Source organism: Bubalus kerabau, chromosome 4 (assembly GCF_029407905.1).
Source record: "Bubalus kerabau isolate K-KA32 ecotype Philippines breed swamp buffalo chromosome 4, PCC_UOA_SB_1v2, whole genome shotgun sequence".
In the NCBI taxonomy this organism is placed as follows: domain Eukaryota; kingdom Metazoa; phylum Chordata; class Mammalia; order Artiodactyla; family Bovidae; genus Bubalus; species Bubalus kerabau.
Window position 1 is genome coordinate 114,556,613 of NC_073627.1, and position 144,179 is coordinate 114,700,791.

Sequence of the window (144,179 nt, forward strand, 5' to 3'; positions counted from 1 at the left end):
CGAGTTGGTGATGCCATCCAGCCATCTCATCCTCTGTCATCCCCTTCTCCTCCTGCCCCCAATCCCTCCCAGAATCAGGGTCTTTTCCAATGAGTCAACTCTTCGCATGAGGTGGCCAAAGTATTGGAGTTTCAGTTTCAGCATCAGTCCTTCCAATGAACACCCAGGACTGATCTCCTTTAGGATGGACTGGTTTGCATCTATACAACCAATCAAATTTCATCTTATAAGCAGTTCTCTTGGAAGATAAGAAAAGTACTCTCACTATAATTTCTCATGAAATTTCTTTGTAACTAAGTTATAAGTTACACAATAAAAGCATCCTTGAAGTCACATCTCATGCAATTGGAACCAGTATAGAAACTGTAAAGACCTTTAGTATAGTTTCTGTAAAGTGTAAACAAGTATCAGCAAATGTTCAGCATACACACCATAGTTGATCTAGGTAATTAATTGCTGTATTCTTCCCTACTGTGCCTTAGCAGTACCTCATGCCCATTCTCAGTGCAATGCACTGGACAGTCACTTCCAATTTACTACAATTACCATGCAAAATGAATTCTGTTCATCAATACTTCCTAAGGTGTTTATGTGGTGACTTCCTTCTATAAAACATTAATTGGTGAGAAAAAAGATTAATAAGGTCAAATGAATTTTAAAATAGTGAATCAAAACTATAAGGTTTTTTCAGTTATCAGACTTAACAATAAACATTATAAATTTCTATTTTCTGAACTTCCTAAACCAGGAACAGTTCACTGAATTAGTGTTCCCTGGAACATACTTTGAGAAATAGAGCTCCAGGAATATTCATGGATACATTATTTAGGGGAAGGTAGAAAAGTTTAGCAGTAGAGCAGTAATCAGGACATTTTCTCTGTAAAATGCTATCTAGTAAATATATGGGACTTTTCAGGCCAGATGGTCTCTGTCACAACCACTCATCTCTTCTATAATAGCCAAAAAGCAGCCATAGTCAACCCTGAGTGTAGCTGTATTCCAATAAAACTTCATTTGGCAAAAGAGGCCTTGGGCCATAGTTTGCCAACCCCTGCTATAAAGGAACATGATGATGTTTGGGCACAAAACATTCTTTCACTCAACAAATTGAGTGCCTACCATGTGTATTCTGGGTCATTGGGTCTGTGATTCATGAGGTCACAATAAATATTGTTTGATGACTAAATAGATGAATTTATGTGTGGAAGACGATAGGGTTTAGTGCACAGACACTACAGAGTCCTGGAACCTTCATGATTTACATTTACATATGGTTTTTCACTTGACTTTTTTTAATCAGTATTTTTAGTATTACCATTGCACAAAGGAGGACACTAAGAACATTTTTTGGTGGTTGAGCCAGAGATGGCATCTAGGCATGGTAGGAGCATAGGCACACATTCAGAATGGCATTTCCTGTGTCAACTTGACATTGTCCAAACTTACAGTATGTCCTGCAACTACTGAAGCACAATGAAAACATGAGATAGTAACTAACTTTTGTCTTAGGCAACGGAAATAAGTTCTACCTTGCAGGGTTATATGTTCAGGATGGGACAGATTCTTGAACTGCTCAAAGAAACTGATTGCATATTTTCCACATCCAATACACTAGTCCTATCATTGAACTCAAAACCTGGCCAGTAGCAAGGAAAGATAGAGGCATCCTCTGTTTTTTTCAATGTTTTGTTTTGAAATCCTGATGGAAAAGCTTTATTCAGATCTGGCTAGCCTGCAAAACTTTCCAAACAAAGGTTTCACATTTTGGTTGTTTTCCAGGTTCTGTTGATTCCTTTAAATCAAGTTAACCTCAGACATGTTTGGGCTTTGTTCAAGTTACCAGCAGCCTCCATGTCCATGCCTGTTTCCCATGCCAGCTGTTTAGACTACAGCATTTGTATATATACATGCTTTCCCGGGTTATACTCTGCCCTTCCTAGAAAAAGAGAACCCAAGAAAATTCAAGTATTTAGCATCTGATAACTACAAAAGCAAGGAAGAGGACACAATATATAGTGAAAGGAGAGACTGTTGCCCATGATCACTTTCTCAAGCTCTGTTACACAATTTTTTCTAGTTGTAACCTTCTTGAATAAATGCTAGAAGTTAGCCTGAATTTGTCAAAAGAAAACACTGATGTCCCCATAGGACTGTATATCAAGTGGCTGATGCCAAACAATTAGCATTGTGTCCAGACATAGGGCTCCAATTTTAAAAAGAGTTATGCTCCTTGAAATTCCTTAGGTTTGGCTGCCCTGCTGGCCACATACCCAGCCACTGGAATGTTTAATAGAGCAAATGTTGCTCTCTGCCTAAGCTATTTGTTTCTCTTTCTAGAATCCCTATGGAAAATTTCCTATGAAACAGATTTGAGAGTCAAGATGAGCAAAGACAGCCTCCCTTTGAACAACGGACTTCCACTCCCCCACCCCCAGTCACACCAGATGAGAGCAAAAAATGTTCTCAGATTGCACAAGTGAAATTTGAGCCTTATAGGATTTGTAAGAGCTAGAAAAAGTGGGAACTGTTCTTCACTGGGTTCAAATATTTGATCTACATGAAAGCAAATTTCTAGGATTCCCTTTAAGCTGGCATCACTCAGTTTAGCCAGTTCTCAAATAAATGTATCTATGGGGGTTGTCACCATTCAGAATTATCTGTAGATTTAACTCACCCCAGAGCTCTAAAGTGTGGGAAATCAGGCACTAGCCATTTCCATAGAACAAATCAACCTTGACCCAAAAAGGGACAAAAACAAAGCAAAGCAAAATGAAATGACAAGAAAGATGTGTGACTAAAAGAAGACAGAATATAAAGATGGGGAGAGGGGTTGTTCTTGTAAATGGAGAATAGACAATAAAGAATGCCTACAGCATTTAGAACCATGCCTGCTATTAAATTCACTTAAGACCATTAGGCCAAGGTGGCGCTAAATGCTGTGGTGTGCTACATAAGCAAACCAAAATCTAAGCCTATATTTGCCTCAAGTTTACAAGATCAAAATGCTAAGGACAACAAATCACAAATCATCAACAGGCTTTAAGTTACAGTCAATCAATAAATGCCTTACTTTGTTTCCACCTTTTCTCTATGAAAGCCTCTCCCCAGCTCTGGTCAGTGGAGCACTTCTAGCCACTTCTGGTTTGGCCCTGCTTGATTTAAATATTTTCTCAAATAAACTCTTAACATTTTTAATATGCTTCAGTTTATCTTAAAGCAGTGCTGATGTCAGAAGAGGGGACTAAAAGAAGCTCCCCCACCCATAGGGTCTAGGTATTGACAATGAGGTGAAGATATTTGTTGAGCCCTTCAGCTCACTGCTTTATCGCTGACTCTGGACTTGGGAAGTCCCTCTCAATTCCTCTTAGTTCCTAACTCCACACTTTCTGCATTATGAACTTTTGAACTTTGATTATTTCTTTTTCCAGTCTGGGTCTGACTTAGAAATCAGACTGAAACCACGCAGGACTCTGCAGAGCCCTTCCAAGGACAAGCCCCTCCATGCCCCCAGCTTCATATCTGGCCTTCCCTGCGTTCCAAAGAGCAAATTCAAACAGCTAATGATTAGAAAAGTGAGGGAATGCAGAAACAAAGGAAAAGCAGTCAAGCTAGAAAAGTAATGATAAGCTTAAACAACAGTTCAGCAATAAAACAGAGTCATAGGACACTTAGTTCCTCCTCAAGGGATATACTTGACAGCCTGACACATATCTTTGAGTAATTTTGCAGAAACTAAGACCCCATGAAGATGGAGGATGGTGACTACATGCTGACCGCAAGTACACAGACCCTAGACCGGCTGAAACCAAAAGGCTGATGATTAAGATTTCTGAAACATCACCTGAAACCTCACTAACAACCAACTAGAAGAATGTCCGTGAGTTGATCACACACCTTGCAGCTCTTACTCTTAATGATAACTTTAAAAACCCTTGCCTGAAAGCCATCAGTCTTTTGAGTCTGAGTTGCCTGTTCTCCTTGCTTGGCATTCATGCGTACCTGTGCACGTGCTAAGTTGCTTCAGTCATGTCTGACTCTTTGCGACCCTATGGACTATAGCCCACCAGGCTCCTCTGTCCATAGGATTCTCCAGGCAAAAATACTGGAGTGGGTTGCCATGCCCTCCTCATGACCTAGGATAATCTTCAGTAAATAAAAGCTAGTTTAAATTTGCTGGTTTAATTTAAAAAGGCATGTCTTCAGAATTACCAGCATTAAATTTAATGCAGACATGTAACTTTTATTATACCTGCATTTACAAATCAGTTATCTCTGTTAAGGGCTTCCCTTGTGGCTGAGCTGGTAAAGAATCCACCTGCAATGCAGGAGACCTGGGTTCAATCCCTGAGTTGGGTAGATCCCCTGGAGAAGGGAAAGGCTATCCACTCCAGTATACTGCCCTGGAAAATTCCATGAACTGTATAGTCCCTGGGGTCACAAAGAGTTGGACACAACTGAGTGCCTTTCACTATCTCTGTTAAAAATTTGCCAGCAAGATAATAGTTAGCTCTTTATCATCTACTGGAATTTTCATGACTAATCTGAACATGACTATTAGAAACATGTGAATCAACAGATGTAAGTAGGGTAAAAGTTTATAAATGAAACTTGGTAGAGTTTCATTTGGTAGAGTTCTATCAAGTGAACTGATAGAAATTCACTGATTATCTAGGTCATTTTCAAATAAGATACAATACTGAAACACTGATTTAATAAAATATAGGTTTATCTACTTCTAGGTCCCTACTGCAGAAAAAAAAAAAAAAAGTGGATATAATTAAGTTCAAAGTTTATTTGTAGATTTTGATTACCTATTTCTGTAAAAAAATTTAATTTACATATTTCAGCAATTCTAAGGCACACTTTGTTTTTTTTCAAATCTAATACACTGAAATTGAATTTTCTTACAACCCAAAGTGTTTCATTCACAATCCCTACCAGCCAGGCAGCACCATGACTGGTGGTATGGTGGTCATTGCTGGTATATGCCTCATTGGTCATAGCTGTTCATATGAATGTCATCATCTCTGCTGAGCTATGTGCAATCTGGCACTGCAGTGCTGAATTTAACTGCTGTTAAACGTTTTCAAAAATCTTTTGCTACGATTCAGCATTTAAACAAAATATTTGGAAAATGCAGAAAGGCACAGAAACACAGCAGAAGGATATACATCTGATATGAGTGAAACAAAGTCTACTGTGTATATAGAAAGACATGAAAACTGAACAGAAAATATTCCTTGTAGGAAGAATGACCCACTGCCAAATTTTCTTATAAGGGAATAACTAAATATAGGAACTGAGAAAAAAAGATGTTTGCAAGTAAATAGTGTTATATTTCATTACTGAGATATATGCAAAGAACTTACTATCACAAGTCAATGGATGCCCCCGGAGGCAAGAGAAATTGCCAGACTCTCAGAAAAGCTGAGAGACATTTCAAAGCAATAATTGGCTTCTGGGCTGATTCATATGCAGCTTTCTTCTTCTTTCTTGGCAGTACATAAAACAATGGTGAGTCTTAGAATTAATGGAATCCTAAAGTTGATTAAATATTATGTTTTTCTTCATGGCTGAGTAGCAAGTAAACCTCAGTGAGAGTTTAAAGTAACATGTCGCACAGTAGTTATGACTCAAATACAGAACCTTCATCTTTAAGACCTCCAGTTTCTCAAGCCCTCAGGGCCCTTAACACACATCCAATCATGCTAATCATCTGAAGGGACAGTCTCAGAGCATATATGTGCCTAGCCAACTACATGGAGAACTGTGTATTGCCTTTCAGTGGCTCAGACAGTAATCTGCCCTCAATGCAGAAGACTCAGGGTCCAATCCCTGGGTCAAGAATATCCCCTGGGGCAGAGCATGTCAACCCACTCCAGTATTCTTCCCTGGAAAATTCCATGGACAGAGGAGCCTGGCAGGCTACAGTCCATAGACTCACAGAGCCTCGGACACAACTGAGCGACTTTCACTTTTTCCATGCCTAGCGATCTTCCAAAAACAGGTTCAGGTCATCATCAATCAGGTTTGCTTAATTAATGGTAGAGATGAGTAAGAGAACATATACATCCCACAGGCTAGTCTAAAAAAGCCTGGAAGAGCATGAGGTGAAACAAGTGAACTCCCCAACCTCACAAATCAGGTTAATCACTTACTCCTGTGCAAAGGGTGGAGCATGGGATGTAGAAAGAGAATGTAACTGAAAATGTTATTCCAACGCTGTTGAGAAGTGGAGCACAAGTTTGATACTAATTTTCTAGGGCTACTATTAAAAATTATCACCGATTTAGTGTCTTAAAACAACAGTAATCCTGCAGCCAGACGGAGGTGAGCAAGTGGCGCAGCGCGAGCAAGCGAGGCGCTCAGGTCTGGTGCGCAGCAAGGAGCAAGCCCAGGCCCAGCTCTGGCTCCGGCACTCCTCAAGCCCCAGCCCCAGCTCCGCTGGCCCCCAGGGCCCCTGAGCCCTGTGTTCACCTCAAGATCCAGCCGTGGGTTGCCCGGCTCACGGGGCTGCAGGAGGAGACAAGGGAGGGCTTCCAGGTGACCCTGGTGGACAGGGCGACCTGTATAACTGTGAGGTAGCCATTTTCGGGCCCAACACCTACCACAAGGGCCACTACCTTCAAGGCACGCCTCAAGTTCCCCATCTATTTCCACGCTTCAAGTTTCACATCTGTTTCCTTACCCCCTCGTCAGCATCTCAGTTCCTGGCCAGGGCATGGCACCTCGACACCTACAAGACCGGACCTCAAGGCTCCACACCCCAGGCCCGGTGTCCAGCCCCAGCACCAGAAACTCCTCTGGCGCCTCACCTCCCTCCTCAGCAATGCTTCTCCCTGGTGAGAAGGACCTCTTCTCACCAGCCATAGTGATTCACAGGGAATGGAAAGGGAACAGAGGCGAGGAGCTGGCACTCAGGAATGATCTCGAAGCAGGTCCTGGGACCGAGGTGGACGCGGAGGGCAGCGGCACAGAGCTGCGGGCCACACAGGTGTGAGCACGGAGTGAAGACCAGGGCGCCTGCGCAGGAGACGGCTCCACTCTGACCACGAAGCCCACACCAGACCGGAGAATGCTCTCAGAAGGAGGAGGATGACCCACAAGCAGTTCTGACTTGCCCCCACACCACCCCACCCCATGAAATAAACCTACAAATTTTGCAAAAACGACAAACAGAAATGTACACTCAGAGTTCTAGAGGCCAGAAATCCAAAATTAAAATGTCAGTAGCACTGGTACCTTCTAGACACTCTGATAAGAGAATCCATTCCTTACCTATTTTCTATTTGTTGATGATTGTTGGCATCCTTTGCATTCCTCCACTAGTAACTGCATAACCGTAAGTCTCTGCCTCCATCTTCACAAGGCTTCCCCAACCCCAACCCTGTGCCAAACTCTCCTCCCCTTTCTCTTAGATGGGTAACAGCCATTGGATTCATAGTCTATCCTAAATCTAGGATACTCTCAAAGACATAAGAGACAAGGGTTCAATCCCTGGGTGGGGAAGATTCCCTGGAGGAGGGCATGGAAACCCACTCCAGCATTCATGCCTGGAGAATCCCATGGACAGAGGAGCCTGGTGGGCTACAGTCCATAGGGTTGCAAAGAGTCAGACAGGACTGAAGCAAAACCACAGCACAAGATCCTTATTTAATCTACCTCAGTTCAATTCAGTCCAGTCACTCAGTGATGTCCGACTCTTTGTGACCCCATGGACTGCAGCACGCCAGACCTCCCCGTCCATCACCAGCTCCCAGAGTTTACTCAAACTCATGTCCATTGAGTCGATGATGCCATCCAACCATCTCATCCTCTGTCATCCCCTTCTCCTCCTGCCTTCAATCTTTACCAGCATCAGGGTCTTTTCAAATGAATCAGTTCTTCACATCAGGTGGCCATAGTATTGGAGCTTCAGCTTCAGCATCAGTCCTTCCAATGAATATTCAGGACTGATTTCCTTGAGGATGGACTGGTTGGATCTCCTTGCTGTCCAAGGGACTCTCAAGAGTCTTCTCCAACACCACAGTTCAAAAGCATCAATTCTTTGGCACTCAGCTTTCTTTGTAGTCTCTCACATCTATACATGACTACTGGAAAAACCATAGCTTTGACTAGACGGACCTTTGTTGGCAAAGTAATGTCTCTGCCTTTTAATATGCTGTCTAGTTTGGTCATAACTTCTCTTCCAAGGAGCAAGTGTCTTTTAATTTCATGGCTGCAGTCACCATCTGCAGTGATTTTGGAGCCCCCAAAAATAAAAGTCTGTCACTGTTTCCATTCTTTCCTCTTGTATTTGCCATGAAGTTATGGGACCAAGATTCTATTTCAATATAAGATCACATTTACAAGTCAAAATGACTTGGACAGATAGTTTGGGGCAATACTAAACAATGCTTATGAAAACATGAGAACAAGAATTCTCCCCCTACTCCTCTTTTATTCTAGGAACTGTGCCAGGCACCAGAAATTCATAAATGAGTAAAATCTTTGCAGTCCCTGTCCTTGTGCTCATGGTCCATTCTTCACTTTCCCTACTGCCAATGCCATAATAGAATGGTCTCCTAATTTTTCTTCCAGCCTTAAGTCCAACTGATCTGTCATATATGAAACAAAATTAGGCAAAAAAAAAAAAAAAGAACCTATAATAGCAGAAACAGGCAGTAAGCATTGTATCTCAGTGTCTTATAACAATAAAACCTTGTGCCTTATTGATGTCTGTGACAAATAGCCAAGGGTCTTCTTTATGTTATTCTCACTCAAGGACCAAAATTCATGCTTCTAGAAGAGCTAAGGCCAGGACTCAATGGCAGATCAGATAGTGTCTCTTACAGTTTCTGAAGACATGGCATATATTAGTATTGGTAAAAGTAAGTTATGTGCTCATACTTCAAAGGCAGACAAGGAAGTATAATCCTAATAGAGGCTTAGAAGTGGGAAGAACTAAAACTATTTGGTGAGTTGTTTGAATAACTACCACAATCATTTCTTCTGTTTAAATATTTTTAGTGGATCTATCTCACCTAAAGACTCAAGTTTACACTCCTTAGCATGGCATTCCAGGCTCTATAGGGTGATCCCAATCTCAATTTTCAGCCTCATTCTCCCTCCTTCACTGCCATATATGCTCCAGCTACCCTAAATTTCAGGGCTTCCCTGATAGCTCAGTTGGTAAAGAATCCACCTGTAATGCAGGAGATCCCAGTTCGATTCCTGGGTCAGGAAGATCTGCTGGAGAAGGGATAGGCTACCCACTCCAGTATTCTTGGACTTCCCTTGTGGCTCAGCTGGTAAAGAATCCACCCACAATGCAGGAGACCTGGGTTGGGAAGATCCCTTGGAGAAGGGAAAGGCTACTCACTCCAGTATTCTGGCCTGAAGAATTCCATGGACTGTATAGTCCATGGGGGTCACAAAAAGTCAGACATGACTGGGTGACTTGCACTTTCACACTAAATTTCACTACTCAAAATTCCCTGCTGTTCCCTGCTCTCTAGCCTCCAGGCCTTTGTTCTCACTGTTCCCTTTACCTGGAACAACCTTTAATTCACTTTCCAAGTTTTTTCTTAAAGTTCTCTTCTTCTTTGAAGTGGTCTCTAAGCTTAGGGAGAATTAATCTCTCCAGCTGCAATCAGATTTCATTTTTACTTATCTCATTCCTTCACTGATTTATTTACTCAAGAAGCAAATCATATGCCAGGCAGTGTACTGCAATAAAAGAAAAGAGTACAGCTTTAGTCTCAGAACACTTACTACATACCAGAGGAGAAAGAAAAGTAACAGGCAATTACAATTCAGGTGTGCACATGCCACTGTAGGAGAAGTATGAGGTGCTACGGGGGCCCCCGGCACAGTGACAGTTTCTCAGAGGATAAAATGGTTAAAATAAGATCAGAGGTAGTTAGCCAAGAAAAGGAGTGGGGAGGAGAAAGTTGTGGTGGGTAGAGAGAAAAGTTTGTATGAACCTCAAGAGAGAACACGTGTTAAGTTTGGAGAACTGAAAATATGTACTTAAGAAATACAGGGGAAATATGTGGCATACACTGGAAAGCAAATTGGAGACTGAACCACAGTTCCTGAATTCAAGAGCAAATGAGTGCCTATTTCCTACTTCCATGATTCACCATGGGGACTGGTTCCTTAATTTGGCTTTCTTGATCTATCAACTTATCTGAGATATTTATTTTTGTCCCTTAATGCTACCTCCTAACATTATGTTTCCTTTTTTTTTCAATATATGTTTTCTGCTTAATTTTCTGCAGTATTCTATTAATATTATTCAATATTAATATTGTTACATCAACTTTTTATATATAATTTCGTGTTATTTTCTCTTTTCATTTTTAATTATTCCATAATATTTTATGTAAAGCCTGACTATAAACAGCTTATATTTTATTTCTTTAACCAGATTTTTAATCCAATATTAGAAAAGTGAATTTAATCTGAAGCTAATTACTGTAATTATTGATACATTTGAATTTCTACCATTTTACTCGATTTTATTTTTTGCTATTTATTTTTATTGGTTTTCTTTTTTCTCTTTTTTTTTTTTTTGTGGGTGTGGTGCTGGCTTTCATTAAATAGATTTCTCAAACTTTTCTTTTTACTTTCCAGTTTGGGAGTTATGCATTTTGTGCTTGATTTTTAGCAAGCATTTATAATATGATGACAAAGCCAATCAATCTCTCTTTTCTCTCCTGAAAAAGACAAGGACCTTAGCACTTAGTACCTTCCTCTACCTCATAACTTTCAAGTTAGCATGTGGTATTTTATTTCTAGCCTGTTTTCAAACACAAACACAAATATTGTTATGCCTGTTACTCTGTGGAAAGTATTTTTTAGAATTATATGTTCTACTGCTTCCTTTGTTCATCATCACTTCTTGTACCCCATAGCTTCACTTTACAATCATTTTTCTCTTTCCTGGAGTATGGTCCCCCTGACTATTCAGAGTAACACCCTCAGACCTGGGTATATGGCCCTGATGATGTGTGACTTAGCACTTTAAAGGGTCCCTCTGGCCTTCATCCTGTGTGTCTATCTTTAAGAGCTAAGGAATCCAGGAGTTGAAGAAGATATAGCCATCTGGGCATGCACCTCTTGTCTTCTGGGCCGTATTTCAAAGATTCAGGACCCTGGAATTTCCTGCCTGGATGGCAAGTGTTAGGGGCAGACTAAGTTTCTGGTTTAAATTTCTGGTTCCCTTGGAACTTTAGCTCCTGCTCTTTGATACTAGTTCCTTTCCAGTTCCAACCTGTATAAATTTTCCTGTATTCATTTTGAGTTCAGCTGTGTGTAGGTGTGTCTGTGCATGCACGTGCACATGCACAAAACATGTTACTTTATAAAACTATATATTTTGAGTAGAAGGATTGTTGGGGGCAAGGAGACACTATTTTTCATGTGCTAAGCGCACTCTCTTAAACTTCACTTTACATGTAAATTAAATGTAAAATTTAAGTGAAATAAAATTCACTGAATCACATTGATTACTTTTAAAATTAAATTAAATTACATGAAGTAAGCCTCTTACTGTGGCTCTTGGACTAGGTATAAGTAACTCCATGATGTAGGGCAAATTACATTATCATTCTGAGCTACAATCTCTCTTTTAAAAAGGAGATTAATGTGAGCCGCACATAATGACTTCCATCCAAAAAGTACAGTATAGAGAGAGGGGACAAAGAGATAACTTTACGGCTGAGAAACCTGACAAACACGACTTCTACCAGATGATAAAGATTACCACTTAATGTGATAAGTAAATGTTAATAGGCACTTTTGATATAATGTGATTAGAATGGTACTTTATCTCTGTGGTTTTCTTTTCCAAAACCCAATCTAATCATGAGGAAAATATCAGACTCCAATGAGGGATTCTACAAAATACCTGAGCAGTACAACTCAAAACAGTCAAAGTCATTAACAAAAAAAGGTCTGAGAAACTCTACCACCTGTAGGAGCCTGAGGAGACATGACTAATAAATTTAACATAGTATCCTAAATGGGATTCTAGAACAAATAAAGGTATTAGTTAAAAACTAAGACAATCTGAATAAAATATGAACCTTATTTGACTTATTATTTAATTAATTATAGCAGATATAATATACTAATAATGTAAGATATAATGTTAATAATGGGAAAAACTAGATGTGAGGTATATGGGAAATCTCTTCACAATTTTTCAATAAATTTAAAACTATTCTAAAATTAACAGTTCATTTTAAGAGTTTGTAAAACAAAATACAAAAGATTGGATGTGATAATACCATATGAATGATAAAGTAATTTTAGCCTGAGTATTCTGATATCAAAATACAAGATAATTAATTTCCAAAGTTAGTAAGAATAGAAAGAAAACCTCTTGTAAGAGGAAATTGGATCATGCAACTTCAACAATGTTTGTATCCATCAGTTCAGTTCAGTTCAGTTCAGTCGTTCAGTCGTGTCGGACTCTGAACCCCATGAATCGCAGCACTCCAGGCCTCCCTGTCCATCACCAACTCCCTGAGTTTGTATCCATAAATGTTATCATTTCATATGTATCAATTTGTACCTTGTCTACCCAGCATTGCTGTTGCTGCTGCTAAGTCACTTCAGTCGTGTCCAACTCCATGCGACCCCAGAGACGGCAGCCCACCAGGCTCCCCCGTCCCTGGGATTCTCCAGGCAAGAATCCTGGAGTGGATTGCCATTTCCTTCTCCAATGCATGAAAGTGAAAAGTGAAAGTGAAGTTGTTCAGTCGTGTCCAACCCTTAGCGACCCCATGGACTGCAGCCTACCAGGCTCCTCCATCCATGGGATTTTCCAGGCAAGAGTACTGGAGTGGGGTGCCATTGCCTTCTCCGCTACCCAGCATTAGGTTGTATCTCTATTGATGCACTAAGACATAATTCATTCATTTTGACTGGAGTATGGTAGTCCCATGTATGAGTATAGTATTGATATGATGTATTTATGCAGTCCATCAATGATGAGTGTTCACATTCTTCCAATTTTTGACCCATATAAAAACAGCAGTAAGTATCTCTACATACCTCTTTTGCACACATGAACAAAAATTCATAGGCATATATATAATTAGGATAGCATACACACAAAGCTATTAGATATTGCCAATTTGATCTCCAAAGTGTTTGTACCTGTATACTTTCCAGCCAACAGTGTTACCTAAAAAATTTATTTTTTCTACATATTCATGAGCCCTTTGAATAGTATTTCACTTTTTAATTGAATCCCCCCTAAATAATCATACAGTTAGACATCTTTTCATGTATGTATTTGCTTCAGATTTCCTGTTCTGAGTTAGATATGATTAAAAACCTCCCTTGGTTTGCTTTTATTTTTCTTAATGATTTAGAGAAGTTCTTAGGTTTTTATACCAATTCTTATTTGTTATACTTGTTAGAAATACCCTATCCACGTTTGTAGTGTTTCTCTTGACTGCTTATTTTATCTTTTGTGACACAAAATTATTAAATTGTAATTTAGTAGAATTATTTTTTTCATGTTTTGTATCTTTCATGTATTTAAGGTCATTCCAATATCAAAATTATATTCTTCTATATTTTCTCTAAATGCTTTATATATTTATTTATTGGCTGCACTGGATGGCTGTGGATTGAATCCCAGCCCATGGCAGTGAAAGCAGCAAGTCCTAACCACTGGACTTCCAGGGAATTCCCACTCTCTAAAAGTTTTAATGGGTTTCCCTCGTGGCTCAGCTGGTAAAGAATATGCCTGCCATGCAGGAGATCTGGGTTCGATCCCTGGGTTGGGAAGATCCCCTGGAGAAGGGAAAGGCTACCCACTCTAGTATTCTGGCCTGGAGAATTCCATGGACAGTTCTTGGGGGACACTGCTGAGCAACTTTCACTTCACTTCAGAAGTCTTAATAGTACTACTTTCTACATTTAAATATTCCAATTACATGGACTTTATTTTTCTTCATACTATGAGGTAGGGATTTAACTGCATTTTTTTCTATGTGGAAAATCAACCTTTCTCACATGTATTGGATAGTGTATCCTTTACCCATTGGTTGTAATGCCATCTTTGTTACAAATCTGCTTCTGGGTTCTTTGGTTCACTTCACTGGTTAGGTTGCTTGTTTAAATGTAGACTTCTGGTTTAAACCAAAGATTCTAATTCAACCCATTTAGAATGGAACCTACAAATCCACAGTTTTGACAGTTAACCACATGGTTCTGATGGAAACGGCCCACAAACTACATTTTAAGAAGGATAATCCTGTACTTTGGGAAACAATAGATAATGGCAGAATCCATAACCAGGATTCCTCCATCTTTAAAACCTGTTCTTTTTCCGTGTGGTATCTGAAACTTTATCATTCATAACTCAACAGCCCATTTCAAGGCAGTTTGACTCACAGAAATCTAATCAGAGAGAAGATCTAAACCCTCTTTATCTAGCTTTCAATTTAATACCAAGCAGGTGAGTACATCTAAATAGCTAACTTCCCCATAGTAATTAACAGTAGACTTACCTTCACTCTTGAACCACTGACAAAGGCTCTTTCCATGACCAAACTTGAGTCAGGCTCCTCTGGGTCTTTTTTCTGACGAGGTTCCTGACCTTGGGCTCTGTCCTCGGCCTTTTTAATCCAGTTTTAGCAAAACTCCAATTTACCGAAAACTCCCCATCCTTCATACCTAATCAAATTTCTCATTCCCCCTCCCCACTCTTTAGTATTTCATCACCTGGGCCCAGCTTCAGCAAAACTCCTGTCAAGCCAGAATCCCCCAACCCCTGCTGCTTTTTCTTAGTCATTTGACATCCACCAGTTCCCACCCTGCTCCTTGGGTATAGTTCTTCACATGTCCTTGTTATATTTGGAGTTGCACTCCATCTCTCTCCCCTACTGCAAAACTGCATTGTAAGAGCCCCTTTGAATAAAGCCTGCCTCACCATCTTTAACAAGTGTCTTGAATATTTTCCTTTAACATCATAGTCAGCAGTGTAATATTCTCTTTGTAGCTCTCACCAAAATAATGGTATTGGTTCAATGAATAAACTTTCAGACATATGAGAGCAAAACACACACACTAAGGAGGGCAGAATTTGTTTAAAATAGTATTATCTCACTAAGCAAACTCAGAAGTTCAATGACTAGATAGATTCAACTGGCTCTGACTGGTTAACTTAAGTACAGAGAGAGCTTAAGTAAAAAGTTAAAGAAAACCAGTGTAGAGTCATTCTCTCTCCTCACCCTTTACTTACAAGTCTTTCATTGGTTACCTTTATGCTTCATATTTATCATTTACCTTCTGTAAACAGATAAAATAAAGAACTAAATAAAATTTAAAGAAACTCTTGTTATTTTAATCTGCTAGGTAGCTGCAATATAGGTGTTAAGTTGATAAATTAGAAGTTGACTACCAGTTATACTTAATAGATTTTAAATGTAATATTTGTAGATACCATGTTAAAAATTTATAATTGAAATACACTAACTCATTTCAAGGAATTGTAAGCAAGAGACAGAAAGCATAGATTATTGGTTTAATAAAACCATACACCCTCCAGCAAAAAAAAAAAAAAAAACTAACTAATTTGGGGTTTGTATTATAATTGACCTTTTTCTTCTGGATAAAACTGCACAGGAAGCCCCTAATCCTCATGATTCCTAATCTTGTTTATATATCATCTATCTACTTGGATTCTTACCTAACCTTGTTGGCATATGTTTTCAATATAGAGCTGCAACAAAGGAAAGCTATAATTACCAAATCTCTTCCTCTCAGCTATTGAAATAAGGTGATTTACAGAAATGCAGAATACCATAAACAAAGGGGATTTTCCAGGGCTCACAGAGCACAGCTTCCAGGAAGATGTTGGAATAAATACACTTTTTTGTGGCCAAGACCCTGGGCCTGCAATCCAAATAGATTATATGTTTCAGAGCCAGGTAGAGTTACTCATCTAGTCTCCATGTTCTGAGAACATTGCTTAAGCAGGAGGAAAATCACAGTATTATCCATAACCTTCCTGAAGCTCGTCGGAAGGGACTCCGTTCAAATACAACTATTCATATCCTGTAGATGGTAGTGACTCCATTACCTAATGAATGATTATCCGGTTTGTAAATTTTCCAGATTTGTAAACTTTCTCCAGGCTTCAATGGAATCAGCCTCATGTGCGGGTGAAGTATGTAGGAGGGCAAAATTGCCTTAAAAACCAACCAAATCAGTTAAAACTTCAAGCAACACGCACTACTTTTAGCATTATAGGCACTGTGGGCAGATATGAAAATGGCTTTTTTGCCTGAGAAGGAATTTGTTTTAGACACGTGAACCAGTCTGACTTTGAACTAGTTTACAAAGGGCCAAGGATGCTGAGGGTTGGACATGGAACATGTGAGCAATGATGGGGAATCAAAGGTACAAAGAGGGTTGGGAACATGGTCTCGCCCAGTGTGACAAGGCCATAGCAGTGGGCAGTGAAGAGGAGATGGAGGTGGAGTTGTGCTAGAAAGAAATGGGGTACCATAAACATAGTAAGATTTGTTGCCAAAGGCACTCACTTTCCAAGACCTCTAACTCAGCTTCAGCTCATCACATAAACCTTCCCTCTGAACCATTTCACTGCACAACAGCATTTTTCCTACTTGATAAGTAGGAGTCAAATGTGGATAAAGTATTGAAAAAGAATCAGAAATGAGTTTTTTGCATTCCATGTTAGTTTATGCTGAAAGGGATTAGAAGAGGCAAGCCATTAACGACAGTTTTCACTCGTGAGAGTGCAGAGCAGGAAACTGCACACGCCAGCGACAGAGCAGGGTGCAGCCGCGTGTTTCCACTTCACAGTGGTCTTCCCACGTTTCATAGCTGGAGTCTGAACACAGCTGGTTTGCTGAGTTATGGTGCCAGTCCAAGGAAGGGCCTAAATGCAAACCTCATTCTGGATGCTCAAACCAACTCACTAAACAAGCACTGCCTGCCCTGAGGGCCTCTTTTCTAGATACAAACAACTGAGTACAGGAAGTGTGTTAAAACTAGGGCAGGGGCTTTCGTAATGAGTTCTCAGTGGTTCCCAAATCTCACATTATCTCTGAAGTTTGTTTAAAAAATACAGATTCCAGATTCCCAACAGCAGAAACTAACATAACACTGTAAATCAACAATATTCCAATAAAAATTAATTTTAAAAAATACTGATTCCCTAATCCTTAGTCCTCAAAAAAAAAAAAAAAAAATCAATATGAGTGCTGCACTCAATATGTCAGCAAATTTGGAAAACTAAGCAATGGCCACAGGATTGGAAAAGGTCAGTTTTCCTTACAATCCCACAGAAGGGCAATGCCAAAGAACGTTCAAACTATAGTACAGTTGCGCTCATTTCACATGCAAGCAAGGTAATGCTCAAAATCCTTCAAGACAGACTTCAGCAGTACATGAACTAAGAACTTACAGATTTACAAGCTAGATTTAGAAAAGGCAGAGAAACCAGAGATCATTACCAACATTTGTTGAATCGTGGAGAAAGCATGGGAATTCCAGAAAAAAACTACTTCTGCTTCTTTGACTATGCGAAAGCCTTTGACTGTGTGGATCACAGCAAACTGTGGAAAATTCTTTAACAGATGGGAATACCAGACCACCTTACTTGTCTCCTGAGAAACCTGTATGCAGGTCAAGAAGCAACAGTTAGAACTGGACATGAAACTATGGAATGCTTCAAAATTGGGAAAGCAGTATGTCAAGGCTGTATATTGTCACCTTGCTTATTTAACTTGTATGCAGAGTACATCATCAAAAATGCTGGGCTAGATGAATTACAAGCTGGAATCAAGATTTCTGGGAGAAATATCAACAACCTCAGATATGCAGATGATATCACTCTAATGGCAGAAAGTGAAGAGGAACTTAAGAGCCTCTTGATGAGGGTGAAAGAGGATAGTGAAAAGCTGACTTAAAACTCAACATTCAGAAAACTAAGATCATGGCATCTGGTCCCATCACTTCATGGCAGATAGAAGGGGTTAAAGTGGGAGCAATGACAGATTTTATTTTCTTGGGCTCCAAAATCACTACAGATGGTGACTGCAACCATGAAAGTAAAAGAGCCTGCTCCTTGGAAGGAAAGCTATGACAAACATAGACAGTGTATTTAAAAGCAGAGACATCACTTTGCCAACAAAGATTTTTATACTCAAAGCTATGGTTTTCCCAGTAGTCATATACGGATGTGAGAGTTGGACCATAAAGAAGGCTGAGCACCAAAGAATTGATGCTTTTAAACTGTGGTGCTGGAAAAGACTCTTGAGAGTTCCTTGGACTGCAAGAAGATTAAACCAGTCAATCCTAAAGGAGGTCAACCTTGAATATTCACTGGAAGGACTGATGCTGAAGCTAAAGTTTCAATACTTTGGACACCTGATGTGAAGAGCCCTGGAAAAGACTCTGATGCTAGGAAATATTGAAAGCAAAAGAAGGTGGCAGCAGAGGATGAGATAGTTGTATGGCATCACTGACTCAATGGACGTGAGTTTGAGCAAATTCTGGGAGATTGTGAAGTCAGGGAAGCCTGACTTGCAGTTCATAGGGTTGCCAAGAGTCGGACACAACTTAGTGACTGACCAACAACAAACAGGACAACAGTATTGACCTTTTCTGACCTCAGTCAACTAAGGCTTGGATTCTGTCTGCAGCCAAGCCCCTTCATGACTGTGCTTGTACCCTTAGCTTAAAACTCCAGTTTTGCTGTTCCAGGAGACACTGCTTTGGAAAAGACCCCTGGTGTTCTTCTTACTCACCACATGTAATAAATTTTCATTCTCCCAATCTGTAGCTTGGTTGTGTCCTTCAGCTTAATACCCAACAAGAGCCAAACCTAGTTTTCCGATAACAAATCGTCTGGAAATCTGATTTTCTTTGTAAATAAAACACGTAGGTTTGCTGACTATTCTTAGTTGATCCCCTCTGTAATTTTACAAAACTATTAGTAATTCCACTTAATAGATGAAAAGGCTGAGGATCAGGATTAGGAAACAGTTTGAAGAAACACTGTTGGTAAGAGCCTTAGTGGCATCAGATAAAACACCCACCATACCTTCAACAATGAACCCTATCAGACACTTCACTGTCTGGAATCCATTATTCACTGAGCTATTTTCCTGAGAAGACTGCTCACATGCATAATTTTGAAAGAGGCAACAAGTTCTGGCATGGTCTTTCCCCCCTCAGAACTCCCTTCTTCTCTCACACATATTGGAACTAATGATGCCCCTTGTCTCCCAAGTTTGAAGATCTTAAATTCTCCCACATCAGAAACCTATCTGACCAAAGCCTTCCTCCCTCAGGAACTGGGTGTTATGATCAATGAAAGCTGGTGGAAGAAGGTGGAACAAGATAAACCTTCTATGCCCTCCCAGAGAGTATATTACCCTCCTTCCTGGTAAGGACCCCTCAAATCCATCCAACCTTCTCCAAAACCTCTCCATGAAGCTCATGTATTAAGAGGTTTTTGTGTACAAAACAACTTGCTTATATGAAATAATTCATTCTACCTTTAAAAAAAATAGACCTGCAATTGCCAATCAGCACTTTGATAAATGTGGGATAACTAGGATGAATACAGTTCCATCCAAAAGCAAAGAAACTTATGTTTTTGTTAGTCATGCAGCCTGATTGTAGCTTATTGTACATTTCCCTTTAGACTCCTTAAAATAATAAAAAGAACTTTCGAGGGTGGCTGGGATTTCTTTCTAGAAGTAATTTTAGTCAAAGGAATAATTCTAACAGTGAGAATTTCAGGCAGTGAAGAGACTTTATCACAGGCTCCAAACCTTTGCCCCAGAAACAACCACATACTGTGCTGGGCACCAGTTCTGCCCTGTATTAGTCACCAAACATTGTGGGGAAGACAGTGTAGATGGAGCTGTCAGAGTTTAAAAAAAAAAAACACATTTGTTCAGCTGTATCCTCTATTAAAGGAAAAGGGAGAGAGCGATAACAGGGGCTTACTACTTGTTATGGGGTTCTCGAATGTTAGTGCTCATAAGAAACACCTGGGGAGCTTGTTTTTATTGTTACTATTATATTTAATTTTTTGGCTGTGCTGTGCAGCATGTGGGGTTCCAGTTCCTCAACTAGGGATTGAACCAGTGCCCCCTGTACTGGAAGCTCAGAGTCTCAATCACTGGACCGCCAGAGAAGTCCCCTCAGAAGCTTGTTATACAATTATATTTCCAGCTGCAATTCCCAAGAATGCCAATTCTCCAGCCTGAGTTGGAGCCTGGGATTTTGCAGGTTCATCGAGTACCTCAGGTGACTCTGATGAAGATTTTTTCCCTTAATTTTGTTTTAAAAATTCTCAAGCCTTAGGAAGTTTCCAAGAACAGTACAATGAACACCAGTATACTCTACACCAAGATCAAGGGTCGGCAAACTCTTTCAGTAAAGGAATACAGTTCAGACATACCTCAGAGATACTTCCAGTCTGGTTCCAGATCACTGTGATAAAACAATATCACCATAAAGCAAGTCACACAAATTTTTTACTAGTGCATGTAAAAGTTTACACTATACTGCTGTATATTAAGTGGGTAACAGCATTGTCTAAAACTATGTTCATTTATTAATTTAAAAACTTTATTGCTAAAAAATGCTAATCAACATCTGAGGCTTCAGTGAGTACTGTAATCCTTTTCCAGTGGTAACATCAAAGATCACGGATCACAGATCATAACAAATATAATTTGTTAGACAAAGTTAGAAATGTTGCAAGAATTACCAAAATGTGAAACCCAAGTGAATAAATGCTACTAGAAAAATGGTACCAAGAGACTTGCTCCATGCAGTACTGCCACACAACTTCAATTTGTAAAAAAAACAAAACAAAACAAAAAAACCATACATGGGAAATGCAATAAAGTGGAGCACAATAAAACAAGGCATGCCTGTAAATATTTTCAGCTTTGCAGGCCATTGTCTCTGGGCAACTACTCAAACATGCCATTGCCATATGCAAGCTATAGTCAATATGTAACAAAATGAGCATGACTGTCCTCCAATAAGATGTTATTAATGGATACCAAAATATAAATTATACATAATTTCACATCATAAAATATTACTCTTCTTTTGACTTTTTCTAACGTGTTATATTTGAAGATATGAAACCATTCTTAGCTCAAAATTAGTACAAAACCAGTCAAGGGGACAGGTTTGTTCAACAGGTTAGTTTTCCAGTTCTTGACTTACCAATTTTGATGAAAAAGTCTAAGCTTTTCTGAGGACAAATCTTAAATCTGTTATTACTTTCATAACCAGACTAATTACAATGTTCATCTTAGAAAAAAATTTTAAATGAATCTATGAAGTTGTTTTCTGACCCACTATTTGCTGGATTTTCAGATATTGCTATGGCTGATATTTTTGGATGCCCTGTGGGGCACAGTTCCTCATTCAGAAATCTTCACAGTTCAATCAGTCATTCTTTAATTTTATCATATAAAAGCAAAGTGTTGTGTGCTCTTCCCTACAACACCAAGGCCTAACTAGCATCCTTTTTTTCAGCTTCTCTCTCTTATCGAAGATAAATGTGAGTAAAACCTTCAATCTTACAAATGATGCCAAGAATCCAGCAAGAAATAAACAGCATTTTGTTATTTGTGAGCAAGGGGCTGGCGATGCTTTTTCTTAACTTTTTTCCCTCCCTTTTGTTGAAAATGAGCTCCAGTCCAGAGTGTGCACTCATATTTCTAAAAGTCTGGATTATTACTAAGTTAAGACTAACCATAAATATACAAATCTGTTACCCAATTACTCCTATTTATGGTGTTCACTTCTAGGGGAATTTCTCAGGTTATTAAACTTGATTTCACAAGTATCTGAAAGCCAAACAAGAATTCTGGAGGGTAAACTCCAACCACACATCATGAAATCAACAAACACTGTCACAATGGAATTTAAGTACTTACCTACTACAACCAACTTAAAAAAACACACACACACTTAAATTAAGTGCATACCTGCTTACCAAAATGCCTTTCAACTGGACTTATCCAAACATTACTTCATCCCTTAAGGAATGAAAACTTAAGTTATCTGAAGCATTCAAGCCTCTATCCATCACTGCATTGCCCACCCCTCCTCCAAACCAAATATTCCATCTAATGGTACAGGGATATGTCCTCTTCTGATGGAGCTGGAGAACAGAGGAGTCATAAACCTCCTCCCCACGCTCAGGTCTAAACATCAGTTTAGTGGCTGCTTTGGAGTCCTATTCTGTAAGACCATGAGCCTGCCTTTCATCTTCTCACAAGCACTCTCTTCCAGCCTCTGAAGATAATATACAACATGCTGATTCAGATGGAGAGGGAGAAATCTCACAGGAAAGACTTAAAACCCAAGTCTGTCGATATATGAGAAGGCCCTGTGTTTCTCATCAGCTGGCCAATTCGTGGACGGCCACATTTCTGGAACTCAACCAACTGCCTCACCTGATGGAAAATGCTTATGAACTTATAAATCACCTTTGAACACATTTTCCCAGTAGAAATAAAACAGACTGCAAGCTCCCAATGGCCTGAAATGTGTATATCAGCTTTGATAACCAATTTAACAATTTGAGACAACTAAGGACTAAAAATGCTATCTGAAAGTTCAGACAATAGCAAAATGTTTTGTTTAGGGCTGGGAGTTCCATAAGCAATATAGGAATCACAAAAATAGATAATTATAATTTTGTTTTTATCACACAAAAAATTATAGACTGAAGTTAAACAGTGGGCCTATTATATTAGTGCAGTGATACCTAATCCAGGCTACATGTTATTTGCATCACCCAGAGAGCTTTTAAAAAAATTCCAATGGCCAGGCTGCACCCCACACCAATTAAATGTGAAGCAGGAGCTGGAGCGGAGGGAACAGACCAGGCCATCATAGGTTTTAAAGCTCCCAAGCTTTCTCCAATGTGCAGCCAAAGTTAAGAACCTCTGCACCGGCCTTCTGAAGTTACTTAGTCTTACAAAATCTACCTAGTGGATGAAAATTTCTTCATTATTTCTGCCCATAGCTTCTTTACAGATGGGATATGGAATGAAAAAAAAAAATTGACTGCTTGCTAGATAGTCACACAAATACATGAAAAAATACATGCACACATATTTTTATTTTATTTAAATTGGGCCCTGACCATTAGCATATAAATCAGAAAAACTGAGTGCTTTAGAACTTACATATCCTCTTCAAATCTTTAAAGAGCCAAACTCTAAAAATCACACATAAAAGATATTTGTCATTAAAAAAAACACACACACACACACAAACTTTAACCACCTTGAGGAACCATGATCCAATAATATATTTAATAGGTAAGATTTCATTCATCAATGTACAAAAAAAACACCCCAAAACCTAAACTTTGATTAAGACACGTACTCTTTTAACAAGAGTACTTACAGTTAGAAAGGTTTATCGGTAGCACTTTGAGGTAGCATATTTTGTAAAGTAATGGAAATAGTCACAGAGCTGCTCTGCAGTTTCTTTTGGGCACAAAAGGACAGGGTGTTAGCTGTTGCTCTTGATAGAGAAGAGTGAATTTGTCTGTACTCATTGCCAAAGTCAGCCTGACCATATTCCTTGCTGTGGCTATCCCCACGTTACACTTCATACATTGTGGGTTTAGGAAAAGATAAAAGTGTTTCAATACCTCTTTCCTCTTGGTGTAGTGACATCCTGGCTTTGGCACCAATCTCCTTTAGCCACATGCAGTCCTCACTGGCAGGAGATGCACACACCCAGTAGGAAGAAAAATAGGGCATCACAGTGCCTTTTTTTCATTGGGCTCTAAGGATTTACTTAAGAGTGATGGACTCCTCTAAGGCTAAAAAGAGGTTTGTTTCTGAATATTGTCTCCTTGATTCTGGCCCTTAAAAGGTTCTCCTGTTTTTCCTCTCCCTGAGTACAATATTTTGGGGTATCATTAAGTTTTTTGCAATTGTCCTGCCAGGTTGGTGAGCAGAGAAGCTTTTTTAAAAAAATCCACACGGGTGCAGGAGTACTCCAAGAACAGACTTCCTTTGTGCAAGTTGAAATGACACAAGTTAATAGTTCAGGAAAATGGCCTGCTTCTTTTTTTAAAAAATGTAAATATTTAGCTCAGCTCTTGCATTTTAAATACAAATATACAGTCAAACAGGCTAAGGATTAAAGCTGCAAAAATGGTCCCACCAACATCAGACCAAGGTGCGGGTCCAATTTTTGCCCAATGGTCACAGATTAAAGGGATGTCCAACCCATAAAAGCCCTTTTTTTCCCCAATAATACTTGCTGTTTGAAAGTTGAATCCTTAGAAGGAATCAATATACAAATGAATAAAAATAGCACATGTCCAAGCAAAAAAGGGCATGAGCTGGGCCTGAGTTGCCACTTAAAACTCCATCATTCAGTATCATACAAAATCCTCAAAGGCTGCCTGGAATCAGGGACCAAGGCATTCCTGAACATGCCAGCCACCCAGGTCAACTGCTGACCCAAAGTCAACGACACAAGTGAACATTAGACTTCAAGTATCCAAGGTGCTACAAGAGCTGGTCCTCTCAAGGACTCAGGCTGACTCTCAGAAGCTCCCCTTCCCTCACAACATCCCATTTTGTACAAAAGGTGAAGCACTGCTTATGGTCACTACAAAACACAGGAGTGGGATGTGAGGGATAAGAGAACTGATCTCTGAAATATACCAGCCTAACAAATACATATAAATTCTTTAACATTTTGTACAACTAGAAGGTGCATGAGCTGGTATTCAAGCAATCACTTTAAACTCTTACTTTTCTCCCCTTTCTGCCTCAAACAGGAAAATGGTTCCATTGGGTTAACAGTGTCATTTTAAAATGCCATAAATTAAATAAGTTAGTTCACATTTTATCCCCCAGCACTTAAGTTACAGTTAAATCTCTAATGTGCCTTTGAAGTTTGCTTCAACAGCTCCAGGTCTCTTCGGCGGATAGTGTCAGCTCTGTGACAACCATATTCATCCAGCTGCAAAGGTATGAATTGTTCAAGCAGCCCGAGGCCCTGTCTAGCAGGGCTGGTATACAGCTTAGTCCAGGATGGTTTAAAGTTTCCATTGAATCCCAAAAATATGGTACTCCCTTTAAAAGAAAAAAAACAAAGTTCAATTTGTATCTCTACTAGTTTCAGGCAAGATAATGTGAAAGGTGAGGTGGAGGTGAGCAAAACAAAAAACAACAAAAAAACTATATTTCCTTACGTCAGAGAATGAACTCTTACCACCCACCTCCTGCCCCAAATAACAAACTACATCCCAACACACTTCCTCTAACACTGTCTCCTGATTTAGAAATTATCTTCATAATACCCACCCCAGCCTAACAAGCTCATGAAAGCAGGCTGATACCTACACTCCACCATCAAAATGTATATTTTGCAGCTCTCCTAAAAACTTCTTATGGAAGAATACAGATACAAACCTTTGTTATAAAGATTGGCTGGCTTGGCTAATCCCAGAGGTACTAATGAATCCGAAATATTGAACTGCTTTATCTGTCCTCTTGTGCTCAACAGGACAACTGACCTGTAAAAGTTAGAAAATCAGAGCAAGTTTCAATAATTCAGCATGTGTTCACTGGGTACCTTTCTGAAGTATATACTAGATAAAAGCAGAACTCAAAAAACAAAAAGCACTCCACATGCCTTTTCATCCTTGCTGTTACAAGGGTCTACTTCAATTCCACGCCTAGAACTTAACGTTTCTATTACAAGGAGGTCTCTAAATATAGGGAAAACTAGTGAGAGTTGGACTGTGAAGAAAGCTGAGCACCGAAGAATTGATGCTTTTGAACTGTGGTGTTGGAGAAGACTCTTGAGAGTCCCTTGGACTGCAAGGAGATCCAACCAGTCCATTCTAAAGGAGATCAGGTCTGGGTGTTCATTGGAAGGACTGATCCTGAGGCTGAAACTCCAATACTTTGGCCACCTCACGCGAAGAGTTGACTCATTGGAAAAGACTCTGATGCTGGGAGGGATTGGGGGCAGGAGGAGAAGGGGACGACAGAGGATCAGATGGCTGGATGGCATCACTGACTTGATGGACATGAGTTTGAGTGAAATTTGGGAGTTGGTGATGGACAGGAAGGCCTGGCGTGCTGCAATTCATGGGGTCACAAAGAGTCTGACACAACTGAGTGACTGAACTGAACTGAACATCTTTACAGTATTAACTTTTCCATCCAGAAGCAGGGAGAGCCTCTCCTTTTACTCTTATTGTATATCCTTTAATAAAGCATTTCTTTTCTTAATATATTGGGTGCCTTGCATGACTATTGTGTTGCTCTAAACATCTGTGGTGAGCTTTATGTTCCAGATTGTTTTAGGTGAAGTGACTGACTGTGTTAATTTTCCAACATTAGGGAAAAAAATCTTTAGATACATAAAGAAAATTGAGGCCTTGCAAAGTAAATACCTACAAATGTATTAAACCAGAAGATAGAGCTATATGTACACAAAGAATGTTACACTCAAAGAATATAATGACTTTATGGGACTTGTTGAGATCTGGTTCTTTAAAGTTTAAGGAGTGTAAGTGACCAGATCAGTTGATGATGATTCAAAAGCTACATAGGACTCTGCTCCCTGGGAAGCCTATGTTCCTCCCTTTGGGCCTTCATTAAATGAAAGCCTGTGTGTAAACCAATGTCCGCAGCAAAGCAAAGGGGGCAGAAAGAGGACTGAATTTATCTTCTTGCCTCCAGTCAGGGTCTGCCTAACACAAATACAGCAAGGTGCACCTTTGTTCAGACACTAAGAATACTGGAGTGGGTTGTCATTTCCTTCTCCAGTGCATGAAAGTGAAAAGTGAAAGTGAAGTCGTTCAGTCGTGCCCGACTCTAAGGGCTCTTAAAAAAGAGATCACACACTCATCTACTTAAAAAATCAATTTAGTCCTTTCCAGTCAATTCCAAGTGACCCAGGTGGCAACTTCCTATACCAGAGTCATAGCACAATGCTGTCCAAGGGTTCATCAGCAGGATAGACTGTTACAAAGGCAAAACTCAATAAAATTGTTTTAAAATGATACTGAGCCTTCTGAGAGAGTTGGGTACAATGTAGATCAGCTTAATACTAAGAAGTGGGATAGGAACGATCCAAAATGTTGAGCTTTTCCTCCTTCCAAGAACCTTCCCATCATTTGCAAACTCTTCTAACATCCAAGTCCTCACTTATCAATAAGCAACTTAGATCACACAGGCATCAACCTGAAACTGGGAAAGGAATGAGTATTCATCCTTCAAAAATCCTAAATACCCAGAGTAAAAAAGAAGTAGACAAGCCAAAACTCAGAGTTAGCCAGGTGTCATCCTTAAGGTATCTTATCCCTTATACAGGGCAAGCTTCACCTACCTTGGAGGGATGCTTGTTTTTAAGTATTCTTCCATGCGACTGACATCAGTGAAAGAGAAAATCTTTTTTTCTGTCAACCGGAAGGGAACACTGCAGGCATCCACAATCAGGAGGAGGACGCCCGCACTTCGGAAGGGATAGTCGGTGCCGTTGATCTGAGAACACAAGATCGTCCTCTGCTGTCATCACCATTTCAGTATCTTTCCAGCCCCTTTCCCTCTGTCTTCTAAACCCAAGAATCAAAAATAATAATTCCAAAATTCAAACTGCATGTTCCATCGCTCTTCCTCTGCCAACATTTGAAATTGAGTCTGTGTTTTTCATAGGCTTTTACCTTGACTGGTCTTTACTGATTGGATAAGATGCTCTAAGCAAGACATGGCAGCCTACACTCAGCTGAGTAGGGTGACTCTGCAGGTTCAGGGCTTTCATTCTTATATACATACTCTCTCACTGGGGTCAGTTTCCAACTCAGTGATCAGGTGACGGCCTCTATAACTGAAGCTCAGATGTTGTCACATTGGTTCAGGAAAAAAATATATAACTGTATACAATAGGTATCTAGTCATATAGGTAGGTAAGTAGAGAGATAGACTTCCTTAACCCACATAAACTCCTGCCCCGTCAGAGTTTAGGTTTGAAACATCAGAGGAGGCAGATAGTTTCATCTGCATTGTTCCATACATAGGTCTCCTTTAAAATCAAAATGGAAAACAGGAAATTTTACCAGGATTTAAGCCACGGATAGTGATATCTTGTTTAAACAATTACTGTGAACTGAAAGTTCCAGTCGTTCTCTTTAAATTAATGGCTCGAGACATTTTCAAGAAAAAGGAATTCCAGATATACCCAAATCTCATAAATTCCTCAACCAAAAAAGGAAAGAAAAAAATCTTGACTGAAAAATGATTTAACACTAAGCCATAGGCACTGATTCTCTTTAAAATGTGTAAAATTATAAACTATGTTAAAAGTTAACAAAGGAGAGATGCTCTCTTCATTACACCTGTCCTCACTTGGAGAAGTTATACTTAAATTGTATTTCTAATCACTAATGATCTCACAGGAATTCAAAATGGCTATTTGCCTGTATTTAAACTGCTCTAGTCCAGAGAATAATTCTAGAAGTGCTTAATATATAGTGCCATTCTATATTTAGAAAGACTGAAAGTGACCCATTTTTTAAAATCTGAATACTTAAAACTGAGACACATTTGATTAAAAAAAAAAAATCATGATCTTTAACACACTCAAACTGTCCTATTGAAAATTACCTCCAAAAACCTGCTGCTTAAAAGAAACACAAAATTTTCCATAAAAACTAAAGCAAGGCCACGTCCAGCAAAGACTTTTCAGGTAATACATGTGAAAAGTAGTGGAGGTAAACATGACAAAACACAGTCCTCTGTGACCTCTTTTACGGTCCCTCCAGCAATGGAGTCAAACAATGTCTGCACACCCAGAGGAATGCCCTACCTGAGATTGTCTGGGCAATACCTTATCTTGTTTAATTACCTAGTAAGCTAGTAGAGCAGAGACTCAGCACCCAGCTCCATCCCTTTGCAACTGACACCCACCAGATTCCACATAAGGAGGCTGGGATGGGTTCCTCACACTGCTGACTTTATTGAGATGTTGAGCTAACAAACTTCCTACATCATGCTGCTGCCGCTAAGTCACTTCAGTCGTGTCCAACTCTGTGCGACCCCATAGAGGGCAGCCCACCAGGCTCTGCTGTCCCTGGGATTCTCCAGGCAAGAACACTGGAGTGGGTTGCCATTTCCTTCTCCAATGCATGAAAGTGAAAAATGAAAGTGAAGTCGCTCAGTCGTGCCCGACTCTTAGCGACCCCATGGACTGCAGCCCACTAGGCTCCTCCATCATGAACATACTACAAAATGAAGACATGCTAACATAGAGCAATAGGTATATATATGTGAGAAACCTTGGAGTTATATTTAAGTAGGGATCTTTCTTTCTTTTCCTTCCTTCCCTCCTTTCTTTCTAATTGTGGTAAGAACACTAACATGAAATCCATCCTCTTAAATATTTTAAGTAGACAATATATTATTACTGATTACAGGGAAAATGCTGTAAAACAGATTTTGAGAGTTTATGTAGTATTTTACTCAAGTGAAACTTTTATGCCTGATGATTAATAACTCTGCGTTTCACCCTCCTCATCTTAAGTAGGGGTATTTTTAATTCAAAATTATTAAAAAGTTCTTAATTTAGAGTTAAGTTCTGGCAGTGGATAATGGTGATGGCCACACAATATTATGAATGTATTTCATACCACTGAACTATATACTTAAAAATAGTTAGGATGGTGAATTTTATGTTATGTGTACTTTAACATAATAAAAGAGATTGAGAGAGGAAAAAAAAAAGATTTAAGTTTTCACATATATGTGAATTTGTAAATGTGTTGTCCACCACTTAAAAAAAAAAAAAAAAAAAGCTCCCAAAGAGACCACATGAGACTAAGCCCAGGCACTGGCTGGGTATCAGTTGGCTAGATACCTCCTACCCAAAGAGCCCTTTATACAGATGCACTCTGGTCAACTCAGTTTGGGACAGGCTACATGCCTAAAGTGGGCTTCCCTGAGAGCTAAGTTGGTAAAGAATCCGCCTGCAATGAAGGAGACCCCGTTTCAATTCCTGGGTTCCAAAGATCTGCTGGAGAAGGGATAGGCTACCCAGTCCAGTATTCTTGGCCTTCCCTGGTGGCTCAGCTGCTGAAGAATCCACCTGCAATGCGAGAGACCTGGGTTTGATCCCTAGGTTCAGAAGATGCCCTGGAGAAGGGAATGGCTACCCACTCCAGCATTCTGGCCTGGAGAATTCCATGGACTGTATAGTCCATGGGGTCGCGAAGAGTCGGACACGACTAAGTGACTTTCACTTTCACTCCTACAGCTGATTAACCTTGCTGGCAAACTTGGCTTTTAGGCCAAATTCCAATATTGACACTCAGGCTAACACTTATACTTCCATTAACCTACTTAAAGACAGTTAACACTTTGCATTGTCACCTTCCTTATCTGAAAAACTGGGAGCCAAGCAATCTCAAAATAAGAGGCTGAGGAGATTTTAAAATCTTCACCTTCCATATTTTAAACAAATAACTGGGAAGCTTCTTTAAGTTTCAAAAACTGAGGTTAAAAACAATTTTCTACATATTGATTACCAATGACAATTTTTTAAACCAAAAATACCTTTTCTCCTATAGAAAAGGAATCTGGGTCACCTGAATAATTTTAACATTTGCCTAAAAGTAATCAATAAACTTAACTGAGAAAAAAAATTTAATAAATTTCATTTCTTTAAAAATACATATGTTTAGGAGCATTTATACCTCTGTTGTATAGCTCACTACCAACAATAAAAATGTGATTAGAAACACGTGAATGTTGTCAGAGATAATTCATGTTACCAGGATAGAATGAAAAAGTGAGAAGCTGAGGCAGTGCACACAGCAGATGGTACTCACAGAAATAACAGACGCATCTCCACGCTGAATCTCGGCTTGACTGGGTGACCGGAATTGCACAGGGAGGTAGCTTATATGAGGATCACTTGTAAACACCGCCTACATGGGGAAGAGGTTCCATATCTATGTTAACCTTCCAAAAAGATCCTTCAGAATAAACTCAACTATATCAAAGCCAGTGAACGGTTTTTTTGTTTTTTTTCCTCTGAACTTTCTGTATGTATTTCATGACCTGGAATTTTATTTTTTGATATAAGCTTTAATAGGAGAATGGTTCAATTCAGTTCAGTCACTCAGTCGTGTCCAACTTTTTGCGACCCCATGAATCGCAGCACACCAGGCCTCCCTGTCCATCACCAACTCCCGGAGTTCACTCAGACTCACGTCCATCGAGTCAGTAATGCCATCCAGCCCTCTCATCCTCTGTCGTCCCCTTCTCCTCCTGCCCCCAATCCCTCCCAGCATCCGAGTCTTTTCCAAAGAGTCAACTCTTCACATGAGGTAGCCAAAGTACTGGAGTTTCAGCTTTAGCATCATTCCTTCCAAAAAAATCCCAGGGCTGATCTCCTTCAGAATGGACTGGTTGGATCTCCTTGCAGGCCAAGGGACTCTCAAGAGTCTTCTCCAACACCACAGTTCAAAAGCATCAATTCTTCGGTGCTCAGCTTTCTTCACAGTCCAACTCTCACATCCATACATGAATGGTATGTTACTCATTTTCTAGAGCAATCCCAGTTTCAAGTCATTGCAATCTTGTTAATAAGATCAGCTCTCTAAATGACTATATAAATATGCTCTATATCTAAATCTTTGTAAACATTTCATGCAAAAAAGTTACAAATCTTTTTGAAGGCTCTTTTCAGACCAGTTATCCTCAACTGTGATTCAGTCATTCCAGGATTGAGGAAAGAAGTATAGATGACAAGGATTACTCTGTTTAAAAACTTTTAGGGGCCTTGTACATCACCAATTTTATTTAAATTCCTCTACCTGACCTGCAAAATGTTCCACAAATAGAGCCACTATTCTATTCTATTTCCCTCTAGTCTATCCACATTCAACATGCAGGGCAGTTCCCTCAGTTTTCCACTCTTCTGCCACTTGCCTTTTCAGATGCTGTTCCTTCCCCAAGAACGCCCTTCCATTTTCCCTTCTACTTCAAACCACTTCCAGCCTCCAAATCCCACCATCTACCTCCTCCCTAAAGGCTATCTTCTCAATTAAAAGCACTCAACTCTTCACACAATTTAACACTTGAAAGTATATGTACCAAGGAATTTCCTGGTAGTCTAGTGGTTAGGACTTAGCACTTTTACTACCTCAGACTGAGTTCAATTCCTGGTCAGGGAACTAAGATCCCACAAGCCATGTGGTATGGTCAAAAAAAAAAAAAAATACATATATGTATATTCTTATAAATCAATGCCAACAAGAATAAATAATCATGGCAAGAGCAGATAATCATTATGTTAAACATCCAGAAGCTGAACATTTGTTTGAAGTCTCAGGTCTGAAGTCAAAAATTCTTGTGAATTTTCCTACTTATCTCTAATTTACATGTGTTTTTGACATTAAAACAAAAATTCTCCTCAAATTTCCAAGTAAAAGTGGTGTCCATAGACACTTCAAATACTTCTCAACTGCCAGGTCAGTAGTCAATACATTTTTAAGAAATGAATTCTGATCAATGTTTTAAGCCCCAAAATAAAGAATGTTAAACATCAATGCATGGAACCATTTAACAAGATAGGCCCAGAATAGTTTCGAAGATCATTAAATTATCTTTACAAATTCTAGTATTTCTTATAAGAAGTATAAATTATTTGAAGTCTTCTCAGTAATGAAGGACTTTCTTAACAAATTCAATTTGAGAATTAGGCTGGAAAATTTACTTCTCCACAAAGATTATCTGACAATTTCACTTTAACAGTCAAAACATTACACAGGACAGGCAAGGATTCATATAAGCTTATTTATGTACCCGGTTTATTTTTTGGTCTGTTGGTTAGTTTAGTTGAACTGGAGTATAGAGGTGGCTCAAGAGTATTAGAGACCAAGACCGTGATAGTGAGTTATCATCAGAAAAATAATCATCCTATATCACAACAGGAAGCATAAATCCCCCTTCCTTTCCCTGTTCTTACTGCCACCAACAGACAGAAACAAGAAAAATTAGAAATAAGAAATAAAAGAAATATTTAGAGGTTTTCTCCCTCTTATTAAAAGAGATCAGTCCTGGATGTTCTTTGGAAGGACTGATGCTAAAGCTGAAACTCCAATACTTTGGCCACCTCATGCAAAGAGTTGACTCATTGGAAAAGACTCTGATGCTGGGAGGGATTGGGGGCAGGAGGAGAAGGGGATGACAGAGGATGAGATGGCTGGATGGCATCACCGACTCGATGGACATGAGTCTGGGTGAACTCCGGGAGTTGGTGATGGACAGGGAGGCCTGGCGTGCTGCAATTCATGGGGTCGCAAAGAGTCGGACACGACTGAACTGAACTGAACTGATTACAGTATGTATTTCTGTGGCAGTAAGAACTTTTTTTAAAACTCCTCCAGGCCCATGAAACTAAAATGTGAACATTTATCAGAATCACCTGCAGGGCCTGTTAAAGCAAAGACCATAAGCCCCACTCCTGAAGTTTCTGACTGGGTAGAACTGGGTGGGACCCAAGAGTTCGAATTTTTCACAAGTTCCCAGGTGATGCTGATGCTGCTGGTCTGGGGACCACAAGTTGAGAACCATTCCTCTTGACCCATATTTGTTTATATATAGGTTAAATATTAATTAGGGCAATATTGATTCTGTACTTCTTTTTCTCCTGGAATCAATGTGACTTCCTATGGGGTTTCCCATGCCTGATTTTAGCTCATACTTTGGATTTACTTTCACTGCTAAGTTTTCTCAAGATCTAGAAGACTGTCTCATTAAGACTATGTCACAGGAAGCACTTCACTTCTAGCCAAAGTCAGTTTGTACTTTTAATTATAGGTAAACATAATAGCGTATGCTTCAAATTAATAGTTTTTCATCTTAAAGGAAACAATTTCCATGAGGGCCTTTTCTGAAGATAAATTTCACACTGCCAAGAAAACAGATACTTCCACATCACTGACATGTATACATAATAGTGATAATGTACTGGAATCACAGCTGAGAAAGAAAAGATGACAACCAATAAATCCACAATGACCCAGGGCAAACTGATGTGTAAATACATTTTGACTGATTTTATTATAAATTTGGACTGGTTTGCTTCTTATGATCATTAAATTCTAGAGTGAGCCAAAATTCAGGAGAAACCATTCAATATTTATAAACTGGCAGCAAACATCATCAAAAAATTTATGATTTTACAAACAATAAATGCTGGAGAGGGTGTGGAGAAAAGGGAATAGTCTTGAATTGTTGTGCTGTGCTTAGCTACTCAGTTGTGTCCTACCCTTTGCAACCCCATGGACTGTAGTCCGCTAGGCTTCTCTGTCCATGGGGATTCCCCAGGCAAGAATTCTGGAGTGGGTTGCCATGCCCTTCTCCAGGGGATCTTCCCAATCTAGAGATCGAACCAAGGTCTCCTGCATTGCAGGCGGATGCTTTAACATCTGAGCCACAAAGGAAGCCCTGGCACTTTCACTGCTGGTGAGAATGTAAACTGATACAGCCCCTATGGAGAACAGTATGCAGGTTCCTTAAAAAACTAGAAATAAAACTACCACATGACCCAACAATTCCACTACTGGGCATATACCCTGAGGAAACCATAATTGAAAAAGACACACGTTCTTTTTCACAATGTTCATTGCAGCACTATTTACAGTAACTAGGACATGGAAGCAACCTAGATGTCCATCGACATGAATGGATAAAGAAGCTGTGGTACATATATACAATGGAATTTTAGTCATAAAAAGGAATGCATTTGAGTCAGTTCTAATGAGGTGGATGAACCTACAGCCTATTATACAGAATGAAGTCAGAAAGAGAAAAACAAATGTTTTATATTAATGCATATATATGGAACCTGGAAAGATGGTATTGATGAATCCATCTGCAGAGCAACAACGGAGATGCAGACATAGAAAACAGATCTGTGGACACTGTGGGGGAAGGAGGACAAATCGACAGTAGGATGGCAACATAAATTACCATACGTAAAATAGATAGCCAGTGGGAATTTGCTATATGATGTAGGTAGCTCAAATCAGGTGCTCTGTGACAACCTAGGGGGTGAGATGGGGTGAAAGGTGGGAGGGAGGTTCAGGAGGAAGGGGACATGTGTATACCTATGGCTGATTCACACTGATGTATGGCAGAAACCAACACAATATTGTAAAACAATTATCCTCCAATTAAAAATAAATTTAAAAAATAAAATAAATGGGCAGGACAGATGTTTCAGGGGGGAAAAAAAATATGCTGACTGCACAGAACCTTTTGACTTTTTCTCTTGGACCAAAGCCCACTTTTATTCCTTGTTTTACCTGACGGGTTCCACAGCCTTGACAAAGTCCTTTGAGCATGGACGGCATCGACTTGAGGGCTGATGGCTTTCTGTAATAGCGGGGATACGCTTTGGCCATGCAGTTACTGATGTCTTTTGAGTCTGTTGCTGCCTGGATCTTGACTCTTTCGCATCCCTGAGATGAACAGTAACTGTGACCATCCCTGTGGCTTTTGGCTTTAAGATACAGAAACAGCAACCTGCACAAAACAGACCAGTCCAAAGGGTATTAGATTTTGACTTTCAAAAACTTTCAAATTAACTCATGGCCAGTGGGGATATTCCTCCAATAAAGTAATTTTTTTCTCAAAAGGAAAATAACTTATAAAACTAATAAAGTTGCTTCTCTTTCCTTTCTGTCCTCATAGGGTTCTAAGTCAAACACAATTCCACTTCAGAAAATATCATGAAAATCTGAATCCGTCATTATGGACAGTATCAAAGTAAATTTCTGGTTTGAATAACCTCAATACGTAATTTGGGAAGATGGAATTTGGCTTGGCTCAAAAATTCCTTGGAAAACTAATACTTATGTTGAGTTTAGAATTTGGTAAATTAGGGTGGTTTATTCTTTCTTTCTTTTTCTTTTAGTTTATACATTATTCTGTTTTAAGGCACAAAACTGGAATAATAAAAACAGCAACTTTGAGACTTATTTGTTTAAGGCCAAGATATGGTCTCAAATCAATTCCTGTGATGTATACTAAGAGCAGATGGGCCTGGAGTCCTTCTGTCTATACTTTGGCCAAAATCAAGTGAAATGATCAGTCCTACCCAGTCTGAATTCTCCTCCAATATGAATGGAAAAGCAACTTCTAGGCAACAGTCCAATGTCTTGTCAGCAAACCTAGGCCTTCTAAACCAAAGGAAGTCAAGATTCTAAAAATGACTTGATCAACTGTGATTGATTACTGGAGTTCACAAGTTCACATTTTAAAATGAAGTCAACAAACAATACAAAGTTGAGATTATGAGGTGAAAGTCAGCCACTGTTCCAACATCTAGTAATTTTAACATATACATAAGGAATGACAGGGATCTAATTAGGCCTGTGCCTTTTGATATATAATTAAAACCATCAAAATGAACAGAATTAAAAAGAATTTGAACCTCAAAGGCTGGAAGGTTCTAGAAATACCCAGATGAAGCAATATTTCCTATCATTGTACATATTAATCATTAATTTGTGATCACCAGACTGTCCTTACAAATTTGGGCCTTATATTTATTTTTGCAGAAAATCAACTGGGAATGTGGCTGTTCTGTCATCTTTAGAATAAAACTCTAACTAGGTTTTTAAAGATTAATTAGAAGTTAAACGTAAGAGAAAATGATACGAAAGGATTTAAGCTAATCACACTGGCTGCTGCACCAGCCCTGGAGGGCAAATGAGTTGCTTCTTACCCAAAGGCTAACAAGACAATTGAGTGAACTCCAACCTCATTCCCCAGTCAGTCCTGCCACCCTTCTCTTTAGTCCAAAATTTTCTTCCCCCAAACATGCCATGCCATGTTTTTCATGCCTCCATGCATTTATCCATACTGTTCTTGGAACACTTACTCGTCTCCTCCTACTCACTCCTCAAGAGTTAGCCCCAGTGTCACCCTCGTGGGTTGTCATTGACCACCCAAGGCTGAACTTGTGGATTATCTCAAAAGGCATGCTATAGGACTTACAGCATTTAAACCTTTCACCCTCTAACTACTTGCTTTACATGCCCACATCCTTCAGTGGACAGTGAATTTGCAGAAGAAATGCATCTTATTTATATGAGTATCTTTATAGTACCTAGACAATGGCATGGAGTAGAAATGTCAGCTTAAGGAATGGATATTGGAGGAGCATGCTACTTTCTGGAAGAGTACAGGAGATCAAGCCTACCATAACCCAAAGGCTGAGAGACTGTAACTGGATAAAAGCAGACAAAGCCAACAGGACCCCAGGTGAACAGGATTAGAATTAAAAAGTGGAAAGATGCAGCCTAGAGAAAGTTGAAAGCAAATATGCCATGGTTACACAGTGTTTTTTGTTTTTTTTTTTTTAAACCCAAGGTCAACTTGAGAGATAGCCTTAAAGGAAGAGAAAAATGAGCTTTTGCTAAAATATGAACTATATGATATGGAAATAATCATCTTTAGAGTTGTTATGGAAAACATTATTTTAATTTTCAACTGGGCCTACTGGTTCTTTATTGACAAGGATAATTTTTCTCTCTAAATTGCCTTAATAGGTATACGGCAAACATCTCACTCGATTCCTATTGCCAACTGTAATTATGAGTCATTCTAGTTCTTCTTAAACCTCTAATGGTGATGAGCAGAGAATTACCCACATCAGCTGCTTTTCTAACTAGCCGTCACATCACAGCCTATTCTTAGTTACACTGAAGAACTAGTAATTTCACCATTAAAGAAAAACAGCAAAAATTTTCATTCATGGGTTGCCCTGAATTACCCCGTGCTGGAGTCAAAATAGAATTTCCTCTCAGACTGCTTCTTCTGCAATTCCTCCAGTGAATGCACAGGCTCATACTCTTCCATTTTGGATAATGAGCCATTATGCCGCTGTAAAAAGCCAAAGGTAACCTGAAAACTTGTGTTTGATGGATAGCAGAGACCAACTCGAATCCAGTCATTCCTATAAAGGAGAGACAATAAAAACACAAGTCCACATTTGAGCCAATATCTTTTGGGTATTACAGCATATGTAAATTTTAGCCATGATCTTCTCCTTCTTAAATATCTACTGTGTATGGAGCCACTAACAATGAAAGTCCTGAACCCTAACACACATAAGTTATCCACCTTTCCACGTTACCCAGATTTCTCTCATCGTATATTTACAATGATATGGCTTAGAAAAATCTTGTTTGCAATAAGATTTCAGAGAATGTGAATAGACGTTGGATAAAATGTACTCAGATACTGTAAGCAGATAATAAAATTAAATGAGAAGTTGGGAATGGGTACACTAAGATGGAATAAACAGTAATAGCCGGATTGTGGAAATGTATGCTGCTACAAGTTTTCCATAGGATTTTTTTATTCATAAATATATTTGTATCTTTTATAATAACACTAGGATAAATTCCCGGAGAAGGCAATGGCACCCCACTCTAGTACTCTTGCCTGGAAAATCCCATGGACGGAGGAGCCCAGTGGGCTGCTGTCCGTGGGGTCAGTAAGAGTCGGACACGACTGAACAACTTCACTTCCACTTCTCACTTTCATGCACTGGAGAAGGAAATGGCAACCCACTCCAGTGTTCCTGCCTGGAGAATCCCAGGGACGGGGGAGCCTGATGGGCTGCCGTCTATGGGGTCACACAGAGTCGGACACGACTGAAGCAACTTAGCAGCAGCAGCAGCAGCAGGCTAAATTCCCAGTGGCAAAATTGCCAGTTGCTGTTGTTGTTGTTGTTCAGTCACTAAGTTGTATCCGTAACCCACCAGGCTCCTCTGTTCGTGGGATTTTCCAGGCAAGAATACTGGAGTGGGTTGCCATTTCCTTCTCCAGAGGATCTTCCCAACCCAGGGATCAAACCCACATTTCCTGCTTGGTGGGCAGATTCTTTCCCACTGAGCCACCAGGGAAGCCCTAGAATTGTTAGAGACAAAGGTATATGCATTTTTTAAGTCTTTGATAATATTAACAAATTGCAATAGTGTTTTTTCTTACCTAATGTTCTTGGATATAAAATTAATACTCTTCGAAAACCATTAAAAATATTTCTCCTTTTTTATCATTTGCTTTTTTCTGATGTTCTTTTAATTGTGGTAAAATACAAAATTTGCCATGTTAGACATTTTTAACTTTACAGTTTAATGGCATTACGTACATTCACAAGGTTGTACAACCATCACCACTATTCATTTCCAGAACTTTTTAATCATTCTAAAGAATTTTACCACAATATGTAATGAGGGTTTAAAACTGTTCACACAAATTTCATTTAGTAATCCCACTAAAGAATTAGAAACACAGACCAAAAATAATAAGAAAAATGTTCTATCCAGTATTATTTGTAATACTAAAAGGGGAGGAGGGACAGGAGAAAAACAATCTAAATGTTCATGGGGGAATGGAATAGTTAAACACATTTTGGTATGAGATATACTCAGAGAACCTTTGAGGGTGGAAAGAGACGAGAACCCTATACACATTTATAATGCCTTACTTTGATTAGAAGAATTATAGGTTATTGCAATTTTCTTTATGTTCTTCTGCATTTTCTTAGTTTGTGCAATAAGTATAGATTTATAACTTTTAAACTGTTATTTTCAAAAGTGCCACTATGACAAAATCCATGATCTCTCTGTAATTATCTTAAACATGGGGAAAAAAAAAACTTACATCTCCTCTTGCCTCTGCCCATGATATAATTTTTACAAACTTTTAGATGATTAAACAAGGAAAGTCTGACTGAATTTCAAGCCCATATGGAGTTTTGAAACTTCTGGCTCAGCCCTTTTCTCACTTTAAAATGTTTTTTACTTGCTCAGTATTTATTCAAAAAATTATGCTTGGTATGTACAGAACCCTGTTTACCTTTTGACTGTAATATCTCACCCTCAGGTTCACAACCTGCCAGCTATAACTTTCTGGACTGCTGATCACTCTTTGGCATGTCTCCCCCACCCTCTCTGACAATCATTTGTTCTTTCATTGACTTCTAGGTAGCTCACAGACGGGAGTGATATGATCAGACTGGCTTTTAAAAAGAACTACACCCTGGACACAATGTGGGCCAAGGATTGGAAGTGGGGGGAGACGGGGAGACCGAGTAGGAGGCTGCTGCAGGGATCTAGGTGAGATGATAATGACTCAGTCATAAGCAGTGAGGGTGGCAAGAGTGAAGAGATTTGAACAATATTAAGGAGACAGGACCAACCGGGCTTGGCCACTAATAGGATGGAGAAATGAGAGAAAAGAAAGAGCCAAAGATGAGTCCTGAGAGTTTGTTTTCTTTTTTTGACTTGGTTGACTCAGTAAGTGAAGGTGCAGTTCTTTGGCAGCAACAAGCATTACAGGAAAATAGTTGTGGTTCAGTTTAGAGCATATGCCAGAGGCCTAACATCTCAGAATAAGAGCATCTACCGTATGTTCAGCCACTCTTTAAAGTGCCCTACTTAGAGGCGAATTCCTATATGATCTATGTCCATTTCTGTTCATTTCAGTTAGTACTTTGAGAGAGTTCTGACGAGTTAAGGTTTATGACCAATCAGGTGAACAAACCATTTCAATTTTTCAGGGATATATCTGAGCAGTTTCATTTAACCACCATACATATCTAGATAGTCCCAGCTCTGGTTTCTAGTCTCATCTCTGTCACTCCCCTAACCTAGGCTCCCAGGGCAATCAATAAATACATCAGTCTTTGAGCAGAACTAGCCCTTTACAGACTCTGCTGCTTTTGTAACAAAATGATCACTTACTGTCACTTCCTCAGTGTAGCCTGGCCCAACTCCCTTATGCAGAATAATTGCTCTTATCCTTTGTCCATTAAAAAAATAGTACTGCCTTATTTACTTAAATTTTATTCTACCTGTACACTGTGAGTTTCTAAAGGACAAGTATTTCTCTTGGTCATCCTTATATCAACTGGCACACAGTAAACATTTAAATAAATTAAATAATTAATTAAATAAACAGAGGTCTTGATTAAAAGTAATACTATAAAAAAAAAAAGTAATACTATGAGAGCAGACAATTGAGAAGTCAAGAGGGAATAGAAAGATGCTTTCACATACAGGCAGAGGTGCAAAATATCTGGCATTCAGGCCACAATTTTCTACTCTGTGCCCACTGATGACATGAATAATCAATCATACCACTCTCTTCTGTCAAGTCTAAACTTGGCCTCAAAAACCTTTTTACTTTCTAGGTAACCAAGTGCTCAGTTGGAACACCAGATAAAAATGTCTTCCTATCCCAGCTATGGAGAATTACAGTATTCAGCATACAGTATTAAAATCTACTGTTGGGGAATTCTCCGCCAGGCCAGTGGTTAAGACTGGTGCTCTCACCAGTGCTGAGGGCCCAGGTTCGGTCCCTGGGGGGGAACTAAGATCCCACATTTCCACAGACAAGCCACGTGGCACAGCAAAAAAAAAAAAAAAAAAATCCTACTGTTAAATTCTGCACAAAATACCTTGGCCATAGAGAAAAATACATGCTTTTAAAAGGAGAGGATTTAACTTATATAATCCCTTAAGTCCATCAATATAACATATATAGCCTTTCCACAGGAGGAACAAAGCACGTAAAGCCAGGATTCTTTACTTGCTACAAAGGAGATAGGCTATTATTTTTCTCCACTAAATTACTACTTGCTCAACTATTTGAAATCACAGTAACAGAAGCATACTTGTTGAAGTTTATGAGGTATAGAAAAGCAATCTTGGGTGCTGGCCCATTCCAGTGGATGGTGTAGCCCTTCTCCAGCATGATCACAGGCTGGTACTGTGAGAAAGCTGCCTTCTGGTTAATTCCTCGGAGCACCATAGGGTAGTCTGGATACTCATCTCGTGTGATGGTCATAGTCAGATTCGGAGTGCTCCATGTCTGCACATAGACCTTCAAAAAATAATTAAGAATTAAAGAAAAGGTAATGAAAATTTAAATAGCTAAAAAAAAAAATTTCCAGCAAAAGTCAAGTGTCTCTACTTTCAAAGGAGAGATTCTATGATCTGTGCCAGACAAAAATGAGTAGTAGCCAACTTCATCCTAAGCTCCACTTACAATGAAGCCTACTTAAACTGAAATGGTAAAAACAGACCATGTGTTCTGCTAGCCAAGATCTTCATCATCTCTTCCACAACAGGCCAGCTTATTCATCAGAATATAAAACCTTTGTGGTTTACATAGCTTGTCAAAGAAATCCTTCAATCTGAAGTACACACATATAAAAAATTAGTAAATTAATGTGAAAACTGATACCCTCTAGTTAAATCTGAAAGGCTTTCCTCTGAAATAAGAGGTGGAAATTTAAAATATCTTAGAGCTTTGGCTTTCAATTTTCCATGACCTGCATCAGCCCAAGAAGTCATTTTTCACCCATTAAAAAAAAAAAAGTTATAAAGTGTTCTGCAAAAACTGGAAAAACCTATTAAACTGAGGCAAATTTGAAAGCCCTGAGTTTATTCCAGTGGCATTTGGGCCCCATTCTACACCAAAACAAAATCTTCCCCAAATGCATCCTCCAAGGAACAAACCTCAGAACAATTTCCTAAAACAAATCTGCATCTGTAATAGAATTCCCCAGAAGTATCGAAACATCTGCAGAATGCTGCATTTAACCCACACAACTTCTCTGTTTTCTGTTTCTCTTTTCCACAGTTTTGTCCATAGTGATTCCTTAATTATAAATTCTTTGAGCCAGGAAGTCTTAACTTTCATTTGTGTTTGACTATTTTGATATAACTCTTCTCTACTGACACCATGTAAAGATTAAAATACAGATAGGAAATATATAGTTTGAGACTGATTGTCTTCATTTAAATATATATGTTTAATATATTATATTCACTCATTGTTTATTTAAATGTTTATATGTGACCTGTACTTCATTACATTGGGTTGACCAAAAAGTTCTTTCAGGGTTTTTTCATTACGTTGCAACAGAAAAACCCAAATGAACTTTTTGGCCAACCCAATAATAGGTTATATAAAGGTTATATATAAAATATAATAAAATACACACCCCACCCCAAACACATATCTATAACCTTCCTTCTTCCACATCCAAGGATCTGAGGTAGCACATGCTCCTTATAAGGGCTTCCCTAGTAGCTCAGCTGGTAAAGAATTCGCCTGCAATGCAGGAGACCCTGGTTCAATTTCTTGATCAGGAAGATCCCCTGGAGAAAGGGTAGACTACCCACTCCAGTATTCTTGGGCTTCCCTGGTGGCTCAGCTGGTAAAGAATCTGCCTGCAATGTGGGAGACCTGGGTTCGATCCCCGCGTTGGGAAGATCCCCTGGAGAAGGGCATGGCAACCCACTCCAGTCTTCTTGTCTGGAGAATCCCCATGGACAGAGGTGCCTGGTGGGCTACAGTCCATGGGGTTGCAAAGAGTCAGCTGAGAGGCTAAGCACAGCACAGCACAGCATGCTCCTTATGATACCACCTTTCTTCTTGAGTACCTTTATCCTTGGGTCAGCAAAAAGCAGACATTCCATTAAAAATATTTACAAATAGCTAAATAATGATTATTCTATCTTGAGATCCAGTTGTTTCTAATTTTTGCTGAAAACGTACAGTATTATATATCATCCAAGCAACAACAAATGGCTGTAGATCTGGGCTCCCAGCCCAAATTTCAAATCCCCAGGAGAAAATTTCTATCTTACCATTCCCAGAGCCTCGTGGGCAGGATTAAACAAACAAAAACAATAAAAAAAAATAGAATTACTACTTTGCTTTGTAAGACAGAAGTATCAGGTTCACATTCTCAAGTATATCAAATCCAAATTACGGAGACATTTAAAATAAAATATAAAGTCTTCATTAGTGAGTACATACCATGTTAAGAAAGACAAACAGATACATGTACCTTTGAATACACATGGCTAGCAATTTAACTACAACTGTAGCTATTGAAGAATTTAAAAGCTTCTTATTTTTGTTTTAATTCTCAAATTTCTACATCTTCTTAGACATTAATGACTACTTAATTTTAGAGGGCAATTCTGGTTAAGAATAAAATGAATGAAAAAATAAATCACATTTTTAACCACATTCTTTTCTTCTTTATTTTTTACTATAATTAATTCTCCATCCTTTCCTGGTCCTTCCTGGAACTCAGGCAAATATGATTCTTCTTGCTCCCATGGGAATGAGAAATCCCACAGCAAAGAAGCCAGTATTCCATTAAAATAAGCCAGAAAAATCTCTCTAATCTTTATCCCTCTTAAGCCCTTTGTCTTGTCTATTGATAAGAATCTTTTTGAAGCTGTTTTTTTTTTTTTTTTAATTTAAGAATCATAGCATTCTTTAACAATGATGATTCAAAGTCTGAAGAGTAATAAAGAAATCTGCTACAAGAAACTCCCACTACAGAAGGCTTATTAAATGGCAGAAACCAGAAGACTCCAAGGGCTCAAGAAATTGAAAAGCAGGAGCCACAAACACACACTTGATGGGTAAAGTAGTCAGAGTTCTGCAAAGGTACTCCATCACCAAACTGGTCCTTCCCCTGGAAAAACCCATCCTACAACTAAGAGAATTCAGCAGCATATCAGCAAGTGAGGTTTCTTTCTTGCCTTTGAGACTATCAGAGCCAAGTCTGCCTTGGAGAATACCTTGCTTTTCCTCTAATTCTCCTCTTCATGCTCCAATTATCCTTTTCCTTTATTCTTTTATCTCCCTCAACATTTATTATTAAATATGACCATGTAATTGTCTAAAATATGGAAACAAAATTCTGCTCTCTTCAAAATTCTGGGCAACTGGTACCTTCATTCTGCAATCTTCTATCCATCCAAAATATCACTATTAAAATCATCTTTGCAACTTAAGAGCCCTGCTCTTCAAATAATACTAATTGCAGCAAGCACTTCACTATGTGCCAGGCCATGGGTGAAATGTATTATCAGTACTCATGCATTCTATCTTCACAACAGCCACATATGAAAGAAACTAATATTATCCTCACTGTGCAGAGGCACAGAGCAGCTAATTAACTTACACATCTCGTATTTAAGAAAATAACAGAGCCAGGATTCAAAGCCATGTGGTCTAGTTCCAGCATCTATTTTCTGAACATTATACCTCCCGAAGTATTCCATCCTCTTATACTTGGCATCCAGTTAATAAATGCACACTAGCTTAATGTTTTCAAAGAAGTGTTTCCCAATCTATAGCATCTCCTTCATATTTTCACAGATATATTATGATTTGCAGAATTTCCTTGAATTCCTTCCTTGTCCACTCATTTCCAATTCCCAACTCTGTTTCTGAGAATATATTGCTTTCCATGTGACCTACTGATATTCTGCCTCACAAGTTAGATTCCCTAATTTAGAGATAAATAGAGATAATAACCCTGAAGGGCTTCCCAGGTAGCACTCATGGTAAAGAACCCACCTGCCAATACAGGAGCTGTAAGAGACACGGGTTCAATCCCTGGGTTGGGAAGATCCCCTGAAGGAGAGAATGGCAACCCACTCCAATATTCTTGCCTGGAGAATCCCATGGACAGAGGAGCCTGATGGGCTACAGTCCATAGGGTCACAAAGAGTTGGACACAACTGAAGCAACTTAGCACCTAAAAGCAAAGAATAAAATGCCTTCTCAGGGGGCACAGCTGTAGCACAGCCAGAAAACCTGGCCTAAGACTCAGGAAATATGGTTTCTCACCCCAAATATCTCCTAACCATATTTAACCAAGTGCAAATTAATCCTACTTCTCTTGGGCTCACTTTTCCACTTTTAAATTGGTTTGTAGTGGGGGACCTTTAAATAAAATTCTATGAGTCTATGATTTCTCATGAAATTTTTCTTTTTTTTAACCGCTTTAAAAAAAAAAAAGAAAATCATGCTTTGAGAAGTATCCATCAGCCAGAAGACCTGAAGTGTACTCCTCACAGAAACAGTGCTGTCAGGAGCTGGGAGGCGGGGATCAGGTATCACAATGCATTCCGGCCTACCTGGGCATAGCTCCCACTGCACACCACTGCATTCCATTTGGTCACGTTTATACAGCTTGGATGGCGGATCAGGTAGTTGTCCATTCTTCCCACATAAGCATCCTTGTATCCCGTCACAGAGCCATCAATGTCGTGGAATATGGAGTTCTTATCACCATCTAGCTCACAGTCTTCAAACCAGGGACCAGGCTTTCCAAAGAATACATTAAGAGAGACCTAACAGCAATGAAAAGCAAGGACGTCCTACAATGAGGGCTGCTGCCATGGTACCCAGCATCCCCTGCAAGAACCCAACTTCATATTCATTACAATTCATTACAAAACCTTAAAGACTATGCAGTTCTGAGACACAGCATAGTTGTCAACCAACATTTTTGATTAATTATGACATGAACAGAAAAAAAAAGCTTCCTGAAGCCTTAGTTTCTGCAGCAAGCTTTCAACTTCATCTTTGATGTTTTCCCTTTTTTCAACTTGATTACCTGTTCCCCAGATAAAACGAATTCATGGTAACAGAAACCAGAATAGTTGTGGAAAGAGGAACTATGTAGTCAAGGTATTTGTTAAAACTTAAAAACTTTTCACTTAAGATCTCTGCATGTCCCTGTATGCAAATTATACCTCAATTAAATTAAAATACATTACAAGTTCGATCTCCTGAGCTAATCATTTCATTTTACTTCAAATGTTTTAGTTAACTTGTAAATGACTCCTGTCACCAAAAAATAAGTACAGTTCCAAACTGAAACAGTCTAAATGTTGTCTTGGTATGGTTGCCTGACCACTGGACTCATTAGAACCTGTGGAAAGGTGTCTGTTCTTTTTTTCTCTCCTCAACAAGTCCAGCTCAGTAATTTTCATGTCAGGTAACATTAATTCAATACCTTTATCAAACACATAGTACATAACTAGCTACAAAGCAGGCTACAGGTTACATAATTTATAATCTTTCAGTGCGCTAAGTTGCTTCAGTTGTATCTGACTCTTTGCGACCCCATGGACTGTAGCCCACCAGGCTAATGTTATTCAACCCATGCAAATACACCTTATGATGCTTTTATGCACTCATTGTCCTGGCAAGTTTTAAAATCAACTGAACATCTAAATGATAAGCAACTCAATGGAAAGTCAGTGATGTGTGGGACAAATGGTTCTAAGTTCTTAGTTCTAGACTCTTTTCTCTCTTTACTTATACCTCCCATGGTTAAATCTTAAAGTCTAGGACATATTCTCCATCTTTTTTAGGAAGAACAAATTTGCGGAACATACCCTTCACAAATGGTTCCAGAGCATCAGCACCTAGAAAATTCCAGGCTGATGAAACACTGGCCTTAAACAGCATGGATTCTCTTAGGCTGCGAGAACTCTAACTGCAACAAATGCAACATCTAAAAACTGATTTTTAAGTATGACCATGTCAATGATCACTAAACTCAATGTATGGAGAGAACGTCCAGGCTGTAAGTGAGCTGCCAACCTCCACAATGGAAAGGCAATCCAAGACCCACCCTATTTACATCCAGCCCTGTCCACAGTGTAGCTCTTCCTCTTCCCCTGGAGTTATGCAGTCTAGATGAGAACCAGTCAATCATTTTGCCCCTGTGCCTCTGCTCCATGCCTCGTCTATTCACAAAAACCAGTATAGACTTTGATAAACTAACCTAAGTTCTCTTTTAAACTGGGGAACCACAGAGTTTGCCTATGGACATGAACGACAAAACTATGAGTCACTTTACAATTGTGGCTGCCTGTGGGAGCAGAAAGCAAGATGGTCTGAGACTCAATCTCTACACCATTGTCATCTTAGAAGTGGCAAGATGGGAAGAGGCTGGGGGTATATAATCAGATTGGCCTATGTATTGATGGTAAGGAAGGTACTGGTGAAGCTACTGAGAAAATGATTTCTATGGCCTGCTGCTGCTAAGTCGCTTCAGTCGTGTCCGACTCTGTGCCACCCCTTAGACGGAAGCCCACCAGGCTTCCCCGTCCCTGGCATTCTCCAGGCAAGAATACTGGAGTGGGTTGCCATTTCCTTCTCCAATGCATGAAAGTGAAAAGTGAAAGTGAAGTCACTCAGTCGTGTCCGACTCTTGGCGACCCCATGAACTGCAGCCTACCAGGCTCCTCCATCCATGGATTTTTCAGGCAAGAGTATTGGAGTGGGGTGCCATTGCCTTCTCTGGTTCTGTGGCCTACTATATTGTAAACAATTATTTCTAAGTCTTTTTTGCAATCTTCATAAAAATATTCCAATAGTTTATATCAGAAATAACCCAATTTGTTTCCTATCACCCCAGTATTTCTCTTCTTTCCCAATCTTTTGTTCCCCAGCTCCCCAGAAGAATAGATCTCAGAAAAGTAAAATACCAGGTAAAACCCAAATCTCTTTATGGATTATTATACTGAATTCCCCAAAATCATACGTCCTCTTATTCCTATGAAATTCTACAATTCCCACCAGTGATCATCACATTAAGTCATTCTCCCTTTGTTGATATCAAAAATACCCTAGGTCACAAAAATACTCTAGGTCACATGGGACTTCTGTTCTCACCCTAAACTCAGCAGGACAGAGTACCTGAAATCAGGAGTTACTCTTGCATAGCATTCACCTCCTAAGCCTAAAAACTCAGTGCAAATCCCATCTTTGTGTTTCTTTCTCTGGAAATGTGCCGTCCCTCCACTTGGTACCATAGTCACTGTATAGGAACCATAAGAACGTACTTACATGTGGACCAAACTTCACGAAGGAGATGCTATTTCTAGGGGTTATCTGCCAGGAATTCTTCATGAGGAAGCCAACAGCACTGGTATATCTATCTAAAGTTGGCACATATTTTTTGAAAGTGCACCTGGTGAGATGAATGGGCCCATCATAGATCTGAAAGCCTCTAATTGGAAATGTCCTGTTGAAATACAAAATTTTGTTTAATGCATATGGGCCCATCTGTTTAACAGCATTTCACTTACATATTTGTTTCATAAATACTGTTAAATATCCTATATACACTAAGTACAATTCTAGGATACAGTACTAATGAAGCAAGATCTCTAATCTAATGAAACCTATACTGCAGTGAGAAAGGCAAACAAAAACATAATAGGTAATTTCAGATAAGAGCATAAGAAAACAAAAGACATAGGAATAGAATAGACTTGAGTAGGACAGAGATGCTATTTAGGATACAGTGAAGGCCTCTCCAAGAGGTGACTTTGCTTTCTTGAATCAACTCAGTTAAGATCTTTTCTTTGATAAATCATACCATTTAGCTTTAATTCCGAAATCTCTAGCACAAGAAGACAAATCTGTGCTTAATCAGAGACCTCCTTTCAAGCCACTAAATGACAGTAATAAGGAGAAATGATATACTTAAAAGTACAAGTCTGCAAGGCTTACTATAGCTAGATTGAGAAATTCATTTTATTCATTTTACTCCTTTCTGTCCAAACATAAGCTCCTTAACTTACTAATCATATGTTATTAACCATAATTAATGTAAAAAACCCATAATATTCTGGATCCCTTAGGTTTTTTCCCCTATTAAGTTTTTTAATGGCATTGCAGAGGACTTCTATAGCAACTAATTAGTTTACGACTTGGCAGTGTTTTGCAATAAAAAATCATATACACTACCAAGAAAGTCAAATAATCTGGTTAAAAATCTATGCCCATCTTTGTGTATCCAAGAATATATAGCAAAATGGTCCTCTGCCATAGAAAAGGCTGCAAAGATACAGTAAAATAAAAATTAGGCCCATTGACCAACCAGCAATCTGTTTAAAAAATTCCTCGCTAGCACAGAAGCAACAGCATTTTGAAGTAAAACTGGAGGCCAATGTAAAATAAAAATAATGAAATTGAATTGCCCACCATTTTACTGCAGCCCATACCCAACTAATACAGCTTTTTTTTTCCCTTTAATTTACATATTAGAAGAGGCAGCTTTGGCTTAATTGTGAAGAGCAGAGCACTGAAGCCAAACTAACAGGTTTTGAGTCCCATATTAGCTACTTTTAGTAAGTTACTCATTTATAAAGCAGGACGATGACAACACCTACCTCACCAGGCTTACAAGGATTAACTGAATAATAAAATATTCAGAACAGGGCCTGATGCATAATAAACATTTAATAAATGTTAACTATTAAAAATCCATGAAGTTCCTTTCCTAGTGGCTTCCACAGTCTGACTAAAAGAAGTTCTACACGTAGTGTACATGTAGTAAAGATGTTTAGTATTTCCCACAGATAAGCACAGGATAGGGCCAAGGATAGGCTGCCCTTTGCTAGAAGCTAGTTAAGCCCTTCAGCCAATATTCACCACCTGTCCCTTAAAGTCACCTGCCTGTTTGCCTTACCCCGCTGACCTGTCCTAGCCCAATATCCAGACACAGTGGATAGCTTTAAGGGGACTGATGCTTAATGAAATCTGACATTAGCTCTGATGTAAGGACTTTAGAACACTAATTTTTCTCTACCTGGTTTTCTTATGAGTAAAATGACGACAACTCTAAACCGTGTCTCAAAGCTGAGGTACAGATTAATTAGGTAATAGTTTCCCAAAAGTTCTGAAGAATCTTTACAGTGCTAAGTACTAGTTTAATGACTGTGATTATTTTGACAGAAAACATGCCAAAAGTCTACCCCATACCCTTTCAACATCTGAAACTTTGTTAATTATATAGCTAGTTAGGTTTTGAGTCAGCTTTGGCATCTATCAACTGATTTTCTAGGACTCTTTTCAATAAGTAATTTCTTTTTTCCAGTGGCTATTTCTTAAAACTAACATCACCATATTAAGGAAAAACTGATTTGATGTCCATAGTTTATGGTTTGGTGACTTTCTGTGGCTCAAGGAAGGAAAAAAAAAAAAAAAAAAAACTACCAGCTTACATAAGACTTTATCCAAAAAGGATAAACAGGATAGTTTCCTTCATTATAAAACTGATGTGGTGGTTTAGTTGCTACGTCATGTCCGACTCTTGCGACCCCGTGGACTATAGCCGGTCAGGCTTCTCTGTCCAAGGAATTTCCAGGGAAGAAATACTGGAGTGGGTAGCTACTCCCTTCTTCAGGGGATCTTCCTGATCCAGGGATCAAACCCAGGGCTTTCACATTGCAGGTGGATTCTTTACCACTGAGGGAAGCCCCATAAAATTGATAATGACATCTATATATAATGTTTAACAGTTAATGCTCCAGAATCCCAGAGGATAATACATACAATAGAAATAGCAATAATAACATGAATCATTTTAATAATAATAAATATGGTGGGAAAAGTGTTACAGTGGGAATCCATTCAGGATTATTATGGAAACTTTTTTAAGGGTTAGAGCTTCATTTATTGTTTAAAGGTAACATTCCTCTGATAAAGCAATGCTCACCTGTTCCTAGGTAATGTCCGAGGCTTCAGGTCTATCCCTCCAGTGCCTACATACTTGTTCTGACCACCCTGAAAGCCGTAATTCCTGCTCTCCCCAACAAAGAGAGATTCAGATACCTCTTGGCTAGAACCTTCATCGCTTGGGAAGCTTCCATCACTGTTAAAATAAGAACAATCATTAATCACACAGGAAGGCAAGCTATAACTTTAAAAACCTAAACATTTTCAAAGTAGCCAGCAGCTTCTTAAATACATATTAGCGAGTCATCAAAAGGTGCCTCTAAATTGTGAGTATACCTCTTATAAATTAATATGTGGTTTGGAAATTAGACTTAAACAAATGAGATTTAATTTAGCAGGAACAACTAATTATTTTAGTCTCAAGCAACAATATTGCAAATGAGGAGAATAAACTTGCCCTGAATACAAGGAGATGACAAACATGTTTAAGATGGGCATGAGAGTAACTGTTATCTGGGGGAAAATATGTAACATAAAAAGTTCAGTTCTTAAGGACCATTGTGAAAAGAGACCAACTTTTAAGAAAGAAAATATTTAATCTGCTGCCAATTTTTACTCCCTTCCTCTTTATTCCCCTACTTTTTAAGATCTTTAATCAAAAGCTCAAGGGTTTTCTTCTAAGCAAAAAATATGATGGGCCTATCCTTCTGTGCAATTCCAGCTAGAGCAACCTACTTTGGTGTGAATTCAATTAATCAATAAAAATGTATTTTTGGCCCTCTAGTGGCATCAAGAAGTAAGTGCTATTTTTTTAATGTTAATAAATGATACAGCATTCCTGTGCTATCCATAAAAAAAAAAAATCAAGGTTTATTTTACCTTACAACTTTAAAATAAACAGATAAATATTTTTTAAGTAATTACAAACCTGGCAAAGGTCAGTCCTATTCCATTGTCTGCAAATCTAAAGAGAATGAAGGAACATTTTAATTTATCACATCATGTAAGAAGTAATTCTCTCAATATTTAATTATCATAAAATCCAAGAAGTTCCAATAATATTTATTCTCCAAGACCACACAAAAATTTCACTTTCCAATAACTAAAAGCATAGTCTCCACGGTAAAGGCACCTGGTTTGAATCTCAGCTTTGCCAATTACTAGCTGTGTGACCTTGGGCAAGTTACTTGTGTGTTCCTCAGTTTTCTCACCTAAAGGCTGAAATAACACTATAAGCTTCCTCATAGGATACCTGAGCATTAAAATGCTAATTCATTTCAACTATTTAGAACAGTGTCTGGCACAGAGTAAAGAGCACATGAAAAGTGAAAGTGTTAGCCACTCAGTCGTGTCCGACTCTTTGCAACCTCATGGACTATAGCCCACCAGGCTCCTCTGTCCATGGAATTTTCCAGGCAAGAATACTGAAGTGGGTAGACATCCTTTCTCCAGGGGATCTTCCCAATCCAGGGGTCAAACCCAGGTCTCCTGCATTACAGGCAGATTCTTTACCATCTGAGCCACCAGAGAAGCCCAAAGAGAATATGTGTTAAAAACCTATATTTACAATTTTTATCATTAGGTTGGCTCCCATATCTGTGTGTTCTGTATCCACAGATTCAACCAACTGTGGATAAGAAATATTTTTTTAAATTCCAGAAAACTCCAAAAAGCAAAATTTTTTCCAGTGCTGGGAACTATTTACATAGCATTTACATTGTATTTACAACTATTTAGGTAGCATTTACAGTCTTGAGTATAATAAGTACTCTAGAGATGATTTAAAGTGTACAGAAGGATGTGTATAGGTTCTATGAAAATACTGAATACTATGACATTTTATATAAGGATCTTGAGCGTCAAGATTTTAGTACCCATTGGGTCCTGAAACTGATCCCCCATGAATACCAAGGAATGACTAATTTTTATCAATTAGATCATAGTATTCTCTTCAAAACTTTTCAATATTAACTCCAAATTATTTCTACAGATTTTATACAGTGTCAGTTTTTTCATGATAAATGTCAAGCAACTAATATCAGTATCAGCCAGAAAAAAACATTTTTCTAAACTCCTGAACACCAAATCTTAGCTCGACATACCTCAGGCTTCTCCTAAAAGTATAGAAATGGAAAAGAAGTGAGAGGCTTACTGCCTCAAGTCATGTTAAAACATAAGTCAACAGACTTATTAAGGTGGAATTCAACTTCTGTTTTGAATGGCAGTGGAAGAACATCATGAAACTGAGTTTCCAAGAGGAAGGAAAAAAGTGAAGGTAGTTTCGAAATCTTTATTTAGTTCTCTGACATAGACCATGTTTGTTATATAAAGTCCCAGTTTCTGTTTAATCTCATCAAAAAGCTCTCATGTCACCAGACAAGTTCAGTTCCAATAACAGCAGCAGAATGAGACGATTCCAAACATTTGCAGTCAGTTACCATACTTCCTCAGAGCTTGTCCTGTCTATTAGTAATGATACTATGACTCCAGAAACCACCACTGTACTTTCGGTCTACTGAGTTTTTAAAAATAGCCTTAAAATAAATACATCAGTGTCATCAGATAATAACTTCATAGAGAATACCCACGCTGAATTCTGAACAACAATGTCTCCTCCTCTAACCCAAGCTCCGTTGTCATTATTTTTAAAAGCAATGAGCCTGTCAATTAAAGCAGCAACACGTGGCTTTTCAGGGTCTCCATCCTGATGAGGCCGAAACCTTAGGGTTGGGAGAGAAAAAAAAGACACTTTTAAAGAGTAATGAAAAGGCAATGGGAATCAGCTATTTAAAATTATAAGCTTAAGTGTCAAAAAATAAGATTCAAGATTCTGTCTTGACCAAAACAAGACAAAAAAACCAAGACACAACTTAATATCTGCATTTAAAATACTGAAAAAAAAATCACAAATTTGCAGAAAACTGATTTCATATTTCAGTTTGTTTTTCATCAATTTATCTTATAGAGTGGACATTACAGAACATTCCAAGCGCTAAAAGCATTTCAAAAATAAACAAAAACCTCAAACTAAGAAATACAGCATGTTTTCACAAATTTTTAAGTTACATGACATTAAAATAAACTTACTGAGTAAATTAATCATATATTCCAACATACATATCTGTGAACCAGAGTATTATTTGAGTTGTGTACTGGTGAAATGTTTTAGATATAGAGGGAAATCTGAGTTCAATGTCTCTAAAATGCCTAAATTTAAAAGAGATTATATTTAAAGAATATTACTCAGCCATAAAAAAAGAAATTTTGCTATCTGTGATGCGGATGGACCTAGAAGGTATTCTGCTTAGTGAAATATGTCAGACAAAGAAAGACAAATAAATGCTCCACATTATCACTTATATGCGTAATCTCAAAAATAAAATTAATGTAACAAAAAAGAAAGAGATTCACAGATACAGAGAACAAAGGAATAGTTATCAGAGTAGTTACCAGTGTGGAGAGAAGGGAGGAGGGAGCAGATAGTGGTATGGGATTAAGAGATATAAACTACTATGTATAAAATAAACAGGGCTTCCCAAGTGGTGCTAGTGGTAAAGAACCCACATTGCCAATGCAGGTGACACAAGCAACACAGGTTCGATCCCTGGGTGGGGAAATCCTCTGGAGGAGGAAATGGTAACCCAAGCAACAAGCATATACCATACAGCACAGGGAAATTAAGCCATTATTTATAATAACTTTAAATGAAGTATAATCCATAAAAACACTGAATCATTGTTGTACATTTGACACTGCTGCTGCTGCTAAGTCACTTCAGTCGTGTCCAACTCTGTGTGACCCCATAGACGGCAGCCCACCAGGCTCCCCCGTCCCTGGGATTCTCCAGGCAAGAACACTGGAGTGGGTTGCCATTTCCTTCTCCAATGCATGCAAGTGAAAAAGTGAAAGTGAAGTCGTTCAGTCGTCTCTGACTCTTAGCGACCCCATGGACTATAGCCTACCAGGCTCCTCCGCCCATGGGATTTTCCAGGCCAGAGTACTGGAGTGGGGTGCCATCGCCTTCTCCAACATTTGACACTACTATACTGTAAATCTATTATTATAAAAATATAAAAAGTAAAATAGCAGCAGTTTAAAAAGTAGACTGTATTTCATCGACTTATTAGTTATAAAGACTTAATTTTACTTTTTCTTTCTCTTCCTAAAACATTTACAAGGATGTTAATGAAAAGACCAAGGAAAAAAAACTGGTATCAAAAACTGTTAAGTGTAACAGCTCAAATAATGCCAGAAGGCCTCCTAACTTAAAATAAGATCACTTCCATCATAATCTTACAAAGCTGGGGAGGTGGAGAGAGAAAAACTAGAAAGTTTTACAAAAACCCATTCAGCAAGTTGAGATGCTTCAACCATATAACCATGAAGTATTATTCGCACAAATGCTATTTTGAAAGTTGCTGGGACATGGTATGGGACATACCCACCAAAGACGTATGTTACAATGGGAGAAGCAGCTATGCAGAAAAAGCGGCAAGTGCAAAGGCATGAGCGAGCTTGGCATGTTCAAGAACAACAAGCAGGTTGGCTGGTAAGTACAAAGCAAGAGGAAGAGGACAGAGAGGAAGGCATGTTTCAGGCAAGGATGTGGTTCTTTAGTCTAAATGCAATGGGAAAAGTAGAATGGCGGTGCCAGGGGCTGGAGGGAGGAGGAAATGGGGAGGTGATGGTCAAAGGTATAAAAGCTTTAGTTTTATAAGATAAATCCTAGACAGCTAGTCTATAGGTCTTTTGACAAAAAAACTAATTTTTTACTTCATAAAAAATGTCCATAAAGGAGACAGAAGGAAACTTTGCCCTTGATGGTTCATAGGGGTATACTTATTTCCAGACTTACTGAGTTCTTGACACTATATATGCACAGCTTTTTACATGTCAATCATACCTGAATAAAGTAGGTAGATCAATAAGTGTGATGGAAAGTTGTCAGAAACATGGAGTCAGAGCAATGATATAACCGAATTTCACTTTTTAACTGGTCACTAGCTGCTATTTGGTGACAGGATCATGGAAAACAGATAATAAGGACAGCACTCTAGAAAGCACTCCTCAAGATTGTGTATGTGACCCCTTACACTAAATAGCTCTGACCTAAGGGGTAAAAAGACTGAGCCGTCGCCCACTCTTCTGGCATTGTAGCTGCTGCAAAACAGATCTGCGGTCATTACATAATATCAAGCAGATGGAAGAGTTCTGGAAAGGAAACTACACAATGTTCTAAAAGAAAGCCAAAAAAAAATACAATAAAGCAACATCTAATTTTCTGCTGTAGCCATCTCATTTTTTATGAAATTCCTATCCATATAAATCGTTGACCACTTGCTTAAATAGCCTTTATTTTTCATCCTCCTTTCCACTTAGTCTGTAGAAAATGCAGCTAATTTTCCATCCCCTTCAACTTATGAGCCTTCAGCACACTTCCCGACTCTCACTTATCTTCTGCTTTAAATGTACTAGTCAGTTTTCATGTTCTTTTACTCTCTTAGATGAAATTTCCCTGTCTTAACCTGAGAGCTTTCTGGAGTTAAAATATTCTTATCTTTGGATTCCTGTAGTTTCACATCTTGAAGATATAAGGAAAGACTCATCTGATTAGCTATTAAGTCAGCTTCCCCTTTGATGAACACATTAAATACCTTCTGAATCCCATGAACTGGATGTTTAATTCATGGGCTGACTTATTACTCATTTGTGTTTGAGTTTCATCATTTTTAGTCATGTCTGGACTGCATGAATGCATGTGTGCATATATTATTCATCAGTTTATACAAAATTAAATGTATATACTAGCTGCCAAATGTCTTGTTACTCTTCTACAATCAGTTCTTTTCAATAACAACTTCCAAATGGAGTCTAACTCCTTACCAACCTGTATGCTTTATAAACTAGTGAGAAAAGTATAGAGAGCACAGAAAAGATCATCATTATCATGATATCAGACATGCATACACAGGGTAAGGAGCTTCTTAGGGCATTATGAGTAGGTTTGTTTTATTGTCAAGTATAATGAAAACATCAACAGATTCTGAAATATATTTTCTTCATTCAACCCTTCATATACACACATATAATTTTTAAGGCAGATAAGAGAGTCGATTGTGTTTTATGTAAAGATTTTTTGGTTAATACTATTAATACCTTAGCAAAGCACACATTACTAGTTCTACCAGTTATAACAAACTCTCAAAAAACAGTAGTAATCTTCTAGCAAGATTCCTTTGTTTTGTCAGTTAATATTCTCTTTTTGGTTCATAATTTATTGCCATCTATATGCTCCTTTTTCATCTCAAGTTTATCTCCTCTTTTCCTATGTCATATCTTGCTCAGCTATTAAGTGTCTACCACTCTGTTTTATTTAAACAATGCTCACAATTTCTCCACTTCTCAAACATCATCTGAGCATTGCTTTAATATTTTTCAGGCTTAACTTGATCTTTCATAATGAGTAGTTTTACTAACTTATTTCCCCAGTTTTACTATGTCACAAGGATTCTGCTTCACTGACCTAAAGCGTGGCTCCTACTTTATTCCCTTGTGAACCACACCTGGCATCCTTTTCTTTAAGTGCCACCCCTGGTGGCTCAAATGGTAAAGAATTTGCCTGCATTGCAAGAAACCTGGGTTCAGTCCCTGGGTTGGGAAGATCCTCTGGAGAAGGGAATGGCAATCCACTTCAGTATTCTTGCTTGGAGAATTCCATGGACACGGGAGCCTGGCGGGCTACAGTCCATGGGGTTACAAAAAGTCGGACATGACTGAGTGACTAACACATTCAGGTTTTCTCTTTTATTACTGTGTCACAGTGATTCTGCTTCACCTACCTACAGAGTGGCTCCTACTTTATTCCTTTGTGAACAACAGCACCTGGCATCCTTCTATAAATGACTGCAAACAGAGTCTATTAAACCTAGTTCCTTTTCAAATCCTTTAGTTGGTCAATCCATCTGAAGTATAGAAAAATAACTACACACAGCTTTTACTGAATATGACCTAAATTGCCATCTTTTCCAGAAAATTTTGTTTCCATGGGAGACATTTTATTTATTTTGGCTCATATCATGCTCATGCTCAATCATTCAGTTATGTCTGACTCTTGCAACCCCATGGACTGTAGCCCACCAGGCTCATCTGTCCATGGGATTTCCCAGGAAAGAATACTGGAGTAGGCTGCCATTTCCTCTTCCAAGGGATCTTTCTGACTCAGGGATAGAACCCATGTCTCCTACGTCTCCTGCGTTGACAGGCAGATTCTTTACCACTGAGCCACCTGGAAAATGACTGGGATATAGATTAGCATTTCAACAAAGTTTTTTTTTTTTTTTTAAACATGCAGTATATGAGCCAAAATAAATTAAATGTCTCCAACAGAAACAAAATTTCCCAGAAAAAATGGCAACTTAAGGTCATACACAGTTTCTACTGAATATGACCTTAAGTTGCCATCTTCCGGAAAATTTTGTTTCCATTGGAGACATCTTATTTATTTTGGCTCATTTACAGGATGCTCAAAAAAAAAGAAAAACTTTGTTGAAATGCTGATCCATATTCCAATTACATTTTGTGGTTATAAAGGAGAGTAACAAAGAGCCCAGCTATGATGTGAATCTGAGACAACAAACAACTAAACCAGAACTAGCTTGATCGAGTTTGAGACTTTTCCCTTTGAAATAGATTTAATGCAACATTCCATTTTGACCACTAACAATAAATTACATATTCCTTGGTTTTCAGGGATTATAGTAAAACATCTTCGCTTGTTTTCCGATGAATCATATTCTACTGTAGGCCAAATTTGGACCCTTTTTCAACATATCTCTCTTCTTTTTATTTCTCTTTCTACAACTCTTTCTAACATCAATTTGCAACTGTCAAAAAGAGAAGAAGCATCAATTTCTTTGGCATCTCACTAAGATAAAAAGCCCAGCCACAGTACCTAGAACAGCAAAATAAATGTTTTTTTTCAAAACCCTCCTACAAACCTTGAAAACTTCAGTTTAACTATGTTACTGGAGAAGAGGGCAATGGCTCAACTCAGAAAGTTTTACTTTGGCAAGATACGGCTTGAGTGTGACTTAAAAGGACCAGTTCTACCTTGCACTGTTATCCAAACAGAGGTACTCCCTTGGGTCAGCAGCACTAGCATTGGTTGTTTTGACACCTTTGTCAATAAATAAGCCAGCCTGGAAAACATAATCATGGACTGAAATGAATATAAATCCCAAGTTATAATGACATACAGGATACATGAAAATAAGTTTTAGCTTATCACATCTACCAAAAAAGGAGGGAGAAGAGGTAAACAGCCAAACAAAAGTATTACAACTCAAACAGGGGTGGGATGGGGTGGGAGATGGGAGGGCAGTTCAAAAGGGAGTGGATATATGTATACCTATGGTTGATTCATGTTGAGGTTTGACAGAAAACAACAAAATTCTGGAAAGAAATTATCCTTCAATAAAAAAAAATAAATTAAAAAGGCAATAAATAAAAAAGAAAATATATTTTAAAAACTTCCAAACCAAGAATTTGAATATTTAGGACCTTGATCTCTCAGTTTGTAAAAAATGAGTAAATCAGAGTTTCACAAAAAAAAAAAAAAAAAAAAAAAAATGGCTACTTTATTGTTGTGTTTTTTTAATAATTTTACGCATTTGGTCAAACCTTTCTTTAGTGCCCACCTTGGGGGTCACCAAGAATTATACGTCACCCAGAAAATCATGGTCTTTGCTGTTACTCCATAAATGAGGAGGAAGATATGCAATTAAATAAACAATTACAAAACAATATAGTAAGCATATAACGAAGGAAATAGATGATGCTTTGGCAGCACATAAGAAAGGCACCAAGATGAGACCTTCTATGAAGGCAGGAGAGAGAATTCAGGGAATGTCCTGAATTCGAAAGCTGATACTTGAAGGAACCAGCCACACAGAAGACCAGGTCAGAGACTGAAGGGCAGGGAGTAGGTGGGAAACATCTAAAGAACCCAGAGGAAAGCACTCCAGGGAATCACTTGTACAAAACCTCTGGGGATGAAAGAAAGCATGGCACATCTGAGGGGAAAAAAAATCTTAGATGGATTATCAGGAAATATATGGAGGGAGGAAAGGTAAGGAAGAAGACTAAAGAGAAGCAAATGCCAGATGATGCAGAGTCAGTATGCTTAAGAATCAAGACAACAGGATTTTAATAAAGGTTATGTAATCAACTGCATTTTAAGAAAGAATACTGTAGTCTCCAATTTAACAAATTTAAATTTAAAATCTAATAATCCACCCTTTATTCAGATCTAATATCTTATATTTTAAATTGATATAGTAGAATATTACATTTCCTCATGGTACATGATATTACAAAATTAATTAGAATGAGGTGTTTTTTTGTAATACCACCAATAATTTTAAAATTTTGAGGACTTCTATTTTGAAGTGCTGTTTTCAATTATTACCACTCTTAATCAACTATTCAGTTCATAAATATCACAATTCTGTGTAAAGTTTTTTCCTCTCTTAAGTCTTCATCAAGTGATTCTAAGTTCTTCAAATTATATCACAGTTAGGTTTTTAAAGGCGGATCCTCTGAGTTTCATAAAGGGAAACTATTAATTGAACTTTGATATGGATCACATCAGAGGAAAGAATATGGGTACTGTATCACATGATAAAAATATCAAGATGCCTCAAGAGTACAAAATGAACCAGATGTGTTTATCACCAAGGAGGTTAAGTGTCAAATACCATGAAAATTAGAGTTCCTAAATGGCCTTTCATCTATTTGACCTACATATCATTTTAAATTAGGTCAAATACTCTCAAACAATATTTCACTGTTTAACTATATTAAATGTCCAATAGGACATTCCATCAGCACTGAGAGAAGAGAGAAAATATGCTTTTTAAGCCCCAAAAGCATATAATACACTAATGTGTACGTCCTTAGAAACATGCAATGATATTAAAGATTGGAAGGAAAGTGAGCGGAAGGAAAGAGGATGAAGACTCATGGTTCAAGTCCATTATTATAATTATTCAGATTGCATGTACATGTGTGCCACAGCATTTATTTCTGTGTGTATATAAACAGAAAGCTGTCTATACATCCTGAATGGGGCAGGATTAAGAGTCAGCTTTTTTAATCACAAATTACTTTCTCTGATGACAAGTTCTAATTAGTATTAACATCTCTCAGTAGTCCATCCTTTATCCTGTAAATTATACATACTGATTGTTAAAACTTAGGAACCTACCTTAAAACTTGAATGGACCCTGTTGTTATAAAATATTCCCAGTGGAGTGAGTTCTGGTTTTGCTAAGAGCTGCAATCCACTCGATTCCCCCGTAGGTTCCTTGTGGAATAAATACCATATTCCAGCATCCTATAATTAAAAGGGCAAGGTCATTAAAGGCATCCTTTTATAAAACCACTCTATGAAACACCCTCACGTAAACTAAGCATTTCACAAACAAGTTTAATCTTTTTAACATGAATTATTCATTGTTTCAGCTTCAGAGTTGACTCTAAAAAGTTGTGCACTCATGTAACCAACTCTCAAAGCAGTGTATCAGGTTTGATTTTTTTAAAAGCAAATTTACTTTTGCTTTTAAGATGGGACAAAAGATAGAACTGGCTGATACCAAAATTTTATTCAAAATAACTTTCCTATCATTAGCTTTAAAAAGTCATGCAGAATTAGAACCAAACAAGCCTCCCTTCCTTTCACATGACCAGGACAGGATAGCCTTTTAGCAATATGGGGTTTTTTTCCTATTTACCTCCAAACCTGATCAATAGATGAGTCATACCTATTAAACAACTATCCATCAACACACAGAGATCACTGACTTCTTTCAAACAACTCCAATGCCCTTCCTATCCTGAGGCAAATTTTTGCCAAAGAGAAAAAACCACCACATGCATGAATCAGGATGCTGTCTCAGTCTGGGTCCTGCCTGTTCAATCTCAGTGTTAAGAGTTTGAAATTTTCTGACACTCAAAATGGGATATAAAGTGAAATGAAATGCTCTTAATCTCTGTGACATTTTTTTACTTTACAATTTAATTAAAAATCAGCCCAATGTGAAGGACAACTACACATCAAGGAACACTGATTAAGCAGATTGCTAAAACTCAAATATATAGTCCAAAAGTACAGTATCGATTCAAATTTAGCAGACATTCATTTAGTGCCAGGTATACAATAGCCTATTCTCAAAGAATTCATAGTCTAATGGGAAACACAGAGACAACTAAAGTATAGCTAATAAGTACTATACTAGTTTTGACAAAGTCCTTTAGGAACATAGATGAATTGTGAAAAACATATCAGCAAAATGAAAGCAGTATTTGGCATTTTTCCATGATAAAACTTTACAGATAGGTCTCAGTAAAAACAAACTCCTCTGAAGAATGTGTCTGCCACCTCTATGCTTTTGGGCACAAAACAGACTCAGAGGGCTATGAAGAAGGCTCCACACCATAGCCTTATAAACTAAGGGCAGTGAACCCTCCCAAGACGCAGTAGAGTTTGGGGCTGAGGGATGGAAAAAGGGGGATAAGGAGGTAGCAGCTGTTTCCTGTTAAAACACTGTGGTGTCAAGACAGGTAAAGGGAGCTTTGTAAAAGGCAGTGGAAAGGTACAAGAAAAAAGGGTTTGATTTACTTTGGGAGGAAAACCCTTGCCAAAACATGAGCTTTACAGGAGCAGTTTTTCTAAAGAGAAAAAAAAGAACTCACAGAATGAAAAGGGAGAAGAACATATAAGAGATGGAAAAAGATAGACACCTGCTTTCTTCTTTTCTCAAATGAGCCCTCATAAGGATGTCTGGCAACCTCAACTTACATTTTTCATGGACTCTTTGCAATTTACTTTGATCTACAACCCATGATTTCTGAAAATAGCTGAAAGGAGTCTCTGCTCTGTGTTCATTTGTAATGTAATGTAGATCAGATGATCCTGGGGTAAGACTGCACATCAAATCCTTGGCCACCTCTACTCAAAATCTCATCTTCCAACTAGAAACTCTCAGTATAAATCCTATATGTGCTCAACAAATATTTGATGAAACATGAATGAAGACTGAAATGATTGAATGCCCATGTCTCTGCCCTGTCAAGTAAGAATCTTATGCTTTATGTTTTTAAGAAAAACCACAGAGTCTGCGCCGCACCCCGAACCGCAGCCATGGCCACCTACAAGCTGGTGCTGATCCGGCACGGTGAGAGCACATGGAACCTGGAGAACCGTTTCAGCGGCTGGTACGACGCGGACCTGAGCCCAGCCGGGTACAAGGAGGCGAAGCGAGGCGGGCAGGCACTGAGAGATGCTGGCTATGAGTTTGACATCTGCTTCACCTCAGTGCAGAAGAGAGCAATCCGGACCCTCTGGACAGTGCTGGATGCCATTGACCAAATGTGGCTGCCAGTCGTGAGGACTTGGCGCCTTAATGAGCAACAGTATGGGGCTCTGACTGGCCTCAATAAGGCAGAAACTGCTGCCAAGCATGGTGAGGCCCAGGTAAAGATCTGGAGGTGCTCCTATGATGTCCCACCACCTCCCATGGAGCCCGACCATCCCTTCTACAGCAACATCAGTAAGGATCGCAGGTACGGAGACCTCACTGAAGACCAGCTGCCCTCCTGTGAGAGTCTGAAGGACACAATTGCCAGAGCTCTGCTCTTTTGGAATGAAGAAGTTGTCCCCCAGATCAAGGAGGGGAAACGGGTACTAATTGTAGCCCATGGCAACGGCCTTCGGGGCATCGTCAAGCATCTGGAGGGTCTCTCTGAAGAGGCTATCATGGAGCTGAACCTGCCGACTGGCATTCCCATGGTCTATGAGTTGGACAAGAACTTGAAGCCCATCAAGCCCATGCAGTTCCTGGGGGATGAGGAGACCGTGCATAAAGCCATGGAGGCTGTGGCTGTCCAGGGCAAGGCCAAGAAGTGAGGGCAAGCAGCAGATTACTTTCCCAAGGATTACCCTCCTCCCCTGCCCTGGCCCACCCTCTTCCTCTGCACCTCTCCCTGGCACATGTCCCACTGATGACATCTGTAGGCATCGTAAGTTGTAGCTGCAGGTGGGGACCAGCGGCTCCCAATTCCACATGAGCCATTTTATCTCTTGCACCCACTCCCTTCATACAGTCTAGTCAGAATGGCACGTCTGGGGCATGGTCCTCAGTCCAAGCCGAAGGAAGACTTATCCAGAAGTGTTGAGAGGTCATCACTGGGGGGTTTGATGGTGGTTTATTACTAAGGAGCTGCTTGAGTAGGGGACAGGGAGAAAACCATGCTGAGGTGTGACCAATGAGAAGTAAGAGCCTGTTCGTGTCCCCAGAGGCCAGCCGGGCACTGTTGTTAGGTGACTCGGGGCTCCAGTCATTCCAGTGGAAGATGAATGTAACCTGCATGGTGACTCAATCAAATATTCCTCCCTGACTCTAAAAGGCTGGATCAATCCTGAATGTTTTTGTGTTGCATTTACTTTAAAATATATATATATACATACAAAAAAAAAAACCCTTCTGGGGTTTTTAGTGGCGGTTGAAATATTCCCACATGTGGTCATCAGCAAATAAGTCATTCCTTATACCATCATGGATAAGCTCCTTGACTTCTAAGGTGTAGGAGTTCATCCTGCTGTGTGTTTTAAAATCCCTCCCCTGCCTTACTGTTTTGTGGCAGCAGAATGCCTCTTGATCATGTCCAAGTGTGTCTCTCACTGTGCCTGACTTCTGAATCATGTTCAAATTGCTTGGCCCAGCACTTGGGCCCAGTACTCATTTGAGCATAACTGTAGTAAAAATATCTTTTTTCCAGATCAGTATAAAATAAAGGAGTAATGTGCAATAAAAAAAAAAAAAAGAAAAACCACAGATGTAAATTCTACCATCACCCAGTGATACCTGTTTTCTGACTATCTTGAAGAAATACTCCCTTCAGGTAATTTTTTCCTTTATTCTGGAAAACAATGATAGGTATTCCTTTCCTTTTTAAAATGTTCACAGCCATGATGTATGTATATGAATATTCAGGTTTTGCTGGAAAGCTCATGTTTCTGTGCTATACAGTTTTCAGCACAGATATAATCATAATAGTATTATGTCTTAAAGATTCATTTGTACATTATAAATTAGCAGCTGCATTATAAAAACACTCAATTACAGATGTAAATTTCTCCGAGTTTATCCAGGAGACATTTCTGTCATCCAAAAATAGTTCATTTATTCTCTTAAATTATCCCTGTGTATATGTGAAACAATATAAGCCTCATAACTAGTACATGGCACACAGCTGAACTTCCCCGGTGGTGCAGTGGCTAAGAATCCTCCTGCCAGTGCAGAGGTCACAGGTTCGAGCCCTCATTCAGGAAGATGCCACACATCGCAGAGCAATTAGGCCTGTGTGCCACAACTACTGGGTCTGTGCTCTACAGCCCCACGCGCAGTGACCACCGTGCCCACATGGGGCAACTGCCGAAACCCGTGTGTCTGGAGCCTGTGCGCCACAGCAAGAGAAGCCACCACAATGAGAAGCCCACTCCCCACGAGGAAGAGTAGCCCCCGCTGGCTGCAACTAGAGAAAGCCGTAGAAAAGCAACGAGGACCCAGTGCAGCCAAAACTAAATAAATAAATTAAATAAAGGCACACAGTTGAGTCCTTGCTTTACTAAGGAGGTGGAATTTCCAAGTGTATAAAATCCCTGTATTTAACAAAAAGGATATGCCCTTTGACCAGAATGACCATTGTCATAATATTCTACAGAATAACCCAGTCTCATAGGGCTTTTTTTACTCATGAACATATGACTGAAATAGGAGAAGCCAAAAGGATTGTACATAATACACTAAAAATACACTCTGGAGATGACATGATAACCCGATATACTAGCCCTCTCTTTTCTTCCATTTAGCATCTGTCTTTGTACACTCATAAATACTAACTGGCACAAATGATGTGAAGAAACAGAAGAACCATCTCAACCACAGCCTGCTCTGAGAGCTGGCTGAAATTAGCAGTACCAGAAAGCAAGGTGCTTGAGTTCGACTACCACATACTCTGTTGCATATACATATAAACCAGGACACTTACAAACAAGAATGCAAAAAAACACAGATGCACTTTAGTGTTATTTACCTGTGAGCCTGCAGCTGCATTATTAATCAGATTATTGTTGGGATGAGCAATCCAGAAAGTTGAAACAGCCCTGAAAGACATTTTTTTTAAGGTGATTTAAATATTCGTCAGGAAAAATCGCATCTTCTAAAAACCTCCCACTAAACATATCCCCCAAAAGCCAACAGGCCTTGGCCATCACATGTGAGCTTTTCACTCCACCAATTACTCACATACAGTCAGTGGCAGGCACAGGGATATAATTTCCAAATACTTTTTCCCGCATGGTGATACACATGGAGTTATTCCGATCTGTGGGAAGGAGTGTGCCTGGTTTGGTGAGGAGTCCCAGATTGTGGAACAAAGTATTTCTCTGTTCAATACCATCTTCCAGAAAGAAACAATGACCCAGTGTGTCAAATCCGACGGTGTCTTTTATCTGCCAAAATACAAGTGTATAATGTCATTGGTAACAAGACTGGCTGTGGTTGACAAGTGCTATTCATGAGGCATGCTGAGTACAAAAGCAAAAAATTTTCATCTTAGCTGATGGGGCAAAGTCAAATGTCAGGGTTCACTGATCTCTTAAGAGAACAGAGAAAAACAGCAGAATTCTCAGGAAAGCAGGATAGGGTAAGACTTGTGGCCCAACAGCTTACTTGTATAAAATTGACAAGTCATGGGAATGAAGGAGAGGTGACTGTTTTCATAAAATATATCAACACATATGAGGTCACTTACCAGCAAGCCATTTGTCCCATGCACGGTGATGCACCTGGAGAAGCTGTGATGAATAGACAGGCCATCCACAAATGTTGCATGTCTGTACCCCCCTTTGTAATCCACATCTCCACACAGATGAAAATGAACAGGGTACCGCCCCAGGTGCTGCTGACCCATGTGTTTCAATTCCACGTGAGAAAGATGGACTGAAGTAAAATTTTTCTTTATCTATAAGATAACCAAAAATCAAACTAACACATAAGCAAAGTAGCTTAGGGCAAAATAGCTCAGAAGCAAAGTAACAAAATACATTGTTTTTTTAAAAAAATATTTATTTGGCTGTATCAGGTCTTAGTTGCAGCGTGCAGGATATTTGTTGGGTGCATGGGCTCTCTAGTTGCCCTGTGGTATGTGGGATCTTAGTTCCCTGACCAGGGATCGAACCTGAGTCCCCTGCATTCGAAGGCGGACTCTCAACCACTGGATCACCAAGGAAATTCCCCCAAAATATTGTTTTAATAGAAAATATCTGAAGGAGACCAGAAATGAAAGCATCTTTCTTTCACATCCTGTTTTCCTGGATCTCCAGCTCAGAATTTAGCAAATGCTTCTTTATATAAATGAATACTTTAAAGAGTAATAAAAAATAGCCTCTTATTAGGAATCAAGGAAAGGTAACCAGGAAGGCTACAAAAATGATTTTTGTATATATGTGTGGGTTTGTTCAAATACTTTGGTCATTTCCTATCTAGTCTTGTTCTTTCATTTCTATAATCTCCACTGAAGTTTGATAAATAATTATTTATAAATCCTCCCTCAATGATTTAGTTAGCATATAATGTTGTTTACTTCCGTTTTTTTTTTTTTAATGCCTCTATGATCCACACCTTAAGCAGTCTCAATATTTATAAACTCTGGATTTTCAATCATACTACTACAAAGAAAGCCATGACACTGACCAACATTTCAGAAATCAGCATAACAGAAACATAGCCAAAAATAATATCCTATTCAACACACAAAATTGATTTTAAGACACATGTAGCCAAAATGCAGCCCAGGAGTCAAATAGATTAGTAGTACACAGAGCAACATTTAGTATATAAGAAGTGCTCAGTACTTTTACAGAATAAAAAATCTGCATATAAAAAATATCTTTACAGAAACATATCTTGAATATGCACATCACTACTGCTTACCCTTTCATAATATCATATTTAAAAAAAAAACAAAAAAAAAAACCTGATCCTTTCAGAGATTGCATGCATGATACTGAGATTATTTGGGGTTTTTGTCTTTATAACTGATTCTTCCCAATATAAATTGATTTCCTTCTTCACAAGACAATTCTTAAATGATTTAACTAAGAGTCCAGATCAACTGCATGAAGATATAATGTTATCTTTTAATCATCTAAAATCTCCTTGTCATTGGAAAGAGAAATAAAATGTGATTTCAATAGCCATACAGATGCCATTCCAAAACTTGAAAGCTTTGTCAAACATGTACTTAGCAGTCACAGTTTCAAAGATTTCATTAAATCCTTTTGCCTACCATGACATGTCCTCCAAAGGTATCATAATCAAAGAACTGACACTGATTTTCAGCATAGCATGAGTCTTCCATTTCTCCTCGGATAACAATATTCTGGGTAAGAATTCCAACCTCAGCTCTCATGTCTACACCATCTATAATCTCACCCATGTGCAGGAACTGAGGCGTTTCTGATTGATGAGGGCAAGGCAAAAATAACATCAGAACAAAGAAAACATAAAACTTACATCAAAAAGACAGTAATCTTTATCTTGTAACTTCAAGACATTATTAAATTTATTGTTTGTTTCCATTCTTCAATACCTCAGAACAAAAGAATCCCAGGAAGCAGAGATTTTATGGATCTTCTACTCTAATCACCCACACTCAATGCCCTTAACCCTCACTCCCAACTATCAAACCCACACACAGAGAGCTTACTCCTCCCTAAAGTACTGGGTCAGCCAAAAAGTTCCATTTGGGTTTTTCCAGAAGATGTTACATAAAAAATCAAATGAACTTTTTGGCGAAGCCAATAGTTCAGTCTTCTCTTGAACAGCACCAATAATCTGGAAGCTAGCTAAGAATCCATGCTGTCTCTGCTTCCTGCCCATGTGCTCTTGTTCTACTCCCCTGAGGATACATGAATACCCCAGTGCATGCCCTACCTAGGAAAACTAATGATTTTGTAGATGTTGATAATAGGGTGGAAAGGTTTTTTTGCTTCTCCTTTAAAGCTAAAGTAACCTGCATTTGGACATTAACAGTCCAGAAATAACCACCTTTTCTTTCCACTTCTTATTTTAATATGATTATGCACTTTTAAATCCCCACCTTTACTAAAAACTTAGAAACACTTTACCAATGAGCTTTTATCTGATCTTAACTATACAAACTCAGGAAGGAAAAACACAAATAAACCAAATAATGGAGATTCATTATCATGTATACTTGTTAAAAACAATGGGAATTTCCAAACAAAATTAATGCCAGATGGTATGATGATTTTTTAGTTTTTAGTTTTCTGCTTATGGCCTGTATGGTCAAGAAGGAAAAGTACAACACTGACTGAAGCAGGAAAAAACTGCCAAATGAGTCAATTTCATTTTTTTTAAAGCAAAAAATTTCCTTTAACCTTGAAAGTTCTAAATTACCCACTGAGTGAGTACTTATTAAATAGTTACTCTAAAATCTTTTATTTTGTATCATAAATGTGTAATGCATAATTTTTATTACAGAAGCATGGAAAGCAATATAATGAATGAATGCATAATGAATCCCATAACTGAGGCAATGAAGGAAGAAGCTTTGCCTATCACCAGCCTCAAAATAAGTAACTGGTAAATGTCAGTCATCCTTTCTAAACAGAGTTTATAGTAAGGATCTCATTGTATATTGCTCTCTCTCAAAAAATACATTCGTCAAGATTATGATAGGAAATGTAGTTTTATGAAAGTATCTTTTCGGTTTCATTTTAAATATTTGTGAGATCTACTTCTGGCCAAGAAAGCAGACACTCAAAGACTATGAGTTTCATTTTTTTACATAAAAAAGAGACACTTCTATTTAAAAAATAAACCTAGTTTACTATTATCTAATAGAAATTTAATAAAACAGAAGTTTGAAAGCATCTTGAAAGAAAAAATTCAATCCATCTAGTTTGCATCTCTTCTTTTTTAAACATAGAAACTGGCATAAAAACACTGATTTGTCTATGATACATCATTAACAGCAACATTATTGCTCAATGACTACTTTTATCCAACATCCTCCGGGACTCTAGTGTTCAAAGCTCCCCACTGCTAAGACCTTCAATATTGATGACGATGATGATGACAATGACGACTCAAGGAAAAACAAAGAATCCCAAGAATCATATCTCAAGAAGAGTGTTTCCCAAGAAGCCTTCTGAGCAGTCTGATACCTTTGACTTTGACCTGGAAGCGGCTGCACTCAGGACAGGGGAGAAGAGTAAACTCCTCTGCTTGGTACATGGAATAGTCCGTGCTTGCGACCACAATCTGATCTCCGGGTTCCCAACTACTAACGTCATCCAGCAGGTGCAGTTTTACTCCATCTATGGCCTCTACCCAGAAACCTGAAAAAGAAATACCTAGACCAAAAAGCAAGAAACAAAGTGATTTTTTTTTCTAAAATCAACCCCTTCAACTGATTCACAAATCGAAAGATAAATGTAAGCCAGCAATGCTTCAGTCTGACCCATGCACAGGAAAAGATAGGACATGAACACACAGAATCTTAACATTAAAAATAAAAGCTGGCTTTAGGTGATTTCTCACTTCTAGACCTCTGCTCATCATTTAGTCTCTTTCTACAGTGTCCATCCACTCTTAATTTGTCAACCAAGATACTATTCATGTTATAAAGTTCAGGCAAACCTTTCTGGACTTCCCAAACATCCTCTTGGAAGTAACCATTCTCTCCAGTATTCTTATCCTGTTATTTCTCTCTGGTATGATTAGTATCATTCCAATGGGAAGACAGCTCACCTCCCTGGAAGCGACATCAGTGAAGCGAGCAAAGCACCATGTATTCACTGCTCTGTCTCACAGTGCAGATTCATCAAATGTCTCCTGAAGGGATGAGTGTCCCCACGACCATCTGCAAAGGGACCTAAAGCCCACGTGATAGTGTCCCAGGCCAACTCAGCATCTTTCCTGGGGTAACATCAGACTTGCAGTCCACGAACTACTAATCACTGATCTTTCCTGAGACCCCCTCCTGAAATTCAGAGTTGGTTCCCAACTAGGCAGATGGAAACTGAAAAGCTGACCCAACATCTCTCTAACTTGCACTCTTTAACATGCAACCAAGTGCAGAAGCTTCTGCACTGCATCTACATTGTTCCTAGCTTCTCAAAGTGTCCATGATACAACCTGTCATGGTCCCAAACCTGATTTAATGCAAATGAATATGGAATAGATGGAAGCTATGGAAAATATGGAAATGTGGGGAAACACCATATTTCAAAGATATCTGTTTACTATCTGTATTTCAGTATAGCCTTTCCAATTAATTGACAAACTACTGTGGGGCTACTTGAAGATACTGACCCTAAAAGTCGATGAGGGACTTCCCTGCTGGTCCAGTGGCTAAGACTCCAAGTTTGCAGTGCTTGGGGACCCAGATTCCATCCCTGGTCGGGACAATATATCCTGCATGCCATAATTAAAGTCCCGCACGCCACAACTAAGAGTTGGTGCAGCCAAATAAATAAATTTTTTTTTAATTAAAAAAAAAATAATAGTCAATAATAGGAATAAAAAAAAACTCATTTACTTAAGTTAGAGGAATCAAAATGCAGGATATTTAGGCAAGACACAAAGAATAATACAAATATCCTTACAGTCTTAGGGATACCTGATAATACCTAACCTGAGCAAGTTCTGAAATCTGCTCCATTAGACTGATCTACCATGCTTTCCTGTTTCTACAAAGCACCAAAACAAAACAGAAAAAAAAAGGAAGGAACCTAATAAATGTAAAGTGTCTTTTCTTTATGTTTCTTTCACATAAATACTAAAGCCCATAATGGAATTTTGTCTAAATAAAGATAATAACTATCAATGATAGCTAACAATTATTGGGATTTCACATACATAATAACCTTTCATCAAAACAGCTTTGAGATAGAGGAACTATTATATGCATTAGAGATAAAAGAAGCAAAGGCCAGGGAGTCTTACTAATAGCTGAAAAAAGAGCCCACAGTGAATGCTAATTTAATTCCAGAGTCCAATTTTCCTAACCTCTATATCATTCTTCCTTCCTAAGAACTAAAACAGGCAGGTTAAGAGTAAAGATAAGCCAAAATATCATGGTAGCAATGATAATCACTACCCAAAATTTCAGATTTAACCAAAAAGATTTATCTAAAAAAGGGAAACTAAGAAACATTAACTTTTTTTCATAAAAAAATTCAATGATGTTTTTTAAAAAAATTTCTAGATAATTAAGTTTTAACTTAAAAGATCATTAGAATTTGTTTCTGTTAAAAAAAAAAAGCAAGGTTACATAGAGAAAAATCTGTATTATTCAACAATTCTTCACTTTTTTCTGGATGTAGAAGAAAATCCTTCCTGAGATATCTCCTACTGGCACTAATGAACTGAATGAAAGAAAATACGTTCATCATCCTAGCTTCCTGGAGGGACTTTCTACCTCTTCCAGAAAATAGGAAACACTGAGAACACAGAACACAAACAATATCCTACAATAGCTAGCTAGAATGTATACTTTCCCAGAAATGAGCAGTCATTGGTAATGTGAAAATGTAAGCAAAATTTCTCACAAAGGAAATGTTGACTCCAAGTTTGTCATCCTCCGCCTGGAATCTTACTGAAAGAAGTTCCACTAAACTCTTCATGCAAGTCCAAATTCCTGCTCAGAAATATTTCTCATCTACCTATGCTTTTTGCCAGAGGCAACCATGATGTGGTTGAAAGAACAATAGTCTTGGAGGCAGAAAACTTAGCCTTGATTCCAGTCTCCTCATCCATAAATAGATACCATCTCCTCACCTCAAACTCAGAAGGCTCCTTAAATGGAGCATGTGGAAGTCCCATTACATACCAGGAATTGTTTATCTGTTTGTTTTAAAGCAAAAGACTCTTTTTTTAATTACAAGGACACAAAATACAGTTATATCCCAAGTCATGTTTGCATTACTGTTAAAACAGCTAACCTTTATTGAGTGCTTACTGTATACTCTGTGCTAAAAACCTCATATTCTTCATGTTTGATATTCACAGCAGCCCTATGTGGTAGTTTTGATTATTATCCCCACTTTCAGATGAGGAAACTAAGGGTTAGGAAGTTAAAGTCATACGCCATCATCATACAGTAAGCAAAAGAGCTGGGACATGAACCTAGGCATTCTGTCTCCAGAAATCCATTTCAGTGAATACTTTGCTACAGTACTGCTAAAAACAGAGGTATGTGGCCAGCCTAAAATAAACCTTTCTGGGTAATTACAGATGTAATAAAGCACCTTTTAATTCCTCATTTCACATTAATTTTGGTATAATACTGGCTTGGAAAAGAAAGGTGGTGGGCAAGCACAGACAGGAGGCTGCCAATTCACCTGGAGCCAAAAAAATCTAGCAGCAAAATACAGAAATTCTTCAGTGAATTTCCTTTAAAAAAAAAGTCAGAGTATCATTGTTAGTCATGATAGTTCTTCTGAAAGGTGGATTCTAATTTTCAAAATATGCTCAAGAAAAGTAAAGACCTAAGATAACTTTATAATATATTATTTAAGGAAAGGAAAGCAGGTTAAAACAAAATGAACACTAGGGGAGGGAACATAGATTTTAAATTCTAATTAACTCTGAATGATAGGGTGAAACATTAATTTTAATTTTGTACTTTTCTCCGTTTTCCAGTTTGTCTATAAGATAAACGTAGTAGCTGAATTATCATGGAAACATTGCTAAGAAAATGAGTAATTTGTTTACACAGCGTGTGTTCAAAGGTAATATTTGTCCATACAGCTATATAACAATAAGATCCAAAGTACAAAACCAGTTCACTATCACAGAACATAATAAAAGACAGCTCACACCCAGATTGGTTCGACTGATACTAAATCTAGGAAACAAATCCATTAACCACACCTAATGACTCAAGAATGAAGAACAATGTCCAACTGAGGATGCCTAAACTAGATCATTTTCTAATCCAGAAAAAAAAGTTTTGTTTCAGCCTAAAAGATCAACTATAGTTGGAAAACTATAGGTTTCTTCTTCAACCAGTTGAGAAATTGAAATAGACTGTCATTTGAATACAATGTCACTTTAAAAAACATCTGTCACAATACTTACCAACGTATTAACAAGAGAATAAACTGCTCGCCTACCTTCCTTCCATTCACTATAAGCTGTCACAGAGAACTTCTGACCATCCACAGTATAAAATTCTCTTTGGGCGAGAGCCTTCCCTCCACTACTATGATTCTCATAGTTTCTTACAGACTCATTGCAAGAAGTACTGCCACCATCAAGGACACCAACCAAAGCCCAAGCTTGCCTAGAAGGAAAAAGAGCAGGTGCAACTGATTATTTGTTATGGTTCTGACCCAAATCCCCAACACAGATGTTATGACAGGTGCTATTAATTCTATTTCATTTTTGTCAATCCCTCCAACTCTTTTTCCACATGTGGTTTCAAGTACAAACTGGACTGAAAAAACTGACATCACAGAAGGAAATGCACCTGGATTTTAAATCCCTGTTTGTCCAGTTCTGTAACAGGTGAAACACTGATTACTATGATTCCAATTAATCATTGACTTCCTCAATGCACACTCTTTTCATTCACATTATTTTTTTTTTTTTACTATTTTTTCTAATCTTCTGGCCACTCAACATGTGGGGTGTCAGTTTCCAACCAGATATGAAACCCGCATCCCTTGCATTCGAGGACAGATTCTTAACCACTGGATCACCAGTGTGTGTTAGTCACTCAGTTGTGTCCAACTCTCTGTGACCCCCAAGGACTGTAGCCCACCAGGCTCCTCTGTCCATGGAATGCTCCAGGCAAGAATACTGGAATGGATTGCAACTCCCTTCTCCAGGGGATCTTCCCAACTCAGGGACTCAACTCAGGTCTCCTGCATTGCAAGCAAATTCTTTACCATCTGAGCCACCAGGGAAGCCCCCATTTCTTTTTAAATGATTATTGTCTGGTCTCTTTTCCACTCTTATCTCTGCAATGTTCTCAAATCTAACTACATAATAGAATCATATGGGAGCTTTAGAAACATATCCAAGCTTAGACCCAGCCCACACCAATGCAACTAACATCTCTACAGGTGGGGCCTAGCATTAGTCTGTTTTAAACTTCCCCAGATGCTCTGACTGTGCAGCCACACTGGAAAACCACCAAGTTAGAGCAGGAGTTCTCAAACTTCATTGGTATCAGAATTAAATGTAAGGCTTGTTAAACCAGACTGCTGGACTCCACCTTCTGATTGTTTGATGTGGGGCCATAGAATTACTGACAAGTTCCCAGGTGATGCTGATGCTGCTGGTCTGGGAACCACACTGAGAACCTGAGTCACAGGTCAGAGGTTAGACCAGTAAGTGTCATCTTTGACTGCACACACTGCCAGTGGGGAGCCGGGAGGATGTCCTATGCTTCAGAGATCCTGATGTAAATGATGTACAGTGGGCCCTGGGCATGGGACTTTTTAAGATCCCAGGTGTGCAAACAAAGCTGAGACCACTGGGTTATTAGTTTAATATTATTAAAGCTATAGAATCACTATTCAACAGGTTTTTAATTTTATATGCTTTATAACTATTTGTTGAAAGCAATACACTTGAAAAACACCATTTTATTACTGTGATACTGTGATAAACATTCCAGGGACTTTGCTCAAGCTTATGATCAAAGTCAATTCAAAAAAAAGAAAGAAAGAACAAAGACAAAATGTCAGAAAATTAGCCTTAAGACTCCTGGTTTAAAACATGAAAAGAAAAATCTCAGCTTCCTATTGTAGGGGGAAAATATGCCAAATATAATCTATGCTAGACAGATGGCTGGATATTCACAGATGAAAGTTAACCAATGCATGCCTACATCCTTACAAATCCCACACCCGCCCCTGCATGGATTAGCTACTCTTTGGCTGACTGTGCTTTATAGCTCTATTTATATTCTTTGATACAGCAGAAAGAATCAAATGAAGAATGATTCAATTTATTATCTCCTATATGAGGGAAGGAGAGGAAGACTATCAGAGGCTTCCTTTATTTACCAGAACTGCCTCAGCAACTATTAAACAATGTTCTATTCTACTGACACTATCTCCAAAACACTCCTACTTCCCTCCTCCACTTGAGGAAAATTTCAACGTGCCAGAACATTATCTTCAAAGGGGCATGTTTATGTACCCTGGAGATAATGGCAATGCAAAGGAACATTGGCAAAGGATCACAATTCTAATTTCTCCGTCAAATCAGCCGCAATATTTTAAAAGGAATTTGAAAACAATAGGGAGAAGATTACCCCAAAAGTTAAACAAAACATTCAGAGCTAATGATCACACAAATCTAGAACAATAATGACATAAAGAAAGCAGACCATGCTTTCACTCCTAGGTCTGTCAATTACAGAAATACCTGCACGTGAGCATGAAGAGAAGCTCCAGTACTTTGGCCACCTGATGCAAAGAGTTAACTCATTAGAAAAGACTGTTGCTGGGCAAGACTGGGAGCAAGAAAAGAAGGGGCTGACAGAGAATGAGATGATTGGATGACATCACTGACTCAATGGACATGAGTTTGAGCAAACTCCGGGAGAGAGTGAAGGACAGGGACGCCTGCATACTGCAGTTCATGGGATGGCAGAGTGGGACATGACTTAGCGACTGAACAACAACAAATACTCCCTGTGTGAGTAAAAAGAATTTTAAAACCATTACAGACCCTTTTTATTCACTAATTTTTGTCTTAACTTTCTCTACAACTTCTACAGATAATATTCCATTCCAACACTGACCAAAGGAAAAAATAATAACTAGATAAATCAACCATCAAAGGAAAAAAAAAGAGAAACTAGATCATTTCAACATGCCAGTTTTGAAGTTCTCTAACTTTTCACTGCAGATATCCCCTGACTTTATTGTGAACAGTAAGCAGAAAACTTCTGTTTTCTTTGTAAATGTTGAGCCAGCTACTTCCCCAGAACTGCATTAAGAAATCATGATTAACCAGAATATGGCACAAGAACACAAGAATAAATTGTAGGAATGAATACTACTATTTGGATGAACTTCTTAGCCCTCCAACTTGTGCCAGGGTCTCACAGGACAGTGCCAATCAAACAAGATTCAAATTAAAGGATTCAAAAAACAAAAGAAAAAAAAGAGAAAGAAAGAAAAGAAAAAGAAACCTGTGCATGTTCTACCCCTCTTCAGGCTTTTAAGACAACTTTTACACCTTAGCTCAGAATGGGGCCCTAAGCCCTGCCATCCCTGGGATTCTCCAGGCAAGAACACTGGAGTGGGTTGCCATTTCCTCCTCCAATGCATGAAAGTGCAAAGTGAAAGTGAAGTTGCTCAGCCGTGTCCAACTCTTAGCGACCCCATGGACTGCAGCCCACCAGGCTCCTCCATCCATGGGATTTTCCAGGCAAGAGTACTGGAGTGGGGTGCCATTGCCTTCTCCCTTCCAACTCATAAGGTGCCTCAATTAGCCTGAATTTCATATGATCTTCAGAAGATACTATAAGAAGGAAGTCAATTTCCTTAAACTGATTGTTTTTCAGAACCACACTCCTGTTCTTAATTTTTCACAAGTTCAATGCTAAGATTCACAAAGTGTTTCGTAAACCAAAGCTTAGAAAGGAGCTTTGTAACCAGTATTCTGTCCTCCAATTCAAAGCAAGAGGCAACCAGACTTCCAAATTGTAGTGGCCATTCTGACACCTGACTTTCTCCATCACACTCTCCTCTCACACAGACACAGATTCTAATATGCAGGGGGAAGGAAAGTAAAAAAAAGATATGTATGGGGCTTCTCTGGTAGTCCAGTGGTTGGGAGTCCACCTGCCAACAAGGGGAACATGGGTTTGATCCCTGGTCCAGGAGGATCCCACCAGCCAAGGGGCAACTGGGCCCTCAAGCCGCAACTACTGAGCCTGAGGGCCCTAGAGTCCATGCTCCGCAACAAGAGAAGCCACCACAATGAGAAACCCAAGCACCACAGCTAGAGAGCAGCTTAGGCTCGCCACAACTAGAGAAAGCCCTTGCAGCAAGGAAGACCCAGCACAGTCAAAAATAAATAAATAAAAAATTGTAAAATATATCTTCATGCTAAAAAAAAAAAAGATATGCATGCCCACCTGTAGCCCAGCCCTTGGATCAGCTTACTTCCCAGCCGGTCCTGGATCATTTGTATGGTTCCTTGTAAGAGGCTTTTAACAGCTGAATCTCCAACAGCTATGGCAACAATCCGTCCTGGATCCTGGTCTCTCAGGAATTTCTGAAGTCGCCTACTTTCATTTTGGGATTCATGGGTATCAAATCTCTCAATTTCCAAAATTTTGGCTGTGTCTTGATCAATGACCCTCACATTGAGGCCCCTGGAAAAGTCCTTTTTAAAGGCATAGGAGCCAAAGGTCAAGCCTGAAGAATTCAGAGTTCTCACCAACAATGTCCATGATGCCTTCTGTGTCCCATGTAATTCCAGTGTCCCGCCGGCTTCCACACCAATAAATTTTTTGCCAAATGTTGGCATACTTTCACCTTCATCTGACTTGCCATACAAGGCAATTGTCGCTTTGGATTTATAGCGGCATTTTTCTGCTCCAATATGAAGCGCCCCACCATCCTTGATCAGGATGTAACGAGTCCTCAAAGTAATATTTCTGGATCCGTCTTTATCATCCCCAAATACAAGCAGTCCTGCAGGGAATAACACTAAGTAAGCCAGTTTCTGAAATATCTTTCTAAGATACAGAAAAATAGCTTTCATCTTAAGAGGGGAAAAAAGCACTTCCGCAGTTGGGAAAAAGAATTTACTAAAAGTCCGCTTAGAAAATTGAATCTGTTTTAAAAACAAAGAAGTGGAGAATTCATATCTCAACACCTAAACATGCCCATATGTAAGAATTTCAATCCATTCACTTTAAAGGTAAATCATTTCTAGAAAAATATCTAAGACTCTACAAATCTGAATCTCATTTTTACCTATATTAACCTACATTAATTCTCTCATCACTCTCCATAGTTGTAACAAAGATTTAGCTATGAGAGATGACCTTCTGGAGCTCTTTCTTTCTGTATAAATCAACGGTCTTGATTTGAGTGATTTCTAAGGCCCTTCTCGCTGTTGAATTCTACGGTTCTAACTTAGGAATCTTTCCTGTCTCCAGTTAGAGTGACACCACATTCTAAATGCCAACAATAGTTTTCTACATAAAGAACATCAAATGTTGCTGTTCCCATAGACAGGGACCGTTACTTACCTCCATCCTGAATAACTATCGAATTCACTGTGGCATCTGAGGTCAGACGAAACATATCTCCTTCCTTGATAACAACTTGTTTTGCAGAATCTTGTCCTGGATCCCAGTTCCTGAGACGGGGGTTTTGATCTGGGCAATTCTCTATAATACAAAGCAACATCAATACCCCATTAAACCAGCAAGACACAAAAATACCTTTATATTTGTGTACAAATTCAAGTACTGCTGTTGTTTATTGCAACTTACAAGTAATGGGCTGACATATTTTAATTTCTTTCCATAACGATGGAATTCCTACCCCATCCCACCAAGCAGAGCTATGTCAAATCCTTTACTTCCTCAAAACATAAAAAAGGTTTCACCACAAAAGCAAGTTGCTGCCATCTAGTTTGGGTCAGAGTCCAGTACAAACAGAGTTTCCCTGAACTATCTACTCTGGAAACAAATCAACAGTAAGAGGCAAAACTCTGAATTGTGTTTAGAAAATAAAATAAGTTCACAACATACTGATAGATTAAAAATTAAAAAAAAAAAAAAACAAACAGGAAAATTGCTAAGCAATATGTATATTAGGTCTTCCCAGATTCCTTCCTATGCATGGTGAATCATAAAGCAGGTGATAATGGGACTTCCTTCATCACAAAGGCAGCTGCTGATAAATAGCGGTATCTTCAGACATGTACATTTCCCCAACAAAACTGCAAGAGGCAAATGGTCAAAAACATGACTTCTCATTTTCAGAGATGAGGAAAATACAGATTAGAGAAGCCAAACCCAAGACTACTCAGCAAGTTGAGTGATATGAAAGTTCCCCTTTAAGAAATGAGGTTTACTTTCCTTGCAGTGTTCCTTTGCTACAATTTGCCTCTTGAATAGATGATGATGAAAATACAAAAAGTATTTTGCATTGCCAAAGCTATTTAATGCATGAGACCTTTCATTTCTGCTATAATTTGGAAGAGGGAGGAAAAAAATATCACACCAATTTTTTAAAATTTATTTTTAATGTTAGGATAATTACAATATTGAGTTGATTTCTCCCATACATCAACATGGATCAGCCACAGATATACATATGTCCAACAAATTCCCACTGACTATTTTACATATGTTAGTGTATATATTCGGAGAAGGCACTGGCACCCCACTCCAGTACTCTTGCCTGGAAAATCCCATGGACGGAGGAGCCTGGTGGGCTGCAGTCCATGGGGTCGCTAAGAGTCGGACACGACTGAGCGACTTCACTTTCACTTTTCACTTTCATGCATCGGAGAAGGAAATGGCAACCCACTCCAGTGTTCTTGCCTGGAGAATCTCAGGGACGGGAGCCTCGTGGGCTGCTGTCTATGGGGTCACACAGAGTCAGACACAACTGAAGCAACTTAGCAGCAGCAGCAGCAGCAGTGTATATGTTTTCATGCTACTCTCTCCATTATCACATCAATTTTGACCAATTAATGACCAAGTATAATTATAGAGGACCAATTTGTCCACTCTGGACTAGATAGTGTAAAATTCATAAAGTTTATAATACATAAAGTTTAGAATGAGCTCACAGCCCTTAGAGTATATAATCTTGTTTTGTATGAAATAATACTGAAAAATATGGTAGTTTCTTTAGATGCAAAAAAGCTCAGAGAAAGGAGAGGTGGTGCTAGAGTAACTGAGAGAGCTTCAATGGAGCAGACCTAGACCCCCAAAGAGTGGACAGAATTTAAATAAGAGGGGCATGAAGGGGAGATATGAATACTAGAGATGCAAATATCCCTTGTGGTCCAAGTCCATTTGGTTGCTCATTTAGAATAGCCAGATGTCACCTACATTTAAACTAAGCAAAGATTAGAAAGGACAGGATACACTTGTATGAAGGTGGAAGGTATATACTACAGGATAATGCGAGAAAAAGTAGAGATACTGCATACATCACAAAGATATAGTTTTTTATAGGAAGTAAATTGTGATTCCTCATTTTGAACTTGCACACCACTAATGCAAACATCTATTTCTAAGCATTCCTGTTGGTTTATGCTTTCTCTTTGAGGTGATAGTAACCACTACCATTAAAATTAGTCCTACTAGGTAAGACCTTGGCAATTACTTCATGGAATTAATTTCTGTCCTAACAGCTTCATAATCATTGATATTTAATTCTGATAAATCAATGATCATCACTAATATACTAAGAATAGTCAAACTTTTCAAAGAAACAAGAAATGTCTTGAATTCATTCTGACTTAATATTGAGGATTTCTTGAGCTTTTCTTGTACCTCCCTCTCTACCCATAAAACATTTAACTGGAATTCTCCATCATATCACAAGCAAATGTAGGTCCCAAGAAACAAGCAATGGACCCAGTTAGAGAAGAAAATTCAGAAGGAATCTAATCTCAAAAGATCTAAAGCCTACTATAATAATTATATAATTTCCCTTAATTGTTTATAAATATTTATAATATTTATATTATATTCACTAAAAATTTTTTATCACCCAAAATTCCAATCTGTTTTTTTCCAGTAAAGTACATTTAATGAGAAAACATGTAGTCTGCAGAAAGCATCAAAAAATAGCTTAGCCAGCCCCATCTTCTTGGCTGCCCATTTATTGAATAGTGGGATCCATTATTAAAGTTATGTAACAGCAGTAACCACAGTAGGGCTGATTCTGAAATATTTCAGCACCAGATCTTTCCACTGATATTCTGCCCTTATACTGCCAAAATGTGAAACTAAAAAATGTTGAGTCAAGGAACCACATCACCAATTCACTGTCTTAGCTGGAATATGAAAATGTCAATTAAAGCCACAGATTTTAGCTCTGATTTTCCATAATCTAGCATCCATTTACTGCAGATTGCTTGGAAAGAATGAATCAACAGCAGTGAACATAGTTATTTCTCTGGAGAAAAGAGGAAAGAAAGTCAATGGTATGTGCAATGAAAAGCAATGTTGCAAGTTCTTTATGTGGTCCACTGGCTTGGCCAACAAAGATGTTGAGAGACACCTCAACATCACTCGGTCATACTGAATGAAGTAGAAGTCAGAAAGAGAAAAACAAATATTTTATATTAACACAAAACATAGAATCTAGAAAAAAAGGCATAGAGGGACTTATTTGCAAAGCAGAAATAGAGACATACCAAGGTAGCAAGGTAGGGTGGGATGGACTGGGAGACTGGGATTGACATACATACATTACAATGTATAAAACAGATAACTAATGAGAACCAACTGTATAGCAAAAGGAACTCTACTTAATGCTCTATGGTGACCTAAATGGGAAGGAAATCCAAGGAAGAGGGAATACATGTATACATATGGCTGATTCACTTTGCTGTACAGCAGAAACTAATAACTAACACATTATAAAGCAATTACACTCAAAAAAAAAAACAAAAACACATATACATTAAAAAAATAAAAAGTCAAATGAACATCTCTCTTACTTCAGGTCTACTTTTTTACAAGTATTGACATTATCTCCCCCTAAACCTTAAAGTCTTTAAGACCCTTAAATCACCCATGAAAACTAAATAGACTAATGTTTCTAAAGTCTTATAACCAGTAAGTGAAAGTGTACTAGTGACTCAGTAATGTTCAACTCTTTGCAACCCCATGGACTGTATCCCGCCAAGATCCTCTGTCCATGGAATTCTCCAGGCAAGAATACTGGAGTGGGTAGCCATTCACTTCTCCAGAGGATCTTCTCAACCCAGGGATCAAACCCAGGTCTCATGCATAGCAAGCAGATTCTTTACCATCTGATTCATTCCAGGGAAGCCTATAACTAGTAAAGGAAAGTAAAGGAAAGTGAAGTCGCTCAGTCGTGTCCAACTCTTTGTGACCCCAGGGACTACAGCTACCAAGCTCCTCTGTCCATGGGATTTTCCAGGCAATAGTACTGGAGTGGATTGCCATTTTTCTCAAATGTTAACATCCATTTAAGAAGGCACTAATTCACCTAGAGCCAGACATCCTGGAGTGTGAAGTCAAGTGGGCCTTAGAAAGCATCGCTATGAACATAGCTAGTGGAGGTGATGGAATTCCAGTTGAGCTATTTCAAATCCTGAAAGATGATGCTGTGAAAGTGCTGTACTCAATATGCCAGCAAATTTGGAAAACTCAGCAGAGGCCACAGGACTGGAAAAGGTCAGTTTTCATTCTAATCCCAAAGAAAGACAATGCCAAAGAATGCTCAAACTACCACACAATTGCACTCATCTCACATGCTAGTAAAGTAATGCGCAAAATTCTCCAAGCCGGGCTTCAGCAATACGTGAACCGTGAACTTCCAGATGTTCAAGCTGGTTTTAGAAAAGGCAGAGGAAACAGATCAAATTGCCAACATCCACTGGATCATGCAAAAAGCAAGAGAGTTCCAGAAAAATATCTATTTCTGCTTTATTGACTATGCCAAAGCCTTTGACTGTGTGGATCACAAGAAACTGTGGAAAATACTGAAAGAGATGGGAATACAAGACCATCTGACCTGCCTCTTGAGAAACCTATATGCAGGTCAGGAAGCAACAGTTAGAACTGGACATGGAACAACAGACTGGTTCCAAAGAGGAAAAGGAGAACGTCAAGGCTGTATATTGTCACCCTGCTTATTTAACTTCTATGCAGAGTACATCATGAGAAACGCTGGGCTGGAAGAAGCACAAGCTGGAATCAAGATTGCCAGGAGAAATATCAATAACCTCACATATGCAGATGACACCACCCTTATGGCAGAAAGTAAAGAGGAATTAAAAAGCCTCTTGATGAAGGTGAAAGAGGAGAGTGAAAAAGTTGGCTTAAAGCTCAACATTCAGAAAACTAAGATCATGGCATCTGGTCCCATCACTTCATGGGAAATAGATGGGGAAACAGTGGAAACAGCGTCAGACTTTATTTTTCTGGGCTCCAAAATCACTGGAGATGGTGACTGCAGCCATGAAATTAAAAGACACTTACTCCTTGGAAGGAAAGTTATGACCAACCTAGATAGCATATTGAAAAGCAGAGACATTACTTTTCCAACAAAGGTCCATCTAGTTAAAGCTATGGTTTTTCCAGTGGTCATGTATGGATGTGAGGGTTGGACTGTGAAGAAAGCTGAGCACCAAAGAATTGATGCTTTTGAACTGTGGTGTTGAAGAAGACTCTTGAGAGTCCCTTGGACTGCAAGGAGATCCAACCAGTTCATTTTAAAGGAGATCAGTCCTAGGTGTTCATCGGAAGGACTGATGCTAAAGCTGAAACTCCAGTACTTTGGCCACCTCATGCGAAGAGTTGACTCATTGGAAAAGACTCTGATGCTGGGAGGGATTGGGGGCAGGAGGAGAAGGGGACGACAGAGGATGAAATGGCTGGATGGCATCACTGACTCGATGGACGTGAGTTTGAGTAAACTCCGGGAGTTGGTGATGGACAGGGAGGCCTGGTGTGCTGCGACTCATGGGATCACAAAGAGTCAGACACGACTGAGCGACTGAACTGAACGGAATTCAACAAAAGTCTGTTGTAGACGATAAAAAAATGCAGACCAATATGGTGCTAATCCTGGTGGCCTAGTCTGCTTTCTCCACAGCTTTGAGCCCTTTGATTTTTAGAGATGGATGGGATGTATTATAAGGCCAGTCTTTATTGCTACTGGGGTTTCCCAGGTGGCTCAGAGGCAAATAATTTGCCTGCCAATGAAGGAGATGCTGGAGATGTAGGTTCGATCCCTGGATTGGGAAGATCCCTGAAGGAGGAAATGTCATCCCACTCCAGTATTCTTGCCTGGGAAATCTCATGGACAGAGAAGCCTGGCGGGCTACAGTCCATAGTGTTGTAAAGAGTCAGGCACGACTAAGCACACACACATTTTACCAATACTATATTGAGACTGACTGACAATATCATTCAAAGTACTGCTATGTTACCAACTCAAAAAGCAAAAAGCATATTAGAAATTAAAATCTTCCTAAATGAAGTTTAACTATGAAGCCAAGTGTATCAGAACTTATACCTACTAATGGATATTTTCCTTTAAGGATACACGTTATTCCTCAAAAAATACTGGGAGCTTCTCTTTTGGAACTGTCCCCTCAACTGGTTTCAAATGGCAGAACACAAATCCTATCGCTTTCACTTTTTTCCCCAATTAAATGTACTTTATCACTGCATTTAGTAATTCTTAAGACTTCCCTGGTGGCTCAGACGGTAAAGCGTCTGTCTACAATGTGGGAGACCTGGCTTCGATCCCTGGGTTGGGAAGTTCCCTGGAGAAGGAAATGGCAACCCACTCCAGTACTCTTGCTTAGAAAATCCCATGGACAGAGGAGCCTGGTGTCCATGGGATCGCAAAGAGTCGGACACGACTGAGCAACTTCACTTTCACTTTTAGTAATTCTTATTACTAAAAACTTGTGGCAATCTGAAAATTTACTACAAAAGATGAAATTGTGCCGCCACAAGATTTCAGGAAAGACTCTTAATATTACTGTTTTGAAAAGAAATGTTCCAAGAAGGTCTTGAGCCCTGGGATAAAGTGGCAAAATGGAAAGGAAGAGCAATCTTTTATCATTTTCAATGGATTCCTTTAACAATTGTTCTCATTCATAAGAAGTTATAGCTCCTATTACCTAATTATATATAAGTTAGCTAGAGCCAAGTTAAGATAACAAAAGATTTTTCAGAGTTTATTCTATTTCCTTCCCTTCCTTCTTCTCCTATATGCACTCACCATCTGGAGCATATTTTGAGGATATTCCTAAAATGACTGCAAGTGCAACAAAAAATGAAAAACTAGTAATAGCAAAGCAAATGAAAGTATTTTTGTGCCTCTTCTGCTTTCGGCGCTCTCTCTGGACTTGCTGTTCCTCAGATGAAAAAGCAAAGCTGGCCTGGGCTTCCTGACGGATGGAGGTAAATTTGGCTGAAGCTTGGCTCTTTGGAGGAGGAGGGGGACGCAGTGGGACAACCTTCCCTGGAACATAGCCAGATGAACGATGGCTGTTTCCATTCTGAGGTTGCAGGAAAGCAGGGGAGTGTCCCCTGGAATTAGTGGCATGCATGATACACTGTCACTGTGAAAAGAAACAGAAAAAAAAAATTTAGGCTCAGAAATGTGAGAACTGTAATGCCTTTTAGTGTGGTAAAATATATATAACATGAAACTTAGCATTTTAACCATTTATAAATGTATAATCCAGCGGCATTAAGCACATTCACAATGTTGTACAACCATCACAATCATCCATTTCCAGGGCATTTTCATCATCCCAAACAGAAACTCTGTACCCATGAAGCAAAAACATTTCCCTCCTTCTCCCCAGTCACCACTGTAATGACTTTTTTGAAAATATCAAGTCAGCTGACATCCTGATATATTAAACTATGTCAACAATCACCTTCAGTGATCTACTTCTAATGCCACTGCTTCTCCACCCTACACACTATAATCACCTGATAATGTTAATGCCCAATGCCATACCCCAAATATTGTCAGGAGGCAAGCAACCATAGCTTTTAAATGACACAGATTTTCTAATGGGCATCTCGGTTGAAAACCACTGTTCTAGGGCAGCTTTTCTCAACTGTGCATAACATTCACAAGAGAAGCTTGTTAAAGAGGTATATTCCTAGGCTCTCCACCCCACTGATTCTGGCTCAGTGGGTGGAAAGTGGGCCCTGGAGTTTATATTTTTAACATGTACCTTGGTGACACTGAATCAGGTGTTCACCCTTGAGTATAATTACTGTAAAGCTCTTCAAATTGAAGTTAAAGTCTATCTGTCAAATGAGGACCACAAGGTGGTCCTAACAAGTTCCAACAGGCAAGCAGACATGTTTCAGTTCAGTTCAGTTCAGTTACTCAGTGGTGTCTAACTCTTTGCAACACCATGGACTGCAGCACACTAGGCCTCCCTGTCCATCACCAACTCCTGGATGGAGCTTGCTCAAACTCATGTCCATTGAGTCAGTGATGCCATACAACCATCTCATCCTCTGTCATCCCGTTCTCCTCCTGCCTTCAATCTTTCCCAACATCAGGGTCTTTTCAAATGAGTCAGTTCTTTCATCAGGTGGCCATAGTAATGGAGTTTCAGCTTCAGCATCAGTCCTTTTAATAAATATTCAGGACTGATTTCCTTTAGGAAGGACTGGTTGGATCTCCTTGCAGTCCAAGGGACTCTCAAGAGTCTTCTCCAAAACCACAGTTGAAGAGCATCAATTCTTCTCTGCTCAGCTTTCTTTATGGTCCAGCTCTCACATCCATACATGACTACTGGGAAAAACCAAAGCTTTGACCAGACGGACATCTGTTGGCAAAGTAATGTCTGCTTTTTAACACACTATCTAGGTTGGTCATAACTTTTCTTCCAAAGAGGAAGCATCTTTTAATGTCATGGCTATAGTCACCATCTGCAGTGATTTTGGAGCCCCCCAAAATAAAGTCTATCACTGTTTCCATTGTTTCCCTATCTATTTGCCATGGAGTGATGGGACTGGATGCCATGATCGTCCTTAATGTTGAGTTTTAAGTCAGCATGTTCACTTTCTTCTTTTACCTTTATTGAGAGGCTCTTTAGTTCCTCTTCACTTTCTGCCATAAGGGTGGTGTCATCTTGAGGTTATTGATATTTCTCTCTGCAATCTTGATTCCAGCTTGTGCTTCATCTAGCCTGGCATTTTGCATAATGTATTCTGCATAGAAGTTAAATAAGCAGGGTGATAATATACAGCCTTGACATATTCCTTTCCCAATTTGGAACCAGTCATTGTTCCATGTTCCATTCTAACTATTGCTTCTTGACCTGCATACACATTTCTCAGGAGGCAGGTAATGTGGTCTGGTATTCCCATCTCTTTCAGAATTTTCCATAGTTTGTTGTGATCCACACAGTCAAAGGCTTTGGCATAGTCAATAAAGCAGAAATAGATGTTTTTCTGGAATTCTCTTGCTTTTTCTATGATCCAGTGGATGTTGGCAATTTGATCTCTGGTTCCCCTGCCTTTTCTAAATCCAGCTTGGACATTTGGAAGTTCACGATTCACGTACTGTTGAAGCCTGGCTTGGAGAATTTTGAGCATTATTTTACTAGCGTGTGAGATGAGTGCAACTGTGCGGTAGTTTGAGCATTCTTTGGCATTGTCTTTCTTTGAGAATGGAATGAAAACTGACCTTTTCCAGTCCTGTGGCCACTGCTGAGTTTTCCAAATTTGCTGGCCAACTGAGTGCAGCACTTTCACAGCATCATCTTTTAGGATTTGAAGTAGCTCTGCTGGAATTCCATCACCTCCACTAGTTTTGTTCGTAGTGATACTTAAGGCCTACTTGACTTCACACTGCAGGATGTCTGGCTTTAGGTGAGTGATCACATCCTTGTTGTTATCTTGGTAATATAACTTCTTTTTAACCATGCTATCACTTAATAGCCTGTGAATTCACTTAATGAGAAAGTCTATACTATCTTTTTAAATACTGAAATTTTGTTTAAAAAAATAGCAGGCATTCAAATATCATGTTTAAGATGGTTCTAAAAAATAGTGAACTCCGGGAGTTGGTGATGGACAGGGAGGCCTGGCGTGCTGTGATTCATGGGGTCGCAGAGAGTCAGACACGACTGCGTGACTGAACTGAACTGAACTGAACATTGCTAGAGCACTTCTTACGTGGTCCTGTTCTAAACACCTTATATGTGTTAACTCACCTAACACATTTAATCCAACAAATCTATGAGTAGGTGCCATTATCCCCATTTTACACACCAGAAAACTGAGGACTAGAAAAGTTAATTAGCTAGTTTACAGAGAACCAGGACTTGAACCTAAGAATGTTGACTAACAATTACACTAAGGTGTCTTCCAAAACACTTGAGAGACAGTAATTTCAAAGAATCCATTCTGCAAGGGTATAACCAGAACTGTGTTGAGTCTGAAAGGGCACTTTAGTATTCTCAGAACTTCTTCATGCAGAAGTCTACCAGACTATATATGATTCTTTCTAATCTAAGAGAACCTGACACAAATGCAAAAAGGCAGTCCTTTTTACTTTCTATATTCTTTATATTAAGCATTTAGTTTTTGAATAAAAGAATAAGTTTTAAATGAAACCTGACTCCAATTTTGTCAAATGAAAGAGAAGGGGGCCAGGAGGGAGAAAAAAAGAAAGAATGGAAGAAGGGAGGGAGGAGGGAAAAGCGAAAGAAGCCTTGTCATTTAATGTTCTTACTGCAACAGCTGTGGATAAATAAGAAACATGATGTTCACTACTTCCCCTCCTTAACAACTATAGCATCTCAGAGTCACCTGACTTCATTCAATACTCTTACAATTAATCCCCCTCATCCCCTGCCAAAACAACAAAAAAGGGTACCTCTAAACTGCTCTAAACTACAGCAAATCCACTAAACACAAAATGTGACCAATTAAAGAAGCCACAAATAAGTGTTCCCAGGACCCAAACAACCTGGAAATTAATGGGGACAGAAAGGGAATCTAATCAGGAATTGATGCTGATTTCACATGGGGCAAAGAACATTCTGAGAGTCAGTGTGTCTGTCAAAAGCACTTGGTTTGTGGAGTTTGATTTCTGAACAAAAGTAATTATTTAGATGAAGCTTAAGCTCCATAACAAAGGGAAAACAACATGATTCAAGGTGCTATTGAAGAAACTGCTGCATGTGCCAAGCAGCAGAACAAAATAATGGATACATCCTGCTGGAACAAATGAGAAAGTATGACAAAGACCCCTTTATGATCATCCATTAACAAAGAAAGGACTAAACTAGATATTCTTGAGTGCCAGGCTCACCAGGGTGAGAGGGGATTCAGACTATAATCTCCTCTGAAAGAGAGTGGGACTCTTGTATTTGAAGCTGCAATCATCTGAAACTTCATTGTTTCACGGTGAGAAAGGCTGTTATTACTTAACAGGCTGGAGGCCCCTTTTGTGGGAGATAATGTCTCCAGATGTACCCACAACAACAACAAAAAAACAAGGCACTGAGAGGCTCAATGAAATCAACATCCCACTTGGAAAAAATTTTGTCTTCACATTCACAAAATGGTATCCTAACATGAAATTTCACATGGTGTTAATCACAAACTGACACGATCAATAAATCAGAAATAATCATCATGTGTTTTCCCTATAAATCTTCTCCAAAACAATATATATTTTTTCTATATATTCTGAGCCCATTAGCTCTATTTTACTGAAAAACATGAAAATACATAGTAATAAATACAATCATTATTTTCCTAAATAATAAATTATTGCAACTATATTTAAGAGTAAATTTACAAGAAAATAATCATATTATATGCAGATTATCCTCTCTATTATGATTTTAGAATATATAAGACAAATACATTGCTTTAGGATTTCACTTCACATTTATGAGTTTAGTTTAGGATTGGTATTATAAATTAATTACTTTAAAATATATTAATTGCTAGTTATAGATTTCAATAATTCATGGGAAAAAATGACATTTCACTCATTCAATAAACAATTGTGAGCTCTTGCTGTCACTAGAGAATTGTGGTAGAACTATGGGGAAAAGACAAAAGATATACAGCATCCCCAAGAAATGCAATTCCTAAATTCAATTTTATTTATTTACTTTTAAAAATTATCCCAAGTATTTATTTTAAGAGTATTTGCACTAGTGAAACAGTATAAAATTTTAAACACTATTATACATAGAGTCCTAAATCCAATTTTTAAATCCCTTGCTTGAAGGAAGAGTGAAATTGACCAAGGAAATATTGTAAAGTACTGTGAGAGGTACTCAGGCTGTTCAATCCAAAAGGCTATTACCTTTGGTTGCATTAGTTTGAGTATGGGATCCCCAAAACAGAGACCTAATAGAGGAAAGAGGATGAAGAGTTTCCCCCAGTCTTTCACACTTTATTCAAGGTGAGCATTAGGTGTCATTTTAAAATTTTTACTACAGCCTGAAGTTTCTACTTAATACACTGTTCATTTGTTTATATCACCTGTCATTTTTAAAAGGACTGTATTTCTAGTGGAAAGCGCACAGAATACAGAAGGAACACATCAAGATTTTAAGAGTTATTACAGACTGTGTTAAACCTCTAAATGCAGAAAATCCATAATGAGCAATAATCCAAGTCATTCATATCAAATTTGGAAATACACTTTAAAAAGGTTCTGAAGCATAACTTTTGGTATTTAGATGTTCCTTGAAAGAATTATCTCATGAGTATTTATTTCCTGGATGATTAAAAAACTTAGTAGCCCAAAAAGCTTGGTAGTAATTAATTAAAAATAAAATCATGCAATTAAAAATCTGCACAGGGGATTTAGGCAAAATTTGAAGTAGATAATGAAAGAAATTATTAAAAATATGAAAAAAGGCATATCAACTTAAAGATCTGTAAATGCTGAGAAAAAAGGGAAGCATTTTAAAACCTAGTACTTCTGTCAAATTCTCAGTTGCCCTCACACACACACAAAATCCTAAAACTTTGCTGTTATTAAAATAAAATTCTTTTCTTGTACAAAAAGAGTATATACCCTCAAACAGAAACTGTGGGAGGGGTTTATGCAGTTGGTAAGAGCATTCAATTAATTTATTTAGTTATAAATTAAAATAATCTCAGAAAGTAATTAATTTATTTTGAAATTTCAATAACATTCAGTTCAGTTCAGCTCAGTCACTCAGTCGTGTCCAACTCTTTGCGACCCCATGAATCGCAGCACGCCAGGCCTCCATCCCCAGGAGATCATAGTTTTGGGTTTATATGATTTATTAAAAAGGTGCATGATGTTAAGAAAATTGAAATATTTCCCTATAAAATTTTCGAACATTGTGCTATTTCATCCATGACACCTTCTCAGGATTCCACCATAAGCTCCCTGCTTGCTCTTCCCTGTTCTCTGTTTAAAACTCTTAATGAATCACCTTGCTTTCTATCTTAAGTTTCAATTGATGTAAGTACATATCCCTCTCCTGAAGTTGACCAGAAGCCTCTTAAGAGCAGGTACAACATCTTAACTTTTCTTGGCATTCTCATGGGAACTTACACAGAGTAGGAACTCAGTTAAGTGCTTACTGAACTTAGAACTTAAAAGTTTTCCTCTCTCTCTCACTCATTCATACACACACACACACACACACACACACACACTTATACACATACACACAGATTGGAATTTCCCATTGACTCCTTTTTCAACATCCCTGAAGCTCTGGGAAATCTGTCTAATCTCTGTATTAGTTGCCCTAATTTGAAGAAAGCTGAGAACATTTCAAGCAAAAAAGTCAGCACATTAATTTTTATAAAATGTAACCCTAATATGCAACCCAGTGGGTGACTAAAAGGTATTATTAACAAATGCAAATAGGAATTCTGAAGATAAAGAGCAGCCAACTATCTAGACAAGCTCAACCTTTCACAATATTTTGTAAGTTTTAACCACACACTATAAAATGCAGTAGGTACTTAGGAAAAAGGAAATGTTCAATTTCACTTTATATTGTTATGCTGACAGCAAGGAAGCTTTTATCAGAGGAAAAGTCTTCTCAATACAGAGATAGCAGCAATTAATTGAAAATTCCTTCTTTAAAAAGGTTGAGTTTTCATTTTCTTCTACTGCTGAGCTGCTAATACAGAAGACCAATCGCCTACCACAAGTGCTCATCACTCAGTGCCCCATAGTCAGTTGCCCCATAGTCAGCAAAATCATCCAGCCCCTCCAACCCAATGCTGAGGGAGTCCCAAAGCCCACTGCTATGCCATGCATATTGGCCCCATCACATGTGCATGTGTGCTAAGTCGCTTCAGTCAGGTCTGACTCTGGGCATCTTATGAACTGTAGCCCACCAGGCTCCTCTTTCCATGGGATTCTCCAGACAAGAATGCTGGAGTGGGTTTCCATGGCTTCCTCCAAGTGATCTTCCCCACCCAGGGATCAAACATGAGTCTCTTACGTCTTCTGCATTGGCAGGTGTGTTCTTAATCACTAGCACCACTTGGGAAGCCCTTAGCCCCAACATACTAAACTCCTAATAAAAATGCAGTACTTTTGACTCATTTAAGCTCTCCTAAATCCTGCCTACACTTGATATGAAAGCTTATTTTTGAACGGGAAATTCAGGCTTGTAGGAACAGTCGAGAAGCTGGCAAGATCTCCTCAAGCATATCTTTCTTGGAGCAACGACATAACTCTTGAAACAGTATCAAAGCTAAAGGTCATTTTTACAAGTGAGTCTACTTTCCAGCAGTTTCAGTACAACTGGCCAAAACCTGGTTAAGGAAACTTTTCCTTTTATTAATATCTTAGTACATCTTTGTAACACATTGACTGGTATGCTCAGTCACAGAAAAAAGTAAAAGTAAACACGCCAGGAAAGAGAGGTGTTCATAAATTATCATGAAAACAAATGATAATTTTGTTTATAATTACTAGTAATGACGGGGAATGACCATGATGCTGGAAAAGAAGAAGAGGGCGACAGAGGATGAGATGGCTGGATAGCATCACCGATGCAACGGACATGAACTTGGGCAAACTCCTGGAGATGGTGATGGACAGGGAGGCCTGGCGTCCTGCAGTCCATAGGGTCGCAGAGAATTGGACATGACTGAGCGACTAAAGAACAACAAATCATGACCTAATAAAATTCTTAACTATCTTCTAATGGCTTTGAGCTTTCAATTAATAGTTCTAACTTCCAATCTCCTATTTATAGGAAAAGGACAAAAAAGAATAATATCAAGGTGATTTTCAGGTTTGGGCTCTGTGTGGGAGAAGTAGGATGTTTCATCTAGTTTTGTTTTAGATTCAGGTTATGTCACTGATAAACAATGAGCTCAATACCTCAATCATATAAAAACTGTTCAGTAAGAAACAAACTTAGCAAAGCTGACTTTTAGGATCTTTAATTTCACAAACTGTCAAATTTTAAGTGCTATCAATATTCTCATATAAAGATTTTCAAATGCAAAGAACAAAGCAAAGGAAGTTTCAGAAGGGGGAATTCTCTTATACATAGTTTAGCGGAATATACTTTATTTCATAGTCTCTTATCAGAGCACACAAGATAAAATACACTTTTCTACAACAAACACTGTGAAGGAATTCAGCATAAATGCTAGGTCTATTCCTACAACTATTTGAGAGAAAACAGACAGAAGGTGGGAAAAAATTAAGTTCACTTTCATTCAGAGATCTGCTTGGTTTTATGTGAGCAGAATCTAAAAGAACTGAATACTCTGAGATGTCTAAACAAGAGCCTTCACTCTGTCACATGCACATTCTCCCTTCCTGCCCAGCACTTGCCACAGCCCTTCTGTCTTTTTCCTTCAACTCTCAAAATCAGGATGAGTCACTATCACCTGGTACATTCCCAAGAAATAAGACACTGCACACAGGTAATTTACCTGCACTGGTTCCTGTTCATTTTGCTAATTACCCAAATCAATGCTCAGAAGCAGAAGAGGGATGCACTAAACCTTAATGATAAATAGCTTCCTATGAAGTAAAAGGATAAGGGACTGAGACTCTTTAATGCTATTCTTTCTCCACCTGGTCAATTTAGACACATACGATGAATGATATACTCAAAAGTTAACCTACTATGTAAATATCAATAGACACTTGCCTTCTACTTTGGCATCCTATATTGCTCACATCTCTCCCCTCAAAGGGAAATAACTCTCTATTTAATACATTAACTCTATTAAACTATAATACAGAGAAATCGTATGGAATATTTCAAATGTATAGCCCTAAAAAGACTAAATTTACTTTAAAAAATGTTTTGCCACAAGCATTTGCGTTGGAACAATTATTATTTAAAGTTAGAAGACATTTTTTTCCCTGCTTAGAAATTTACTTTTCATTTAAGCTATACTCTCTTTGTTAGAAAACTGTAGTCAAGAAACAGTAAATCCCTGGAAAGGAAAAATTAACTACAAATATCAAGAATTTGCTTACATGGAAAACAAGAAAACAATATATGCTTATGGGGCCTATACTTAAGGATTTTAGATTAGCTCATTAGTTACAATTTCATGTCTATATCCTTGGCAAATTCTATTGGAATCTCTTGTTAAAATATGAATCTCTCAAAACAAAGAGTATTTATACTATCTAATGCCCAAAGTAAACCCAGTGAACCCTTTCCCACTCTAAAGCTAAGTTGAGTGGCCCTTTAAGAAATAGTTTAATTCATTATTTCACTCCTCTCATTTATGCAAAACATAGGAGGCAGATGTCTGATTTGTCTGCCACCAAATATACTCATTAATCCTGTCTTTTTTCAAATCTGTTAGTCTATCCATGAAAAGCAAGGCTTGACCCTAAAGCCAAGATGGCTGATAGAGTGAAAAGGCTGGAGAATTATCCCGGGAAACAAAAGAGAAGCAAAGGGAGCAAAAAATACAGATTTACATACCAAGGCGGAAGAAAGGGTGACAACTGAGGAATACCGAACATTCCTCGCCCAATCAAAAATAAAATTAAAAAAAAAAGCAAAGTACATAGGCCTCTGGTTGGCAGTAAAAAAAAAAAAACAAAAAAAAAACTAAAGGATAAAACTAGAGGATGACTGTTTTTCAACTTGGAAAATTGAAGACAGAATGAGAGTGTCATTTTACCTACCAGTCCTCCGCTCCTCACTTCTGTTTCCTTTCTTCCGCTTATTATTTCCCAGATTCCTCTTTCTCCTTAATTCTTTCTCCTGAAAAGCTGTTCTCTTTTCTTCTCCCTCTCAAGTCTTTAGACCATCCCCCTTCACTCTTGTGGAGAGACTCCCAACCTGCTGACAGTGAAGGATGGCCCTGCAGAGGCACACAATGGCAGGCGCAGGCATGTCATCAGCCTTGCAGCTGGCCTTTGAAAGAAAGAACCAAAGCCTAAGCCTGACCTGAGGGAGGCCGATTTAATTAAGATCACAGCAAAGGGCAGAGCTGCCTGTGGGCTGCAGGGACGAAGCTTTAAGATGCTCTTCCAGAAGAAAAATGCAAGAAAGTCGTGGTGGTAGAACGTTGAAAGGTGGGACAAAAAGAAAAGACAATAGAGATGTGTTTGAAAAATAAGCATAACTGTACCAAAAGTTTATAAACCAGTGATATACAGACATCAAAATGCAATGTCAGTAGGAAGTATGTAACAAGTATGTTTTGACATGCCTTTCAAACTAAGAAATATTCCAGATGAATAATGCGATGACCAGACTGAAGTGATCCAGGCTACTCAATTCAGCAACAAAGCAAATTTTCTATTAACGATAGGGCTAGGACCATAATCCAAATGTGTAACTTTTTTACCTATACAACATAGTCTATTTTTAACACAGTATATCTAAGAGAAAAGCCTTATCAAACAGGGAATGTGTACGGGCTTGGGCTTCACTTATGAGACAAAGATTTTGTGAAGATTAGGACTCAGTAATACAAAAAATATACATGATCTCTACCTTAAAGAAGCTCATAGTCTAGTGTTGGAGGTGGGGGTCGGGGCTAACACAGGTAAACAAGTAATAATAATACACATTGAGGCAAAGACACTGGGCTGGTGTGTCTAAAGAGGTGATAGCTTGATTTTATTTAATTCCAAACTCACTTACCCAAATGTATACCATCAGACTACTACTAATAGCTTCCTTTGTATGTGTGAATAAAATTTACCACTGAATTTTGCCCCTAAAATGACAACACATGGTCCGGCAATAACCAACATAGGGAGAAAACAACAAACTCATGAGGTCTTTCATTATTCTCTGACAGGCTGCCTGGTGGGTGTCATCCACAGGTGAGTTCCTGGCCAAAATATTAATACAAAGGAATTACAGTCCCTGTCCTCCTAGGGCTTGTGAAAACTAGGCCTACTATAGGGACCATATTACACCTCCTCCACAGTCTCTCTGACATTCGTCGAATTCAAGAGTACCAGAGAGTCAAAAGGTAGGACTGCCACTGAACAAGCAATTACTCAGAGCTAGAGCAGAGACTAGACTCTGCATGGCTGAACAGGGACAGAATACAGCCAGCAGAAGGAGGCAAACGGGCTGAGTGATGAGCTCACGTGCCACAAACACAGTACGGGAACAAGAAGAAATACTTTAAGGCTAAGCCCAAGCTCAGAGGACATGGCAACCAGGCAGCTGGGGAAAGTTATCCAAGAACTGACCATATATTGTGAAGGGTGGCCATATCCTAAGGACAATGTCTAAATAAGCAGGCACTTGGGAAAACAGCAACGAACATCCATCAAAAAATGTCATTAATCATGCAGAGAAGATGATTCATCTCTCATTTTGCCTCTTTTCCTATACCTTCATACACAGCCCACTGCCTACCAAATTGCTAGCTTCTCAGCATTACTGTGGAGAAGGCAATGGCACCCCACTCCAGTACTCTTGCTTGGAAAATCCCATGGACAGAGGAGCCTGGTAGGCTGCAGACCATGGGGTCGCTAGAGTCGGACACAACTGAGCGACTTCACTTTCACCTTTCACTTTCATGCATTGGAGAAGGAAATGGCAACCCACCCAGGGATGGCGGAGTCTGGCAGGCTGGCGTCTATGGGGTCGCACAGAGTCAGACACGACTGAAGCGACTTAGCAGCAGCAGCAGCATTACTGGCACGTCATTCTATGACATTGGATGGTTAGGGGATGGCTATGACTAAGCACCTATTAAACAATTAAAGCCATATCTTTTGCATTAATGAAATATAATATTTTTTAAATCCTTATGTATGTATGTTCAGTTGTGTCTGACTCTTTGCGGCCCCATGGACTGTAGCCCACCAGGCTCCTCTGTCCATGGGATTCTCCAGGCAAGAGTACTTGTCATGCCCTCCTCCAGGGGATCCTCCCAACCCAGGGATAGGTCTCTTGCATTGCAGGCAGATTCTTTTACCATTGAGCCACCAGGGAAGCAAAAACGATGTTATATGTGTGGGGTTTTTTTTTAAGCCACATTTTTTTTAATGACTCATTTTTTTCATTCCTTCTGAAACAGGAATCAGGCATGTGTCCTTATGCTACACTTAATTTTTCCAATCCCTAAAATATTAAAATGAACTTTCTAACTTCGATGTGTGTTTTAAAAAAAAAAGCTCATTTATTCTTCAGGAAAATGAGTCACTATAAACAGAGACCATTATGATAAGAGAAGGCTTGTAGTCTTAAGTTACAAACCAGTAATTAGGCAAGAGCCCCCAAATCAATAATAATTTTATTCTTCAGAGACACTTAGTATTCAGACATGACTAGAACATCTAGTTTGTGGAGAATATGCATATATTTGAATACTTACATCAGACTCAGAGTCAATGAGGACAATTCTTTTCTTGGTTGCTCCATATGGATTGTCTCAAACTGCAACCTTTTCAGGCAACAACAATGTTGCTTCCAGCCACACTTCTAAATGCAATGTTAAAGTCAAGAGGAGCCTGGCAGGCTACAGTCCATGGGGTCGCAAAGAGTTGGACATGACTGAGCAAGTAAGCACAGCAAAGCTAAGATCACCACAAGCTCTCCTAGGCAAACTTTTCATAATATAAAATCTCATCAAATGCTGCCAAGTTTTTATTTATAGTCCAAATGAAGATGAAGCACTGATAAATGTAAAAGATTAATCACTTGTCATCATGTAATGAAAAGAAATATCTTGTTATAAGCCTGATTAGTCTAATAATAATTTCAGAGCAGATTTGCCTACTAGATCAAGGACTCATTATTGGGAGATAGGAATTCTATTTTTCAGGTCATACACAGCTTCAAGTCTGTTTCACTTTTTGTAAAGAGACATTTTAATAAAGACCCTATGCCTCATACATCTTTGTATCATTCACAGCAACTTGCCAGTGCCTTGAACATCTTAGGAATGTAATCAGACATTTGCTGAACACAGTTTCTAACAAGTAGCATTAAAGTCTTCTCAAAGCCAAGTACAGGGAAAACAAAAGAACACGGAAACCTGTTTCTAACATGTTTTTATCATATGATTCAAACACAAATCTGAATAATGTTCCCAGGAACTTGCTTCTTTTTAAAAATGTGCACTTCAACAATACTTTAAGTTGGTATACTATTTATGGAAAATGCAAGTAAAGTTAACATACTTTTACACTTAGTTCCTTATTTGACAAATTTATTACAAGTTAGCTTCACCCTCTCTGTGCACCATACCACATCTAGATTCTCGCAAATGAAACAGAAGGTATAGTGTCTGCCTTAAACTTGGGTGCAATGGGTTTCTAAGCCCAAATCCAAGTTATTTCACTATTAAAACATTAAAATAACTAAGTTCTAACAAAACCAAACAGGAGCATAATAGAATATATTGGAGAAAAAGAAAAAATGCTGGCTGAAAATAGGGACAAAGGGGTTCTTGTCCCCACTCAGCCATTAATTTACTACATGACCTTACCTAATTAGTTAGCCTCTGTGGGTCTCAACTTCCTCATTTTAATATTATTTTTGAAGCCCATTAAACTGCATGTCAAGACTCAGCATGTAACTGTCCTGAGAACTGATTTATAGTCATGCCACCCTTCCCCCTAAAAAGTCACATGTAACATGGCAGTTTTAAATAGCTGAGTATGGATTTCTATCAAAGGCAATTTATTAAAATGTCAGATGAGCTTAAGTCTATTTCAAGTGGAGAATTAAGGCACATATATTAAAGCAAGTACTGTTTACAGATTCAGGTTTCACCTAGACAGCAGCTGTTGCTATTGAGAGCACAGTCTTTAACAGGGTAGTTGAAAATTATACCTCTTTACAAATGGAGAAAACTATTAAGGGTGATTTTCATGGTCTCAGAAACACAGATGCACAGCTTTTTGTTAGGATCAAGAAAAGGAGAAGAACAAGCCTGGTTTGGGAGGCAGGGAGGAGAGCACGGAAGTTACAGTACACACCCAGACAAGCCCCTCTCATCTGATGTACTGTACTAGACAGCCTTTACTTCTAATTAGCGTTCACAACCCAAAGGCAATGAAAAGATTTCCTATGGCTGAAATGAAGGTGGTGGGAACAGTGAGCTTCACCATATGACAACAGCTGAAGACTTACACTCAAGATGGGATTCAGATCCCTCAGGAAAGGGCCAATAAAATAGACATCTGTGACTGAGACCAATTACACTAAGATATAAACTGTATCCATTTACAGCTGTTAAAAAAAAAGAACATATTTTGAGAGTACCAAACAGCACTAGCTTATATGGTAAGTAAGTAAAGTCGCTCAGTCGTCTCCGACTTTCTGCGACCCCATGAACTGTAGCCTACCAGGATTCTCCATCCATTGGATTTTCCAGGCAAGAGTACTGGAGTGGGTTGCCATTTCCTTCTCCAGGGGATCTTCCCGACCCAGGGATCGAACCCCGGTTTCCCGCATTGCAGGCAGACGCTTTACCGTCTGAGCCACCAGGGATCATATATATAGCAAATTAAATCAAAGTTAATCCTCAAAGAATTCCATAAAGTCATTTTACAGATGAAGAAACAATTATGTGAAGAATCAGGGGACTTGCCCGATAAACAAATGGTTAACTGTCAGAGCCTTGTTTTCAACTCAATTCTGACTTCTCCGATCTTTATATTTCAAAATGGTACTCTAACATCAGTTTCCAGCCCCTACTATTTTGTCTGATTTGGCAAATTTTATTTTTTCACTAAATTGCTTCCCCCTCCCATTCCCGTTCGGATCCTCCTCTGGGTTCCTAAAGCATTCTATGCATAATTCTCCACTTACTGGGCCTTCTAATTGTTCACTTCCTTTTGCTCCCGAATAGACAGACTCATTTCTTCAACAGCAGAGATTGTTTTATCTTTCTTTATAGATGGAGGCCACCACAGACTATCTTTGCTCCTCGTGACCTCTCAAATTTCAACCATTTCATCTAACTCCCTCTCTCTACCAAAAAGAACACTCCACCAAGAGTGGGCAATCAGATTGCTTCCAGACAGCCTGACACACAATAGGTGGTTAACAGTTGTTAGCTGAAGGTATGGTGGGTGGGTGGATGGAGGATGATGCAATACTTATTTTACAGCACTTTACAGATATGCATTTACATACATACAGCATCTCCTGTGAGTCTAAAACTGTTAATTTGATAATGAAAATTTAAGTTTTCTTACCCGACATCTTGTTCATCATTCTCAATTGCAGAAACCTGCCCAGAGGTACCTAGCTAGTAAGTAGTAACTTTTCAACTTCAGAAATTGCCCACAAGCCTACCTCACTCTCTTGCTTTGTTTCCTTTTCATTTCAAACATAGCTGAGAATAGGCTTAATTATGTCTATTGGAACATGAATAAGGTGTTGTCCCATTCTGGTTTCCTGTTGTGAAATCTGAGACTTTTGAAAATTTGAAGGGTTAGTTACCGGTCAGATCAAGAAAAGAGACTTTACTCAGACAATTAGCTGTGACAAAGGAAATCTAAACCATTACCATGTAAGAATTTATTGATTCAAATCTCCTGTCCACGTACACAGTGCCCAGTCCTCAGCCTGCTTGCTCATTCACAGACTGTTAAAGAGGAACAGGTGGTGACTCAGAACTCACTTTTAACATTACTTTTCTGGGCCTCTAAACACATTAAGGTAAAACAGCATCAAGTGGACGGAACTGAAAAAACTACAAGACTTTAAGTTACACACACACACACACACTCATCCTGTAGAGTTGAGAGGTGTGATTTTACTGTATAGGATAAAGCACCAGAAGGCGTTACCCAACCTTTACTACGAAAGTGAGTGAGTGAGTGTTGTGTCCGACTGTTTGCGACCCCATGGACTATACAGTCCATGAAGCGAAGCCCTTACTAAGCGAAACCCATACTAAGCAGAAGAAATGCACTATCTTCTATTTCGCCCAGAAATGCAAACTCTTTTGGAACTTTGAGTAGCTAATCAAAGACATAACCAAAGTGTGATGCCCGACCAATTCTGAAAATAGCAAGCTTCCTTCAAGGGTCAAACAAACATTAATAGCTTCATTCTAGCCAACCAAAGAACCATAAGGCTAACATTTTAAATGTACTGGTTTTTAAAACAGAGACGTTTCCAACAGGTAAGCAGGCTGTTTTGAGGATTCAGTCCTCCTTCAGCTCAGGTGAAACTTAACCCCTTCCTCTGAATCATTCTCACTTTGTTCTGGGAAGAGCTACAGAAGGTAGCATCTGCACACTCTCAACACATGAAATTATGCAATATCGCATCACAATCACACTTAAAGAAGGGGAGTGAATACAAACACAGGAGCCAGTGAGTGGCTCCTGTGCAGAATCAAAGTTCTTAAAATTATGAAGCACTCTATTCGTAACTCCTAGTGCTGATGAAAGGAGACGTATATCAAAGTCTGTTTTCCTAACCTAATGCGGAGAATTTAAGTGAGTGGCTTCCGCTCCACGGGAAATCTGGTGACACAAATCAACCTCAGCAAAGAGCATCCAGGGACGTCAGAGCCTTAGTTTTATTGCAAGGAGTGCAGCAATCAGCATTAACTGCAGCACTCAGGGGTCCTCGCAGAACCAGATCCCCTTCTTTTGCCAAGACCTCCCAACTTTGCACCGGAAAGCTAGAAGTGGAGGATCCAGTGTTAAGCCTTTCCCCAGCTTTAAAGAAAGCTGCACGAGATCTTAAAGAATCGCCCCACCTTAACTAACAGAAACTGGGGTGGGGGACAACGGGGGTGGGAACCAACCCAGCGGAATAGAGACAAAGATCACCCCAAACGCGTACGCGCGCGCGCACTGAAGCCGAAAGTCTGCAATGCACATTCCACCAATCTTTCACTGTAGTCTGCTTCCTGTGGGGTTTATTCCCCCAAACCAGCCCTCTCCAAAAAGTTTAAGGCTGTTCCCACCGACTTTCAAAGGTCCATTGTTTCCTTCCCCGTAAGAGTAATGAAAAGATAGAGGGAGAAAAAGAAATCAAGACTCGGTTCCCAAAGACCCTTTCTTATGGCGAGGACTTACTCTGGGGAGCCTTGTTACTCCTAATCCAAAGAGGGGAAAGGCGGTGCGCGGGGGCAGGGCGGGAGGGTGCTGTTGGGGGGCGGGAGGATGTTTGCCGCTTCAATAGAAAGGCCCAGATGCGACTATTGGGAGCCAGGAAGGACCGGAGGACCACCGTCCGCGTCCTCGCAGTGGCCCCCAGCGGGGAGCAAGGGAGACCAGGCAGGGAGAGGGGGCTGGTGACCCAGTTGCTTCTTACCTTCCCCTCCCCCGCTTAGCGTTGGCTAATTCAGGTGCCTACACAGCAGTCCAAAGAGACTGAGCAGAGCTCCTGGCGTCCCCGGGTCCGGATCTTCCCTCCATGGCCAGGGAGCCCGTCCAGCCCCGGAGCCCGCTGCCACCGCCGCCGCCGCTGCTGCTTTTACGCAACTGGCAGCCGCAGCCTCTGCCTGGAGGTGAAACACTCTCCTCCCGGGAGTGACGCGCACTTCCCTCCGCCTCCGCCTCCTTTCCTCCAGTCCCGAGCCTCCGGGGCAAGGGCCTCGGCTCGCTCTCTCCAGTGCAGCCGCTCCGCTTTCGCCGTCCCTTCCCCTTCGGGAGGAAGAGGAGGAGAATCGTGGCTCCGGCCGGAGCGTCCCCGCAACAACAGGGAGGGGGCCGCCGCGCGGGGGCAGAGCGGGGTCCCGGGAGTCGGGCTCGTCCCTGGTCGGCGGGCGCCGCGGCTTGCTAAAGTCGCGCTCAGCCTCCGCCGGCCAGACAAGCAGCCCGGCTCTGCGGTGCCGAGGGCTACGGATTGGGCGCGCGGGCGGGCTAGACGAAGAAGGCGGGGGGAGAGGAGGAGCCTGCGGCCGGAGGAGGTGGTGGCCGCGCAGGGCTCCGCCCGCTGTTGCAGCTTCGCTCCAGCTGCGGACACCAGCACTTAGCGCCTCTCGCTGCGGCGTCCAGGAACAGCACCTGACCTCCCGGTTGCCGGAGCAGCCCTCCCAACCAGCGCCCCCCGCTGCGGCACGCATCACCTCCAGGGTTAAGCCTAACCTGAGCCCCCATTGCGTCTCAGCTAAGCTTGACTCTGCACCTCCATTACATCCCCATTGAGCCTGACAACGGCACCCCGACACTCCCAGCTGAACCCGACACTTAGCCACCCATCACTCCACGGCTGACCTGGACATTTTACCCCTATCACCTCCCGGCTGAGCCTGACTTTGCGGCCCAGCCTCTCAAGGCTGAGCCGGACAGGCTCCTTCATCGCTCCTGGCTGAGCCAAACTGCGCCTAGCATCCCCGAAGGGACTTCCTCAACTCCCGAAAATTTTCTGTGCGCTCCGCCACTGCACCAAGGCTGCCCCCACCTGGCCAATTCCTGGCGCTGGTTTCTTAGCCTTTTCGGGAGAACTCAGGACAGCTCCTCCGGCGGCAGAGTGACTTCGGCATCCAGTTCAGTATAAATATACCTACGTCTCCCCCACTCCCCTTGCCTGCACCACTCTGGAGCGGCTGTCCCTTGCGGGAGTGGCGCTGAAAACCACTCCCTGGCCCACCCCAACTACGCTGTACCCCTCTTATGGACACCCATACCAAGGCTGGGATACCCTGAGGCCACCGCAGCTGGGGCTGCTCCCATCGAGGAAAGCCTTGGCTCCCGCTGAGGGCGCGGCCAGCGCTTGATCAGTCAGACCCACGAGGTTCCGGGCTAATGACAGCAGTTGGACTGCCAAATCCAGGCTGTCGTCATCCGCCACTTAATTCGGAAGTGGAAGTTTTCCCTCTAGGGAACTCTTTCAGTGGATACTGTACAGATAGGACTGTTCAGTTTTCAGGCTTGCCTTTTTTTTCTTCCGCCCTTTTAATAAAAACTCAGTCACGTAACTATGACACATCCAGAAGGCGGGAAAGGGAATTCCCAATTTCGAGGGTTTTGGTTCAGAACTTTGTTGGAATTAATCTTTCTAAATTTTGTCTGATAAAATTCCCAAGAGGCACTGAAAATTTTGGATTCCGGGACCTAGCACCACCTACTGAATTAGAGGTGCCGGGAATGTGCAAGTTTGAGAAAAAGTGCTAGAGGGCATCCTGGAATTAAATAAAACCTTGGAAAGATGCCTCTAAAATAGCAACACGGTCTAATGCTGAGACCTTAAAGAAACCACCCAACTTGGATGGCCACGTCCTTTCTGTCAAAGGGTAAGTGAAAGTCGCTCAGTCAGTCGTGTCCGACTCCCTGGAGTGGGTAGCCATTTCCTTCTCCAGAGGATCCTCCCAACCCAGGAACTGAATCCAGGTCTCCCACATTGCAGGAAGATTCTTTACCAGCTGAGCCACCACGGAAACCAGAGGGAGGAAGGTTCTTAAAATAAGGCAGATGGTTTCCAAGGACAAACTGGGGGGAACAAACGACAATTGTAGTTGTCTATGGTTTTTCCAGTACTCATGTATGTATGGATGCGAAAGTTGGACTATAAAGAAAGCTGAGCACCAAAGAATTGATGCTTTTGAACTGTGGTGTTGGAGAAGACTCTTGAGAGTCTCTTGGACTGCAAGGAGATCCAACCAGCCCATCCTCAAGGAAATCAGTCCTGAATATTCATTGGAAGGACTGACGCTGAAGCTGAAACTCCAATAATCTGGCCACCTGATGCGATGAGCTGACTCATTTGAAAAGACCCTGATGCTGGGAAAGATTGAAGGCAGGAGGAGCAGGGGAAAACAGAGGATGAGATGGTTGGATAGCATCACCGACTCGATAGACATGAGTTTGAGTAAACTCTGGGAGTTGGTGATGGACAGGGAAGCCTGGCGTGCTGCAGTCCATGGGAGTCGCAAAGAGTCGGACATGACTGAGCAACTGAACTGAACTGAAAAGTAAAATGTCCAGAACCATGCCTTGAAAAGACAGGACAGGAACTGTGTCACCCTGTGTGGTAGGCTAAAAAATGGTCCCCCAAAAATATCAGATTTAAATTACTAGAACCTGGCAATGTCCCCTTATATAGAAACAGAGTCTATACACATTAAGGATCCTGAGTTAAAAAGATTATCCTGGGTTTTCAGGGTAAGCCCTAGCTGCAATCATATGTATCCTTACAAAAGGAAGGCAGAGAGGAAGAGGCAATGTGACCAGGAAGGCAGGGATTGGAGTGATGCAGTCAAGGAATGCCAGCAGTAACCAGAATCTGGAAGAGACAAGGAAGGATTCTCCCCTGGAGCCTCCAGAGGGATAGCAGTCCTGCTCTCACCTTGATTTCAGACTTCTGGCCTCCAGGAGCCTCAGAGAATAAACTTCTGTTGTCTTAAGCCCCCACATTTGTAGTAATATATTACAGCAGCCACAGGGAACAAATATACCCAGTGCCAACTTTACATTAAAATGTCCATTCTCTGAATCTTTAGTATGTGCCAAGCACTTTGTTTAAAGTTGGGACATCTCATATAATCCTCCCAATTTTAGAGATGAAGATACTGAGACTCAAAGTTTAAGGAGCCTGCCAAGTTCACACAGCAAGAGCCTATTGAAATAAAGTCAGCCAACAACTCAAAAATCAAAAATAGTAATTAAAAGTTTACATAAACTATTGTAATGAAAGCTTTGGTTTTAAAGAGATCTTATTTCTATAACCGATGTATGCATGCACGCTCAGTTGCTCAGTCGTGTCCAATTCTTTACGACACTATGGACCGTAGCCCACCAGACTCCTTTGTCCATGGTATTCTCCAGGCAAGAATACTGAAACGGGTTACCATGCTCTCCTCCAGGGGATCTTCCAGATCCAGGGAGCGAACCCGCATCTCTTACATCTCTCCTGCAATTGCAGGCAGGTTCTTTACCACTACTATCACCTGGGAAGCCCCTCTATAACCTATATATATTGCCAAAACCAAAGAAAATGGATGTTGACAATAGGGGAGGCTGTGCATGTGAAAGGAAGGCAAGGGATATAGGGGGACTCATGGCATTTTCTGCTTTGTGTTGTGAGCCTAATGCTGCTCTAAATAAATTCAATTAACAAAAACAAAAAAGTAGGGGGGGGGGCAGGTTAAATCTTTGTGTAACCTACTTTTGAGAATTTTATTAACTTTTGTTCTTGGATATTTATCTGAAATATGAAAAATCAAAGGTCCTTAAAAAACAGAAAAAAAAAAAAAAGGATGGTTTTGAAATTAATATGAAAGGACGTTACAAAGGAGACAAAGTGAGGGGTCACAGAATGGAATTGATGTTGTCACCGATTGGGTCCCCAGGGAAGCAGGCTTTGAGACAGAGTGGCAGGACGATCATTAAAGAGTGCCCATGGGGTTGACACCTGTGGAGGGTAGAACAGGAAGCAGGATGGAACAAAGGGAGAAGTGGAGCGTCAACGTAAACCCAACAACAGGCTCAGCAGACCTCCCTTTGAGGCCCTGCAGCTAGCCTGACTCATAGGAGGTATTGGACCTACATGTCTGGACCTTTATACAGCCTTCCGAATTAGTCATTGGATCTGGTACATCCTGGGGAGTAGCATGACCTCGAGAAGGTGACTCAGCAGCTGAGGCAGTCCCTGAAAGGCCTAGCTGTTGACAGCACTCAGAGAGACAGGACTCAGAGCATGTCCTCCCTTGAAGGCAGGTCTGGCTGGTGAACCCCATGTCACCCACTCACACAATAGTGACACCCTCATTCTCACCATTGTGCTCTCCTTCCCATGTGAGGAGGAAAAGCCCCAGGATGAGTGGGATGATACTTATCCGATATTTTTTGATTCCTGGTGGTGGCAGTGCTCACAGTCACGAGGATGGGTAACACACTGGCTAAGCCTTGAGGCCCTGCAGTCAGATTGTCTGGGTTAGAAGCAGAGTGCATAGCTCAACTGAACATGATGCCTCTGTGTCTCAGTTTCTTTATTTAAAAACGGGAATAGAAAGAGGACGAGATCATTGGATGGCATCACTGACTCAATGGACATGAGCACAAGCAAACTCTGGGAGATAGTGAAGGACAGGGAAGCCTGGCATGCTGCAGTCCACGGGGTCACAGTGAGTGGGACATGACTTAGCGACTGAACAAATAGTACCTAGCCCATAGAATCATTATGAGAATTAAATCTGGTAATGCTCGAAAGAGTTTAGCTGCACACCTCACAAGTGTTCAGCAAATTGCTTTATGGGTGTCTTTGGTCATTTCTTCTTTAGCCTTCCATGATTTGCTAAATTGGAATCTTATATCACAACCTGCAGTTAGGAAACTGAGTGCTCTTGGATCCAGGCTGGAGGTGAAGGCCATGAGATACATGCAATGAACATTACCTAAAGCAGTGGTCCCCAACCTCAGCAGCAGCCTTAGATTAGAAATAAAGCACACAATAAATGTAATGCACTTGAATCATCCCCAAAACATCCCTCCCACCCCATGGTGCCAAAAAGATTGGGACGGCTGACCTAAAGGACATTACAACTTTCTTTTAAATGATGAGAAACAGCAGTCAGACTCCAAATACGTCTTTTTCTTGCAAATCTCTCTGGCTTCCCTCTTCACATATCTCTGGAATGCCAGTTCTCCTATTCTGTATCTTGACTTTCATGGGATTTTTCAGGCATTTCCTTCTCCAGGGGATCTTCCTGACCCAGGGATTGAACCCAGGTTTCCTGCAGGAGGTCTTCTGCATTGCAGGCAGATTCTTTACCAACTGAGCCACCTGGGAAGCTAGCCCCTTGACTGGCCCAACCGTTTACTATACTTGCCGCTATCCTTTTCCCTCTCCTTAGTTGTAGGAAATGTCACCCTCTCTGAGAACATTCTAGAGTCACCAGTGAGGGCCTCCTCTCCGCTCCAATGGCTCTGCACACTCATCTGCTACAACCATTACCACAATGCACTGTGATTATTACACAGGACTCCCTCCCAGCTATTCCCATCCCACCTTTTCCCTCACAGCTGCTAAACTGGGGACCTGAAGACTGAGAGATTTGAGATTGATCTTTATTCATTTTTAAATCCTCAGGGCATCAGTTGTTGAGTGACACTGCTCACTGAGTGGATGACGAAGTTCACAGAGCCCTTCGAGAGAGGGCAGGAGAGCAGAGGACCAAATACCATGATTTGGAAACAGTCTGTTCAGCTTCATGCTCAGCATTTCAGTGCCTCTTCTTGCTCTGCATTTTCCAGCTCCAAACCCTTTTAAGACAGAACCTCTCTTGACTATCACCCACTCTTTCCCTTTCTGTTTTCCCCAAGGCTGTAGAAACTAATTCCTACAGACAGCCTTTCATTCTATGAGGGTCTGAACAGATCTTTTTTAAACCATGTTTTTCTGTCCATACTTGTTCCCAGTTACATTTTGGTGGAAGATATGGAAATGATTCTCCAGATGACTCATGCTTCACTAGGAAGGCATTAATATGTTGTTTGCCATCCTCACAGTAATTAAAAGTCTTAGAGGAACTTTCCCCCCAGTGACCCAGTGCAATAACATTACAGAATATTAGTGTAACCTTTCTCTGCTCTAATACAGCTGAGTGTCTACAAAACCATCTTTTCTTTCTTTATGTCCTTCCATCGAGCCAACCTCATTCTCACACTTCATCAGCTTGTTATGAGGACTGTATATATTTTCCACTCAACTCTCTGGATACCTGCTTTATTTCCCCCTCTTTTTGTTGGCCACAACATGCAGTATGTAAGATCTTAGTTTACCAACCAGGGATTGCATCTGAGTCCCCTGCAGAGTCCTAACCACTGGACTGGACTGCCAGGGAATTCCCCTAGATTCTTACTTTAAAGTATCAATATGATGTAAGCAATTCAGATATAGCTAAAATTCTGACAGTCATTTCAGAGAAAGGAAAAAAAAATATTTATTTTCTTTTAAGCCTCTGAATTCTGTTAACTAAGTAGGAATTACTTATCTTTTCTTTTTTCTATTAAATAACATGACTTTTTACTCTGGAAAAAAAGTGATATCCCATCCTGATTCCTTCAGATTTTGTACAAAACCCTCTTACATTATATGCCCTTAGTATTTTTCTATTTTAAGGCCTTTACAGGCATCTTTATATAAGTGATATTGCTTTGCTGCTGGCACCCAAACCCAAGAACTAGAATGGACATTTTCCCAATTGTCTTATTTCACAATTGAGGACACTGTCCCTAAGAAAGGAAATGAGTAGCCTGAGGTCACTCAGCTAGAATGAAGTTGCTTAAACTGTAAGAGTTGCTACTGTTGGGACTTTCCTGGTGGTCAGGTGGCTAAGACTCCACACTCCCAATGCAGGGGACCTGGGTTTGATTCCTGGTCAGGGAATTAGAGCCCATATGCCATACTAAGATCCCAAAACTAAAGGCCACAACTAAAGAGCCCGCATACCAAAACAAAAATCAAAAGATCTTATGTGCCCTAAGACCTGGCGCACCCAAATAAAGAAAGAATTTTATTTTTTTTTTTGAAGGGTTGCTACTGCTGATTTGGATTAAAATTTTCTTATATAATGTCTAAAAAATATACAGTACTCGTACCACTATCTTATGTTTGCTGTATGAGGATTGTATGATGTAAGTAAACTGAAAAATACACATGAGAAATATAACACCTTTTAATTATATTCATATATAAATGTATACTGATAGATCTTAAATAGTGGATTTGTGTAAGAATTGAGAAAGTTGGTTATGTATATAGATTTTAATGTGAAATAATACCAATACCCTGAAATCATGCATTGTCTCTTGGGTTTTATCCCTTCTTTCCTGTTCTTCCCTTCCAGGCAACCAGCAAAGATGCATAAACTCACTCTACACTGAAAGATTAAGAATCCTGTGAACTCTTCAAAGGAATAGAATTAGAAAGAAAAAGCATGATTAAGAGCACCTTATCTGCATAAATTTGTAGCTGCCAAATTCCCCAAAGTATATTGTGTAAAAGCTCTCTGTGTTTCCCATAGTTATTATTAAAGGCTAAATAAAGTACAAGAAAAAAAAATAAATTCCTGTAGTTTCAGCTGGATAAAAAAGTCCTATTGAGGAAACTTGAAATCACCAGTGACTTGAAAATCCACAATTAACAACTTGCCAGAAGTTACCATCAGTCCAGTTCAACTCCACAAATCCCTTTTGCAACATGTCTACATTTCACTGTAAAGAAATGAATATGAGACTATTCTGAAAGATAATCAAGATTACTTGAAATATTTATTATTCTAAACTAACAAAAGTAATCAAATGTTTCCCAATTTCTAAGAGTACAATGAAAAATGGCCAAAATGACAGGAGTTGAAAAATCTGATTTTATGTTCCATTCAGATATAAAAATTTACAACACGTCTTTAAACTGAGGCATTATTTTCAGAAAAACACTGTTAAAATGTACAATGTGCTTCAAAATGGAAGAAAGAATTTCAACCCTATCCATGGTCATATCACCACAGGGTCTTTTGTGAAATGAGCTGAACACAGCTTAGAAAATTCAGTTATTTATTCAACAAATATTAATGCCTACTGTTGGCCTGTGTGGCAAACACTGATAGACTTTGGAAGTGAACAAGATAGCAATGCCAAAGCACTTTGGTATGGATTTCTCTCACTAATACAAAGAAACAGACAAGTCAATAAGCAAATGATAATATAAAGAAAAGTGAAAATGAAGTCGCTCAGTCGTGTCTGACTCTTTGCGACCCCATGGACTGTAGCCTACCAGGCTCCTCTGTCCATGGGATTTTCCAGGCAATGGTCCTAGAGTGGATTGCCATTTCCCTCTCCAGGGGATCTTCCCAACCCAGGGATCGAACCCAGGTCTCCAGCATTGTAGACAGACGCTTTACCATCTGAGCCACCAGGGAAAGGTTATGATAAATTCTCTGAGGGAAATAAACAAAATTATGAACAATGAGTTGGGTAGAAGTTACATCAATAATCCTCAATGAACCACATCTCCTGGTGTTCATGTCCTTGCAAGGTCCGCTTCCATAATAACTCTGAACTTGGCCATGTGGCTTGCTTTGGCCAATGCAACATGGAAGAATGATGTCAGCAGAGGCTTCAAAAGTGCTTGTGCAAGTTGTTGGAGGTGAGGTGGGGGGAAGGTATTAATATTTAAGATGATATAGTCACAGAATACAGGGAACCCTGGAACAACACAGGTTTGAACTGTGCGGATCCAGCTATAGGTGGATTATTTTTTTTTCTTCCAATAAATAAGTACTACAGTACTACATGGGCTTCTTCAGTGGCTTAGCAGTAAAGAATCTTCCAGCAATGCAGGAGATGCAGGTTCAATCCCTGGATCAGGAAGATCCCTGGAGAAGGAAATGGCAATTCATTCCAGTATTCTTACCTGGGAAATCCCACGGACAAAGGAGCCTGGCAGGCTACAGTCCATGGGGTGCCAGAAGAGTCAGATACAACTGAGCAACTAATCAACAACAGTACTACATGATCCAAGGTTGGTTGTATCCATGGATGCAGAACCTTGGGGTACTGAGGGCCAACTGCAAAGTTATATCAGAATTTTCAACTGCATGTAGGGTGGGCATCCCTAACCTCTGAGCTGTTTAAGGGCCAACTGAATGCAGGAAGTGATAGTTAAATCAAGACCTAAGAATGTTAACCCTAAGAACAGAAATTTCAGAAGGAAGATGAGTTACAATGCTGCAAAAGGAAGGACCAGAGCAGGCTTAGCCTTGAGAACCAGGGAATCTAGGCTTGGAATTTTATGGACTCAGGATAAACTTTTGCATAATTTCTGCTTGGACTGGCTTTATCCAGATACCAAATAAATTAAAAGAAATCATTAAGGTCTAAGAATTTTCTAGACAGATTCTTCACTTTATATAGAAATGTAGAAAATTGCTTAGTTGAACATAAGCAACAATTTTAAAAAGGTCTGACAGCTTTTACCTTTGTCTCCCTGGAATCCTTGGCTGCTATATAAAAATCTGCTTACCGTGCTGGAGAAGCCACATAGAAAGAGTGCTCTACTTTCGATTTTTCATTATACTGAGAGACCATGTGTGGGGTAAAAGGACAAGAGATGATCTTATAGAGAGAGAAGACCCAGCCACCTCAGTATCCCAGCTGAGGTCAGCCCCACCTACCTCACCAAGTAAACACAGCCATATGAATGACCACTGGCAAGAACAGCAGAGGAACTGCCCAACTGAGCCCAATCTAGATTTCAGAATCATTAGCAAATCAACTATTTGTTATTTTAAGCCATTAAGTTTAATAAAAAAAAATAATAAGTAATAAAAAAAATCTCGGACTTCTGTGGTGGTCCAGTCATTAAGAATCCACCTGCCAGTGCAGGCAACATTTGAGCCCTGGTCCAGGAAGATCTCACATGCTGCAGGGCAACTAAGCCTGTGTGCCACAACTACTGAGCCCAAACTCTAGAGCCTGTAATTTGCTACTACCGTTCCCCCACACAGCAACTGCTGACGCCCATGTGCCCTAGAGCCTGTGCTCCACAGCAAGAGATTAGCCCCGACTCTCAGCAACTAGAAAAAGCCCCCAAGCAGCAACAAAGACCCAGCACAGCCAAAAATAAATAAAATTAAAAAAACCTTCAACCAGTGGGTCTTGACAAAGGGAAATTTTGTCCCCCAGTAAATATCTGGCAATATCTGGAAGCAATTTTCACTGCCACACTGGAGGGAGAGGTACTATAGGCATCCAGTGGGTGGGTAGAGGCCAGGCCTGCTGCTAAATATCCTGCAATGTCCAGAATAAGAATTCTCTGTTCCCAAATATCAATAATGCCCAGGCTGAGAAACTCTGACTTCAACAAGGGTATATGCACTTATGATTTTATAGGTAATTGTCAGAATATTTCATAGAAGCTATGCCAATGTATTTTTCCAGGAGCCATGTATGAGAATACCTATTTCCCTATTACCTCACTGGCAGTATCACTATATATATATATGTAGATATACATATAGATGTAGAAATATGTACCCATCTTTGCCATAGGAACAATATCATAACTTTAACATATATTTACCTAATAATTACCATGGATTATTGCTCAAACTACCGCACAATTGCACTCATCTCACACGCTAGTAAAGTAATGCTCAAAATTCTCCAAGCCAGGCTTCAGCAATATGTGAACCATGAACTTCAAGATATTCAAGCTGGTTTTAGAAAAGGCAGAGGAACCAGAGATCAAATTGCCAACATCCGCTGGATCATGGAGAAAGCAGAATTCCAGAAAAACATCTATTTCTGCTTTATTGACTATGCCAAAGCCTTTGACTGTGTGGATCACAATAAACTGTGGAAATTCTTCAAGAGATGGGAATACCAGACCACTTGACCTGCCTCTTGAGAAACCTATATGCAGGTCAGGAAGCAACAGTTAGAACTGGGCATGGAACAACAGACTGGTTCCAAATAGGAAAAGGAGAAGGTCAAGGCTGTATATTGTCACCCTGCTTATTTAACTTATATGCAGAGTACATCATCAGAAACGCTGGGCTGGAAGAAGCACAAGCTGGAATCAAGATTGCCGGGAGAAATATCAATAACCTCAGAGATGCAGATGACACCACCCTTATGGCAGAAAGTGAAGAGGAACTAAAAAACCTCTTGATGAAAGTGAAAGAGGAGAGTGAAAAAGTTGGCTTAAAGCTCAACATTCAGAAAACTAAGATCATGGCATCTGGTCCCATCACTTTATGGGAAATAGATGGGGAAACAGTGGAAATAGTGTCAGACTTTATTTTTTGGGGCTCCAAAATCATCGCAGATGGTGACTGCAGCCATGAAATTAAAAGACGCTTACTCCTTGGAAGGAAAGTTATGACCAACCTAGATAGCATATTCAAAAACAGAGACATTACTTTGCCAACAAAGATCCGTCTAGTCAAGGCTATGGTTTCTCCAGTGGTCATGTATGGATGTGAGAGTTGGACTGTGAAGAAAGCTGAGTGCTGAAGAATTGATGCTTTTGAACTGTGGTGTTGGAGAAGACTCTTGAGAGTCCCTTGGACTGCAAGGAGATCCAACCAGTCCATTCTAAAGGAGATCAGTCCTGGGTGTTCTTTGGAAGGACTGATGCTGAAGCTGAAACTCCAGTACTTTGGCCACCTCATGCGAAGAGTTGACTCATTGGAAAAGACTCTGATGCTGGGAGGGATTGGGGGCAGGAGGAGAAGGGGATGACAGAGGATGAGATGGCTGGGTGGCATCACTGACTCGATGGACGTGAGTTTGAGTGAACTCCGGGAGTTGGTGATGGACAGGGAGGCCTGGTGTGCTGTGATTCATGGGGTCGCAAAGAGTCGGACATTACTGAGCAACTGAACTGGACTGAACTGAACTGAACCATGGATTTGGGAAGATCCCCTGGAGAAGGGAAAGGTTACCCACTCCAGTATTCTGGCCTAGAGAATTCCCTGGGTCCATGGGGTCTCAAAGAGTAGGACATGGCTGAGCGACTTTCACTTCACTTCACTTCAACCATGGATTAGTGTCTTTTCACATATATGAGAGCCATTTGTAGTTCCTTGTCTGTGACTTTTATGTTCATATCCTTTGCTTATTTTTCTCTTTAGCTGTTTCTCTTATTGTCATTAATTTGTAAAAGCTCTATAAGTATTAAGGAAATTATCCTTTTGTTTGCTATTTGAGTTGAAACTATGATTTCCCAGTTTAGTAGACTGATTTAGAGATGGTAAATAGCTAAAAACCAAACAATACAAAAAAACCACACTTAAGTGAAAAAATATGTTTGTAAGCTGCAGTTTAACCAGTGTCAGAAACTAACAAATGATGTATTAAGGAAAGAAAAGTACCATTTGCTGCCAAGAACCACACAATGGGGCACAGAAGAACCAGCACATGTGAGCAGGGGGCTGAATGGACAGGGATCTGCATTCAGGGAAGGAGGGAGCCTCCTCTGAGGCTAGACTGTGAACCCAAGACTAAATTTCAAATTCTAAGCAATCACTTAAAACAGTAGATGATACCACAAGTCAAAGATAAGTTCAGTCTCAGCTCCACTTCACCTTCTGGACCATTTGACTCTTGTCCCTCTCCCAGCCCCTCCCAATTTAAAAATAGCTATTGACCAAGGACCCTTAAACAAGGGTCTGGAGTCATACTGTTTCAGATCCTTAGCAATACCACTTACTAGCTGTTTGGACAAGGTATTGAAGCTCTCTGTGCCTGTTTCTTTGTCTGTAAAATGGGAATAATCACATCCACCCCACAGAGCTGTTATGACAGTAAATGAGATAATAAATGTGAAGCATTTAGAAGAGTACCTGCATATAGGCATACAGTTAAAGTTATTTAATGCTATTAATATGTACTAATATACACACACAATCTATTTCAGATAAGTAACACAATATCTCAAAATTTCAGTCACCTTTTGTGGATAATTATCTTCATTTCACAAATAAGGAAACTGAGGCTTGGACAAAAAATAAGACCCACTTTTCTTCATCACCTTTGGATCACCTTCCAATATTAAAGAAAGCAGTATCTTTACAAGGAAACATGGAGGAAAAAAGTCTTAGTTACACAAACGACTGGAAAACTATCTTCAAGTATATGAAGGGTTACTGTAAGGACCAGAAATTAATATTGTTTTGCTGCTCTAGAGGGGAAAGTGATATATCAACAGGTAGAAAGTCAAGGGATGCAGAATCTGGTCCAGTCTTATGAAGAAACTGCTGTCCTGACTTTCCATTGTATCCCTAGTCCCTAGCTGCTTGGCAACAGCTCTCAATAAATATTTATGAATAAATAAATGAATAAAATAATAAGTGTATTCAGAATGAAACAGGCTACCTCAGAAGCACTCCATTCTGGTCACATGTAAGAAGAAGCTACAGCTAAGCATCTGATGGAGAGTTAGAATAACCTATTGGTATCTAATTATCCTGGGTTTCCCTGATAGTTCAGCTGGTAAAGAATTCTCCTGCAATGCAGGAAACTCCAGTTCTATTCCTGGGCCAGGAAGTTCCCCTGGAGAAGGTATAGGCTACCCACTCCAGTATTCTTGGGCTTCTCTGGTAGCTCAGACAGTAAAGAATCTGCCTGCAATGCGGGAGGCCTGGGTTTGATTCCTGGGGCCGGGAATATCCCTTGGAGGGGGGCTTGGCAAACTACTCCAGTATTCTTGCCTGGAGAATCCCCATGGACGGAAGAGCCTGGCAGGTCCCAGTCCATGGGATCAAAAAGAGTTGGACACAACAGAGCAACTAAGCATAGCACAGCACATCTAATTATTCTAGCTGAATCTTCAGGAAGAAAAATGACCCTAGTGCAAATAAAGAATATTCTCAGAACCACTAAGGGACTGACTTTTGACTTTAAAACTTTCTGTACAATAGAAGAAACCAACTTGAAAAGGGATTCTTGTCAAATACTTCTCTATCTGGTGAGTAATTGTCTCTGTGGACACTGGGACCAGAGCAGGACTATGCTACTGATATTTCATTTAGGTAAAACTTAGTAAGGAAGGCGTGCATGCTCAGTCACTTCAGTTCAGTTCAGTTCAGTCGCTCAGTCATGTCCGACTCTTTGTGACCCCATGAACCGCAGCACACCAGACCTCCCGTCCTGGAGTCCACCCAAACCCATGTCCATTAAGTCGGTGATGCCATCACTTCAATCATGTCCAACTCTTTGCGACCCTATGGACTGTAGCTCTCCAGGCTCCTCAGTCCATGGGATTCTCCACAAGAGTACTAGAGTGGGTTGCCATTCTCTTCTCCAGGGTATCTTCCCCACCCAAAGATAGAACACTGGGTCTCCTGCATTACAGGCAGATTCTTTACCACTGAGCCACCAGGGAAGACTAAAGAAGGCACAACGTGGTAAATCAACTCTACAGTTGAAACAAAAGGGGTGGCAAACAAAGAAACCTAGTAAAGTAGATGTTGTAAGCAGCCTGCCTCAGCAAGAAAAAAAAAAAGAGGGAAAGAATGGTTCAAACATATAAAGTATTAATGTAACTTAACAATGATAATTCCTATCATTTGAGAACTTAAAAACCAGAGTCTCAATGGGAAAAGGGCAGTTACCTTCCAATAATTAAAGATATTGAAGCCTCTAAGAGGCCCAAGTTCAAATTCTGACAGGATCATTGTTTGACTCTGGGCAAATTTCTTAAACCCTCTGTACTTTGGTTTAGTCATATATAAAGCAGTAAAATGAGGATAAACAATTCCACAGGACCTAGTACGTTTTGGGCACTACCTTTCTCTTCCTCCCCCCACAATATAAGGAGCTTGTACATGATAGTTGGAATAGACCAACAATTAAATGACTTGCTTCATGAAGTAGGGAGTTCTCCATCCCTGGAGGTGTTTGTGCAGAGGCCGGACAGCTTCATATAAGTTGTTAACACATATAATGCTTCCTATGAGCCAGGAACTTCTGTGTATGTTTTACAGGTATAGATAGATAGAGACAGAGATATATAGATAGAGATAAATTCTGCTGATCTTCATATAAGAACCCTAGGTAAATGCTATTATTATCCACACTTTACAGATGAAATGACTAAGGGCAACTCAGTAATTTGTGTGAGTATACAGCTAGTAGGTGCCAGGAGTTTGAACTCAGGAAGTCTTGCTCTTCCAACCTAAGTGTACACAAGCAATCGTATGATGGACCTTTGACTATTAATTGGGTGGGTGCTGGCATCAATGACCTTGACGTTCCTTCCATCACAGAGATCCCAGGAGCTCCTAATCTTAGTATGGGGTGAGCAGCTAAAGGGATTCAACCTGGACAGACTGGAGAAAGGAGTTTAAAATGAGAAGCAGTGGATGCCCACCCAGTGGTGGGGGCCAAAGGCAGCATATATCTTCCAAGCTCGGGAGAGCAGGCCAATCACTCTGGCTCAGGCTTTAGGAGACAGGGCAGTGAACCAAGAATGTTTCCTAAAGCCAAACCCTAGGTGTTATCGTGTGACAGGGCGACCGGCCATCCTTCCACTCTTCCGCACTTTTCAGTTCACACAGGAAAATAACAGCGTCAGCAGCGCTGTGGCTCCTGCTTGCGCTGCGGGGCGCTGACGCACGCAGGGCGGAAAGGAAAGAGAGTAGGTGAGAGAGAGGTGGTTTGTGCCGACACGTTTCAGTTGCATCTCTCTTCCAGCCCGGGGCCACTTCTGCCGGCTGCTCCTACAAGGCTCGGGCTGTTTGGAGGGGAAGTTGGGGTGCCCACATTACATATTTGAAACTATGGTTTGAAGAGTTATTTTCATGGATTTAGATTTGGGGTTTGGATTCTGAAAGGATAAGGAAACAGGAGGATTAATGGGTCATAAGAGGACTTTTCTTCTTTTTTTCTCCTCTGCCTGTGGCAGCATTTAGAACTAATGTCTCCTGCTAACTCTCAAGTTAAAAAGTCATTCTGCTGGATAAAATAATAATGATAATAATCCTGACTTACATGCACATGCTTGTGAAAAAAATGCTTTCACAAACTCTGTCTTGTTTGATCCTCACCACACCTATGGGATAGACATGACAAGGATTATCATCCCCATTATATAGATGAGAAAAGTGAGGTTCAAATATTAGACTACTCAAATCGGTAATCAGTTTGTCTCTAAGAAACAAAAACATCACCTGTTTGTTTGTTTTTTAATTTAATACATCTCTATGATTAGCCCATATTGCATACAAAGACAGCCTTATTCAAACTTCTTAATTAACACACCCCCCAAGATTATCTCTGCTGGACACAAGAGGAAAAAGATTACAACGCAGAGCAAGAAAAGAAACAGTTATAGATGAAAAGAGACTTAAATAATAAGCAAGTGTAATGACTGGATTCTGATTTGAACAAATCAGTGGAAGACACATTTGGGAGTAAGTGAGAAAATCTGAATATGGACTAGAGATTAGGTGATATTTATTGCTAACTTTGTTAGGTGTGTTAGTGGTGCTGTAGTTATAAAGAAAATTTTATTATTTTTAGAGTCTCTCACTGAAGGTTAGGCATTAAATGTTAAGACATCTCTTAAAAATTTAGCAAAAAATAATAATGAAGCACACGTGACACTATAGTTATAATTGTTCACTCTAGCTTATGGATTTATAGTTGTTTATTTCACTTATTCTATTTTTCTATGGACTTACATTTTCATAGTAAAAGAAAAACTGTTGAGGAAAAGTTGACACGTTCTCCTTTTACATGTAAATATCCTTTTAAAGAGTTTTTTTGTGCTTTTATCTTTTCCTTGGCTCCCTTTCAGTGTTTAAAAACTGTGTGACACCTGAATGGAGGAAAAGGCCTGACCTCATATTTGACTGAAATTTTACAGTTATAACTGTCTTTGGACACATCCCACCCTGCAGAATTCCAGATTACAACTGGGAGCTTAATACATTGAATGTGAAAAAGATTTCTCAAAAAAGAAAAAAAAAGTTCCTCTAAAGGGTTGTTTTTTTCTTTCTTGCTTTTCATTTTTAATTTCAAACTTACAGGAGTTACAAGAATGCTAGGAACCACCCCTGTGTATTCTTCATTTATGTTCGTCAGTTATGAACACTTTGCCACATTTGTTCATCTCTGTGTCTACAGATTACCTGTATTTTTTCTGAACCTTTTGAAATAAATGATGTGTTGTCATGTCCTTTTACCCCTAACTACTTCATTGTATATCTCACGGAAACAGAGACTTTTTTTTACAGAACAACAGTGTAATGTTCAAATTCAGAAATTTTGGCATCAGTTCAGTTCAGTTCAGTTCAGTTGCTCAGTCGTGTCCAACTCTTTGCAGCCCCATGGACTCTGGCATGCCAGGCTTCCCTGTCCATCACCAACTCCCAGAGTGTGTTCAAACTCATGTCCATTGAGTTGGTAATGCCATCCAGCCATCTCATCCTGTGTTGTACCCCTTCTCCTCCTGCTTTCAATCTTTCCCAGCATCAGAGTCTTTTCCAATGAGTCAGTTCTTCGCATCAGGTGGCCAAAGTATTAGAGTTTCAGCTTCAGCATCAGTCCTTCCAATGAATATTCAGGACTGATTTCCTTGAGGATGGACTGGTTGGATCTTCTTGCAGTCCGAGGGACTCTCAAGAGTCTTCTCCAACACCGCAGTTCGAAATTTTGGCGTACAGTCTGTATGCTAATTTCTCCAGCTAGGCAAACAATGTCATTTACAGAACTCCACCCATCCCCCCCACCCCTGGTCTGAATCCAGGATCCAGTCTAGGATCATCCATAGCCTGTCCTTGCCACTGATTTCCTTAGTTTCTCCTACTCTGGAGCAGTCCCTTAGTCTTTCATTCCTCTTTCTGGATATGAACAACGAAGAGTACAGGCGAGTTGTTTTGTATAATCTCCCTTAATATAGGCAAAATAATAATAATAATAATGATAACGCTCATTGACTGATACCAAGTATTTTATCAATTCAATCTCTATCTTCTCCAGGAAAAGCTAGAATTACATTTATAAGAGAAGAGAAAGTTTTAACTGTTAAACCTTGAAAGTATATAATGAGCATTATTCTTTGACAGACGGTTCAGAGAGGCTCCACTGGTGAATAAATTTATTTAAATTGCATTGCAATAGGGACTTTCCTGGTGGTCCAGTGGCTAAGACTCCACTCCCAATGCTCTGGTCCTGGTTTGATCCCTGATCAGGGCTGCCTAGGTGGTGCAGTGGTAAAGAATCTGTTTGCCAATGCAGGAGACCTGGGTTCAATCCCTGGGTCAGAAAGATCCTCTGAAGGAGGAAAAGACAGCCTATTCCAGTATTCTTGCCCGAGAAAATCCCATGGACAGAGGAGACTGGCAGGTTACGGTCCATGGCGTAGCAAAGAGTTCAACACAACTGAGCAGCTCAGCACAATAAAATACCATAGGAGATGGGGAACTAGATCCCACATGCCACAACTAGGAGTTCGCATGCCTCACCAAAGTTCGAAGATCCTGCATGACACGACCAAGGCCTGGTGCAGCCAGATAAATAAATTAGTATTTTTTTAAAATTTACATGGTAATATCAGGTTTAAACTAGGCAAAAAGATAACCAATGACTATAATAATTCAGCACTAAAACATATTACTAAGGGAATTTCTAGTGATCTCTAAATGTTGAGGTTTCTTTTCTTTTAATTGAATCAATTTTAATTATCTTACTTTTAAAAATAGTGTAAATATTTCCCTACCTGTTATGTGTAAGAAATGTTTATGGAAAAGCAAGAAATCACATTATAACTTAAGATATTTTTCAGAATATGAATTCTTAAAAAGAACCTTAGATATCATCCAATTCCGCTTCTTGTTTTACAGAAAAGGAGACTAAAACCCAAAACTACATCCAACAGAAATAATCAGACAGGTGCACATGGGTGTCTTACAAGGATATGCATCCAGCACTGTTTAGAATAAGGAGAATGCTGGGAAGGAAATGATCTCAATGTCTATCAATGAGGAGTTGTTTTTTTAAAATTATTTTGTCAATACGTTAGATTCTTTCTAGCTATTAAATAATAATGCAAATATATATTTAATGAAAGATGGCCATCATATATGAAATGGAAAAGCAAACTCTAAAATAGTATGTGTAGTATATTTCCAGTTTTGTAAAAGTAAATGTGTATGTGTGTGTTTCTGAGACAGTTGAAAATGTCTGGAAATAAATATACCAGAATATCACTAGTGATGGCCTCTAAGGAAGACTAGAATTGATTTCAACTGACTTTTTCATATTTAGTAAAGTGTGACTATTTGCAAAATAAAGTTATTTTCATTGCAGGAAGAAGCAAATATCTTTTTTCATTTTCACTTTTACTAGTGAACATTCACCACCAGCAAAAGTGTGTTGAACAATGTTACAAAATTCTTACTGGAGCCATTATTCTTAGTCCAAGATCAGAAAAGATAGCAGGGAAGAAAGTCATACCAATAGTGTATTTGAAAATGGAATTATGTCATTAGGGTTAGAATCTGAAGAGAAAACAGAATGTGTCTGTATCAACTGAGAAATGACATGTCATTTGGAAATTTTGGATGGATGGATGGACTTCAACATGTATAAATGTGCATGGAATATCATTCCATAAAGAACTAGAGGTCAGTGGGAGGATAGATGGACTGCTAGATTTGATCCTAGGCTTTTAGACTTTAGTATTTATAGCCAACTTTACAGTCACTTACCCTGCTTATTTAACTTGTATGCAGAGTACATCAGGAGAAATGCTGGGCTGGATGAAGTACAAGCTGGAATCAAGATTACAGGGAGAGGTATCAATAACCTCAGCTATGCAGATGATACCACCCTTATGGCAGAAAGCGAAGAAGAACTAAAGCGCCTCTTGATAAAAATGAAAGAGGAGAGTGAAAAAGTTGACTCAAAACATTCAAAAAACTAATTTCATGGCATCTGGTCCCATCATTTCATGGCAAATAGATGGGGAAACAATGGAAACTGTGACAGACTTTATTTTTGGGGGCTCCAAAATCACTGCAGATGGTGACTGCAGCCATGAAATTAAAAGACGCTTACTCCTTGGAAGGAAAGTTATGACCAACCTAGGTAGCATATTCAAAAGTAGAGATATTACTTTGCCAACAAAGGTCCATCTAGTCAAAGCTATGGTTTTTCCAGTAGTCACGTATGGATGTGAGAGTTGGACTCTAAAGAAAGCTGAGCACCAAAGAATTGATGCTTTTAAACCGTGGTGTTGGAGAAGACTCTTGAGAGTCCCTTGGGCTGCAAGGAGATCCAACCAGCCCATCCTCAAGGAAATCAGTCCTGAATATTCATTGGAAGGACTGATGCTGAAGCTGAAACTCCAATACTTTGGCCACCTGATGTGAAGAACTGACTCGTTTGAAAAGACCCTGATGTTGGGAAAGATTGAAGGCAGGAGGAGAAGGGGATGACAGAGGATCAGATGGTTGTATGGCATCACTGACTCAATGGACATGAGTTTGAGTAAACTCCGGGAGTTGGTGATGGACAGGGAAGCCTGGTGTGCTGCAGTCCATGGGGTTGCAAAGAGTTGGACACAACTGAGCGACTGAACTGAACTGAACTGATACTCTCTTTCAGCTTCCCAGGTGGCACTAGTAGTAAAGAACCTGTCTGACGATGCAGGAGACAAAAGAAACACAAGTTCAATCCCTGGGTCGGCAAGATCCCCTGGTGTAGGAAATGGCAACCCACTCCAATATTCTTGCATGGAAAACCCCATGGACAGAGGAACCTGGTGGACTACAGTACATGGCGAGCTACATGTCCACAGAGTCAGACTGGACTGAAGCAACTTAGCATGTATGCACGCATACTCTCTTTAGGAAGAAAAGAGAGAAATTCAGGCCTCTGCTATTCCTCAAGCCTCTGCCCAAGCAATAGTCCTATATTGGCAACAAAGAGTGGATAAAGGCATGGTGTATGGTGATAACTGTCATGATATGAGGAGTTCTTAATCTCTGTATGAGACATTAGATCTCCCTTAAAATCCAGAAAGATGCACACACAATTCTGACTTAACTCCAGGAGATTCTTGAGTCCCTAGAATCCCATCCATTAATTTAATCGAGGTTCAGCAACTCCATGTGAAGAGTTCCTTATCCAAGTTGTAGCAGGAGGTGACCAGACCTGGTAAGAATAGGCAGAATTGACAGTAAAACTTTGGAGGTCAAGCCCTTGTTTCTGTTTGGAATAGGGGATCTTGGTTGTTTTAAATGTAGCCAGAGCAACTGGACCTTAAATTTAAAAAAGAAGAAAATGGAAGTTTATACATTTTTCTGGTTAATATATTGAGTTAAAATGATGCCTTTCAGAATAAATAATTCACCATAGTCCCAAGTGGTGAATTAAGGACAAGAGTTCATGATTCCTTACAAAGAAAAAGAAAGAAAACTGAAGATGCATTCATTTATTCAACAAATCTATATTGAGCTCCCACTATATGCTAGGCCTTGTTCCAAGAGCTGAAGACATAACAAAATAGAAAAAGTGTCTGCCACCTGGAACTAGCTTTCTTGTGGAGGTGGGGGAAGGAGACGATAAACAAGTAAACAAACAATTACATGCTATAATGTCACAGTGTGCTAAGTACCAGAAAGAAAAACTGCAGCAAAAGAAAGAAAGCAGTGGGGAGGTTGTTTAGCAGGCGGCAGTGAGGGAAGGCTGAGAAAGCAACACTTGAACAAGTGCCAGGGTGGAGTGAAGGAGCAAGCCACACAAGCATCTGGGGAGTTTTCCAGGAAAACAGAACAGGAAATGCAAAGGCTCCAAACGGGAATGCACTCCATGTGTTTGAGAAACAGCTTGGAGGCCACTGTGAGGTGAGTAAGGGAGGGAGTAGTGGGAGGTCCGGGAGGCATCCTGGAGTCAAACCTCATAAAGGCTCAGAGGCCACAGGAGGGACTTTGAGTTGCGTCCTAAAAGTTGTGGGAAGCCACCATCGAAAGGTTTTCAGGAAGGCAGTATCATGATTTGACTTAGTTTATGATGGGTCACTCCAGCTGCTATGTGGAAAAGAAAAAGTAGGAGGATGAGTGTGAAGGCAGAGAAGAGGAAAGGAAATGCTTATTTTCCAATTCCACACGGTACCCAGGGTTTTATTTTGGGCCTAGGAATGGAACATAGGTACAAAGATTATTGGGATCAAACTATTCTTTATGTGCTAAGTCGCTTTGATTGTGCCTGACTCTTTGCAACCCTATAGACTTTAGGCTGCAAGGCTCCTCTGTCCATGGGATTCTCCAGGCAGGAATACCGGAATGGGTTGCCATGCCCTCCTCGAGAGGATCATCCTGACCCACGTCTCTTGTGTCTCTTGCATTGGCAGATGGATTTTTTACCACTAGCGTCACCTGGGAAGCGCCCAGTTCCTTCTACCCAGTATGTCACTAACATCTAGGTGGTGAGTCCTAGGAGAGAGACAGCAATCACCCACCTAACATTAGCTGTGATACTATGATTTATAATAAAAAATACATTTTGGTCTTCATCCCCATGCCTGGCATACAGTTCCAAAAACCCTTAAGAGTTCCTAAGTGATAAGAGTTAAGTATCTTTTGTTGTGTTAATGAGGTGCCTTTGGGACCAAGCCTAAGGAGAGCCAACCACAAGATTAGAGGATTGAAACTTCCCTGTCTTGAGGAAGGGAAGAGGGGCTGGAGGTTGAGTCCGTTATCAATGACTAATGCTTTAATCAACCATGTCTGTGTAATGAAGCCTCCCTAAGAACAGACAGGGATCAAATTTGTGAACACATGGGGATTCAGGGAGCATGGTCAGCTCGGGGAGAGCATGGGAGCTCTGCACCCCTTCCTCACACTTTCCTTATGCATTTCTTGCATCTGGCTGTTCCTGAAGAGCATGCTTTTTTATAATAAGTTAGTAACCTAGTAAGTAGAATATTTTCTATGAGTCCTGCGAACCCCTCTAACCAATTAACCCAACCGAAGGGGGTTGTTTTGGGAACCTCACATCTATAGCTGGACTGAAGCTCTGAAGACAAACTGGACCTGCCATTAGCATCTGAAGTGGAGGGTGTGGGGCAGTCTTTTTAATGCTTTTTAAAAGAAATATATTTTTATTTGTTTATTTATTTGGCAGTGCCAGGTCTTAGTTGCAGCATATAGGATCTTTAGTTGCAACATGTGGGATCAAGTTCCCTGACCAGGGATCAAACCTGGGCCCCCTGCTTTGGGAGTGCACAGTCTTAACCACTTGATCACCAGGGAGGTCCCAGGGGATCGGCAGTCTTGTAGGACTGCACCTTTAACCTGTGGAATATGACATTATCTTTAGGTAGATAGTGTCAGAGTTGAGTTGACTTGCAGAACACCCACGTCAGCATGTCTGAAAAGTGCTTGGTACTATGTGAAAAACCACTCCTGACATTGGTTACCAGAATACTCTTAGCTTTATGCAAATAATGCCTTGTCTTTTCCTCGGTCTTCCCTTGTACAGGGCTTCCCTTGTGGCTCAGCTAGTAAAGAATCTACCCGCAATGCAGGAGACCTGGGTTCAATCCCTGAGTTGGGAAGATTCCCTGGAGGAGAGAAAGGCTACCCATTCCAGTATTCTGGCCTGGAGAATTCCATGGATATATAGAGTCCATGGGGTCTCAAAGAGTTGGACACAACTCAGCGACTTGCACTTCCCACTGCAAGGGAGATATGGTAGCTAAGACACAGCATCCAAAGTCCTGGACTTGGGATCAGAAGACCTGGGTCCAACACTTCATAGGACCTGCATAGTTTGGGTAAGTCACATAATCTCTCTAGACCTCAGATTCTTCATCTGTAAGATGAGAATAACACTAGCTTCTTCACAAAGCAGTTATGAGAAGTAAAATTCCAAAATGTATTTGAAAGGGCTTTGTGAATCCTAGGCAAATGTAAGGACTTATTTTTAAAACCTTACTCCTCTCCAATTCAGTCTTAACCCAGCTCAGACTTAGAAGCCACTAAAAGAAGGGCGTGACAAAACAAAGAAATGGTTCTTGGATTCCACTCTTGGAGATGGGGGAGGGGGTTTGGGGCATGGAGAGGGGTGTGGGAGGACAGGTTAGGATTTTACAGAGTAAGAAGAAAAGAGAAAAAGTGAATGGAAGAGAGAGAAGCTTGTGGGCAGTGCATGAAGAAAGGTGAGTCTGTGTAGCAGAGAGTCACTGCTCAGATTTTCCTTCATGTCTGGCAATCAGCAGACAGCCTCTGAATATCAGTCCCTCTGGGTCTGCCTTGGCTGCAGCGAGCCTTAACTGAGGGGCTCCTTATCTGAGGGGCAGCTTGCATCTGGTGACTGACAGACAAGTGTTATAAAGGCCTACCCATTTTTGCTCACTGATGGACAACTGTAACAGTAATTTACTCCAACATTGCCAGCTGAGTTGCTGGAAACTTTGTCAGGCTTACATCAAAGATAAATTTCTCCCTCTGCTTCCCCTTCCTTACAAAAGTGTTAACCGCAACAAATATCTTGCAAGCCAAACTGTCTCAGCATCTGCTTCCGGAGAACCTGGGCTGTACCAGGAAAGTTCTGAAAGAACAGATGATAAAATGGGATTTAGAGCCAGATCACTCACTGCCCACACTGGAGATAAGGACTCCATCAGTGGAGCACAGATAATCTCTGTCATAAACTTTCACTGGTAGTGAATCGAGAAAGGAACGCACTAGCAGACGTGATGAACCAGGCATATGAGACATATGGAGGAAGTAGAAGCCGTAAGGGTAGCCATATTGAAGAGCTATTGCTAAGAACTATTGTTCTATAGAAAGACAGAATAACTGAAGGTAAGAAACAAGGCATTGGAAGTCAGATGTGAAAGGAGTAGGGCCTCTTGCAGAGAAGTTCTTATCTCCTGAAGCTGAAAAGTATAGAAAGAAAGTCAAGGTCCAAGCGTTGGTCTTAATAGAGTGCTTGAACATCAGAGATGATTAAAAGCCTAACCAAGGAAACTCTGTTACACTAAGGTCAGAGCTCTGTTTGGGGAACTAGGGACTCTGACACATGAGCTGGAACATCTGGGCAGACATCCCCCAAAATTTTGATTCCTTAGATTTCTTTGAACTTCCTCAGGCTGCAGATGTTGTCTATATCCTGTTATTAAGAAACAAACAGTATTGCATCTTGGGCTTCCCTGGTGGCTCAGACAGTAAAGAAGCTGCCTGTAATGGAGGAGACCCGCGTTAGATCTCTGGGTCAGGAATATCCCCTGGAGAAGAGAATGACAACCCACTCCAGTATTCTTGCCTGAAGAATTCCATGGACAGAGGAGCCTGGTGGGCTACACTCCATGGGGTCGCAAAAAGTCATACACCACTGTGCTATATTGCATCTTAGGACCTACAGTACTTAAGGATTGTAGTCTTTATCACATTTCATTAATTCACTGGTCTGTCACTTGCAGAATGGATCCAGTAGGATAATTGTAGACCACTAAAAACTCAACTAAATAATAGTCTAATCACAGATGCCAGGGCAGATGTGATAGTTTTGATTGAGGAGATAATATGGCCTCAGTAATATAGACTGAAGAGGACCTATCAATAGATTTTGGTAGACACTTCTGTTGGACACATGTACTCAGCAATATCAATTGTGAGCACAGATGATGATCTAGCTTGACGCTGAGACAAGACCTTTGAGGTCTAAACCAATAAAACCTTGCTTTGGAATGATATCTGAGTCAGCAGCTAAAGTCTCTTTTTTTCCCTCCAGTCTGGAAGAATATCAAAATATCTTTGTGTGGATCAAGCTTAAGTGCTTGATTGTTTTTGTATTACTTTCATAAATATTCCTGTCCACATTTTACTTCAGCGTTGGCTGTGGTTACCAAGTATCCGTAACCCTTGAATTTCTAGACAGTATCATCCTTTTCCAAGACAGCTGTATATCCAAAAACTTGTGCTAGAGTGTATAACATCTGTACACATGTTATATTGGCTATCTGCAAATATCCCAGAGAAAAACACTACTTGTGAGATTCAATGTCTAAGACTCCTTGCTCCCAATGAAAGAGGGTTGGGTTCAATCCCTGGTCAGGGAACGATATCCCACATGCCACAATTAAGAGTCTGTATTCCACAAAAAAGATCCTGAGGGCCACAACTAACACGTGGCACAACCAAATAAATAAACGGGACACTTCCCTGGTGATCCAGTGGTTAAGAATATTCCTTGCAATTCAGGGGACACAGGTTCGGTCTCTGGTCAGGGAACTAAGATCCCATGTACTGCAGGACACCTAAGCCCTCATGCCTCAACTAAGACCCAACAGAGCCAAATAAATAAGCATTTAAAAAACATTTCTATGTACATTACCATAAGCTTCTTCAATAGTTGGCAACAATGGCAATTCAGAAATTGACTTTGACTTTGCAAATGTGCTTTTTTCTCTCAATCAGAAAAGAAGAAACAGAAAGTTTCAATTCTCATGTAATAGGCAAAAATACATATATTCAGTTTCTCCCCAGGGATATATTAACCCTCCTTCCGTTACAATATAGTCCAAAGAAATCTGGAGAACCTGGGCATCTCACAGAACAACACATTGATCCATTATTACTGGTGATGATGTGTTGATTGAACTGGGTGAGCGAGAAATAGCTAGCACTTCAGAGGGCTTTGTAAGATACGTGTGTTCCAGAGAAAGAAACCCTGTGAAGATTCAGGGCTTGCCATATCTACAAAATTTCAAGGAGCCCAATTGTAAGGGATATGCCAGAATCTTCCTCCAAATTGAAAAGATTAATCATTGCATCTTCTCTCCTACCACTGGCTGTTAAGCGTCTCTTCTGTAGATTCTCTCTGGTAGATGCTAACATTTGATACACTTCATGCCCGCTCCTATGTCTATCCATATGCCTCTACTCCAGACCTCTTTGTCTGCAAGCTTCCTAACTTATCATTCCATCCAGATCACTGGCCAACTGGCCACACTATTTGCCACTGCCCTTGAGTTCATATATATTCTAACCTCGGGTTACTTTTCTTTCTGTATAAAATGAATGTTCAAGTGTACCACTCTGCACTCCATGTACTGGAGGATTTTCTATTTACATTGTCTTTCAAGGCCACTTCTGAGGGAACTGTAGAGAAGTCACCTTCCATTTCCAGCTTGCATTCACTTATGCAAAGCAAACCCAGACTCTTTTCTCCTCCTTCAGTTGGTCATGCCAAATCCCCCATACAGCTTTATGTGTGAGTTAGGAGGCAGTATGGAAGCAGCAGTGGGAGGTACCTTGGGGATGTTCAGGCTGCTGTTCATGCAGCTTACTTGTGTCCTCTGGTCTTGCTTATGCTCAATCCTGGATGTAGCACCTTTTTTTGCGAGCTATTGCTTCTCTTATGACTTGGTTGATCAACGGCAGTGCATGATAAGATGTTTCACTATGTCACTTAGTGACCACTGACAGACTTTCTGTCTTTACTAGGGCCTGAAAGCATGGCAGGATACTTCTTCAAAGGCATGTGATTCTCTACTGCAAATAACATGGCCTTGCTCCCAATTCCCAAGGCTCTGAATTGTGATTCTTTACCACAAAATCCATACAGCATCTTTTCCTGCTGCTGATAGATCCAAAACCACGGAGACTGTAGGGTCCTAGGGCCCAAGTGACAAGGCTGCTCACACCTCAACCTGGACCTGCTGCAAAGTGATTTATTGCACAAGGTCCCCAAAGCCCAACATGCACATCACCGAGCATATGAGCTGGAGAGGTAACTAACACATACATATGCCTTCAAGCATTCATCTGTTTTTGATAAACATGACAGTGAAGGTAGTTGAACACCAGGGGACCCAGGAGAAGAATTTCAATTTGTATTTAGGAAGCCAGCCAGAGTAAGTAAAAACTACAGAATACAACCCCAAAGTCATCTAGGACCTTTTTTTTTTCTTCCCAAGACATGCAAAAATCAAACTTTCTAGTTGATTAGCCAGGTGTGAAAGGTCTACCTTGACAAGAAAAAAGTACATCCTGTTGTCTTCATTTTTTTTTTATCACAAATGGGGTCTTGTCAGATACTAATACATTACAATTCTTTAAACACAGGAAGTGGCAAGAACAAATTTTCTCAAAGGCCCAGAATGGTACAGTGTTGTTCCTCCCCTGCCCCCAACACACAAAAGATATCTGAGAATATACCTGGCTGTTATGTGTAAATTTTCATTGACTCAAGTCTGCTAGAAGGGTCTAAGCAGTATATAGCATTGTTCTATTATAAATAAAAGCTCAGGACTTATTTGCAGTTATTTTAGGGGCATTCATTTTGGAAAGTATTCATAAAGTTCAAGAGTAGTTAGTGCCAGTCCTTGGTACCAAAAAAGTTGAAGATCAGTGTTCTATACTATGTCTTTTAACTTTTTTCTGTATTCAGGCACTATTATCTGTTTTTAAATATATTCTGCATTTTCAAACTTTTATTTTTAAATACTATTTTACTTATATATTTAAAATATTTATATTTTATTTTTATACTTAAGCTATCAAGTCATTAAAAATGTGGAAATCTTAAACACACGTTATTAAATGGAAGAAGCCAATCTGAAAGGCTATGTACTATATGACTCCAATTATATGACATTATATGACATTCATGGAAATAGTAAAAAAGATCAGTGGTTGCCAGAGGTTAAGGGAGATGGAGGGATGAAAAGGCAGAACAAAGAGAATTTTTATGGCAGGGAAACTAATTTGTATGATACTACAAAGGTGAATAGGTGTCATTATACATTTGTCCAAACTCATGGAATGTACAGCAACAATAGCTAACTAACACCAGTGGCCTTTGAGTGATAATGATGTATCAGTGTAGGTTCATTAATTATAACAAATGTATCACTCTGGTTGGGGATGTTGATAATGTTGGGGGCTATGAACATGTAGGGACAGAGGGTATATCAGAAACCTCTGTACATGCTAGTCAGTTTGACTGTGAACCTAAAACTGCTCTAAAAAATAAGGTCTACTATATATACTCTAAAGAAAAATCAGTGAGTGAATGTATGCTTAATGAATATGTTATATCAATAAACTAATTATAAATTTTAAAAATGATATATGAAAGAAAAGTAAGAAAATTCAGTTATGCGGTTTTGTTTGCTAGTTTCTTTGCTTCTTTGTTTTTATTTTCTTCTATGAAAAAAAGTACCAAGTAGAGGCACCCAAGAGAAAGTTCCCAGATTGGGAATCTTTTACTGCTTTCCATTAAAATGTCTTTGCTACTTTTCAATAGAGGAAAAAGAAAGAGAGGTAATGGATCAAAACCTGTGTATGAGAGGCAACTCTTTTTCAGTTTCATCACAGGACTGAAGGAGTCTCCCTCTGAGTCATAGCACACTACGTGTTTACAGGACCAACAACCATTTTGACTTTAGTAACTTCACATGGGAAAAATCCCTGACACGGCTCTCAGGTTGAAATGAATGAAGAAATAACATACAAAAGACACAAAAATAAGGTCACCTATAAGAACTGTTTCATGGCTATTGAAACACAAATACAAAAGGATAAACATATTATCTTTTTTAAAAAAGTTCAATCTACTCTTACTTCCTTTTACAGTGCAAAGAAACTGCTTTGTAGCACGGTCTACATAGTACATCCTGAAAGATTCTTGCATTTGATTTGCATGGCAGAAAAAGATGTTCTCACAGAGCATTATTTACACAACAGGACAACAAAATATTTGATCAATTAACCAATCCAAATAAAATTAGAGCCCATTCATGATTCATCTCAGTCTCACTTGTTTCCCATCAAATTATAGAAGCTTTGTATAAATGAAATCAAGTTTACACTTAAGGAAGGAAGTCAGTGGTTATTTGAACCACCTCTTAGCCCCTATGTCCTTCCTTTTGTCTCCCCCAACAATGCTTTTATAACCAACATCCAGCTGTAAGTCTCGCTGAAAATTTCAGCTTCTTAATTTACAAATGAAGTGAGCTTTAGCAAGTCACTCTAACTTTCTGGGACTTAGTTTCTTCATCTGTAAAATGGGGATAAGAGGAATGCTCGTCTCATGACATGGCTGTAAGGATTAAATAATACAGTGCGTGTTAAGCTCTCAGCATACTTCTTAGCATATAAAAAATGCTCAGTAAGTTTTGTTTTTCATTGTTGTCATAAGGGCCATTCAGTGATAGATGACAATCCTTTTTGAACTGTGTGTAATCTTTTAGGACAGATTTTTTTTTTCTTTTTAACCAGAAGCATTTATGCAATGCTAGCATCATTCTTATCTATGGAGCCTGGATATTGGGAAAGTCATAGGAAAATGTCTGGAGTTTTGGGATCCACCTGGGACTTATCCAGTGCTCATGGGTGACAGCTGAATGTCACAGGATGCCAGGAAACAAGGAGACTAAACACCAGTTGAGATCCTGGAAATAATTTTGGAACTAGGAATGGGGGTTCCATTTGCTGGCACTTTCTTACAAGCTTTCCTGATAAAACTGCTTATTTGTCAAGTGGGTTGCTACGGTGATGGGATGATGGGAAGGAGTTGTGCAATGGACAGTCCTAATCTATTTAAACTTTACTAACGTTTACTCCTTAGAGGTGAAACTGACAGCACATACCTAGCTGCCAAAATTTTGGTGAGCATCCTGAGATTACACTTGTCTCTATCTCTCCTTCCTTTCCTTGTGACCCAGGAAGGCCATGACTCAGGCCCACTAGAAGGGTTCAGTGAGGGGTGATGGGTGTTGGCAGCAGTAAGAGTTTCCTTATAAAGTCTCTAGCTTTTTATTGTGAGAATCATTTCACAATGTAGATAAATATCAAATCATTGTGTTGTACAACTAAAACTAATATATGTCAATTATATCTCAAGTTTAAAAAAGCAATCCAGGGAGATACCTGGTAGTCCAGTGGTTAGGACTCTGATTTTACTACCATAGCCCAATTTCAGTCCCTGGTTGGGAACTAAAATCTCTCAAGTGACATGGCAAAAAAAAAAAAAAAGGAATCTAGAACTTTTTACTCTAAGGTTGTAGAAAGAGCTTGAGGTTTGGAGTCACAAAAATTAGGAGTTGAAAGCTTGCCTCTACCTCTTAATAGCTCTGTATCCTTGCATTTGTTAGCTTACCTCTGGAACCTTGTAAAACAGGTCAATAGTGTCTATTTTCGGAGAAGGCAATGGCACCCCACTCCAGTACTCTTGCCTGGAAAATCTCATGGACGGAGGACCCTGGTGGGCTGCAGTCCATGGGGTCGCTGAGGGTCGAACACGACTGAGTGACTTCACTTTCACTTTTCCTTTCATGCATTGGAGAAGGAAAGGGCAACCCACTCCAGTGTTCTTGCCTGGAGAATCCCAGGGACGGGGGAGCCTGGTGGCTGCCGTCTATGGGGTCACACAGAGTCGGACACGACTGAAGCGACTTAGCAGCAGTGTCTATTTTCACTACTTCAGAGTTGTTAAGAGAATCAAGTGAATCAACAAATGTGGAAACATACACTGTCCCACGCTATAATAATATTATAGCACTATCTAAATGACAGCCTTAGAGCGAAGCTTATTGCAGTCTTTCAGAGAAGGGAATTTTCTGCCTCCCAGGATGAGCTGAGTGAACTGAGTTAGAAGATGACACTCCCTAAAGAATCCCCCAGTTTATGAGCACCCTAAATGAGAATGCTGGAAAAGTACTACATTCAGTATAATTTCTTTTAAACCTGTTATTTACCTCTTGTCAAAAATTTCTCAGTAGGAAACATTACATTCGAAATTAAACTATAGAAATTAAAGTTCACCTGAGAGAATTCTCTGGAAGTCCAATGATTAAGACTCCACTGCAGGGGACAAGGTTCATCTCTGCTTGGGGAACTAGGATCCCATATGCTGCACGGTATGGCCAAAAAATTTAATAATAATAAATAAATAAAAATTAGAAGTTCACTTAATGTTTAAAATTAGTCACAGTGTGGTCATTTCTTTGTTAAAAAAATAAAACAGATTGAAATGAGGACAAGTCCTTTCATATCTTACCTCAACAGAAAGAATCAAGCTGTGAAATTTAGTGACAGTTTGAAATAGGATTTGTAGGAATAATAGTAGTACCTGTAAACCCTTAGACTTCCCTCTATGAAAGGGAAATATAGGTAAAGTTACTAAATATTTTTTTCAAGCTGATTTTTTTAAAAGTTTGACAGGCTATGCCTCAGTCTTTTTGCAGTACATGTTTCAAGTTGTTAACAGGCAAAGCTCAAGAGTTTTGTACTTGGGCTTTCAATTTTTAATAACATTAATAATTTTTAAAATGACAATAATTTTTGATAACATGTCAATAGCTTTGAGATTTTTTTCAAATAAGGATATTAGGGGCTTCCCTAGTGCTTCAGGTGGTAAAGAATCTGCCTGCTATGTAGGAGACCCAGGTTTGATCCCTGGGTCGGGAAAATCTCCTGAAGAAGGGAATGGCAACCTATGCCAATAGTCTTGCCTAGAAAATCCCATGGTCAGAGGAACCTGGCTGGCTACGGTCCATGGGGTCACAAAGAGTCAGACATGACTGAGAGACTAACACTTTCACTTAGGACAGAGAGACTTATTTTTATTAATATTATTAGTGGCTTGTCTTTGAATATTTATTCAACCATGTGAGATATTTGCCTGAGCACTTTAACAAGAGTAGAGCAAGCCAAATTTCAGCATATGTGATACTTGTAGTTGCCTCAGATCATTTTTTTAAACATATGCTTCCATTTTCTATCTGTTCTGTTTTTGAAGATACCACATTCTTTGTACAGAGCATGAAGAAAATATAATGTGGCATATTTCCATCACTGTAAAATACTTTTTACTTCATTGACACCTAATATATAGACTTGTAAGATTATTAGTGCCTATATTAAGCTTTAATCTTTTTTAAAAATGTTTTTTCATTGAAAAGAAACAGTATTTTTCACCATATGCTATATTTTACAAGGCTTGCAACATTTTGCTTATTTATTAAAAATGTTCTGGGGAAATCAAACTATTTTACTGAGGTGCTTTGGGGGAAAGTTGAAGGACTTGGAGGGGAATGAGATCTGAAAGTGAGGACAATGAGATCCAAAAACAGAAACAACATTTTTAAAAGAATTTTCTTCTCAGAGTGAATAGCCTTTTTTCTTCTTAATTATGCAATACATAGAACTATACAAAAGAAGCCATTAGTATAAAAATACAGGGCAATATAAAAGCCTTTTGTTTTCTCTTGCTTTAAGGAAATTCAATATAGTGTTTCAGCAAGGTTGGCAGGAGTGCCAATAGAGAGGTCGCCTTGCCCCAGTTCCATGTGTTTGAAACTGCATTTGCTTTCTAGGCCATCTACTATTGTGGCAGGTAGGCCCTTGAATTAGAATATTTTACTAGATAAAGAGAATCCTTTCTTATGGAAATGTTTCATGACATGTATGGGAAATTAAAAAATAAGATGGAAGCAATTCTTCCCACACAGTGACATCAGGCTACTTGCTGCAAATTCTTCATGTCTCAAAATGCGGTAGTCCTCAGTGGTGGGCTGTGGGATCATGGCAGGACTCTGTTGGCAATGATACCATGAAAGGAAAATACAAAGTGGGTATGGTTATTTTGCTGCAGTCTAGTCATGAATGGCATGCAGATTGCCTCTTCAAATCTGGTTCTTTGTCAAATGACTCATCAACTTTGGCTATTATGCTAATATGTGTCTATACCAGCACAAAAGAGCTAGGTATTCATCATGATTAAGAACAGAATAGTTTAATTTAAAAAAATAGCAAATGGCATCTATTTTTTTGTGTAGAATACAGTTTGAGTTGTTGCATCTTAATTTGTAGCATCATTCAATTTACTCCGTAAAAAACTGCAGGTTCAGAAGCTAGCATTGTATAGGTGGTCAACTAATAACTCAAGGTAAAGCGGGAGACTTTTCCTCTCTGAAAGAGCTGTCTGGGGTGCCTGTTGCCCTAGCATCAGAAGAGTCTGTTGGTCCACTGGGTGTACTGATATACATCACTAATATTGTTTGGGAGGAAGAACATTTTCTTTTCTCCTTCTAGATTCTTCTAACTAGTCTAAGAATTAATTAAATTGACATGAGACAGATTAACAAAAGAAAATAAAATTTAATTTTGTACATATGGGAATCCAAGGAATGAAATAGGGGCTTGGGGCTTCCAAGGCCAGGAAGATCATGCACGGGATAAGATGGGAACTTCACTGGTGGCCCAGTGGTTAAAACTCTGCCCTTCCAATGCAGGGAGGCACGGCTTTGATCCCTAGTTGGGGAACTAAGATCCCACATGCCACTTGGCCAAAAATATGAGCATGTATTTGGTAATTAGATGTTTACCTTGCCATGTAGCTGGGCCACTTGGATAAAATGCATTTCTGGTAACAACATTTTTTCTGGGAAAAATCCCCAATTAAATTAACGGCAGTAGTTTCTCTCGAGTTCACAGAGTCTTCTTTGCCTTTAGCTCAAAATAATCCACATGTCAAGGTGGCACATCTTGGGGAGGCCTGTTCCAAATGCCTACAGTATCTTATAAAAGAACTAATAAAACATTACAAGAATGGATACCTTCCTTTTAAATATGTGAAGATATCGAACATGCATGAATATGTAAGATTTCCCAGCAATCATCCTGAAAGTTACCACTTTTTTTTTTTTGGCTGCTTGGCTTGTGGGATCTTAGTTTTCCTGACCAGGGATAGAATCCCGGACCACTGCAATGGAAGCCTGAGGTCCTAACCACCACACTGTCAGGGAAGTCCCCCCAAAGCTACTTTCTCCCATGTAGAATAACTTTTAAAAACACATTGACATAGATCTTAAGAATTACTCATATTTTTGATAGGAATGCTGAATAATTACAAACAGTGTGATGCATTTGAAAAGAAAATATAAAGAAGCTGGAGGAATAGACCTGTATTTTGGAGGTAATGACCCTCTTAACAGATACACACCAGCATTTGTCCTGTGCAAAGGAATAGAAGGTGGAGTCTAGCACCTGTGGATGGTTTCACCCTTCCAGCAGCATCCCTTAACTAGTTTTGTATATGATGAAGATGCTATTTTAGAACTGAGTTAAAACTGTAAACTGCTGAAAGTTTTAATGCATGTACACAATAAACTTGTGGATCCACTATACATAAAAAAGAAAGAATTTGAAGGGGATTGGAGCAAAATTCTGCTTGAATAAGCAGAATACTTTTTATAAGAAGTAGATGAAGTTCAGAGAGGCAGTGTGATGAAACATGGGGGATTTCTAAAATTGTCATTTTTAAAAATCCAATATCCATATGTTAAATAAATGCTTATTTAGAATGTATCTATTTTACACTAGTATTTATGAGTTAGCTTTCATGACTGATCAGACGTTTATTATACATTGTTGTTACTATTGTTTAGCCACTAAGTTATGTCTGACTCTTGGTGACTCCATGGACTGTAGCCTGTCAGGCTCCTCTGTCCATGGGATTTCCCAGGTAAGAATACTGGAGTGGGTTGCCATTTCCTTCTCTAGGGAAGAAGGAATTACCCAGGGATCGAGCCTGAGTCTCCTGCATTGGCAGGTGGATTCTTTACCACTGATACACCAGGGAAGCCCTTATCATAAATAAATATCTTAATTACAAATAAATGCTGTTACACATATGTCAGAGACTATGAAAAAGCACAGAAGTGAAATATCTGAATTATAATAAATTTTAAAAGTCACGTTAAAGGTACAAATTCTGTACCTCAAATACTATTTAAGATATAACTCCAGTGACATAATTTAATAGGTGTATAATTTTAAATTATATGAAGACACTCCAAGCCTTTCAGGTATTAACTATCACTGCAGACTTTTGGAATGAATCTTTACATTTTCTCTGCATTATACACAAACTTTTTCTACACAGTTGCTTTAGTCATCTTTCTGCAATGGCAATTGGACATTGGATATATTGTTGGTAAGGGAAATCTGAAGATAGTACCTGAAAGTATAGTTTATGTCTTTTTGAAAAGTATAGTGCATATTTGGCTTCATCTTCTTCTTTAGCATTTTTTTTTTAGTTCTACCAGTTTATTGCCAACAACCCATCTCCTTCCACCCTCATGCACGCAAGCTCAGTCATGTACATAGACTGCAGCCCACAGACACCTCTGTCCATGGACTTCTCCAGGCAAGAATACTGGAGTGGGTTGCTATTTCCTTTTCCAATAGCATTTTTAAAAGAAATGTGTCCTTAATATAAATAGCTTGGTTTTTATGAGCTTTATACTAACATCACACTAAGCAAATTCTTCTGAAGAAATTTATGATTATTGTTAAACTTCATAATGATTAACTTTATTCCTTTTCTATGTTGAAAAATGTCTAAAAGGATAATATGAAGTGTACATAAAAGGAATATTGTAAATTATTTTAGACTGCTATAGAAATTTGCATTTCAAATTACAAATATAAGTATATTGCTTTCCACCTAACTCAAATAAAGTTCATAATAAATACAAAGGCAGGTGGAAGATCTTAGGTGCTATAGAATGATGTATTTGAGTACCCAAAGCCATCAGCAGTCAGATTCTCTATCCCCTTTCTGGAAATGCTCTGCTCTGCCAGGAGAGGGCACCATTGCCTATCAGGCAAACAGAGCCAAAGGCTTATCATTAAGTACTTCTGCTTCTAGCTCTTGGTTTCTTTCTCTCTGAAGTAATAATCCAGCCAGTGTGGGTATGATTGAGGGTAGGTTGCTACAGCACTTGTGTGGAACTTTAAGCTTTTCTAAAAATGCCCCTGATCTTTTCAACACCCAGAAGATCCTGAGTTCAGCCTTATCCCTGCTGAGAAAACAGAATATAATTATAATTGAATTACTGTTTTTAGGGGCTGCTGACAAAATGGATAAAGAGTGAGAGTTGAGGACATATCTTTGAAGTAGATCACGCAACAAAAGTCAGACAAGGCCTGGGGGTCAAGAGACCTGGTTCTCTCTTCAAGCTAGACCAATTCCTGAATAACTTTGTACAAGTGAAGGAACCAAGTTCTATTTACTAGAAGGTTTGCCTTGGCTTTTAATATTCATGCTCAATATGAGGACTCATATTTTTTTTACTTTGCTGTTATAATTATGAAATTTTGTATTTCTATCATTTAAATATTCATTAAATATTTGATATGGAAGAATACATTCATACTTTTTATATTCATAGTATATATATATATAGATTTAACTACATATATATAGTTATATATATAACTAAATATATATAAAGATTTAACTACAGCTACCATTCACAATGTAATATTAATATAATACAGAATTACCTAACTGATTTTTAATCTGGCAGAAGACAGATAGCAATGGCTGAATATTGCAGAAATTTGCAAACTTGTGCATATTCGAGTCAATATTTCTTTGAGACTCTCCTAAAAATAGGCATGCAATGCCTCAAGATAAAAATGCTCATATTTCCAGAGGCAGAATTTTATATGAAGGGGAAAAAACCCACATTGTTGAATTGTTCAAAATATTAGACAAAATGTATATGAAAGGGCTGGTACATAATAAAGGATTTCCTTCCTATTTATTCATAACATTATTTTATGAATGATGGCTGCAGTTGAAGTAACTCTCTCTAGTTTGTAAGTCTAACCTGAAAACAATGGGACCATCTCCTGTCCTGGTTCATTACACTGTCATGTCTAAAAGAAAGACCAATCCTGCTCCAGAGAGAAACCAAGAGTTATATAGATCTTAACTCTGGGTCTCATTGCACAACACAGAGCAAAACTTTATAAACATTTTCCTTGGTAAACACCCACCTATTCTTTCCTTTTCCCCAGTGTCAGTTGCTTTAATTTCTTGAATCATTCTCCTTAAAACACTCACCATTCCAGCCTTCCTTCTCAATTCTCCTCTTCACTATTTTTTCTTTCTTTGGGTAGTTCCCTGTGCTTGCTTCTATAGCAATAATTCAGTTTTTTCTTCAGCATTGCATCTTTTCCATTCCCTCTCTCAGCAAAAGATGTCCGTTGGGAATTGAAGAAAAAGGAAAGACTGTATTTCTGTCTATACCACCTAAGAAGTGATGGGGGAATTCCTTGGTAGTCCAATGGTTAGGACTCTGTGCTTCCACTACAGGGACTGTGAAGACTCAAATTTGTTTTACTTTGCTGTTATAATTATGGGGCATGGGTTTGATCCATGGTTGGGGACCTAAGATCCAACAAGCTGCTTGGTGCAGCAAAAAAAAAAAAAAAAAAAAAATGTGATGGAAATAGCATACTGCCAAAAAGAGAAGGGAAAGAATAGAAGAAAAAGAAACTACTTCTATAAACAGATACTTTGCAAAATGATGTTTGCTTTAGTTAGATTTGACATCAGCCAAATTTGATACCACCTGGCTAAACTGCTTTATCAAAATCACAAATAGAGTCAGGAACTCCTTGACATGAAAGAGATCGATAAGTCCAATCCAACATTTTACAGATCAGAAACTGAGACTCAGTATTGGGTTGTCCAAAATTCCCTCACTGGTCATAAAGGTGGGATCAGAATTCAGATTCATTGATCCCTCCCTCTTTTGTCCATTTCAACATATTTTCTTCAGCTAAGGGTTTAGGCGAAGAATTGCCAACATTCGCTGGATTATAGAGAAAGCAAAGGAATTTCAGAAAAACATCTATCTATATTTCATCAACTATGCTAAAGCCTTTGGCTGTGTGGATCATGACAAACTGTGGAAAGCTCTTAGACAGATGGGAATACCAGACCATCTTACTTGTCTCCTGAGAAACCTGTGTGCATGTCAAGAAGCAACCGTTAGAACCCTGTATGGAACAACTGACTGCTTGAAGAGAAAGGAGTACAACAGGGCTGTTTGCTGTCTCTCTGTTTGTTTAACCTACATCCTGAGCACATCATGGGAAATGCCGGGCTGGATGAGTTACAAGCTGAAATCAGTATAGGCAGGAGAAACATCAACAACCTCAGATATGTGAATGAGTGAATGATACTATTCTAATGGCAAAAAGCGAAGAGGAACTAAAGAGCCTCTTGATAAGGGTGAAGGAGGGGAGTGAAAGAGCCAGATTAACACTAAATATTAAAAAATCTAAGATCATGGCATCCAACCTCATTATTGCATGGCAAATAGAAGGGGAAAAGGTGGAAGTAGTCACAGAGTTCCTCTTCTTGGACTCCAAAATCACTGTGGACAGTGACTGCAGCCATAGAATCAGAAGACGATTGGAAAGTGACTACAAACCTAGACAGTATGTTGAAAAGAAGAGACATCAATCACTCTGTTGACAAAGGTCTGTATATCAAGACGATGGTCTTCCCACTGGTCACATACGGTTGTGAGAGCTGGACTGTAAAAAAGGCAGAATGCCAAAATATTGATGCCTTCGAACTGTGGTGCTGGAGAAGGCTCCTGAAAGTCTCTTGGACAGCAAGATCAAACCAGTCAATCTTAAGGGATATCAACCCTGAGTATTCACTGGAATGACTGATGCTGAAGCTGAAGCTCCAGTATTTTGGGTATCTGATGCAAACAGATGACTAATTGGAAAAGTCCCTGATGCTGGGAAAGATTGAGGGCAGAAGGAGAAGAGGGCATCAAAGGATGAAGTGGCCGGATGGCATCACTGATGCAATGAACATGAACTTGGGCGAACTCTGGGAGGTGGTGAGGGACAGGGAGGCCTGGTGAGCTGCAGTCCATTGGGTCGCAAACAGTCGGACACGACTGAGTGACTGAAGAACAACAACAACAAAGGGTTTAGCTACAGCGTTTGTATTATAGTGAGATCGTCCATAACACGAGAAAAGCCAAATTCTTAAAACAAATAAAATCATCTTTCTTAGGATTTTTTCCCCTTGTTGCAAGTATAGAAAAACTTTTCTATCTATACAGAAAATAAACATTCAATATTAAATAAAGTATTTATTAATTGCAAACATTTTTCATCCAAGTGAAAAACTATAAATGCTTTGGAAATATAGTGCATATATTTTTATAAAAGATGATTTTGCAAATACTGGGGAAACCAAAGATAGCTAACATTACACGAGTTTACTTAAAATAAAATTTTAATTTAATC

The 144,179-nt window shown here is 39.4% G+C and overlaps 2 protein-coding genes across 4 annotated transcripts; one reads left to right on the plus strand and one right to left on the minus strand.

The window, feature by feature from the left end:
• Positions 1-23,128: 23,128 nt before the first annotated feature.
• Positions 23,129-104,459, minus strand: CEMIP2 (cell migration inducing hyaluronidase 2). Of its 3 annotated transcripts, XM_055578294.1 has the most exons (24): positions 103,955-104,459; positions 86,482-86,824; positions 79,773-79,913; positions 78,648-79,209; positions 74,659-74,828; positions 70,705-70,893; positions 68,802-68,971; positions 67,266-67,475; positions 66,758-66,963; positions 66,546-66,615; positions 61,657-61,785; positions 59,502-59,590; positions 53,981-54,112; positions 52,321-52,356; positions 51,433-51,588; positions 48,774-48,951; positions 46,046-46,261; positions 41,764-41,972; positions 37,852-38,034; positions 35,378-35,597; positions 30,890-30,988; positions 27,397-27,551; positions 25,467-25,570; positions 23,129-25,127 (listed from the first exon to the last, which is right to left on the minus strand). In XM_055578294.1, the coding sequence occupies exons 2-24, from the start codon at positions 86,810-86,812 to the stop codon at positions 24,931-24,933; spliced, it is 4,152 nt and encodes a 1,383-aa protein (XP_055434269.1). In that variant the 5' UTR covers positions 86,813-86,824; positions 103,955-104,459; the 3' UTR covers positions 23,129-24,930. The 3 variants fall into 3 exon arrangements, with proteins under 3 accessions (XP_055434269.1, XP_055434271.1, XP_055434272.1); XM_055578296.1 differs by lacking the exon at positions 86,482-86,824 and having other exon boundaries at positions 103,955-104,458; XM_055578297.1 differs by lacking the exons at positions 74,659-74,828; positions 79,773-79,913; positions 86,482-86,824; positions 103,955-104,459 and having other exon boundaries at positions 78,648-78,764.
• On the plus strand, positions 63,592-64,834 carry LOC129650126 (phosphoglycerate mutase 1-like). Its single transcript, XM_055578298.1, has one exon. It carries the CDS (start codon positions 63,592-63,594, stop codon positions 64,354-64,356), a length of 765 nt encoding a protein of 254 aa, XP_055434273.1. The 3' UTR covers positions 64,357-64,834.
• Positions 104,460-144,179: the final 39,720 nt, after the last annotated feature.

Excerpts from the sequence above, each read along its gene's own strand:
- LOC129650126 (XM_055578298.1), top strand. The coding sequence starts at position 63,592 with ATGGCCACCTACAAGCTGGTGCTGATCCGGCACGGTGAGAGCACATGG.
- CEMIP2 (XM_055578294.1), bottom strand. The coding sequence starts at position 86,812 with ATGCATGCCACTAATTCCAGGGGACACTCCCCTGCTTTCCTGCAACCT. Across the intron at positions 74,829-78,647 it reads ATCCAAGGGCTGGGCTACAG|GCAAGCTTGGGCTTTGGTTG; the intron begins GTGGGCATGCAT and ends TTTTCCTTCTAG. Across the intron at positions 52,357-53,980 it reads ATTGTTGTTCAGAATTCAGC|ATTTGCAGACAATGGAATAG; the intron begins GTGGGTATTCTC and ends CATTCTCTTTAG.